The sequence below is a fragment of the Pseudochaenichthys georgianus genome, chromosome 1 (assembly GCF_902827115.2).
Source record: "Pseudochaenichthys georgianus chromosome 1, fPseGeo1.2, whole genome shotgun sequence".
Classification (NCBI taxonomy): domain Eukaryota; kingdom Metazoa; phylum Chordata; class Actinopteri; order Perciformes; family Channichthyidae; genus Pseudochaenichthys; species Pseudochaenichthys georgianus.
Genome location: NC_047503.1, coordinates 20766990 through 20911168, shown reverse-complemented (window position 1 = coordinate 20911168; position 144179 = coordinate 20766990). Strand labels below are relative to the sequence as shown.

General features: G+C 42.7%; 2 long non-coding RNA genes across 2 annotated transcripts; one reads left to right on the top strand and one right to left on the bottom strand.

Moving 5' to 3' along the window:
- Positions 1-16007: 16007 nt before the first annotated feature.
- Positions 16008-17824, bottom strand: LOC139434529 (uncharacterized). The gene is made up of 3 exons (XR_011643872.1): positions 16729-17824; positions 16190-16356; positions 16008-16147 (listed from the first exon to the last, which is right to left on the bottom strand). It is a non-coding gene; the product is annotated as an uncharacterized lncRNA (long non-coding RNA).
- Positions 17825-79191: 61367 nt separating this feature from the next.
- On the top strand, positions 79192-123355 carry LOC139434526 (uncharacterized). Its single transcript, XR_011643870.1, has 3 exons — positions 79192-79384; positions 84657-84861; positions 123080-123355. It is a non-coding gene; the product is annotated as an uncharacterized lncRNA (long non-coding RNA).
- The last annotated feature ends 20824 nt before the right edge of the window (positions 123356-144179 follow it).

The following is a 144179-nucleotide window of genomic DNA, read 5'->3' as shown; positions in this document are numbered from 1 at the left end:
TACAGCAGCCTGTGACGGCCAATAATAATTTAAATGTCTTCCTCACTGTAAGCAGTTATGAAATACCTGTTTGTGAAAGGTTATTTGTGTTCTTTATTGTTCCTATAGAACCCACTGCTTTCTGCTCACTGGTGAGTCAGCCTCTGTATGAGTGTTAAGCACATCAGGCTGGCAGCTGTATGGGCATTGCACTATGGTAGCTGTTATTTGCACATTGTTAATCATGAGCAATGCATCCTTACATTGTTTAACTGTGCGGTGTTATACAATTGTACTGTACTCTGGAGAGCTTTTAAAGGTAAACAAATAAACGGCATGATGGGATGTGCAGTACCAAATATGTAAAGCACTTTTTTGTTAATGTATGATTTGCTGCATTTAAGGAATAAAACAAAAATCCTCTGTCGTACCATATTGAAGTATCATTATTTTTGCATCGTATCGCACCGAATCGCATAATGTTGAATCAAATCGTATCGAACTGTATCGCAACAGGGGTGAATCGTATCGTATCGCATCGCCTGGTGTTTCAAATGTATCGTTAATGTATCGTATCGTGGCAACGTATCGAGATGCGCATCGCATCGGCCTCAGTGATGGAGATGCACATCCCTAGTGTACACGATCAGAGTAAGTTGATACTGAGGAAAATCTCCACTTCTAAAGCAGACTGTCACAACAAACCTCTTTCTGACTATTTTTCTGATTACCCTGATTTATCAAAGGTCCCCACATGTTATCATGATCTAAAGGAAGTCTTTAGTAAAGCTAGGGCGAGTGCACTACCACCCCATCGGCCTTATGATTGTGCTATAGATTTGTTGCCAGGATCCACGATTCCTAAGGGCCGTCTGTACTCCCTCCCAGCTCCAGAAAAGGGGTCCATGAAGGATTACATCGACACCTCACTCAAGGCAGGACTCGTCCGACCGTATTCCTCTCCTGCCGGAGCGGGCTTCTTCTTTGTGAAGAAAAAAGATAGTTCTCTCCGTCCCTGCATCGATTACAGTCCACTGAATGACATCACGGTAAAAATCAGATACCCCCTCCCTCTCATTGACTCTGCTTTTGACCTATTGCAGGATGCTAAAGTGTTCACAAAACTGGATTTACGCAACGCTTATCATCTGGTAAGAATAAGGGAGGGGGGTGAGTGGAAAACTGGATTTAATACCCCAACAGGACATTACGAGTACCTCGTAATGCCTTTCGGGTTAACTAACGCCCCAGCAGTTTTCCAGGCGCTGGTCAATGAGGGAGTTTTTGAACGTGTTTGTCTTTGTGTATTTGGATGACATTTTAATCTTCTCTCCTGATAAGGAGACTCATGTGCAACATGTCCACCAAGTACTACAGCGCCTACTGGATAATCACCTGTTCGTAAAAGCAGAGAAGTGTGAGTTCCATGCATCAACTGTCTAATTCCTGGGGTTCATCATTTCTCCTGGACAAATCCTGATGGACCCTGCAAAGGTCAGTGCAGTGGCAGACTGGGCCACCCCCACCAATAGGAAGAAGGTACATCAGTTTTTGGGGTTTGCTAACTTCTACAGACGATTTATTAGGAACTTTAGCTCTGTTGCTGCTCCCCTTCATGCACTGACCTCACCAGGGGTTAACTTTGTGTGGGGCCTCAGGGCCGAGGAGGCTTTTAATGAGTTAAAAAGAAGGTTTACCACAGCTCCCATACTGACTGTTCCTGATCCTCAACGACAGTTTGTTGTGGAAGTGGATGCCTCCAATGATGGGGTGGGGGATATTCTCTCAGAGAGCGGCTGGGGATCATAAGATGCATCCTTGTGCCTTTTTGTCTCGCAAACTATCTCCCGCAGAGAGAAACTACGACGTCGGAAACTACGACGTCGGAAACTACGACGTCGGAAACCGAGAGCTGTTGGCAGTCAAGATGGCTCTGGAGGAGTGGAGGCACTGGCTTGAGGGGGCGCCACAGCCGTTCTTGGTTTGGACCGACCACAAGAACCTTCAATACATCCGCAAAGCTAAAAGGTTGAACTCACGCGAGGCCCGGTGGCAACTTTTTTTTTTAACCGTTTTGACTTTACATTGTCTTTCAGACCTGGGTCCAAGAATGGCAAACCTGACGTCCTCTCATGCCTCCATGACCCAGAGCCCATGGCCAAGGATCCAGAGCCAATCCTTCCACTCTCCCGTGTGGTTGGGGTGGTGACATGGCCTATAGTAGATCGGGTGAAACGTGTCAATGGTGAGGGGCCGAAACCTAGTGGCTGTCCATTGGACAGGCTATTCAAGCCTGAATCCATGCGGTCACAGGTTATTAATTGGTCTCACACATTACTGCTCACTTGTCATCCAGGGGTCAAGTGGACCGTATTCGTCGTTCGACAGAGATTTTGGTAGCCTTCATTGGTTAAGGATGTCTCCGAATATGTGGCTGCCTGTGTAGTGTGTGCCAGGAACAAGACGTCATCAAAATCACAGATGGGACTGCTGCAGCCTCTCCCCGTTCCCAGCAGGCTCTGGTCTGACATTTCGTTGGATTTTGTCACGGGTCTTCCTTCATCCAAGGGTAACACGACTGTCCTCACTGTAGTGGACAGGTTCTCTAAGATGGTCCATTTTATTGCCATGCCAAAGTTGCCGTCAGCTAAAGAGACTGCTCAGGCGTTATTGACTCATGTTGTCCGTATTCATGGTATTCCCAGAGACATTGTGTCGGATCGAGGTCCTCAGTTTTCCTCCAGGTTCTGGAAGGAGTTTTGCACCCTCCTGGGAGCGTCCGTCAGCCTCACCTCAGGTTATCATCCCCAGTCCAACGGACAGACGGAACGGCTGAATCAGGAGCTGGAGACGTGCCTGCGCTGCCTGGTTTCTCAGAACCCTGCAACCTGGAGCGAGCATCTGACATGGGTGGAGTATGCACGCAACTCTTTGCCCACCTCTGCTACCGGTCTGTCTCCCTTTCACTGTGTCTTTGGCTATCAGCCTCCTCTATTCTCAGAAACTGAGAAGGAGGTGGTGGTGCCATCTGCTCACGCCTTAGTCAGAAGATGCCACCGTGTCTGGGCTGCAGCTCGTCGGGTCCTCCGGAGGAATTCGGCTCGGATGAAGACGGTGGCGGATCAACGGCGGCGGGCGGCACCTACATACAGACCGGGGCAGTGGGTGTTGATGGCGGTCTGGTGTACTCTGTCAAACGTCTCCTGTCAGTGAGAAATCGAGGCCGAGGTCGTCAATTTCTGGTTGATTGGGAGGGCTACGGTCCTGAAGAACGGTCCTGGGTCCCGTCCAGTTTTATCGTGGGCAAAGACTTAATCGAGGACTACTACAGGTGTCATCCAGAGGTCCCAGGGCCGTCAGGTGTCGTCCCTAGAGGGGAGGGTACTGTTGTGCGTAGACGGCTCTGCTAAGATTGTTGCCCAGTTTAGGTTTCATGTTATGTGTTTAGATAGGTTCCTGTTTTATTTTGATAGTCTTGTCTACCCTCATGTGTCTAAAGTACGTTTCCTGCCTTGTCTGTTTTCCCACGGTTGTGATTGTCTAATTGTCTTCACCTGGTGTTGGCTGTCTAGTATATATAGTTCTCGTCTTCCCCTGTCTCATAGCCAGATTGTCTTGTGTGTTACAAGCCTTCCAGCGTAAGATCCTTTTGTCATTGTCCATAGAGTTAGATTAGTGTATTAGTAGTTTTTGTTTTGTTGGTTTATGTATTCAGTGTGTTATGACCTGTCTACATTAAAACACTTTATTTTGATACTTTGTTTGTCTCTGCATCGTTCATTTGATTCCACGCCCTTGTACAGCCCTAACAAGCCTGGTACTTCAAAAGTAGTCCAGCCGGTGTCTCAACTTTACCAACAGCGAGAGGAGACATACAACCCACTGGCCAGAGACATCGCCACTGAGGATGTATACTGGTTCAGGTCTGCACTGAGGGGTGCACAGTGTGGCATGGCATGGCTTTTGTCACCTGAGCCAGAGCCGCGGCTTCAACATTAGGCCATTGTCACCGTGCCGGAGCTGGTGAAGGTGCATGGGGGTCGAGGGCTTGAGGCAATTATTGCCTCAATGCGACTGAGCAGAGACCAGCAAGCTGCCATCCAGACAGCCACCGTAGGACAGCGGAAAAATCCTCAGTGGCAGTTACACAGGCGGGGACATCCAGCAATTTTGGTACTGTGCTGCGGTCGGGACTTTCATCCACTCCATGCGCGTCCCTCATGAAGAGGGTGCTTGGGGGGTACAACTTGGACGGAGTCATGGCTGTCAACTGGGGGGTTGTAAACGAGGGTGAAGGCTTTTGTGCAGGCCTATCGGGTGACAGTGTTCGAGTCTGGTCTCTTTGTGAGTGAGTCGGGTGTTTTGGGAGCATCACCCGATGGACTTGTGCAGCCATCTGCCCTGCTGGAGGTGAAGTGTCCACACAGCCAGAGGAACATGACCATCGCGGAGGCAGTCCAGTTACCATCCTTCTGTCTCCGTGAGGAGGGTGGGTCATATATTCTCAAGGAGAATCACCCATACTGGCACCAGTCCAAGGGCAGCTGCACATCACAGACCGGAGTCTCTGCTACTTTGTTGTGTGCACCAGAAGGAGGCGATCATCATCATCCCCATCCCCAAAGACCCTGCATGGCATGGAAAAATTCTACACCCAGCATATGCTCCCTGTGTTGGCCAGTAGAGAGGAGGACATTTAAATAAACATACTCTTAACACCCTCGGACTCTGCGGTTTTTTTCGTATGTGTGATGGGGTATTATGCAGAGGGGAGGACAACAGGACACAGCAGATTGGGATTGTGGTGGAGATGCTGAGCAGTTATTTTTTTGTTGCATGTAATTATTATTATTATACTGCGTACTTCTTAGTTATTCCATATTTTGCTGTAACATGGATCTGTATGTAACTCTATTTACTTATCTACCACACTTCCTTCTACATCATACACCATCATTATACATGTATGTGTAAAGGTGTATATAGGATATATATATATTTGTATACATATATTTGTATACATATCTGTAAATTGTATAATTTAATTTTTCGTATTTGGGATTGTTGGAAACGTCATTTTGATCTCTCTGTCTATAAACACAAACTGAGTAAGGTTGACTTTGAATTTGAAAAATATATATATTCTTTATGAAAATAGTTGACTGTTGTCAAATGAATCCAAATGAAACGTTGGACTGAACTACAACTACGCCTTTAAATCTCTACGGACTGTTTTTCAGTGGGATGGCAAGTTCCTATCTTTAAACATTTATTAGTTTTTTCTCAGAACAGATTTGATTTTCTGAAGTTAATTTAACTTTGGTGACCATGTAAGGTCATTATTAAAAGGTACAATCAATTTGTTTAGGGTTGACTAAAATAATGAAAAACATTTCATTTGGATAATTTACTGACAGAATAAGAAACGCAATGATGCTCTACTCACCTGTTCCTTTTTTATAAAGTGAAACAGTTGAAACGATAGATTTTAGTAAACTTAAAAACAACCTTCTCCAAAAGCTATCAAGGAATATACCGAATACTTGTTTTAGAAATGTATTACATATTTTTATATAGTTTGAATGATCCATAATTGACAGAAGCTTGTGTTTACACTGACCTGTTACTCATATATTAATGTCTTTGTAACTTCAGTAAACCACTACCTCACTAATTTCTTTCATTCATCACGGTTCAGTAAACTAAGTGATACATGAACCAGTTTGAAAACAGCTAAGCTCCCTTTCTCTTTTGTCCATACACTGGGCCCTTTCTCTTTTCCATGTGGAAAATGGCAGCTGCATATCCTGCTTTTCTCATCTGGCTCCCTGTCTGCTCGTCCACAATGAGAAAATGATATGATTAATTACTAATAATCATTTAAACCTGTTATTACCAATATTTCACAAATTCTTCATGTAAACTTAAGAACACAGCTGTATGTTGAGTATGTCAACTTTGCTTGGTTCATCTTACTGGGGGGCAGCTACATGGATGTCGGTGCAGTCCACAATCATTGTGCAGTTGAAGAGACGGAGAGACGGAGCGGCTGCACGTTGTTGTTTGGGCCCCCTTTTTCCACCTGCCCAGTTGTGCTGTGGCAGGGACCTGCTTCCACTTGTCGTGTGCTGCTGTTCTGGTGAGATTTTACCCCGGGGGGCGTAACGGAGAGACCGGAGCGGCTTCGCGTTCGGGCTGCGGCCTGCTTTACACCTGCTGTAGCGGAGGCCTGTATCCACCTGCTCCACCTGTCGTGCTCTACGGTGCCGAGGACGTTTTACCACGGGGATATGGCTAAGAGACCGGAGCGCCTCTACGCCTCGAGCTGGTCCTGCTTCGCCTATCCTGCTGTACTGAGGAGGTTCTGCACCGGGGATATCGCGAGGAGAACGGAGCACCTCCACATTTCGGGCCTGCTTGCACGCCTATCCGGATGCTCTGCTGGTCTGGGAAAATGGCCCATATCGGGATTCTGCTGTGCCTGTTAACTATTTTGGACTATGAGAAGATCTCTAGTCATTCTGAGAAGACTACTGGATTCAGGTCTGTTCTGCCACCTGCAGTGGGCATCCCCTGCAAAGGTTTGGATGTGTTGCTCAAACAATTACCGGTTGCCTTGTCACAGTCAATCTGCTCGACAAAATATGTTTGTCTTTTTTATTTTCCTGCAATGATGGTTCTTCAGGACTGCTTCTTAAGCTCTAATCACACTCTCGAAGACTTTTCCGGTGTTTCTAAATTAGATGACAATGTATGTGTGTCATTTATGAGGAAAAGATGCCTGTTTTTTTTGTTGTTATTACTGTCAGGAAATGTACAACCTAACCCTGGTCCGCCCAGTAGTAATAGTCAGATCGCTACTCCTGCTGATTTTAAAGCTAGGTCTGGGTTGGGTTTCATCCACTTGAATGTGCGCAGTCTGTTAGGTAAACTAGATTTTGTCCGTATCTGGGCAAAATCGACTGACGCTGACGTCATTGTCTGAAACATGGCTAAATAAGTCTATGTTGGCCTCTGACATTGCCTTAAATGGTTATAATGTGTATCGTACCGACCGGCCTAATAAAGGTGGTGGCGTTGCAATTTATGTTAAGAATAAGTTCAGTGTAACTACATTAGTTTCCAAATCGATCAGTAAGCAATTTGAATTTTTTGCCTTAAATATAGAGGTGGCAAAGGGTCAACAGGTCATGGTGGTGGGCTGCTACAGACCCCCCTCAGCTGTCAAAGACTCCTTGTCTTCACTAGCAAATCTTTTATCGCAACTAGACTACAAGGAAATAGTGCTACTTGGAGATTTTAACTGGGACTGGTTAACTGCAGTGTCAGAGGATTTTAAAAACCTTTGTATCTCATTGAATGTTACTCAGATTGTGGACAGTCCTACTCGCCCAAATATTAAGTCCCCTAATAAATCCTCCCTAATTGATCTCATTTTAACTAATGTTCCCCATAAATATTCTTCTGTGCTGGTATTTGCAAATGATCTGAGCGATCACTGTGTTGTAGCCACAATTAGGGACACTAAGGTCCAAAAGGTTAAACCTCGCATTATCATCAAGAGAGACATAAAACATTTTGTGGAGCAGGGTTTTGTGCATGATCTGTGTGCTGATGTAGAAACCGCATGGTCTTATTTTTATCTTGGTTTTATGGAGATCATTCATAGACATGCACCCCTGCATACATTTAGAGTAAAGGGACGAGACAATCCTTGGTTTTCTGCTGTGCTGTCTAGTCTCCTTCATGAGAGAAACAAGGCCTGGGCAAAGGCTAGGAAATTAGGCTCAGAGGTAGAATGGCTGCGTTTTAGGCAGCTAAGGAATAGCTTCACTTCAAATGTCAAAAGTGCAAAGTCGAAGTACTATTTGTCAGTTACCACAGAAAACCTAAATAATCCTAGGAAATGTTGGAAAGCAATAAAATCGATATCAACCGGTGAGATCCGTAATGAGCTACCTCCGTGCCTTACCACAGCATCTAGCTCTATATCGGACAGGGCCACTATGCTAAATTGCTTTAATGAGCATTTTGTGTCCTGTGGTTCTCTATTTGATTCTGTCACTAACTCTGCTTCTGTGAACACCACAGTCTGTGACTCTGAACTGAACAACGTGGTCTGGAAAACCCTTTCAGTTTTACCCCTTTTACTGTTGATGTTGTTCATGAAGCCTTATCTAAGCTAGATCCTAGGAAACCGGCTGGCCCGGACAACTTAGAACCTTTCTTTTTACAGATAGCTGCAGATTGTATTGCTCCACCTCTCACTACTCTTTTTAACCTCTCCCTCAGCACAAATACAATTCCAAAAGTATGGAAGTCTGCTTATGTCTTGCCTTTACTGAAAGGAGGGGAGGCAACTATTTTAAATAACTATAGGCCAATCTCTAAATTGTCAGTGCTGGCTAAGGTTCTTGAACGCCTAGTGAGTGAACAGGTAAAGGAGTTTTTATGTACAAATGACATCCTGTCTAAACATCAGTCAGGCTTCAGAAAGAAACACAGCACCATCACTGCCACAATGAAAGTGGTGAATGACATTACTAGTATTTTAGATAATAAGCAGAGTTGTGCAGCTCTGTTTATTGACCTTTCCAAAGCGTTTGACACCGTTGATCATCTCATCTTAAAGCAGAGGCTACTCAGTATTGGCCTATCCAGCCTTGCAGTGGGGTGGTTTGTGAACTACCTCTCTGAAAGGTCCCAGTGTGTTCATTTTGATGGACTGTCTTCTGAGTGGTTAAACATTTCTAATGGTGTACCACAAGGTTCTGTTTTAGGACCACTTTTATTCTCCATATATATTAACAGCGTAGGTGATAATGTGGATGAAGCTACTTTACATTTTTATGCGGATGATACTGTGATGTATTGTGCAGGTCCCACCATTAAGGAGACTGTTGTTAAATTACAGGCTGTTTTTAATATTATTCAGACTCAGTTCTCTGAATTAAAGCTTCTTTTAAATGTGGATAAAACCAAGGTAATGCTCTTTTCAAAAGCAAAAAAGACACCAGAGCCTGTTTTAGATATTGTAACTACGCAAGGAACAAAACTTGAAGTTGTTGCCTGTTACAAATACCTTGGTATCTGGCTTGATGATTGTCTCTCTTTTAAACTTCATGTCAATAACCTGCTAAAAAAACTGAGGGTTAGGGTTATTTTTCAGAAACAAGTCCTGTTTCTCGCTTGAGGCCAGGAAAAGGCTAGTCACTGTGACCTTTTTACCTGTGCTGGACTATGGTGATTTGATTTATATGAATGCACCTGCCTATTGCCTGGTCAAGTTAGATGCTGCATATCACAGTGCACTGAGATTTGTGACAAACTGTAAAGCATTAACCCATCACTGTACCCTGTATGCAAGGGCTGGTTTGCTTTCACTAACTGTACGGAGGCTCAGTCACTGGTACATTTTTATATACAAAGCCATGCTAGGGAAACTTCCATCGTATATCTGCTCCCTGATCTCACGGAGAATTGTAAATGGCTACTGCCTGAGATCGAATGCTGTTGTTTTATTAAATGTGCCAACTGCTAGGACTGTCTTAGGGAAGACAGCTTTTAGATGCGCAGCTCCTCTGTCTTGGAATAGTCTGCAAATTAAATGGAAACTGAACAATCTGGTGCCACTAAATGTTTTTAAAGCTCGGTTGGATGCTACTCAATCTGAAGCTATTGGTACCTGTTTATGTGGATAATTATGTAAATGATGCTGTATGATGTCCTTTTGTTGTTCTGTTTATGTTTTTATGTTTCATGTGAAACTACTTGAACAGGTCTCCCTTGGAAAAGAGATCAATGATCTCAATGGGTTTTTATCTGTATAAATAAAGGTTTGAATTGAATTGAATTGAAGGCAGAATGAATGAAGGCAGAATGAATTTATTATTGACTCAGAATGAAGCACAACTTCATGTCATACAATACATTGACTTTATTTGTAATTGTATAAAAAAATATGAGCATTGATTAGCAAGCAGGACTTGCAGGAACAGAGAATGGTGATGGATGGAGCTGGGAAGAGAGAAGAATAAAGAAAACAGATCAACTTTATTATCGGATATTAAAAAAATTCAATTTCAAAACAAGTTGCCGCTCCTACAGTTTTCTAGTATGTAAAGATGATTTCACATGACCTATGCAAAATATCACACTCAATACATGTGTGTCTCTGCGGGGTGCATTGTGCCTTTGATGTATATAAATAATATACCATAACCAAATACTATTACGTAGAGTGGAAATCAGGTTGCCAGAGCAGGTCAGTCCAGTGTGCATGTTCCTCAGGGTCTCAGCAGTTACAGGTGAGGTAAAGAAAATAAAAGAGAAAAAGGTCAGTAACAACACTTTAAAGTAACAACACTTTGAATAATTATCTCTTTTAATAATTTTCTCTCAGTAATCACTCAACTACTGTCTTTCCAACAAACAGATTGACTCACCCCCTCACTGTCATCATGATGAAACACGTCCAGAAGAATGTCATGCAAAGCTGCCTGCCTGCCTTCCTTCGACTCTCCCTGAACTGCCTGATCTTTTAATGTTCAATGTTAACCATTTGTGCAGATAGCATTAAGTAGAAAAGATCGCCGATGCTAATGTGCCGTTAGCCTACCTCCCGCCCCCTTAGCACCTGGTGGAGGGGGCGATAGGCTACTCTTCAAATGTTTCACAAAATACTTACCATCATGACTACTCTTACTGTTTAACATTTGGGTTTACTTCATGTTAAGGCTAATACAAATGACAATGCTAAGTAATGTAATGTAATGCTAACTAACGTGCTCGCTACTAGCTAGGTAGCTAACTTGACTATGTTCCATGCAAAACATGTATATCACCTGATATGTTTGGTCCAACGACTCCTGGTCCTTTCATCAGACGGGAAGCGATAGAACGAGCAAGTGGTATGATCACTTTTGTGATTCCAACCTGGTACAAAGCACACAGGCATCTTATAAAAGTGCATTTATTGGAGCCAGCGCCATATAGACTGAGAGTTATGTCATCTCCGTTCACTCCAATGGACCACTTTTTCACAGCAATGGTGGATCGTGGAGCCTCTCAATCGTTCCCCGGAAGTTAGCGCCAAGGCTAGCAGAGCTGCAGAGTTGCAGCATAATAGACCGTTCGTGACGGACTTTTAAAGGTAAGAAGAAGTTTAAAGATTTATATTGCGGATATTATCTGTACATCTGATTCAAATTAACATGTGTATTAAAGGATGTCAGTGGATTATCCCTAAATTAGTAGATTTAGGGAACGTTTACAGATAACAGATTAAGCTAGGATACCGAAGCAAGTTAGCAACACATGTTGAACAGCCTTTTCATTGTAAATTCCGTTCTCTTAATGTCTATTTGGTCCAACGTTGTTTAATTAGAGAAGAGGGGCTTCTAAATGGGATTGTATGCGGGGGTGGAGGGAGTTAAATATTAGATAAATATAACTTTGGTGCGTGTAAGAGTGAGTGTTTTTAGATTAAGATTAAGAAGGACTTTTATTAATCCCTCGTGGGGAAATTATTTCTCTGCATTTGACCCATCCTAGTGTTAGGAGCAGTGTGCTGCCATTTTGAACGGCGCCCGGGGAGCAGTGTGGGGAACGGTGCCTTGCTCAGGGACACCTCGGTAGCACTTGGTCTTGCCGGGACTTGAACTGGTGACCTTCCAGTTCCCAAGCCAAGTCCCTATCGACTTCGCCACCACCGCCCCATAGCAGAGCCATATTGTGTCCTTGTGATTATGTTGATTATTACCTGTCTGTATAATGTTGCAGCTCAGCTGATTTTGGATTGATGGCAAAGGGAGAGGGACTTAAGTGAGAGTGAAAACACAAGGTAAGTTTAATACTACTGTTTTATATAAGTAAACACCTTATCTCCCCAAGGCATTTCCCATCCAATAGGTGTGCTGTGTGTGTATAACCCTTTCTCCTGTCTGTTACTCCCTCTTTCAGCACAAGAACCAGAGGGGGATTCAATGGAGCCTGAATACCTGCACCCTGAGTCTCAACTCTCAGTGTTTTTCAAGCCTTTCCCTGTTTTTTTTTATTAAACAAAACATTAAGCTTTCCCAATGGTGTGGTTTTCGTTTTGTGAAAAAGTGCAAATGCAGTGTTTGTATATAATTACATCACATATTTGTTTGCTGTTGGTCGTGAAATTGCTCCTGCTGACTTGAGCCAGAAATGTTTTCCTCCACTCTGTGTCAGTGGGGAAGCTGTACATTCATACTCCTTTCTCGGAGCAATTTGAGCATCCCCAGGCAGCACAGCAAACCATGGTGGCGACTAGGAGGCAGCACAGCAAACCAGGACAACACGGAGGAAAAGGCACCGACAAACTGCATGATATGCTATTCAATGTTTATTGAATCCCATGTATTTGCAATGGATGTTCCTAAAACAACACGATACGATATGATACGATATTACTTTATTGTCAGATCAAGTCTGTAATTTGACTTGCGTCACAGCAGCTCCATGTCCAACATCAACAGACAAATATGCATACACAAATACATGAAACACAAACATTTAACATAACAGCACAATCAGTGAGAGAAAGACATGCTCAAAGAGCCTTCAGCGTGCATTTGGTCTGTGATTTAGCTCTGTATTTACTGTGAGGACTGACTGATGCACAAAGGAGTGGTTCAGTCTGACTTTATTGAATCGTGGGACCCTGTATCTCCGATTAGATGGTAGCAGTTCATATTCACTGTTCAGAAAATGGTTTGGGTCGGAGATGATGTTGTTGGACAGCCTCACTAGGTTGTTATGATAGGCTGAGTCATAGAGTCTCTGACAGGGTTGACCAACAATCTTTGAGCAGATCTTTAACAGGTGGAGCAGTTTTGATTTTAACGCTGCCGACAGACATTTGTACCAGGTAGTATTGCAGTACTGTAGAATGGACATGATCACAGATGTAAAGAACAACAGAAGAATTTCTCTGCTCGCGCCAAAAGACCTAAGACGGCGGAGAAAATACATTCTTTGTTTTGTCCTTTTGCACAGATAATCAATGTGATCCTTCCATGACAGCAGATGGTCAATAATTACGCCCAGGTATTTGTATGAAACTCCCTGCTTGATCTCATCTGTATGGATGACAATGGGGACTTTATGGGAGTCAGATGGTGAGCCAAAAATGATTTCCTCAGTTTTCTTGGTGTTGATCTCAAGAGCATTGTTAGCAGTCCACTCGACCACACATTTAACATCATCATCATCATCATCATCATCATCATCATCATCATCATCATCATCATCATCATCATCATCATCATCATCATCATCATCATCATGCTGCTGCTGCTGCTGCTGCTGCTAGTCCTTTGATAGTCACCTGTCGGTCTCCTGTCCTTTCTGAAAGCCATAAAGATGACATTAGTCATTTATGGCGCATTTCCACTGCAACGGGGTAGCCCCGTTTAAGCGTCCCTAAGCGTCCTGGCTCAGGCCTCGGGCTGCCTCGCTGGCCGGCCCAGGCCGTGGCGCATTTCCATTACAGTTTAGGACCTGGGGTACTAACGCAGTGTAGGCGGGGCGATCAGCTTTTTGGCGGGCTTTTTGGGCGGAGCGACGCTGAGTAAAACTGCAGTGGCGTCATCTTCAATGCGACACAACTCACAAAACACACACAACAATGGAGGATGTGGAAGCGATCGTTTACTTGTTTCTTGGTATGTGGCTTGTTATCACAGCAAGAAGGAAAGTGATCACAGCAAGCAGGAAAGTGATCACAGCAAGCAGGAAAGTGATGTTTCAAAGTAGGCTGCGTAAAGCAAGACGAGATGCAGAAGAAGCTGACGAGAGAGTTGTGGAAGTCCTACAACGCTGCAGAGACTACAACAGCACGAGACTACAGCGCTACTCGGTAAGCTAACGTTCGCTAACTAGCCATGTGTTTAGGCTCACGCTCACAATACGACCAAAGTGTTTCAAATATTTAATTAATTGTAGCTACCACTTTTACGTATTAAAATATGTATGCTTTTATTTGTGTATTTCAGAAGTTACGTCGCCGCAGACCATGTGTTTGGATGCTCGACCGAGCTACCGAGTGGTGGTCTGTGATTGTTCCATCTTTCACACACACTCAGTGGGTGGATAACTTCAGGATGTCTGAGGAAACGTACACCTACCTGTGCAACAAACTGCGGCCAGCGATGGAGAGACGGGACACAACATTCCGCGTGTGTATACCTCTAAAGAAGAGAGTGGCCATCGCACTGTGGAAGCTTGCTACCGGCTCAGAGTACAGAAGCATCGGACATCTGTTCGGAGTGAGCAACACCACTGTGTGCCGGTGTGTGCGAGACTTCTGTGCCGCTGCAGAGGCGTTGTTAGTACCGGAACTAATTCGTTCACCAGACCGGCAGAAGTTTGCAGAAATGGCTGCCTACACTGAGAACAGGTGGGGGCTCCCTCAGTGCGTAGGTGCTATTGATGGATCACACATACCCATCTTGGCACCACAGGAATACCACTGTGACTATTTCAACCGGAAAGGCTGGCACTCCATCATCCTTCAAGGAGTTGTAGATGGAAAGGGACATTTCTGGAATGTGTTTGCAGGAATGCCTGGGAGCATGCATGACGCTCGGGTTTTGAGGCTGTCCTCATTGTGGGAGTTAGCCAGTCGTGGTAACTACTTTCCACCTTGCACCAGGGACATTGGTGGGGTGAATGCTGGCTATTACATGCTTGGAGACAATGCCTATCCCTTGCAAAGCTGGCTCTTAAAACCCTTCCCAGACACTGGACGGCTGACAGCAGAACATGTGGTGTACAACAAGAAAACTTGCAGCGCACGGGTTGTGGTTGAGAACGCATTTGGTAGACTGAAGGGGAGGTGGCGTTGCCTCATGAAAAGAAACGACTGTGATGTTAAACTTGTGAAATCCATGGTGCTTACATGCTGTGCTCTGCATAACCTCTGCGAGAGTCATGGAGAGGACTATGATGATGGGTGGAATGCACCAGCAGCCGCAGAGCCTGGGGTAGCAGCGGCTCAAGGTGCAGAGGAGGAGGGCACTGACATCAGAGAGGGTTTGATGCGCTACCTGAATACCTAAATATGCATTGTATTGTATTCATTGTATTGAATATCAATAAATCCTTTTTTTTTTTCATATACATGTGTTTGTCAAATGTTTTAAACGAATATTATCTGAATTGAATATTTGAAATTCAAGCACCAGTAAGTACTGCCCCATAATAACAGTTGAGGAAATATCAGATCATGAAAAGAAAATCTTTCTAATAAATTAAGCGAATATCAAAGCTAACTATAAACATAAATACTAAAGTGTAAAACACAGCAAAACTATATTCATAAATGCAAGTGTAAAATAGTGTGGACAATTGTAAACTTGGATGGAGGCTAAAGTATCCACTATATAACATATATTAAAATATAACCTCAATCTTTCTTCTAGACATGTTAAAAGCTTGCTTGAATGGGTTATAGGTTTATTTTGTTCTCTCATCTTTGAAATATATAAGGAATGTGTTGTTTGAGTCTAGTAGAACGAGGGTATTACAATTGAGAAATGTCTACATGTATTATATATTTATCATGTATTAATACTATTACAAAATAAACATGTAATAATGTTTTAGAGGAGGACCTCAAGCTAGCAAACTCAATTTCTTGCTTTAAATCTCTTAAAAGTAAGGGGCTTTTTCCTAACTGATGGTGTTTGTTATTCCTTTATAAATTCATGTATGTTTATATCTTCTCTAAATAAAGATTATGTGAATCTGATTTTTTTTCTGTTGGGTGCCATTCATTATCAACAAGAGATAAGATAAGTCAAAGAAGTACTTTAATGATGGCAGTATACAAAAAAAAAAAAGGGTGTATCAAAAAGGCATGCCATTAAACAATACAAATTAAAAATTATAAACTGTATTGCAGCCAGCATAAATATACATGGCATTGTACAAATAAAATGAACATTTTAAAGAACATAAATAAACAAGAAAGTACAAATTTAAAAAGTAACTAGAAAAAATATATATAATATGTACAATAACTATTAATGTTATTTTAAGTTGGACGAGGAGGAGACGGGCCACGTCGGCTGCCCAGTCCCCCTAGCACCTCGCCAAGAGTGCGCAGGAAGGCTAGGTTGAAGGTCTCTGTTTGAGCGGCCTCCTCCCTTCTCAAGGCAGCCTCCTCCCTTCTCAAGGCGACCTCCTCCCTTCTCAAGGCGACCTCCTCCTCCCATCTCCGCTCAGCAGACGCTTTGGCCCAGTCCAGGTGCCGTTCCTGCTGGGCCATGTGCTGTTCCTGCTGGGCCATGTGCTGTTCATGGTGCCGTTCCTGCTGGGCCCGATCCTCTCCTCCTCGTTTCCTCTTGCCTGGGTGACAAGATAATAATAATTAGCAATAAGGAAAAAACACAGGACAGGTACAGGTCACACAAGGATATAAGAATAACATGTATAAACAGAACAACAGTAAGGTGAACTAAAGAAAGTTCTGGCCCTAGATGTTTACAATGATTGTGAAAGTGAATTACATTATGTCCAGCCTGTTGATAATGAATATAAATATATGTATATGATAGGATGTCACACACAACTGTACTAGCTGCTTACTAGCTAAGACTTTACTTGTAACAGAGCATTTCCACACAGTGGTATAGCTTATTTTAATTACTGACGATGGATGATCCAAGGTTTAAAAAAACAAAACACAATTCCAGTCGTTTTGCCATTTCTATTTCTTACCTAGAACCACACGCTGCGGTGTCGTGATGGCACTCGGTGTTGGTGGTTGAGTCGGGTTAGGGTCTTCGGCTGGTGTCTGTGGTCGAGCTGGGGTCCGTTCTGGATTCAATGACGAAGTGGACGGAACACTGCCATCACCCGTTGTTCGGGAATGTTCCTCCTCACGAGTCCCAATGTAATCATCTAGAACAGCAAAATGACTTGTTAATTCCACAAACTACTGCAGCACAATACTAAATAGCAACAACAACTATAGAAAAGAAAAACTGAACGTAAACAATGGCACATATGGTGTTAGCAAACAATAGCTCTAGCTAAGGCTATCTGCCTTAGCTAGCTATGTAGCTCTTCGGAGCTCCATAAAAGCATGGGTTGTCGAACATTAATGTAAGGATAAAATAGACTTCTTTGTTAGAAGTGAGCGTACCTTGCAGGGACTCCAGTAAAGCCGTTGCAGAGTCCAGGCCTCCCTCCCTCCCAACGTTGGCCGGTCTGTGGCCGTAAATCTGGTCCAACAAGTCGAACCACTTCCATTGTTTGCGACCCGCACCACTCGTGTTATTGTTGTCCTTTATTAGGCGATATTCGCTCTTCATCTTTTTAAGTTTTTCCCTACACTGCAGGAAAGTCCTCGAAAATCCGCGCTCGGACATCTGTGCAGAGACATCCTGAAACACTTTCACATTTCTTGTTGTTCCGTCGAGCTCCCGCTGGATTTTATCATCCCCAATGAGATGAAGGAACGTCGTCACCTCCTCGGTCGACCACGGTGAGCTTTTCTTAACAAACGTAGACATTTTTGTAGCTCCTCCGTTTACAAAATGCTGTTTATAAAAATGCTGCAAGCTTGCTTCTAAATATATATGCGACGCTAGGGATGAACTCGCGCGCGATCTTGTGACGATTCTCTCTGACCAATCAGCAGTCGAGAGTGTTGACGTCACAGCCCTGGCCTGGTCTGATAAAAAAGAACCACGATTTTATGGGGCCGGAAAAAAAGGGAAAAAGTACCCGCTAGCCGGTACTAGGCTATATGGAAATGCAACCAAAAACTGGCCTGGCCGCTTGAGGACGGTCCAGGACGCTTAAACGGGGCTACCCGCTGCAGTGGAAATGCGCCATTAGATAACTTGTGTCCTCAATTACCATGGGATTACTGAAACTACCATGAATTTAAGAAAATGGTAGAAATTAATCTAATCTGAATTTTAAAGCATTACTTTAGATCCCCTCCCTCTAAATATATCAATACACATTAGAAAGTGATGCTCCTGACTACCATACAAGTTTAAGAAGATAATATTGGTTTTAAAGAATTCAAAGCTATAAATAAACAGCAACAGGCTCTTTAACCAAGGCACTGTTAGCCTAACATGTAAACTAGTTGTTCACACTAATCCTAATATTATCACTTAATATTAGCAAATTCTATTTTATTTTTTAAAACAGATTGATGTAAATACATACATATATAGATTTGTTGTATAAATACTGCAAATCAAAACCTTTATTCACTAATAATTACCAAACATCGTAGTTATATCTCCTGTTATCAATGCATTCACATTGCCCGCCATGAACTTCCGGGGAACAATCCTCGTCTACATGAACCACGTGACGATAACCGTTTTTGGACTTTCGTTGTCGTAACTCTTCTATCTATCTATATGTGCGCTGATTGGAGCAATCTCTTATATTTATTGGAGGGAATAAATCAGTTATGAGATCTTCTTCTTCTTCTTTAATTGCGTGTTGCAACCATAGATGTATAATAAGTAGGGCTGTCAAGTTAACGCGTTAATAACGCGTTAACGCAAAAAGAAATTAACGCCACTAATTATTTTAACGCGATTAACGCATGTGTATTTTTTGTCCTCGGCCGCCCCGTAGATTCAGAGAGCATCAAGTTTAAAATACATTCTAAAAGCTGATGCTGACAGCCCCGCTCCTGCCGCCCGCTTGTGGCAGACCCGGCAGACCACACTTCCATGCTCACCGGCAGGCAACGACTGGCCATCGGGAGGACCGGGAGGGTGTGTGTATGTATGGCACAAGCGAACGAGGCATACCTTACGTGTATTGCTCTTGTTAGCATCTGGTGCTAGCTAGCTGCGCTAACGGATATAAGGAGCTGTTTCAATGAAAACAGAGGAGTGTAGTGCCAGGAAAAGGGAGTCGGAAGCGGTGTATTAAGAACAGAGTTCCAATCTTTATTAGCCATTAATAACAGAGAGGTTATCACATCAACTGCTCTGCTTGACGAGCTAGCAGGAATGGAAGCTAACGCTACAGTTGGGATGGCTTGCTGTCTCCTAGGCCTTGAATGTCAAGTATTAAGGAGAAGGGCCTTAATCGCCTCATATTTGCCATGATGTGGGGGGGCTGCGATGAATCCCACCAACCTGGACGACGCAGAGCTACCCAGCGCTGCTACCACATGGTAGTATTTCAGGTCCCCGTCACGGACCTGTCGGCAGGCGAAGTGCACCTCCACATGTGCAAACTATGCCTCCGCGGCATGCTCCCAGAATTCCATCAATTACATCCTCATTTCATTTCATTCCAAACCTTTATTTAACCAGATTGGTCCCATTGAGATCATAGATCTCTTTTTCAAGGGAGACCTGCAACTACACTGTTTTATTATAGAGATCACTTATGGTATCTTCTTGATTTTTTATATTCTATATTTCTATCACAGACCTTCTACTTTCCCCCTATGAAAGTATATGTGACCCGCTCTATCGAAATCAGTCGGAAGTCGCAACGGCTCATTTCAGAATAAACGTGGATTTACGTAAAAAACTATTTTTTCAGGGTTCGGGCGTTTTGTTTGATTTTAAACAAACAAAGTCTTGGCTTTCAGAACATGAAACTTTTATTTCCAAAATCACACGATAAATACATTTTTGAAGCTTGTAAAGGGACGAAGACAAGCACCTCTCACTCGCAATCTGCTCTTCCAGCAGCGCCGCCCCCCCTCCCTCCGGCTGAAATTATGAACATAAGAGTATAGTAATCATAGATAACACGGCAGGGTCCGTTACAGTTTGTTTTCATCTGATTTAAATTGAACAAAGTCTTGGCTTTCAGAATATTAAACTTGTTTCGGCAAATTCAGATGATAAATACAACGTTGAAGCTTATAACGGCATAATTACAAGCGGAGAACGGAGTAATTTAACGTCACAGCAGGCATAACAACAGCCGTGTTTCTCGTGAGGGTTTTCCCCGGGAAACAAACACAATACACACAAAATCAAAAATACACAAACACACAGGTATACACACACTCGCGAGCTTCTCCTCCAAATGAAAATATCTTCCCTCCGGAGTATTTTGATAATTTGCTCCACTAATAATCAATCAGATCGATGGATTCCAGAGAAGAGGAAACTTTAAAGGCCTTTTTCTAAAAATGAGGACTCTGTGACAGTCATTATATAATGTGACATATTTCGCTTAATATTTGGAGAACAAAAACAATCCTGATATCATTAGAAAGCTAGGAATATCCTCTTTCCAACAGTGTATACAACTCAAAATGTGTCTTCGGGTCAATGCGACTGATTTCGATGGAGCAGGTCACATATGTACTCTTAATATTTTTGTAATCAAATATAACATATAAAAACAATAATTCAATAACGTGCTTTAACCACTAGGCGGTGCACACAAGGTACACACAGACACTTGTATGTACAACATCTGAAGATGTGTAGTTTTATTCATGCTTTCACATAATTTTACAGCATATTGCTATACTATTTCAGACTCAGTATTTACATTCTTACATTCAAAATTCAATCCAATTCAAATCAGTAATATCTTTCAAAAACTACAAGTCCTTTTATATCAGCTGTGCACCGTTATGGTTTAAATATAACCTATCTATGAATTATATCAAATGTAAAAGTCAGCCGAATTAGTGTTGATACTGCAAGGAGACGTATTGTGTGAAGAGAAATTGAAGATGTTTTTTAATTGTTGATATATTTATGATCCACGTCAAGTATGCAGTTTCGGCGGCATTTCTTCAGTTTTTCCAAAGGTCTTCTCATCAGGGCTCTATACATAAAGAACTACGGCAGATCTGTAATATTTAATGCAGCCGAACCGTGTATTACAATGCCGTTATGTGATGACTTTCAAAGAGAAAAGCAAGAGCACTCGGAATTAAGTATTATTTTATTCTTTTAAAATGTTTTCCGGATTTTATATAATATAAACACCAAATCCCAGCATGCATTGCGGCTAAAACATCCAATCAGCGTAGCTGAGGATCTTGGGTAATCGCTCGAAATGACTACGTCTGTTTCCGGTTATTTTTATTTTGAAATTCAGTTCCTGACGAACGCCAAAAAAGACCGAGATTATGGAATTAAACCAATAAATAAAAGCAAGGATAATTGTGTGTTATTGGTGAGTAAATAACAGTGTGTTATTTTGAAAAGAATAACAAAATTAGAAGGAAAAAAATATTTTAAAAATACGAGGCTCTGAGCCCCATGTATTTTCCTCACAGATGGCAACACTAAAGGTCTAAAATAAAGACCTTAATGAATATTTGGGATGTTTTTGCCTTTAGATTCTCCCAATAAGTCCAAGTACAGAGGGTGACTTTGCTGTGAAAAAACACATTTCCACCAAAAAAACGTTAGCATTCATGAAGTAATCTTCGTCATAACTAGCAAACTAAACATCATGTACATGTACTGCACAAATAATCAGAAATAAAAACTCATTACTCGCATAAAATGACATCAAAACGCATTTTAATGGCCAAATGAACCTTAAAATAGGCATTTTCCACCGAGAATAACACGAAGGTCGGCCATTGTTGTTGATCACGTGGTCTGGGAGCTGTTGCAGCGTCCATAGCAACCACCTTAGGAACCATGAATGTGTACACATTCATGAAGTAATCTTCGTCATAACTAGCAAACTAAACATCATGTACATGTACTGCACAAATAATCAGAAATAATAACTCATTACTCGCATAAAATGACATCAAAACGCATTTTAATGGCCAAATGAACCAGAAAATAGGCATTTTCCACCGAGAATAACACGAAGGTCGGCCATCGTTGTTGATCACGTGGTATATGAAGGTCTATGGGACGCCCTGCCCATAGAAGCCTGACGGTCAAGGGGTCCGCTGTCTGCAATGAAGGTCTATGGGACGCCCTGCCCGTAGAAGCCTGACGGGCAAAGGGTACCCTGTACGTAATATAGCGACGGGGAGGGGCCCTGACCATCCGTCAATATGTGACGGGATGGGAGTGAGAACGTGTTGCACACACACACACACACACACACACACACACACACACACACACACACACACACACACACACACACACACACACACACACACACACACACACATACACACGCGTGTGCACACACACACACACACACACACACACACACACACACACTGTATTGTATTATTGTATGAGAGGTTCCACGTTGAATTGAGGCGAATATTTGTAATGTTCAGAGGTTGTTGTGTTTAATATTCATGAGAATATGTGTCATTGTTCAAATGATAATAAACACACATATAAAGCATATTTGTCCACTCATATGTTGATAAGAGTATTACAAATGTACATTTAGAACAGATAAAAGTGGGGAAGTTCATGAGATATTTCTAGAGGGTTATCAAGAATAACTTTTATCCAATGACCTTTTCCCTCTCTGTCTGTGTCTGTGTATTCTCTTGTTCCGATTAACCCAGCCAAATCTTTTTTCTTGTTTTGTATCTATATCTACGCCGGGATCCGGAGTCGAGGCTGATCCTCTTGCTGTAGTCCTGTGTCTTGGATCCTCTATCCTGAGTTCTGGATTAAGTCGTGGACTTCGGGTCATGGCTGAACCTGTCTCTGCGGTCCTGCCTTGGGTCTTGTCATGCTGCTTCCCTGATGGCTTCCACAGGATTGTAGCTGACATCCTCGTGGATTCATCTTCTTATTACAGACACATGCATTTCCTAACATTCGGTCTATATGCTGTAAAATGTATTATCTCTTCGATTTACACACGGCATCTATTGCACATCTGTCCGTCCTGGGAGAGGGATCCCTCCTCAGTAGTATTACACATGCCGCTTTCGTCTCATTAGTATGCATACAAAAGTGACATGTGACACGCCCCCACTTATGCAAATGAGCTAAGTACCGCCTCCCATTGTTCGAGATCCTTTGATGTGAGTGGGTACAATTATGTTAATGACCTAAGTCCCGCCTCCCTTTGTTCGAGATCCTTTGATGTGAGGGGTGAGGTGTTATAACAGGTAGGTGTGAAATGCCCCCCCCCCCCCGTGTAGTTCCTTTGTTGTCTAATTATTTGATGTGTTGATTAAGGCAGTCTCTTTGAAGTTATGCTGTCTGGCCCCTGTACCCTCACACCCCTTTGTAGTCTAATCCTTTGATGTGAGGTGTTATAACAGGTAGGTGTGATATAAGCCTCTGATGTTAATCTAGGTGTTTATTAAGGCAGTTTTTGAAGTTATGCTGTCTGGCCCCTGTCCCTCTCAGAGTTGTCTAATCTAATTAGCCTTTTATGTTTGCCCTTTGATGTGAGGTGTTATAACAGGCAGGTGTGATTTCACACTGGTGTGTTATAAGCCTCTGATGTTAATCTAGGTGTCTCTTTGAAGTTATGTGTGAGACTGTCTAGCCCCCCCGCCCCCTCCCAGCCCAGGCCTCTCCCCTTTCTCCACCCCTTCCTTTGGCTATGAGGCCAGCAGATAGTGGGGGATGGAATTAGGTGAAAATAGAAATATGCTCAAACTAAATAAAAAAGACAGTCATTTCCACTTACCAAGTCACCTTTTCAAAAAAGAAAAATGGCCAAGAGACGCCTCGATATGGGTTTAATCAGCGAGAGGCCTGTGACAATTTACCGCCATCCGTCCGGAGCGCCAGTCAAGAAACGAATGCAGCATCTGTGCAGGGGTTAGACGCCTACAGCCGAAGATCTGTGCACAAACTTATCTCGTGCCCTCTTTTGGTCATGTGAGCGCGTTCATGTGTGCTGGAGGAGGGGCTCTGTGAGGAAGTGGCAGATTTTCCCCCGGTTGTGTACTTTTCAAATACGTAAAGAGGGAAATAATAAAATATCCTATTGCCCCCATGATCTTTGTCTTTTTTATAATTACTTCACACAACTATAAGGAAACCCAATATGAAGTAATGTGAGGTTGTATGGGTGTAATATTAGAATTTGTTGTGTGCAACAAAAAAATTGCACAGGATCATTCTAAGAAGAGTGAGAGGGCTAATGAGCCAGCACCATACACCATACCTCCTCTATGCATTTTCTTGACCTGTATCTGATCTTGAAAAACTCTGGTAAGTACTTTTTATTTTAATTTTATAATATCATGTAATTATTAAAATTTAAAACATTTAAAAATTGGTAGGGGTTAAACTACTATATTATGTGGATAGTATATTATTAGATACTTCAAAATGTTGTGTTTTTTTCTGTTTACAGTAGAGACCCTGTGTGCTGAAATCTACTCAAACAGTACTTCATGGTAGTGGTCAGCTTTTAAACACAAAAGTGTATCTTTTAGTAACTTTTTGAGAGAATTAAGCATAAATCTGTCAAATGTTCAAAACAGCCTTGTTTCACTGAAATAGCCTCAAAATCACAAACTGCCATTAAGAGTCAGATTCTTAACGAAATCTACTGACACAAAGTACTTCATTATCTACTTTTCAGCTTTGAAATACAAAGGTGTATCTTTCAGTAACTTTTTGAGAGAATTAAGCATAAATCTGTCAAATGTTCAAAACAGCCTTGTTTCAAGCCTCAAAATCACAAACTGCCATTAAGAGTCAGGTGCTTGACGAAATCTAATAAAACAGAGTGCTTTCATGGTAGTGGTCAGCTTTTAAATACAAAAGTGTATCTTTCAGTAACTTTTTGAGAGAATTAAGTATAAATCTGTCAAATGTTCAAAACAGCCTTGTTTCACTGAAATAGCCTTAACATCACAAACTGCCATTTAGAGTAAGAATCTTAACGAAATCTACTCAAATGTTTTTCTTTACTTTTTCTTTTCTTTTCTGCTAATTGTCGTTTGCGATCTTGGCGAGTGGTATGAGATATACTGTTTCTATAAAGGTTATCTATAATACCATCTTTTAAAGAAAGATATTCTTCATATGTCATGTTATCATGGTCCTCTTTTGTCCTAAAGACCTTACATGGATATGATATAGAGGAGAGCTCTTCCTCGGGAACATCCTCTCCCCTACTTTGTAACATCCAGTCATTAAGCCCATAACCGTTATCCTGGTGATAATAAGGGGAGGCTACATCAGACTTGGTTTTTCTCAGATCCATGGCTAGTTTTCAACGGTCGTCTTAGTGGGGTCCTTAGTTTTATATGATTTGCTGAGTGGGGTGGGACTTATTGCGTTGAGTGGGAAGAGTCATCTGTAGAAAGTACTCTGTTTTATTAGATTTCGTAAAGCATCTGACTCTTAATGGCAGTTTGTGATTTTGAGGCTATTTCAGTGAAACAAGGCTGTTTTGAACATTTGACAGATTTATGCTTAATTCTCTCAAAAAGGTTACCGAAAGATACACTTTTCTTTTTAAAAGCTGACCACTACCATGAAAGTACTGGAGACTGCCCCTGTCTTGTCACATAGATTATACTATCTGTGTCATAGTAGAAAACTCTGTGCTGTAATTTCTCCAATTCACTGTACAGTTCTCATTCATAACACTCCGTTCGATGTCTCACTATGGGATGCGCCTCATCGCGGAGCAAACAGAAAATCCTGATTGGCTGGTGATCTTGACGTCAACGTCAGGGAATCACCCCCTATAAGTAGCTTGCGCCACGACGCATGCGTCATTCAAACACCTCTTCTCGCTTCAGAGCACATCTCTATAGTAGCCGGACAAGCTTAACGGTCCACAGACTGAACCCAAATATAACCATTTCGGTCGCCGGGCGCTCGCCGGCTACTCCTTCTGCTTTGCAGGAAGACGGTAATACTAACGCCAGTAAGGGTTCTCAGACGCGGAGGGATACTGACTTCCCCTGCGAGATGGAGTTCATGACTTTATGAGCTGTTCATGAGCACTCATGAAACATTCATGAACAACTCATTATATGTTCACTTGTCATGTTCATTAACCAAAATTCTTAAAATGCTCATGAACCATTTTAAAGAGCAGTTCATGAAATATTTATGAACATTGTTCATTCATATAAAGTTCCTGTTTTGCTCATGACAGACTTTTATGAGCAATTTATGAACTTTTCATGATCCAGCCAATCACAACATTATAATTAAAACTCCAAAAAGTTTGCATGAGTATTTCATGAACTTTTCATGACTATGAGCATTTCATGAATTGTGGATGATTGTGGCAAGTTCAGAATATTTTTGAATATTCATGAGCATTTTATGAACTTTTGATGATCAGTGTGATGTTTTTAAAGACCTCTTGAATATCCATCTACTATTTGAACATTTCTTTCTTTTTTAAAACTTTTAATTTTAAAACAAAACAATAGTGAATTTGAAACTGAACATTATCTGTATTTATTTTGGTGACATTCATATCATGTTATGGTTTATCTGTACTGTTTGAGAAGCAGTACGAGTAAGTAGCGCCAAGGTGGAACCTTTGGCAGGTGAGCGGTGACATCTGGGTTACCTTAGGGGGGACACTTCCGCCCCCTCCTCAGAAGCAATCCAGACGATCAACCGGATCCTGTGTATAATTATTGCTGCTCCACTTTTCTGTTTTCTACAGGTCAGTACATAATGAAAATGATCGATGTTAACTTGTGTGAATTAGATATGATGTTGGAGATGTTTAGGAGAGTGTGTCAGAAGGTTTTGAACATGTTTGACATAGTAACGGTATTTTAAAAATACTAAACTGTCGGCAACAATAGATGCCATTTTCGCGGGCTTCAGCCGCGCCTGGGTGACCTGAGCGAAGGCTCGCAGGCAGGTTAGCTGCTGCGCACGGGTAATATGTTTTGTTTACCTGAGTGCAGTCTTGCAGGCACATTGTCTTGTTTTTTGTTTATTAACATTGACAGTGTATCATGTGACATAGACGCCAGCCATCGGAATGAATGGTGAAAAAAACGGGGTTTGTCAAACAGAGCACATGGTGTAGTCCAAACGATAGCTGGGGATTCTGGGTAGTGTAGTGTCTTCTGCCATCCTTTACTCCGAACAAATACTTGTTTCTCCGAATCGAAGGGGAAAAATACAAAAGCATTGCACACAATTTAAGCCAATCAATGTTGTGTAATTAACAAGGATACTCTGGTGTTTTTTAGTCGATGAGTAGTGCAGATATCACTGTAAAATCAATCGACAGTAAGAGGAATACTTACATCCGGGTGTACAATTCTCCGTTATCCAATGGGAATGGACGCTCACATTACCTTTAAGGGCAGCCGACACAAACGAATGCCGTGCTTCCATGAGCGTCAAATCCCGACGCAGATGGGAATACATTGCAATCAGTTGAAAGCTATTTGCGTCCCTTTATGACGCTGAAGGAGCCTAGGAGCGTCACAATTGGACACCACGGACACTGACCAAACGTCGCTATTGGACGCTTAGGGAGTGAGAGTGTGTTGGGCAGACTGGTGCACACACTCTCCTGTTTTGCCAATCCGGTGCTTAAACTATAGCTCTACACCCCTGGCCGAAATGTCCTTAAAATGAAGTCCGAGTTCGACATTTTAATTCATGTCCTGCCAACACTGGCAGGACAGAAGGCGACACGCCCGTTCTAAGCCGTGTCCCTCACTCTCCTCACATCCCAAGCTGCATCCCCAACAGTGTATTATGTTGTTACATCGTTTCAGATGTGATGTTTCAGTTGGGCTCTTGATAAGCCATTAAAACAGTAAAAACACGTTCAGTTTCCTTTTGTGTGTCTCCTGTTCACCAAAACATACCCATCTGTGATGGAAAAAGAAAGTAATCCAAAAGTAATCTAAAAGTAATCTGATTACGTTACTTTTTTAAGACCTGTAACTGTATTCGGATTACTTTCAGAGCCATGTAATCAGTAACTGATTACATTTACAAAGTAACCCTCCCAACCCTGAGTGTTCACAGGAGTCCAGCACCTCAGCACCCCCACTCAAAATACCTTCCCGCGCCTCTGGCTGCTAGCATACATAATACCTGACGTGGAAACGTTACTCGTGGATGGGGGGGCTACAGAGCTACTAGAAAGACAGTCGAACCCGGTGCATTTCTCCGTCTGGATGTGGTGCACTCTTGCAAGATATTTAGACAAACTGCTCATGTTAACGCCCTTACATGCTAAACTCATATTGCACTTTAGGCAACGAGCATCGAGACGGGTAAAGTTTAACCACCAATTTTTGTCATCTCTCCTTACCTCTCCTTTTTTTTTCTTTTTCAAACAGCCAGTAACCTGAAAGCAGGCTAAAAAACTGAAAGACAAAAAATTGCCAGAACATTCATACTTAAACTTAAAAAGTATCTGTAACGTGCAGAAATACGTTTTCCTGATGGGGATTAACGCAGGTGTGTTAATTCATCTTAACTCCCTGGGCTTTTCCACTCCTCCCCAATGTAGAAGGGAAGGTATATGAAGAAAACCTCCCCCATTTTTACCTTCCCTTTTACTGTTTTTTGCTGCTTAAAGAAACAGAGACCAAAGGTTTCTGAAGTGGTTATTCCCTCTACATTCAGCATTGTACTTTGTTTGAGGAAGCTCCTTCACAAATACCTGCAGGCGGAACTGAAAGACAGAGAAGAAGAAAGAACGCCAGGAGAGCCTTATATAACGGGCTCAGACGTATCCAAACAAATCAAAAAGGCAAAGGGGGGCTTTTATTGTGAAGCTGACAGTTGTGTTCCCTAAAGTGGGGGATGATGTTACAACCTGATGGCGTGAGATTGGACACAGGAGACACTCAGTTTGCAGGTGTACACATATGTGTGGAATTCTTAATTCAAATCAAGATGGCCAAGAACTTGCATTTTTAATAGTTTTAATAGTCATTGGTTTTTTGGTGAAACGTTTGAACGAGCGTAGTATCAATTTCCTCTGCTTACATTTTTACAACCACAAAATAACTCTCTTGAGATCCACTACATATCCAATAATCCAGAATAAAGAATATATGACCCATTTCACACCAGCAGAACAATGTGATGATCTAACAGGAGGCACAATTTGAATTCCGTTCCCCTATTTTCCCTTACTTAGAAAGCACAATACATGGCAATTACTTTAATTTCCAAGTAAAAATATTGAAACTTAAGCTATAGCCTAAATCAGAATACTTTCACAGACTTACAAATAAGTATGAAATGAATGGGTTGCATTGCATCTAGTTCCCTGTAGGTACTGATGCCCCAGGAGAATAATATTAAGCTGCTTAAGATATCAGTAATATATTTATTTGTACTCCTAGACATCAAATATATGTATCCACTTCAGCCATCGTAAAGTGCTCTGCTGCCTCGGCTATCTTATGCACTTTTTAAAAAACTCAGCGGATAGAAATGCAATCTGTCTTATACTTTAAGAGATGTTTGACACATGGATCAAATGGGTCTTTTGAGATGCTTGTTAGTTCCCATTGTAAATAATTCTCGAAATCCCTGCACAGACACAGTTACGGTGTAATTATGCTGAAACACATTCAATAAAGCATGTTCTCATTCATAACACTCCGTTTGATGTCTCACTATGGGATATGCGCCTCATCGCGGAGCAAACAGAAGCATCAATCTCATTACGCCAATCCTGATTGGCTGGTGATCTTGACGTCAGCGTCAGGGGAAATCACCCCCTATAAGTAGCCTGCGCCACAACGCGTGCGACATTCAAACACCTCTTCTCGCTTCAGAGCACATCTCACAGTAGCCGGGCAAGCTTCACTGTCCACAGACTGAACCCAAATACCCATTTCGGTCGACGGGCGCTCGCCGGCTACTCCTTCTGCTTCGCAGGAAGACAGTAGTACTAACGCCGTTAGTACTTACAATCAACCTCGCCCTTCTCTACGAGAAAGTAAGGTAGGTCCGATTTTTTCAAGCTAGCAGCACACCTGTTGCTAGCTCGCTCCCTCTCTACCGACACCACGGTAGCGAGGAAGTTTTCTCTTTTCTCTTCTCCACGGAGGAAGAAAGGATTTAAGGAGCATACTGCCACACCAGTCAGTATTCTCCGGGAATAAAAGACCCACACTGTCCTTTTCTCCGGATTAAGGAAAAGGTGGTTTTATCTTTTCTCTCGTCCCACCTGTCGAGAGTGGGCCCTCTCCACGCCACGAGGCGGCCAAGATGGACGCCCCTCTCCCTCACACCAGAGGAGTCAAGGACTCTGTGGCTCGACTCTGCGGGCACAGACACACACCAGGTCTGTTCGTCCTGCCTCGGGCTGGAACACGCCCGACGCGCTATCGACAACCCCGGCTCATGCGGACATTGTGTCCGCTTCACAGTCAAGAGCCTCCGGCGACGGTTAGCTCGACAAGCTAGCCTGTCGGAACAGGCCGACCGGCAGTCAAGACACGGGGGGCGTGCGCCACAGAGAGCAAACCCCTCTCCGTGTCGGTCTGGGGCTCATTATCAGCGAGGGCCTCAGAACCGGAATCCCGCGCCCTGGCAGGCCGGGACCCGGTGACGACAAGACACCGCTTTACCAAGACAAGACACCGCTTTACCAAGCTGGGGCTCCCGGTTAGACCTCACCATGGTCTCACCCGCAGAGGATGTCCTCGAGTTGGATTATGAGGAAGATGAAGAGGAGGACGCCCTGGCGTTCCTCCTGTCCGAGTCAGATTAACAAGAAGAGGACACCTTCATGTCATCGGCCCAGGCTGCAAAGCCTGGAGCGAGGGCTGCTCTCCCGGGCGACAGCACACCAGCTTCGCCCGGTCTGAGCATGGACCTGCAGGCCGTGTGCAAGCGCGCTGCGGTCAGACTCAACGTTCCGTGGCCTGAAATGGCCAAGGAGACCTCCAGGTCCCGCTACGAGGGGAAACATCTTCCCCAAACAGCGGGCAAAGGGAGGCAACTCCTCCCGGTCTTTCCAGAAATGTTGGATGAAGTGTCGGTCTCGTGGAGAGACCGGCCCTTCAGCAACAAGGTCCCAATCCAGGGTGCCTCCTCCCTGGACTGCGATGGAATGGAGAGGCTCGGCCTGCTCCGCATACCGCCCATGGAACTGCTGGTAGCGGCCCACCTTCTACCAAAGGTGGGCCCCTCACCGAGCAGGAACCCCACGCTGCCAGGAAAGGCGGACCGCTTTCAGTCCACAATGACTGAAAAGTCCTATAAAGCTGCAGCGCTGTCCGCCAGGGCCCTGAACGTGTCCTCGCTGCTAACCGCCTACCAAGCGGAGCTCTGCGAGGACCTGTCGGGTAGCCCGGGAGCAGCCACTCTGGACGAGATGGCAGTCATGGACATTTGCCTCCGTGTCCAGCGCTGCGCCGTCCAGGCCACGGGCAAGGTAATGGGGATCATGGTGGTGCAGGAAAGAGCGAGATGGCTCAACCTCACCAACCTCCCTGACCGAGAAAGGGAAGATGTGCTGGATATGCCCATCGTTCCCGAGGGAATTTTCGGCTCCGCTCTCGCCTCCATGCAAAGGAGGTGTGAGACGAAGAAGAAGGAGGACGAGGCACTCCACCTCTGCCTCCCTCGAAGGGCCCAGCCGCTACCTTCGCAGCAGCAGTCCTTCACCCAAGCGAACTCTGCCCGGTTTAAAGCACCGGACAAGCAGAGGTCGCAACCCACCCCGAGTCCCCAGGCCAGGCTGGAGACAAGGGCAAGTTGGCCGAGAAAATCTCCGGTTCCGGCTGCAGCTCAGGCTCAGCCAACCCAGAATTTCGGCCAGCAGTCGAGGAAGAAGAAGCGAGCGGCGTGACAGCCCCTCCTTCTCCTCTCCGTGAATGTGTTCCCGCCGCCTCGAGAGATGCCTAAACACCATCCTCAAGTCCGCACAAACACATGTCACACGTTGATTGATTCCTCTGTCATAAAACATTTGCCGCTGACGCATCCAGGCTTCAAGCCGAGGGCGCAGCTCAAACAAATTAAAAGAAAATCAATAAAACCAATAAACATCCCGCCAATTTTTCCGCTTTTGAGAGCAGCTACGGCATCTCTCAAAAGGCGGATTATTGACGGGTCTGTGAAGGCGCCACACGCACGCACGCGCAGTGCCGGCTGGGGCTTTAAGGGCACCACCGTCACGCGCAGTGCCGGCTGGAGCCGTAAGCGTGACATCTCAGCTGGCTCTAAGGAGCATACAGCAGGAGATACTCACGACATCTGCCTGGGCTTCTCAAAACAGTTATACTTTATCTGTTTTCACAAGCCCAGAGAGAGTCAACCCATATTCTGGAGAGAGAGGTTCTCTCTCTCCTAGAAAGAAGGGTTTTATCTATAATGCCCGCCGAGCAGAGTCAGATTACACAGACAAATGTCCTCGTAAAGCACCCGCTCAACATGGGTCTCATAATAAAACTAAACCCCGCGCGCCACGGCGTGCGGAGAGTATTGGTTATTATGTAATGCGTAGTGGCACTACACCCGACTTTTCAAGTGCGGGACACGCCTACGGCTGCTGTCACCACGGACGCATGTCAGACAGGCTGATAGGGTATTTACGAAGGTCGCCCGGTGAGAGGTCTCTAGAGCAGAGACCTCCAGCGGGCGCTCGTAAATTACCCGGAGCTTTTAGCGGTGTTCCCCACCCTAAAACGCTTCCTGCCTTCTCTCAGAGGACACCATGTCCTCGTGAGGACAGACAACACGATATCGTGTATGAACCGCCAAGGGAGGTTGCGTTGTCTCCAGTCACACACACTGGCACACAAACTGATCCCTTGGAGCGGCAGACGTCTCCTCTCTCTGAGAGCGACACAGGTACCGGGAGTGATGCACCTCGGGACAGAACTACTGTCCAGAGGTGCACCACTCTATGCAGACTGGACTCCTCATCCAAGGATCGTGAGTCCGCTGTGGGTGCGTTACGGCGGAGCCGCGTTAAATCTGTTCGCAAAAAGAAAAAATGCTCAATGACAGCTGTTCTCTTTAATGCACGATTTAAACGCACTGTTAGGCGGGGACGCACTCGAACACGATTGACCTCCGGGTCCTCTGTACGCGTTCCCACCCCTGGCTCTGTTACACCCAACTCTGGCCAGAGTGAAGGAGCAACGCCACACACTTACGGCCCGTCCACACTACAGCGTCGACAGCGTCGACAACTCCAATCTGCCCATTCACTTTGAATGGGGTGACGTCACGTTGCCTCGTTTTTTCGCCGAACTGAATTGTGGGTAGCAGAGCGGTCCGTCTCCGGCGTCAGAAGTTGAACAATGTTCAACTTCTGACGCCGGAGACGCCGGAGTAGCCAGCGCCAGCCAATCAAATCCCGTTTCGGAAAATCTGAGAGCTCAAGCCGTAGCCAATCAAACCGCGTCTAAGCTGGGAGAGATATCCCGCCGTTCATTTCTATATTTCAAAAAAAGTTGGAGGAGAAACTAACTATCGCCATAGCAAATCACCCGGTTTTGTATGACCAGACCCTCTTCACCTACCGGGATACAAACCGGAGGAACCAGGCATGGAGGGAGGTGGCAGAGACAGTGGGTGAAACTGGTAGGTTTCCACCTGTTTGGGGAGTTTATATATATATTGCTCCCATAAAATCCCCGGGGTTTTTTGCTTTGTATGTCGGGGGCGGGAGATTCATGTGATTGGTTGTTGGTCGTGTTGCTTGAATAAAATCCCCAAGCTCCAGACACGCCCAGCTCCAAGCTTTTTTTGAAGCTGTAGTGTGGACGCTCCGTTACTCTGATGTTTCCGCCCTAGCCCGCAACGTACGGGCTGGCGGAGATATATCAGCTGTTGTGCGGGCAGCCATGGCAGCCCCCACCACGCAGGGACAGATTGTCTCAGGCGGGGGGGGGGCGATCCTTCACCCACGCCCAGAGCGAGATAAGCTCATCTGGCAATACGGGAGCTACAATATCCCATAGTGAGACATCGAACGGAGTGTTGAATGAATGAGAACTATAGGTTACTTACGTAACCCCAGTCTCAGAGTAACATGAAGTGAGATGTCTCACCAGACGGCCCTCCTTGCTATGGTGAAGCGAGAAGAGGTGCTTATTTTGAATGACGCATGCGTCGTGGCGCAGGCTACTTATAGGGGGTGATTTCCCCTGACGCTGACGTCAAGATCACCAGCCAATCAGGATTGGCGTAATGAGATTGATGCTTCTGTTTGCTCCGCGATGAGGCGCATCCCATAGTGAGACATCTCACTTCATGTTACTCTGACTCTGGGGTTACGTAAGTAACCTATAGTTTTCTCCCTCTCTGAAATCAGTTGGAAGCTATGAAGCCAAATTAGGGCAGCCTTGTTTGGCATCAACAAGGTTAAAAAAGAAGTCTAATTTCTCTGGCTATCGAACAAACAGACCGGGACCGTCAGACTGAGAGGGAAGCGAGGGGATATTTTTATGTCGTGCATGTGTGTGTGTTAGGCGGTGTGAAGGATGATGATTGTCTGCTCTCTCGCAGCTGTCTCTCAGAAAACACAAAAAGACTTTAAGTCACTAAAGTCCTTAATTCAGCAGTTTGAAACTAGGCCATTATATTGTGTGTGAGCCCGGAAAAGAGGGAAAATAACAACGTGCAGGTCTCTCTGTGTGTGTGTGTGTGTGTGTGTGTGTGTGTGTGTGTGTGTGTGTGTGTGTGTGTGTGTGTGTGTGTGTGTGTGTGTGTGTGTGTGTGTGTGTGTGTGTGTGTGTGTGTGTGTGTGTGTGTGTGCAGCTGAAATAGGTTGTTGCCTCTCATTGCTGTTACATCACCTCCTGTCTTGCATCGACAGAATACTGCGTTAAGCATGCACACAAGTATGCAGATGTGTGTGTAGGAAATGTTAAAAGTTGCCGTGTGAAACTCTCAATTGAGTGTTTGTGTGTGTGTGTGTGTGTGTGTGTGTGTGTGTGTGTGTGTGTGTGTGTGTGTGTGTGTGTGTGTGTGTGTGTGTGTGTGTGTGTGTGTGTGTGTGTGTGTGTGTGTGTGTGTGTGTGTGTGTGTGTGTGTGTGTGTGTGTGTGTGCCCTTCTTCTCTCCTCACTTCCTGCACGCAGCATCTAATCCCCTGGATTGCTGTTTAATTTAGTGTATTGATCGTCCACAAAGAGGCGAGTGTGTGTCTGTCTAGCTATAGTCTGTCAGTCAGCAAGATTGTGTGTGCAGGTGTTTGCTATTTTGTTTGTATATGCAGACAGGGTTATAAATAACTTGCATTTGAATTGCATAAAGGAGAATAAATATACACTGAACAAAAATATAAATGCAACACTTTTGTTTTTGAACTCAAAGATCTAAAACATTTTCTATATACACAAAATAACCATTTCTCTCAGATATTGTTCAGAAATCTGAACAAATCTGTGATAGTGAGCACTTCTCCTTTGCCGAGATAATCCATCCCACCTCACAGGTGTGGCATATCAAGATGCTGATTAGACAGCATGATTATTGCACAGGTGTGCCTTAGGCTGGCCACAATAAAAGGCCACTCTGAAACGTGCATTTTTGCTTTATTGGGGGGGTCTGGGGGGGTCCGAAAACCAGTCAGTATCTGGTGTGACCACCATTTGCCTTACGCAGTGCAACACATCTCCTTCGCATAGAGTTGATCAGGTTGTTGATTGTGGCCTGTGGAATGTTGGTCCACTCCTCTTCAATGGCTGTGCGAAGTTGCTGGATATTGGCAGGAACTGGAACACGCTGTCGTATACGCCGATCCAGAGCATCCCAAACATGCTCAATGGGTGACATGTCCGGTGAGTATGCTGGCCATGCAAGAACTGGGATGTTTTCAGCCTCCAGGAATTGTGTACAGATCCTTGCAACATGGGGCCATGCATTATCATGTTGCAACATGAGGTGATGGTCGTGGATGAATGGCACAACAATGGGCCTCAGGATCTCGTCACGGTACCTCTGTGCTTCTCTGTGCATGCCATCAATAAAATGCACCTGTGTTCGTCGACCATAACATACGCCTGCCCATACCATAACCCCACCACCACCATGGGCCACTCCATTCACAACATTGACATCAGAAAACTGCTCACCCACACGACGCCACACACGCTGTCTGCCATCTGCTCTGAACAGTGAAAACCGGGATTCATCCGTGAAGAGAACACCTCTCCAACGTGCCAGATGCCATCGAATGTGAGCATTTGCCCACTCAAGTCGGTTACGCCGACGAACCGGAGTCAGGTCGAGACCCTGATGAGGACGACGAGCATGCAGATGAGCTTCCCTGAGACGGTTTCTGACAGTTTGTGCAGAAATTCTTTGGTTATGCAAACCGATTGTTGCAGCAGCTGTCCGAGTGGCTGGTCTCAGACGATCTTGGAGGTGAACATGCTGGATGTGGAAGTCCTGGGCTGGTGTGGTTACACGTGGTCTCCGGTTGTGAGGCCGGTTGGATGTACTGCCAAATTCTCTGAATCGCCTTTGGAGACGGCTTATGGTAGAGAAATGAACATTCAATTCACGGGCAACAGCTCTGGTGGACATTCCTGCTGTCAGCATGCCAATTGCACACTCCCTCAAAACTTGCGACATCTGTGGCATTGTGCTGTGTGATAAAACTGAACATTTTAGAGTGGCCTTTTATTGTGGCCAGCCTAAGGCACACCTGTGCAATAATCATGCTGTCTAATCAGCATCTTGATATGCCACACCTGTGAGGTGGGATGGATTATCTCGGCAAAGGAGAAGTGCTCACTATCACAGATTTTTTCAGATTTGTGAACAATATTTGAGAGAAATGGTTATCACTGTAAAATCAATCGACAGTAAGGAGAATACTTACTTCCGGGTATAAAATCCTCCGTTATCCAATGGGAATGGATGCTCACATTGCCTTTTAAATGCCACCGACATGGACCGATGCGGTGCTTCCCTGAGCATCAAATACCGCCGCCGATGGGAATACATTGCAATCAGTTGAAAGCTCTTTGCGTCCGTTTATGAAGCTGAAGGAGACTCGGCGCGTCACAACTGCACGCCATAGGACCCTGACCAAGCGTCGCTCCTGGATGTTCAGGGAGTGAGACTGTGTTGACTAGTCTTATGTGGGTGTAATGTTGATATTTATCTTCAGTATCCTCTGTTTCTTTCTCTTGCAGAACCACACAAACACACACACACACACACACACACACACACACACACACACACACACACACACACACACACACACACACACACACACACACATCCTTATACATACACACACACACACACACACATACATCTTGTGTCCATATGCTTTTATTCACATAACTACAATAAATCCTCTTGGATTGTACATCTTCTCTGGCATTTTAATCAGATGCACCACAGCGGCTTCTTATATTATTTCTAACCAGTCACCTGGTGACCCTCCAAAACAACTAGTAACATGCAAATGTCATACAAAAAACATTCTCTGGTTTAGATGTATAGTTAGGTTTTGATTTCAGTTGCTTCTTACATTATGAGGTGTAGAATGTAAAGAAAGAAAGAATGCCAAGATGCATTGTGATGCATCGAGAATCGTTTTATAATTGAATCGCTGTCCTTTGAATTATGATCGAATCATGAGGCCAGTGAAGATTCACAGTACTTTGGTAAATAAGCTGATAAATGTTCATCATTGTCGTACATGTTAGAGAATATTTCTTCTCTCTTCCTAAGTGTCAAATAATAATTCTTCCTTACTCCTAAGATATTTAACCTTATTGCCTGTTGACGTTTACGACCAAACCCTGGCTCTGTTATCTCTCTTAAGGAATGGGAGGCTCCAGCTATCTTGTTAAACCAGTTCAACTCTCGGTCACAAAATGGTTTACGGCTGTGGGAACGCTGGCTTCTAAACACCACTGACAAGTGATTGAGTATTTCTAGTTGGGGGATAATCTCCTCTAGCTCCACAGATGTTTACGCCTCCCCCAATATGCTGATTAACTCTCTGTAAACTAGTTAAAAGGTCTATCGAGAGATAGGCTGAACAGAATTGACATGACAACCCACCCGTGCAGTCAGAACCTTTTGTTGCTGTGACTTGTGATATGAATTCTCCGGCCGTATTCTTGTAATAAACTACCAGTGTTTGACATCAAAGCTCCAACTCTCCTCGTGTCTCTCTGAGTCCTGACTCTCCATTGCTGCAGAAGTTTCCCTTACAGTACAGATGTATACATTTGTGCGAAATCTTCAACAAGTACAATTATCTAGTCTGGAATTATGTGCAGTGATATGTTTTAATGATTTTGTTTTTATTTCTCCCTAGCACAAACACCAAATGAGATCGTAGGGAGGTACAAATCCATCCTCAAAACACTTTAGAAAACAAAGACCATGACCAGGGCCTTCCACAAACATGGAATTGACCGGAATACTGTGGTGTTGACTTCATCAATCGGCGAGCTAGCAATTGTAGCTCACAAGACTTATCAGGAGCTACTCTCCGAAATGCCCATTGGGGATACAGTGCTGGCCTTTGCGAAACGGTGTGAGGCTGCGATCCAAGGCGATGTACATGTCAAAGAAAAAATTGAAAGTATGAAAGCTGAAGGTGCACTGCTCCCCATTAGGAAAGGCAAACCTGTCTGAGGGCCTACTTTTAAAACTATTCTGGCTTGTTTGTTATCGAAAAAAAAGCCTTAAAAAACAGAAGCAAATAGTTTTTATTTGTATAGTTATAGTTAGCATATCGTTTTTATTTATGTTGTCTTGATGTGTATTTTGTGCATGTTGGTTGTTGTAAATGTTGTTGTTTTTTGGTGATGTATTTTACAATAATAAATGGTAGTAACTCATTAATAAATGGTGATATGTTCAACACTTTACAATAAGGCTCCCTTTTACCAATTATAAATGGTAGTGTCAGGGACCATAAAGTATGGTAACAGGACACAGGAGTGGTTTAAATAAACTGGGTTGTTTTATTTACCCAAAAGTCCAAATAAAACATAATAAATCAATAATTTCTAATAACTAGGCCTACAGTATAAAAGAGGTCAACAGAAAAATACCTCAAAGAAACATGAGAAAATAAATGCTAATGTTATAATAGTCAGATTGCTCTGAAGATTGGAGGTGATATGCTATTAATTTTCACGTTCACACAGTCTGTGATTTTGGCCAGCCATCTTTCCTGCAACGGCAGTTTAAACTGTATTTCCTCCACACACTGAGCTCTGATTGGCCAGCAGGCGTGGTGCTTTCGCTGAGTTGATTTCTTATCCTGGAACCTATCCTGCTTCGGAGCACAGACTAGGTTCCAGGATAAGTCACCATGGAGATCTAGCCCGCTAAAAGGTGAACCAGCTTCGTAGTACCGGAAATCCCAGAAGTTATCTTGCTAAACGAAAATCCTGCTTCGTAGTATACCCCCCAGGTGAGCAGAAAAAAATAAACAAAAACAGAAAAAGTTTGGAAAGTTCACAATATGCACTGTAGTCCCAGATGGAGAAGTTAAGCGAGGCCAACAAACAAGCAGAGACCCAGAGACTCGTTGAATGCCATTAAAAGTTTAGAGAGGCAGACAAAATGAAGAAATTAGAATTTAATGAAAACATTTGGCAATTGTCAGCATTCATCTCTCTTATCTATCTTTACCCCATTTTCTCTGTTTACACAAGCATGCATTCACTTACATGTAAAATTCAAGCAGCACACTATTCATGTAAATACATGCAGGCAATGCAAAAATGCAAATCATTTACAAACACAAATAATTTGTTACACATTACTCAAGCATCCAAGCAAACACATTCACTGAAATTTTTTTAAAGTAATACAAATGCTTTAACAAACACCAACAATGTAAAACCTGCAAACTAACACAATAGCAGCTCCCAGAGAATCCAGAGGAGGGTTTTCAGTTAAATAAAAAACAAGTTGAATTAGCTCAAAGTTTTTCGAATAATTCTCAAAAGTGTGATAATGAGACTACATTGCACACCCACACACGAAGAGAGAAACATACGCTAATACAGTTTGAATTCATTTGTTAGCCTCAGTGTTTGGGAAGGTAATAACAGCCGGTTTATATGAAAAAAGCCCCACTGAGACGTATTGGTAACAGAACACTCTTTTACACATAAAAAAGTGCACATGAAAACACACATAATTTATAAAGTTTTGCTAAAACACACACACTTAGACACACACACACATTTGCAGCAAAAATGATCAAATAGAATTTTCCCACATGCTGAGATTCTTAAAGAAGGGGACATGGGTGTGAACACAGTCTCTCCACAGGAGGGAGGAATGGAGGTAAGCAGGAAGAAAAAAAATCCAGTGTAATACAAATTAATTTATAGACATAAAAGAGAAAGACTGCATTCTTTTTTCTTCTGTTCCATGGTGACACATGTTGCAGCCTTTCATGCAACAATACCTTTAGGAGACGTTGCATTGGTGTCCGAAAAGTGATGTCCACCTACTGTACATGTCTATAATCCAATCCAATCCAATCCAACTTTATTTATATAGCACTTTAAAAACCTTCAGACCAAAGTGCTGTACAGAGAGATAAGCTCACACAACATAATATAAATAAAAGATACAAACACAAAACAAACCAGAATAAACGTAATAATTAAAAAATATAATACTACATTTATGGGTGTAAATCGGTGTAAATACATGAATTGCCGATGGCTATATTCATACCTGAATCAGTTTTAGGGTCCTGGTAATTGTCTACTGTCATGACTTGTGGAACAAAAAACAGAGCCATCATTGATCTCATTAAAAGCCAAGTCTTCTGTGGAAATATCTTCTATCTTAAATCTTTCTAAAAGCACATTTAATTTTGAGTAAACCTATTTACTCAACCTTAACAGCTATGACTGTTAAGCCTTCCTTCTGTTATAGTTCAAAATGATTCATAAAAATAACTTTAAAAGTGATATGTGATAATAGGAGGTCAGTGTATTGACAATGTAGAATCTGCAGTATTATTGATGGCTCCACAAAGCACATGCCTCATTGTATTGTGTGTGTGTGTGTGTGTGTGTGTGTGTGTGTGTGTGTGTGTGTGTGTGTGTGTGTGTGTGTGTGTGTGTGTGTGTGTGTGTGTGTGTGTGTGTGTGTGTGTGTGTGTGTGTGTGTGTGTGTGTGTGTGTGTGTGTGTGTGTGTGTGCGTGCGCCGGTGCGTGTTAGTTACAATCAGCATTTATGACATGTTTCATGACCACCAGTGCATATGAAGCTCAGCGCAAGTTCTTTCAGGAAGACTGGGTATATCTATACATTCACTCCACAGCTGCATATAATCAGCTCATTACGGGAGTTCTTCTTAACCTATTAGATTTCACCTCAATCTCCAGCAGCCAAACTTTAAAATGGTTCTCCTCTCTCCCGCAGTCATCTGTGATTTCAGGTTTTCATGCTGCCGCCCGCCTCCTCCCCGTCCACTTCCTTTCATCACATCCAGTGCCAGGAGAGCTAACCCAAAGACCTCATCACACATCCTCTTCATCCCATCTCCTCATCAAATCCAGATCTTCAACATCACCACCAGTGTCTAGACCCTGGGGGGGTTTCCTGCTCACGGCTGCATTTCCCCCTTTAGATATACGATTTCAGGATCGGGGTATAATCGCCAAAGACTTAACATTTATCATATGGCATGTGTCAATAAATGTTCTTTAAACAAAATGAAGCCTTTCCTGATTGAAATATGTCTTTGAGCTGCATGAACACACGTTTCCTTCAGGAGATTCAACCCGCTGTGGAAAATGATTTGAGGGCCAGACATACTGAACAAGTGTCATTGAGGTTTTAAAATCCATATATATATATATATATATACATATACAAGGAGAAGGATTACTACTGTAACGAGGACCATGGAATGTGAAGTCAAAGATCTCTGTCAGGTATATGCCAGGTGAATGCACATCAGTGTTTAAGGGAAGATCATTCAATCTATGAATCATTTTTTAAATTAAAGTTGTTGTTTTTTTTATTTTTATTTAAGTATTTATTGTACAGGCTACAGACACAAAACATGGACATTACAATGACAAAATGAGACATTCCTATCTCAGACAAACAAAAACAAAAAACAGAAAAAATAATAAAATACAGTCAGTTGGTCACTTCAACATTTCATAAACAAACCAAAAATAGGTTGACAGTCCAATATCTTCAAAAAACATTTATTATTCCTTTTTATCCCACTCTTCGCTATAGCTGATTGTTTCCCATTTCATGGTGTGTTGAGCCACCTTTTGATTCTTTGTGGCAATCATCCTTTCCAAAATAAATTGTGTTTTTAATCTACTTTTCACACACCTTAAATTCAGATTCTTTCTTGATTGAGCTTTAAACATAAGTATTTTTGCCAGAAGAATAATTGTATTCATCAACTGTGTATTGCCCTCATCCAAAAGCCCAAACAAAAGACCAAAGGGAGTAAATGCAAAGTCAATATAAAGTGTCTTAAGCCAATTTTGACGTATGGACAATAAAAAAATAAATGCAACTGGTCTTCCTCTTCCTCCTCACAGAATCTACAAAGTGGTGACGGTTCGATATTAAAAGTGTTAAGTTGTTTTTTTGTAGCGATAATTTTATAATATTAAATTCCTCTTCCCAGAAAGAATAGACCACATGAGGAAAAGCAGTAAGGCCCTTGCTCTGTAAACAGTGATTATAAATTATTTTATTTGTTTTCATTTTTGATAGCCATTTCTGACTTCTTGTGTGAAGTGTACAGACCTGTTGTTTCCATCTTTTTTAAATGTACGTTTCCAGTTAGTTGGAATAGCTGAAAGCAGCTGGTTAAAGTTTTTTCAGCTAAACTCAACCAGTGTAGAGGCAGTAGAAGGCAAACTAATTGCAACAGGGATTTTTGTCATGGATTTTTAAATACCGTCTGGCAGGAAAATGTGCCGGAAAACAGCGCCAAAACTCACTTCCCCAAAAAAGGCAATGTTATTGATCCTTCCCCAAGTATCCACCCTGATGGTGAATGTTCAGGGTTATATTTAAAAATAAATCTATTTTTTTAAGTTTATTATTACACAGATAAGCCTTCAGACCTGGTTTGACAATGTTGCCCCACATCTCAAGGATCCTGAGTTGTCATTATATTTGCAAAAACTGCAAGTTATTATGACCCACAGTAACCTAACCAATACATTCTGATTTTAATTGATATTCCATTTTTGGAATTATGACCAAATATAACCAGGATATGCCCACACAGGTGTTTTCACTTGTTTTACCTGATGAGAGCTCTTCACAGAGGAGAGGAACCAAGCTTGATTGTCATTTCTCTAACCCTCATGCTAGTTTTGTTACATCTGCAAAGCAGGTGAACAGTGAAAGTACTTTTTTAATGGCAATGATTTAAACATGTCATAACAGGAGCCTTAAAATGTTTTACAAATATTATAGCAGCATGGTGTTTCAGTTCCAGAGCCCTCATACTGTCCATGATATACTGCTTGGACATCTAAATGAAGCAAATCTACTGTTAAAAAAATATATAGATAGTTTAGTAATATTCTAACAATGGCTAACAAATTAGCTAATCAGCTAGATGGCTATATCTTAGACTTTCATAAAACTGTGTTTGTAGTTTGTGGCAGACTGGCCTTATAAACATATTAGTTGACTAAAGGTTACAGGTAAATGTGTCTTTTTGTACATTTGGAGGCTGCGCAAATGTTAATGAAGCCCTACAATAAATAATGTATTCCTGAAACCTCAAATGTATTGGATGGAGTGGGTGGGGGGGTGGGCTATGGAGTGGGTGGGTAGGTGGGTGGGATGTAGGACAGAGGGATGGGATTGAATTAATCCAAAATGTTGTGCAACCTGAATTGTCTTCTGTACTGTGTTGTAAATTGAAGATGTTGCAATAAAAAATGTATGATAAAAAAAAAAAAAAATTAAGTGAAACTAGCATCTATATCCATATATACTGAGGCAATTTAACAAAGATAAAGCAGCAGCAGACTATCGTTTTCAGGAGCATTTCCTGTTGAATTATCCCATTAAGTCATTTTGACATTAAATACTATCACCCTGAGAGTATAATGGATTATTCCAGTGCAGGGAGAATGTATAAACTTGACTTGTTTGGAAAATCAGATCTTTGTTTTGTGTCTTGTTTATTTTACTGTCATACATGCAAGACATTAACTGTGATTAATAGTTCAAAGCCTCCTCTGGTAGAAGTTACTTTTTATTCAGACTCCATGCAACTCTGAATAATACATATTTGGTTTGTCAGGTGTGATTGTTTGCAAAACGCACGTGGGACTGCGTAGGCGTGATTCACTAGAGAGACGTCTATCAAAATCCTCCTCAAATTTGCACAGTGAAATTACAGCTGCAGGTGGTGAATTGTTTATCATAAAACAAACGCTTTTTTATACTTCTAACGCAGATTTTATAGGGTGTACACTAGCTATCAGTCATGTTAGACAGACGCCTTTTAGAGCGAGCGGAAAGCTGACACAGGAAGCTGAAGCTCATGGAAGGTTTCTATCACATCCTGCTGTTCACTGAGCTGGCAAGATATCTTCGCAATTGCCTCCAAAGGAAGTAAGTATGTGTACATTTGGTCTCAGTGGTCGTATGGAAACGAACATGTCAGAGGCAGAATTTTCCTTTCTATGTCTATATTTCGTTAGTACCCATTTTGACTTATTTTGTATTTTGGGTTCATTCTCTCTTGCCAACTTAATCAAGTACATGTTTTGTCTCCTTGTGTAAGATATTAATATTTTTAGTACATTAATATATTATCAACAATATCCAGCTTTTTGATTGAAATGGCCTTATATATCAGATTAACTATGTTCTTGTTATTTATTTAAATATTTAATTTATTTCAATACTGAGAAAACTGGGAGTGCTGTATTATACGTTGAACTGTATTGATAGTATCAGTGTTATTCCAAGACATTACAGGTCTACTTTGTGAAAATAAAACTGATTCATTATTCAGTGACAGAGGGAGATACAGATGAGGGAGAGGGGAAGACAGGGTGAAACCTGATGTCTGGGTTTGTGTTGCCACCTGGTGGCCATGAGGGGTAAAACAACATGACAAGGCCAATGTGTCACGGGCATTTGGGCTATTTGTGACTGAAAATGATGGCAGAAAATAATGGGCTCATAACCCACAGTAACAAGCACACTCATCTCCCAAATAACTTTAGAAGGCAGTTGAGCAGAGAAGGACCGCTAATCGTTGTAGTTTGACAAAAGTGAACTTGAAAAGCTGTACTCAGTGGATTAGTTCAAAGGCCTGGTTTGTTCTCTGCAAACCTCCAACAAAAAAATATCACAACCAATTTCAGGACATTTCTGTTTAAAACCATTGAACAGTTTCTTTATCAGCTTATGAAAACACAGGCTTTTCTACCACATGTTTCCCAAGTTTGCGGTAACAATAAACATGAAATGCTGAATGTAAGACATTTAAAAAAAATCTTAATCTAATCAAATTGGTATGACACTCAAATCAATTACTTTTTTTTCTTGGAATGCTCTTCTCCTCACAGTAAGGCTGAACCATCTTGGCACAGCTTTATTTTTTATTGTAGCTGATATTGATAAGCGCAAAGAAGTACAATCATTGCAATAATTTAGGGTTTTAAAACGAAGACATTTAATGGGATTTACAAAGCCCAGTTCAGTGTACCCTCCGCACATATTATAAGAATTACAGAAATAGTCTGCAATGCTTGTAGTTTCTGTATGTTATGATGGTTCAAAAGACGTTTCAATAACTTGTTAAGATTTGAAGGACATCTTCTCAAAGTCCTTCATTTTAAAACCAAGTGCAGTACGGGTGCTTTCAAGTTTCCACATCACACTTGTACAAGTTGTATTGGATCATGATTGGCTTCCAAACTAGATAGGTGAAAATCATCTCGTACATACACACCTTAACATCTAATAAATAACAAATAGATTTTCCAGTGACAATGGTCCCTACATTTAATTAGTTTAAAGCAAGGTGTGGTCAACCTTTGGACAGTTCTACTTTTTCTTTATTGGCCAGCATTTTGAGGAGCGCTTTAATGTTAACATCTGTACACTTTCTCTTTCCTCTTCTACCTCCACAATTCACTATGCATTGTTGAGGTTATCTCTGAGCTAAAAATAAAATACCAATTAGAGGTAATGGCAAACCTGGAGAGGATTGTTTCCTGTCCATTACATTTTGTCATGAGGAAACAGATGACATTTGGATGGGGATGCTTTAAAGGAGACTTCAATCAAACAGACACTTCATTTGTGAACATTTGATCCAGACGCCTTCTATTTGCATAATGTTAAATTAAGCTCCACTTTTGACACTCCTCACCCACTGCTGCACATTTCAACACTTACCTCCTCTCAATATAGCAAAATATGTCTCTGTCTGCCTTGTAATTCTTAAGACGATGAACCAACTTGCTTTGCTGCATATTAAATGATCTATCTCTCCTTAGCTTTATGTTACTTAGGCAGAACAAAATACCATTGAAGTTTAACTCCAATGAGCTCAAATGATGCATCCGCGAACAGCTCCCTCCTGTTGCAAGTGGTGGAACTAAAATTTCACTTGCTTTTTAAAGCATCAGCTCAAAGAGACGCTGATAATAAATGGGTAGTCACAGGCTTTTAGCTCAAAGGTCGGACAGCTTGCAGTTTGTAAAATAGCACAAATCAGCTAACCTGATGGATGTCCTGCCATTTGTACCCTGAAGGTATATCAGGTTCACCAAGTCCTTCTGTGTGCAAATCAGGCATGTGCACACATAGACATCAAAATGGGCTTGAGCCCCTGCACTTTTTATGGGGTGGTTTTTCTTTTTTTGTCCAATAAATGAATATATATCTACTGCTGTTTGCGCACAGTTTCTCTTTCCAAAAATATATTGATTGAATACAAAATAAAAATATCATTTCGGGAGAAGTGAAACAGAAACAGAGGGCCTCATCATATAACTTTGCGTGGGGCCTCATGTTGGCCAGGGACGGCCCTGATGGGCATACAGGCTAATGTACTGAACTTAAAGAGCCTGTGACAGCATCCCAACAACTGTTGTGCAATGAAATATTGGGCTACTAGTAATCTCGAACCGTCAGTTTAAAAAAGAAAAAGCGATACCGTTCCGTTAAATATCAATAATTTCGAACATCGCAGGGAAATTCCTTCGACTCATTTTGAAGTTTTGGGGGAAGCCGGAAGTGATGTCAATGCGGGAACGCTTCACTGTGCGGCGAGAGAGCCAAACACGGACAAAGTGTGTTGTCATGCGTAGAAATTGTGAATTGCTGAGATTAGGCACGTTAATAACGTTTTAATGAAGTTGACTACAGTATATTCATATTTGTCAGTGCTTTCATGTCAATTCGGCGAACATAAACATAAATGATTGTGGTGAAGATGATGATTACATTAGGATTAAAAATCGGGAGTGAGAGCTGCTGAATTTCCTCCCGTCGGATGTGATATAAAAACAAATCGATTATTTTTGTAGTTGTAAACTCAAGTGGATGAAACTACATTTATTAGTGCTTTCATGTCAATTCGGCGAACATATGATACATTAAATAATCGTGAGGATGATGATTAAAAATCGTTTGTTTGTGCCGGTCTGCATTTCCTGATGAGAAAACAAACCGATGCTTTTTGTAGTTGTAGTACACCAACATGGATTAAACGTGTGGTTTTTTTACCACAATGTTGGGGAAATTAATGGATAAAATGCACGGATTATTATTATTATTATTCCCACTCCGATCGGGACACTAGGTCCACCGTTTCCCCGCAGCGAGGCTCCCCCCGTTGATAGTTTACGTGGGCTGGGTGCAGTGGCGGACTGGCCATCGGGATTCGTCCCGATCCAGAATATGGTCAACATTGAAGGGCAGATTAATGGTTATCAAAGTACAAATATCCAAAATCAGTTCAGTAACGGTTTTCAAGGGGACAATATTTACTCAAATTGATGGGTTTGGATGTTCGGGGAAACTCGTGTCACAGGCTCTTTAAGGGGAGACACTACAGGTGAATACAGTAAAATGTCTAACATCATAACAATTGCCATATTGATATGCAAATTAGGCGTTAACTATAGGCAGGGTTCGTACGGGTGCTTGAAATCCTTGAAAATGCTTGAAATTTGACGTGGTGTTTTCAAGGTTGGGAAAGTGCTTGAATTTTGGGAATGGTGCTTGAAATTGAGATAAAGTGCTTGAAAATGTAAATGCTTTACTTTTACAATACATTTCTGTCTGACTGAATAGTTCGCTTTTTAGATTAAAAGAAAAGAATTGCTTAGCTTCTACATAAAACAGCTCCGCTGCACCTTCCCGCGATATGCGCGCAACCTGCAAGTGTGTGTGTTATGTGTGACCTGGGCATTCTGATGGGAGATAGATGACTGTGTGCCAGGAGGTTGCAGTTTCAACGAGCGTTGACTAGCAGAAGACAAATACAAGCCATGGCTAAGACGAAGGTCAAGCCCACGAGTAGCCTCCTGCAAAGTTTGCAAACATAACGATGCGAGAGTCTGCGCTGACGAGCCACATGAAAGGTACGCCGTAGTAGAGCATTTTAGATTAGGCTAACGTTGCATGTTACGTTTGTTTAAGCTAACGTTAGCGAGCTGAATAGCGAACTCCATGAGGGATAATAATAATTGCAGGGGACAATCATTTCAGAGGAGCGTATGTTATGTGTGTTACAGTCGCCATCCTGTGCTGTTCAGAGGATGAAGCACTCACGGCATTTCGTGTTATAGTCATGAAATATAATCTATTGATTCGACAGAGCGATTTTGAAAGCAATGTATTTCTACTGGTAGTATGTTTCGTACCTAAACCAAATGTGACTTGCTCTATCGAAATCAGTCACATTGACCCGAAGACACATTTTCGTTTGTATTACTGGTCTGGGGGAAGCTCGCGAGTGTGTTCGTGTATCTTTGCGTTTGTGTACCGGGGAAACACTCACAAGAAACACCGGCTGTTGCTGTGCCTGGCCCTGCTGTGACGTTACATTACTCCGTTCTCTGCTTGTAATTATGCCGAAGCATCAAAGTTGTATTTATCATCTGAATTTGCCGAAACAAATTTAATATTCTGAAAGCCAAGACTTTGTTTATTTGAAAACAGATGAAAACAAACTGTCTTTTATATAAAATTGAAGTATTATACAATTAAAACTACATTTTGCTTTAATCCCATGTAATTGTAGAATGAACAGTCTTCCTTTGAAGATGTATAAGTCAGGTGTCTTGAGTAGTCAACATTACCTAAAATCATTGTACACATTTGTAAATATTATTTTCCACTTGTTACCATTGTGAGTCTATTGTTATGCAGCTCTGCGTGATTGTGTGGCTACAACTCAGGCTAATACGCTACCAGAGGTGGAGAAGTACTCAGATCTTGTAGTGAAATTATAAGTACAAGTACTCAGATCTTATACTTGAGTAAAAGTAGAAGTACTCAGATATTGTACTTAGTAAAAGTAGAAGTACCCAGAGTGTAGGAATACTCTGTTACAGTAAAAGTCCTGCATTCAAAATGTTCCTCAAGTGAAAGTAGAAAAGTATTCTCATCAAAATATAGTGAAAGACAGTAAAAGTAGTCGTTGTGCAGATTGGTCCATCTCAGAATAATATATATGATATGTTTTATAATGATTGATCATGAAAGTGTTCTCAAAGCTGGTGAAGGTGCAGCTAGTCTGAAGTACTTTGTAGACTGCAGGGTAGCTGGTGAAGGTGCAGCTAGTCTGAAGTACTTTGTAGACTGCAGGGTAGCTGGTGGATTTACTCCAGGTGGAACTAAAGTCTGATTCAACACTTGGTTAGATATGTGAAGTAACTAAAGGTATTAAATACATGTAGTGGAGTAGAAGTACACCATTTACCTCCGGCTTATGTTCACTGCCAACCTAAAAGTACCTCAACAATAGTAATCAATAATGTATTGAAAAGGTATTTGGCTGATTGTTTTATATCGGCTCAGACAGGTTATATGGGAGGCCCAGTCTACGTACAGATCACTCATTTTGAAATATTAATCTTAGTTTTCTTTTCTTTAATTTTTCATCCTCGTGTAGAAGGCTATCACGAAACACACATTTGGTTGTTTATAGCATAAAGAACATCTGATTTAATGTGAGGTAGGGAAATAATCATTTGAGTATGTGTATATAAATATGTAATTTACAACAGCTGTAAGATGCTTGAAAAGCTGGAAAATGCACCTTGAAAGTGCTTAAAAAGTGCTTGAATTTGACTTTGGAAAAGGTGTAAGAACCCTGTATAGGCCTAATTAAAATGCGCAAATTTGCATGCAGTTACCAAGGAATTGCAGGTGAAAAGGATACAAAAAACATAGCACCTCACAACTTCCCCAGATAGTTACTTACGTCTAGTCAGTATTTTTCCCGGAAATGTTGTGTTTAAATGCAGATTAGCTTTATATCTATATAGATGAATTCAGACAGGGTAGTAAAACAAACACCATTTATATGTGTTTTTTGGAAGTTTTCTTTCCATAGAGTGAAAGAAAACATGGAAGCAAAATTATCCAAAATAACTAAATGTACAAGTAGGCCTACATGAAAAAACGATATTTTTTAAATTGGTCAGTAAGTCAGAGATGTGCAACCATATTTAACATTTTTTTTATAAATGATTATGGGAAGTGCGCTTTTTCTCACTTGAGCTCCTGCTCCCCAAAATGTCTGTGCACGTCCCTGGTGCAAATGATGTACTCAATGCGACTTTGACCCTAATTACTGATGTATAGTTCTGTCTCCATGCCGATTCAGTCTCAGCTGTTACAGTTTGGCAGGCAAAGAGACAGAGATAATAAAACCTTAAAGGTGGGGTAGGTAATTTTTGAGAAACCAGCTTGAGTGCGCTAGAATTTGAAAATACACAACCGGAAAAAATCTGCCACTTCCTTACAGAGCCCCTCCTCCAACACACACGAACGCGCACATGACCAATGAGGGCACGAGATAAGTTTGTGCACAGATGGAATGCTGACAGGCAGGTAGGCCATCCAGTTATTTTAGAGGGGCCGGCTAAAATGATTGGTCGTGCTTTTTACAGTGCTACGGCTTCCACAGATGAATTTTTTTTATGAATTTTTTGTCAAAGCACTTAAGATATTCATTGCTATCGGGATGTTAAGAGCATTCCATGGAATATAACAAAAAGTGTATCTCGAGCCGGTTTCTCAAACTTACCTACCCCACCTTTAAATGAACCCTTTTGTAATTTAATTCTTTCTCTTGATAAGTGTGTTTGATGTTTTTTTTTACCAAACACTGACACATCCATTCAACAGCCACACATAAAGCAAAGATAAATTAAATCAGCACATAAGCCAAAAACATTTCAAATTTATTTTATTTCAGATGGTTTGTTAGTTGGTATTTCAACACTGAGAAGAGAGATGACGATGACAGCGGCTTGGCTGTAAATGGTCTCGAAACAGGATGCATAGCGGACAAAATCCACAAACTGCTTTTCATATTGCAAATGGCAAGGTAAAACTCTTTGCCTTTTTTTGCTAAAAGAAATAGAATGAAATGATTGACAGAGTAGTTTTGCCTACACATACACAGGTTGATGATTGACAAGGTCTTTATAGCTGCTGCTGGACTGTGATCAATGTTGCGTGTTTGATAAATGTGGGCTAGACCGCACACATCTTCTGCCTTTGTGATCTTCAAACGATTTTACGATTGCAGAGTTTGAAACTTGAATATTCCAACTCCAGTACTTGCTCTCAAAGTACCCCGCCCCCCCACCCCCTCACACACACACACACACACACACACACACACACACACACACACACACACACACACACACACACACACACACACACACACACACACACACACACACACACACACACACACACACACACACACACACACACACACACACACACACACACACACACACACACACACACACACACACTTCCCTCTGTCTCCTCTCCTCCATGATTTAGTTGCTCGTCAGCATGTTCAGCACAAAGCAGTGTCCCTCTTTTTGTGTGTGTTCTCCATGTGAATGTGCTTGCTGCTTGCAATGAATAATTAGTTTTGCCTTCACACAGTGTTTGTCAAACTGGGTTTGTGTGTGTGTGTGTGTACCTCTGTTCGCGTGGGAGTGTGTGGAAGAGTTCATTTTCATTTCTTTATATAGAAACACATCAAGCAGACAGTTGGATATTTTGGAAAAGGGCTATTGTGTTCTGAATGATTCAGCACAATGTCTTGATACGCACGTGTGTGTGTGTGTGTGTGTGTGTGTGTGTGTGTGTGTGTGTGTGTGTGTGTGTGTGTGTGTGTGTGTGTGTGTGTGTGTGTGTGTGTGTGTGTGTGTGTGTGTGTGTGTGTGTGTGTGTGTGTGTGTGTGTGTGTGTGCAAAACACGTTCTCACTCCCATCCCGTCACATATTGACGGACGGTCAGGGCCCCTCCCCGTCGCTATATTACGTACAGGGTACAGCAGGAGATACTCACGATGTCTGCCTGGGCTTCTCAAAACAGTTATAATTTATCTGTTTTCACAAACCCAGAGAGAGTCAACCCACATTCTGGAGAGAAAGGTTCTCTCTCTCCTAGAAAGAAGGGTTTTATCTATAAAGCCCACCGAGCGGAGTCAGATTACGGAGGAAAATGCACCCGCTCAACATGGGCCTCATAATAAAACTAAACTCCGAACGCCATGGCTTACGGAGAGTTTTGGTGATTATGAAATGCGTAGTGGCACTACACCCGACTTTTCCAGTGCGGGACGCGCCTACGGGTGCAGTCCTTTCACGGAAGGTGGTCACCACGGACGCAGGTCAGACGGGCTGACAGGGGACTTACGAAGGTCGCCCGGTGAGAGGTCTCTAGAACAGAGACCTCCAGCGGGCATGTGTAAATTACCCGGAGCTTTTAGCGGTGTTCCCCACCCAAAAATGCTTCCTGCCTTCTCTCAGAGGACTTCATGTCCCCGTGAGGATAGACAACACGATATCGTGTATGAACCGCCAGGGGAGATTGCGTTGTCTCCAGTCACACACACTGGCACACAAACTGATCCCTTGGAGCGGCAGACGTCTCCTCTCTCTGAGAACGACACAAGTACCGGGTGTTATGCACCTAGGGACAGAATTACTGTCAAAGAGTGCACCACTCTATGCAGACTGGACTCCTCATCCAAGGATCGAGAGTCCGCTGTGGGTGCGTTACGGCGGAGCCGCGTTAAATCTGTTCGCAAGGGGAGAAAATGCTCAATGACAGCTGTTCTCTTTAATGCACGATTTAAACGCACCGTTACCCCCTAAACGCACCAGGAGCGTCTGCGCCACGCTGCGACCTCCTCCTGCGACCTAACACACCAGCCGCGTTTCAAAACGTTGCGGAAGCGGAGCATCGTGTGTGCAGCCTCGCAGTTCTTAATTAACTTTAAAACATTAATATGTAGTTGTTACCTTCCACTCCACAAACTGCAGCGACTAAAAACCAGGCCTTGTCCTTTCTGATGTTGTCCTTGTAAAAAGCATTGGTTACATCGTATAAAATGGTGTGTTTCTCCACTTCCATTATGAACACCTCGTCGTCCATTGTGCGTATCGTAGTGGAGGTGTTGTGATGAAGGAGGGGGGTCTGCTAAATTAGTATATATGCGGGATGGGCCTGGCCCGGATGCTCACCTTTCCACTTCCTGCAAGGGGGGGGCTGCCTGCCCGACCTTACCTTACGGCTGCGCCGCGGCAAAAATAGGATTCATCCTAATTTTAGAGAAGTGCTGCGCCGAGCCGCTTCTGGGACGCGTCTGAGCCGTAACGCGGCGCGTGTGGTGGAATAGCACCCATTGACTAGAGTGGCCGCGATCCTTACGACCGCCGTGGCGCGGCCGTAACGCGGCGCAGACGCTCCTGGTGCGTTTAGGGGGTTAGGCGGGGACGCACTCATACACGATTGACCTCCGGGTCCTCTGTACACGTTCCCACCCCTGGTTCTGTTCCCCTTAACTCCGGCCAGAGTGAAAGAGCAACGCCACACACTTACTCTGATGTTTCCACCCTAGCCCGCAATATACGGGCTGGCGGAGATATATCAGCTGTTGTGCGGGCAGCCGTGGCAGCCCCCACCACGCAGGGACAGATTGTCTCAGGTGGGGAGGGCGATCCTTCACCCACGCCCAGAGCACGGGGCACTATGGGCCTGACCCGTGAGTGGTACAATCTGAATACAGTGGGACTCCCTCAGAAGGTGATAAACACTATTCAGAGTGCGAGAGCTTCCTCCACCAGGTCTCTTTACGACTGTAAGTGGAGGGTGTTTGAGGAGTGGTGCCTTCAAGAAGGGCACATCTCTTTTCAATGTCAAGTCGGGGTGATTTTATCATTCCTACAGGACTTGATCGATAAACACAGAGCTTTCTCCACGATCAAGGTGTACCTGGCTGCTATTGCTGCATGCCATGTGGGCTTTGAGGGTAAGACGGCTAGCCAACATCCTTTGGTTTGCCGTTTTATGAAGGGAGCGCGCAGGCTCCTCCCTGTCTCCAGGTCGCTGGTGCCCTTATGGGACCTGGCAGTGGTTTTAAATGGGCTCAAAATGACCCCATTTGAACCCCTGGAAGGAGCTGACATGAAACATCTGTCACTCAAGACAGTGCTGTTACTGGCCCTGGCATCCGCTAAACGGGTCAGTGATATCCATGCACTGTCTGTACATCCCTCATGCACTCAGTTCGCCCCAGGGCAAACGAGAGTGTTGTTGAAACCCAACCCTGCCTTTACACCAAAGGTGGTTGGTTCGTGTACCCCGATTGACATTGAGGCATTTCCTCCGCCGCTGGTTTCCTCCGGGGAGCAGCAGCAGGATCTATTGTGTCCAGTCCGGGCTTTGCACACATATATGGACAGATCAAAAGAGCTTCGTCTTAATGACCAACTCTTCGTGTCCTGGGCTAAACCTCACAAGGGTAAGCCTGTTACTAAGCAACGACTATCCCACTGGATCGTGGAGGCGATTGCTTTGGCCTATACGAGTCAGAATCTGCAAGCACCTTCGGGTCTGCGGGCTCACTCGACTCGGGGCCTGGCTACATCCTGGGCTTTGTTCAAGGGTGTTTCCATCCAGGATATCTGTGCAGCGGCAAGCTGGTCTTCGCCGCTCACTTTTGTCCGCTTTTACAGGCTAGACGTCTCCGCTCCAAGCGTGGCCCGAGCAGTGCTGGGCACCTTGTTGAGTCGGGACTCCACCTGTTAAATTCTGGTTGATCGGTGATCTTCGAGATAAGCTCGTCTGGCAATACGGGAGCTACAATATCCCATAGTGAGACATCGAACGGAGTGTTATGAATGAGAACTATAGGTTACTTACGTAACCCCAGGGCTGAGAGTAACATGAAGTGAGATGTCTCACCAGACGGCCCTCCTTGCTATGGTGAAGCGAGAAGAGGTGCTTATTTTGAATGACGCATGCGTCGTGGCGCAGGCTACTTATAGGGGGTGATTTCCCCTGACGTTGACGTCAAGATCACCAGCCAATCAGGATTGGCGTAATGAGATTGATGCTTCTGTTTGCTCCGCGATGAGGCGCATCCCATAGTGAGACATCTCACTTCATGTTACTCTTAGGACTGGGGTTACGTAAGTAACCTATAGTTTTTATTTCTGATTATTTGTGCAGTACATGTACATGATGTTTAGTTTGCTAGTTATGACGAAGATTACTTCATGAATGTGTAAACATTCATGGTTGCTAAGGTGGTTGCTATGGACGTTGCAACAGCTCCCAGACCACGTGATCAACAACAATGGCCGACCTTCGTGTTATTCTCGGTGGAAAATGCCTATTTTAAGGTTCATTTGGCCATTAAAATGCGTTTTGATGTCATTGTATGCGAGTAATGAGTTTGTATTAATGATTATTTGTGCAGTACATGTACATGATGTTTAGTTTGCTACAGATGTAGCGCTTCGTTTCAGACGCCTACCCGTGCGGGTCCGTGATCGGCACGGGGTGGGCCCCTGCTGAAAAGTAAAACCCCCCCGCAGGATTTGAAACGCCCCCTTGATAAATACATTTAATTATAATGAAACCACCTGCAATGGATCATGGATCCACCAGGGGGAGCCGTGAAAAGCTGCCACACTGGAACTCATGTGAAATAAACAGCTGATCTACAGGGATCTGATATAGCGGATATTTGTTAAGATCCATATATGTCACGGATAGGATCATATTCTGTGCTTAAGTAAGAGACATGTAATCATTTACTAAACATCACCATGTTTTTATTTAACAAAATAATGTTTAATTCACGTTGGCGTAAGTACAAAACCATCGCTCTGTTTTTAGATCAGGAAATGCATCCAGGGTCAAACAAACGATGTTCTATCGTCATCCTCGCATTCATTTAATGTATCATATGTTCGCGAGTTGAAATGAATGCACTACATTTAATCCACGTGAGTTTACAACAACAACAATAATCGCTTTGTTTTTATATCACATCCGACCGGAGGAAAATGCAGCGGCTCTCACTACCGATCATCCTAATCAATCCCACGGACAAACAATAATATGTACAGTGTTAATAGTGTACTGTATTATTAGTGTCTAATATTACTGCTATAATAATCACACATTGAGTTGTTGAAATCAGACCGTCGTTTTTTTTAAACGCTCTGAATGAAACGGCAGCTCTCAGGTGATCAGCTGTGTGTTTACACAATAAAATATGCATAGTAATTTAATACCTTCCAACACACATTGTAAGAACAGTTCTGTTTCATATGAGTGTTGAGAGCTGTATCCACAAATCTACTAATTTTGCCCTCAGTGCACCAGATTGATGCATTTAACTTCAATTTAAATAAAAACATCTTGTGTTGTAACAACAATAACATTATAAATAGTAACATAGTATGGTATTGCACATTTACTGTAGCTTTGATTGTTACTGGCCTGAGATTTTTTTATGACATGAATGAAGGTGACTGAGGCTTTTTAATATAGACTTTTCAGTGTCCCACATTTTGCACAGAACTGTCCCACATTAGGAAAACAGATTGTCTGAGACAACTTGGCACTAAGAGTACTAATATGTCTACCATTTCTTTTATGAGTTTAATATCTGCATGTTCTCTTTTGGTTTGATTAGGACACACCCTGGGGATTTCAGAATGTTACTGGATTTTGATTTATTGTATCGGCTTCATGTCGCAATATATTCCCGAAGTCTGAAATGCAAAAATGTTCCACATTAGGGCAATTCACCCTACATTTAATCATTTTGTTTATTTTTAACGAAATAAATGTGGTTTAATCCATCATGAAATTAATGTAGGCTATGTACTTAGTACATATCTGGCATTAACGATTAACACACTGTTCATACTGCTCACAGGCTGATATCTAGTGTATTCATACCCCTCACTGTTTATTCATCATTCAATTCATTCTATATTGTATTCTGTAGATTGTGAACATTACTTTCCACTTCACTGCTTGTTGCACCTGGTTAGAAGCTAAACTGCATTTCGTTGTCTCAGTACCTGTAATCTGTGCAATAACAATAAAGTTTAATCTAATCTTGAGCAGGAACTAATGTAGGCTATTTACTTAGTACATATCTGACATTAACGATTAAACACGTTTGTGCATTCTTTATGAATGCAAACCGAGTCATTTCGTTTATTTTTAACGAAATAAATGTGATTTAATCCACATAATTTACTGTGTTAATTGTTTACTTAGTATTGTTTAACTTGAAGGTGCCTGATGTGAACATTTCCAGAATGTATTTTCTTCACTTTTTAAATGCCTCTGTGGTGCTGCTACCCATTTCCCCTCGGGGACTAATAAACGAATACTATGACATTAATGATTAAACCCATTTGTGCATTCTTTATGAATGCAAACCGAGTCAAGCCGACTCTAATAAACGAATACTATATATTGAACGTCTATTGAATGGCCTTTGTATGTATACAGTACAGTATAGCCCAACCATTTACACCTTCCTTTTTTCCCGTCAAGAGTTTGAATTGGAGAAAGGTAATCGATGGTGCTTTTATAGCCTATTGCATAATAACTGTGTGATTTATATTGCTTTTCAAATGCATATGGCCACCCATTTACACGGCTCTTCCCGTAGTTAGATCACTTTACATTTCTCTGAATGAATTTTTAATCACACATGTCTCCCCAACCCGAAAATAATAAAGAAAATAAAAAGAGGAAACAATTTTCAAGTTCAGTTTTCACCGTTTTATTTAAAATAACTGACATACAGTAACAGACACATGCTGTAGGCCTATCTGCTGCGGAAACCAGGACGAGCGATTTCGGGATCTGTTTTTCTGGGGCTCCTCAGTCTCTCGTTTACCCGGCTCCTGATCTTATGCCACTGGTCAATGTTCAGATTTGGGAACCGATTGGAAACATAGGACTCAATCTTTTGCTTCACATTGAGGGGAAGAGGCATTTTCCCATTGGTCCCAGTCCAGTTGGTTATTTTCACCATTCTCCCATAGCCTATGTTACAAATGGCGTTATGGCCATGAACATATTAGCAGCATAGATCTCAGGGCGATGCTGTCCTGGTAAAAAGCTGTCCTGGTAAAAACTTTCCTCTCGTTCTGAGGAAACAGCCCTGGTGGGTTCATCAGGAGTGACCGCCGACCATGCCCCAACCCCCCATGTTTCCTATATATGTATGTTGGGGACCCTTTGTTTAAAACTAATTGGCCATCGGAATGTGTGGAGTCGAATGTGTGGAGTCGTTTGGATGTAGGTGATCTTCTACTATATGAACATTTTGGACCCAAAATCACAACAAAAACGTAAAAACAGATTTTGAAAATGATTTTATTTTTCACAACACAAACATACACAACGAAACCATTTAAAAGCTGGAAATATATACATGGGATGTGACTATGATAATGTGAAAGTTTGATTGAGGTAGCATGGGATTTCATTCTGATAAGGCAAAAGTGTTATTATAAATATAATACAAATATATATATATATATATATACACATTATGTACAAAAATCTGTTTTTTCTGTCTTTATCTGTGCCACGCTTCAAAGCGGTTTCTGTCAACTACGACTTATGCCCCTTTCACACCAGCGCCTTTTCAGCTCCGGCTCGGAGCTAGAGCCTGAAAAGCGCCGGGTTTTCCAGTTCACACCGGAGCTGCGCCGGCTCTTAGCTCCGGAATCCGCTTCATTTCCAGCTCCAAAAAATTGTCGGTCCAGAGGCAAGAGCTTTGGAGCTAAGAGGTGACGTCGCTTACGTCTCTCTTACGTCGAGGCGTGCAGGAAACTAAACCCACCTCCCATGGGTCGACTGTTATGCCTGCCTACAAGCAGTAGTGCCTATAAACACACTTTATAAAGTCAGGCAACACTAACCAGGCTTCGTGTGATTCTGTTTATTTGTGCCTTACTTTGACCATCCGTTCGCTGTTATCGATCATTGTGGAGAGAGGCAGACGTGTTGTTTTGTATTATTGCAGCTATCGGATGCAAGTAGTCAGTTTAGCTTCGGTTGCTAATGCTAACATCACCCGTTTTATACCAGAGAAACTTTCATAACAGCGTTGTGATACCAAACAGTGTCAATTCAGACTGACACACATTCACTTAGGCTAAGGGAACTGGGGATATGCATCAGCTGCTTGTGTGAGTCGGACAGTGAATACTTTAGAGCGGCCGCTGCAGTGTGAGCTAACCGGGAGCTAACGGGAGAATAAACTCCTGTGGAAGAGCAGCACTGCAGCGGTCGGTAAATGCTGCAGAAACACATTAATAAACAATGAACCACGGCACTCTGGAGAAAAGTATAAGGTTGGAGAAGTCGTTATTAAATTTATTCTGGCTTTGTGTGATTAAAAGCAACACGATCATCGACCCGACACAGTTGTTGTTGTTGTTGTGAGCTGCCGTTGGGGGGCAAATCAGCGATGTAAACGGTGACGTCATGACGCAGCAAGGGCAGCTCTGGGGCGCCAGTGGGCGGTGTGCACAGAGCGGGAGCTGAAAAGGGAAACCGGAGCTGAACCAGAAAAGCTCCCGCTCGGAGCTAGAAACTGAAAAGCGCTGGTGTGAAAGCCGCAACAGAGGGCAACATCACAGATTCCTCCTCCTCCATGTCAAAAAACAAGCTTAAAGCTTGACTCACGTTCAGAGTTCTCTTCATCATAGTTGAGTCTTCAAAACTCTAAATCTATCCAACTATATCTAAATTCTCAATGTTTGTCTGTCACTTTACTTCAATCGCAGTCTCCCGCAGCCTCTCTTCGTCTCCCGCCGCCTGTCTTCGTCTCCCGCCGCCTGTCTTCGTATATCTTCGTCTCTCTCCATTTCCCGCCGTCTCTCTTCGGTTCCCGCCGTCCCTCTTCGTCTCTTTTCGTCTCGTTTCATATCACTCCGTTTACCTGATTACCTCACCCCCTCCCTGGTAAATACATCCTGTTGAGCAGAATCTACAGTTTCCAGTATTTTCCGTTTCGTAAAATGATAAAATACGGCAAAGATATTAAAATATGTGCTTCCATTATTCATACTTCTGAAATATATCTGTATTAACTTTATATCATCGTATGTCCGTGTTTATTGGGTATTTTTGCATGAAACAAAGACTGGCATATAGTTTCAAGCCAGTACTTTCGACAGAAATACACATATACATCCTGTTGAGCAGGATCTACAGTTTCCAGTATTTTCCGTTTCGTAAAATGATCAAATATGGCGAAGATATTCAAATATGTGCTTCCATATTTCATACTTTTGAAATGTATTAACTTTATATCATCGTATCTCCGTGTTTACTGGGTCTTTTTGCATGAAACAAAGACTGGGATCTAGTTTCAAGCCAGTACTTTCGACAGAAACACATGGCAATGTTGTCCGGACTGTTGTTTTTATGCGGCACCGGCTTGAACAGGTCATGTGATCTGATCACGCCGGCGTGACGGTCAACTCCAAAGGGTTAATATTAAATACATATAAGTATTTTTACAACTTGTATTTAGAAATACTCTGTTGTAATTATTGATGCATACATGTGTTCATCCATTCAATGTGGCATCTGCTATAATGGGGTTAATGTATGATATTACTTAATAATACAATACATTATAATATATGATATGATAATTACATTTTAGTTTTATTCATTTCTTATTTCATAGTTTCTCATTATTATTATTATTTGTTATCGCTCATCTTATTTTTGATTTTATTAATCTGTGTGAATCTGTGCTGTCCTGTTTTTCACTCTCACCCTGTTGCTGTTTGAACTACTGAATTTCCCCACGGGATTAATAAAGGTCCATCTTATCTTATCTTAATGTATAAGTTGATTTACTTCAATCTACTGTACAATATTACAGGAAATATACTGCATAAAGCAAACTATATACTTTATTTGATCTAAAATATTGATGTTTCTACAACGCCCATTGTGTATTTTGTGAATGAAGCGCCATCTCATGGTTAAATCCTGTAATTGAACAAATGGGGCAATTGGGCAACGCCCTCTAGCAATTTGGCAACACCCCCAGCCACTGGCATCCGCTGGGCTTTTGACTGGGACACACCCATTTGAGTCTGATCTGGAGTGCTACATCTGTAGTTATGACGAAGATTACTTCATGAACGCTAACGTTTTTTAGGTGGAAATGTGTTTTTTCACAGCAGAGTCACCCTCTGTACTTGGACTTATTGGGAGAATCTTAAGGCAAGAACATCCCAAATATTAATTTAGGTCTTTATTTTAGACCTTTAGTGTTGCCGTCTGTGAGGAAAATACATGGGGCTCAGAGCCTCGTATTTTTAAAATCTTTTTTTCCTTCTAATTTGTTATTCTTTTCAAAATAACACACTGTTATTTACTCACCAATAACACACAATTATCCTTGCTTTTATTTATTGGTTTAATTCCATAATCTCGGTCTTTTTTGGCGTTCGTCAGGAACTGAATTTCAAAATAAAAATAACCGGAAACAGACGTAGGCATTTCGAGCGATTACCCAAGATTCTCAGCTACGCTGATTGGATGTTTTATCCGCAATGCATGCTGGGATTTGGTGTTTATATTATATGAAATCCGGAAAACATTTGAAAATAATAAAATACTTAATTCCGAGTGCTCTTGCTTTTCTCTTTGAAAGTCATCACATAACGGCATTGTAATACACGGTTTGGCTGCATTAAATTTTACAGATCTGCCGTAGTTCTTTATTTATAGCACCCTGATGAGAAGACCTTTGGAAAAACTGAAGAAATGCCGCCGAAACTGAATACTTGACGTGGATCATGAATATATCAACAATTAAAAAACTTCTCAATTTCTCTTCACACAATACGTCTCCTTGCAATCCATCCACCCAAACTTTCTTTTCCCTGGCGACATCAACCAGCTCTGACTGGGGGATCCCAAGGCGCTCCCAGGCCAGCGAAGAGATATAATCCCTCCACCTGGTCCTAGGTCTACCCCTTGGTCTCTTCCCAGCTGGACGTGCCTGGAACACCTCCCTAGGGAGGCGCCCAGGTGGCATCCTAACTAGGTGCCCGAACCACCTCAACTGGCTTCTTTCGACGCGAAGGAGGAGCGGCTCAACTCCGAGTCCCTCCCTGATGACCGAACTTCTCACCTTATCCCTAAGGGAGACACCAGCCACCCGGCGGAGGAAACCCATCTCGGCCGCTTGTATCCGCGATCTCGTTCTTTCGGTCATGACCCATCCTTCATGACCATAGGTGAGGGTAGGAACGAAAATGGCCCGGTAGACAGAGAACTTTGCCTTCTGGCTCAGCTCCCTTTTCGTCACAACGGTGCGGTAAAGCGACTGCAGTACCGCTCCCGCTGCTCCGATTCTCCGGCCCATCTCACGCTCCATTGTTCAATCACTCGAGAACAAGACCCCGAGATACTTGAACTCCTTCACTTGGGGTAAGGACTCATTCCCTACTTGGAGTGGACAGTCCATCGGTTTCCTGCTGAGAACCATGGCCTCAGATTTGGAGGTGCTGATCCTCATCCCAGCCGCTTCACACTCGGTTGCGAACCGTTCCAGTGAGTGCTGAAGGTCGCAGACCGATGAAGCCATCAGAACCACATCATCTGCAAAAAGCAGTGGTGCAATCCTTAGTCCACCGAACTGCAGACTACGCCTCGAAATCCGATCCATGTATATTACAAACAGGATTGGTGACAAAGCGCAGCCCTGGCGGAGGCCAACCCTCACCGGAAATGGGTCCGACTTACTGCCGAGGACCCGGACACAGCTCTCGCTTTGGGAGTACAGAGATTGGATGGCCCTGAGTAGAGACCCCCTCACCCCATACTCCCGCAGCACCTCCCACAGTAACTCCCTGGGAACCCGGTCATACGCCTTCTCCAGGTCTACAAAACACATGTAGACCTGATAAGCGTACTCCCAGGCCCCCTCCAGGATCCTTGCGAGAGTAAAAAGCTGATCCGTCGTTCCACGACCAGGACGGAATCCGCATTGTTCCTCCTCAATCTGAGGTTCGACAATCGGCCTGACCCTCCTTTCAAGTACCTTGGAGTAAACTTTCCCGGGGAGGCTGAGTAGTGTGATGCCTCTGTAATTGGCACACACCCTCTGATCCCCCTTTTTGAAAAGGGGGACCACCACCCCGGTCTGCCACTCCTTCGGCACTGTTTCCGACTTCCACGCAACGTTAATGAGACGTGTCAACCACGTCTCCTTGCAGTATCAACACTAATTCGGCTGACTTTTATATTTGATATAATTCATAGATAGGTTATATTTACACCATAACGGTGCACAGCTGATATAAAAGGACTTGTAGTTTTTAAAGATATTACTGATTTGAATTGGATTGAATTTTGAATGTAAATACTGAGTCTGAAATAGTATAGCAATATGCTGTAAAATTATGTGAAAGCATGAATAAAACTACACATCTTCAGATGTTGTACATACAAGTGTCTGTGTGTACCTTGTGTGCCTAGTGGTTAAAGCACGTTATTGAATTATTGTTTTTATGTGTTATATTTGATTAAAAAAATATTAAGAGTACATATACTTTCATAGGGGGAAAGTAGAAGGTCTGTGATAGAAATATAGAACATAAAAAATCAAGAAGATACTATAAGTGATCTCTTCAATAAAACAGTTTAGTGCAGGATGTACAAAGATATTAATAGGAGGAGGTGCAAAACAGAAAAACGAATGAACCTTTATTTAAACATTAAATAACAGATTAAGGTCTTCTTTTAAATAAGAAAAAAACGTTGGGGGTATCTATCTACAGATAAATATTAAGCCTGACAAAGTAATTAACGTCTAATATATTGCTTTCCTGCAATGTTAACTATGTTGAAGCACTTATTTTAACTGATATTATACATATGGATTATACTCTTATGTATGTAGATAGAATAAGAAATGTGCAGAATATTACAGTTTAATGGTGGAGGTACACACATATTGATAGATGTCTTGTCATGCACTGTTGAGGGACCTGTGACCCAAGTTTTTCATTCATTGCATAACTACACCGTAGTTGTGTAAATGATATGTCAATACACCTTTAAAATCTTGAAATCTTGAAAGGGATGTGCAAAATAGCCATAATATATAGTCTTTAATTAACTATTAGTAGAGAATAACGAGTAATTAATATACTTTATTACTCGTTTCCATTAATGTCAATTGCAGATACATGTTTAGTCTTCTCAAGCACCAACTATCAAATATCTCTCCTGATTGTTGGCACTTGACAATCACCTTCCCTGAATTTTACTCAGGTGTAACTAAAGTCTGATTTAAGGGTTGTTTATATTTCACATCATTAATCAGAATCTGCAAAGTAACTCAAATATGTGTAGTGGAGTAAAAATACCAGGTTAACCTCTGAATTGTAGTGGAGTAGAATTACAAAGTATCAATGAGCTGTCATGTGGGTATATATTAATGCTATATATTAATGCTGCGCATTATGGACAGCGATTTTCACCCATTTATTCATTATATGTTTTACATTTGATAACACCAATGTGTTTAATACTGGCAACTTCTAATTGTGGGAAAAACGAAAACGTTCAGTAGAGACGTCCCATAGAACATTTTGCGAAACACAATAGTGGTGTGTAGTTCTGGGGGGGCGTTCGATTCCAGTTTTGGATAGTCTGGCGTGGTTTCGTTCCATTTCAAACAGCTGTTTGACGCTCTGCAACCTTGGCGCACTGCCACTCCATCATCCAATCCCAGACCTTGAAGAGTAATCACGGGGACTGTAGTCCTAAACGATAGCTGGGGATTATGGGTAGTGTAGTGTCTTCGGCCATCCTAAACTCAAAAATGTTGAGAATTGCAATGATGCTCGAACTGTCCCTTATAGGCCTACATCTGTTTCCGGTTATTTTTTTGTTTGAAATTCAATTCCTGACGAACACCAAAAAAGACCGAGATTATGGAATTAAACCAATAAATAAAAGCAAGGATAATTGTGTGTTATTGGTGAGTAAATAACAGTGTGTTATTTTGAAAAGAATAACAAATTAGAAGGAAAAAAAGATTTAAAAAATACGAGGCTCTGAGCCCCATGTATTTACCTCACAGACGGCAACACTAAAGGTCTAAAATAAAGACCTAAATTAATATTTGGGATGTTCTTGCCTTTAGATTCTCCCAATAAGTCCAAGTACAGAGGGTGACTTTGCTGTGAAAAAACACATTTCCACCAAAAAAACGTTAGCATTCATGAAGTAATCTTCGTCATAACTAGCAAACTAAACATCATGTACATGTACTGCACAAATAATCAGAAATAAAAACTCATTACTCGCATACAATGACATCAAAACGCATTTTAATGGCCAAATGAACCTTAAAATAGGCATTTTTCACCGAGAATAACACGAAGGTCGGCCATTGTTGTTGATCACGTGGTCTGGGAGCTGTTGCAGCGTCCATAGCAACCACCTTAGCAACCATGAATGTGTACACATTCATGAAGTAATCTTCATCATAACTAGCAAACTAAACATCATGTACATGTACTGCACAAATAATCAGAAATAAAAACTCATTACTCGCATAAAATGACATCAAAACGCATTTTAATGGCCAAATGAACCTTAAAATAGGCATTATGAAGGTCTATGGGACACCCTGCCCGTAGAAGCCTGACGGTCAAGGGGTCCGCTGTCCGCAATGAAGGTCTATGGGACGCCCTGCCCGTAGAAGCCTGACGGGCAAGGGGTACCCTGTACGTAATATAGCGACGGGGAGGGGCCCTGACCGTCCGTCAATATATGACGGGATGGGAGTGAGAACGTGTGTGTGTGTGTGTGTGTGTGTGTGTGTGTGTGTGTGTGTGTGTGTGTGTGTGTGTGTGTGTGTGTGTGTGTGTGTGTGTGTGTGTGTGTGTGTGTGTGTGTGTGTGTGTGTGTGTGTGTGTGTGTGTGTGTGTGTGTGTGTGTGTGTGTGTGTGGACTAGCATTACTATACTTATGGGGACCTAGATCTGTTTACACAGTCACGTGTGGGGACTCGCCTCCCTTATGGGGACAAAATGGAGGTCCCCATGAGAGGAATCATTAATTTTAGGGTGAAGACTTGGTTAGGTTTAGGATTAGGGTAAGGTTGAGGGTAATGGTAAGGTTTAGGGTTAGGCATGTGTTGGTTATGGTTAATGTCCCCTGAAGTGATGTATACATGGTGTGTGTGTGTGTGTGTGTGTGTGTGTGTGTGTGTGTGTGTGTGTGTGTGTGTGTGTGTGTGTGTGTGTGTGTGTGTGTGTGTGTGTGTGTGTGTGTGTGTGTGTGTGTGTGTGTGTGTGTGTGTGTGTGTGTGTGTGTGTGTGTGTGTGTGTGTGTGTGTGTGTGTGTGTGTGTGTGTGTGTGTTTGCCCATGGCTGTATGTAGGACATACTAGTTCTAGCTTCCCAGAAATGGAATATCATATCAGAATGCAGTGGAACCAATGTGAAGACACACACATGCACATGTATCCACAAACAGACACACACATAAACACCACACACAGACAGACTCCCTCTTCTCCCTGGACAGTGTCAAACCACTCCACTGCAGGTTCCCGTAACCATCTTGTGCTAATGGTTTGTAATTTTAAAAGCTCATTAGCAGCCTAATCAATTGTTCATTGTCATTTCACTCTCCTCTTGTTTATTTAAGGGCAGGAACTTGTATTAGCAGGGGCATTTTCAGTAAGATAAATGATCCTGTACTAACTATAAGACACATCACTAAACCAGGACAAGGGACCAATTCTAACATTGATTCTGTGGCACATTCAACTTAATTCTGCGAATATCACCTTGATGAAGCCATATTGAAAAACATGATAAACAGTTGGCTTTTAACACAGCACAAGCTTAATGAATATTGGCAATAATGCCTTTGGCACAGATTGGTAAATCAAATCAAGAGAGTGTTTAAACTGTTAGACCATGGTGATGTAATGCAATGGAATAATAATGATAATATTTATTTATATAGCCGTTTTTAAAGCAACAGACATTTTTGTTTGACCAGGGGGATATATGGAGGGCTAAAGTAAGAAAGACGGATCAATTATGGTTCCTTGTGGGATTTATAAGGGAGTGAACTAAACCTCATCCATTGTAGATTGCTGGATTGCCTAAATTAGAGAGAGAGGCACTTAAAAAGGGAATGGTTTATAAAATATAGTTCAGTGAACTCGGACTTGATTCTGTGGGCCAGCTCAATAATGGCTTTACAATTATTATGCAGTTGGGATCACTTGCTACAAGGGCAGCATAGTGCCGAGGTGAGGCAAAGAAAGGATGAAATGAGGAGAAAGGAAACAGAAAAAGTAAAGAGGAAGCAGATAAGTCTGAAAAACAGGTATCGGAGAGCACCGATAAAGAGAAGTAATATGAAGGAGGGGGAGTCTGAGGGAAAGATCATTGAGATGAAGAGGCAGGAGTGAGATAATGTTAAAGAAGAGGGGCAAAGAGACATGGGAACGATGAAAGGGAGAGGGTCAAAAAGGAGAAAAAAGGATGAGGAGGTTAGGGGAAGAGAAGAAAGTGAGAGGGGTGGTTGAGAGTTCATTATAGTAGACTGCAGTCTGTTGCAATTATCTACCCGCAGTGTACTGGAGGAAGAGTTTACTGTGGCTCTTGGGGGTTTGGCAGATAGCTGATGCTGTTGTCCCCTCCACTGCACCCCACCGACACCCACTGCATGTGCGTGTCGTGTGTGTGTGTGTGTGTGTGTGTGTGTGTGTGTGTGTGTGTGTGTGTGTGTGTGTGTGTGTGTGTGTGTGTGTGTGTGTGTGTGTGTGTGTGTGTGTGTGTGTGTGTGTGTGTGTGTGTGTGTGTGTGTGTGTGTGTGTGTGTGTGTGCGTGTGTGCGTGCGTGTGTGTTTGTGAACAGAGTTTTACATGGTTCGCTCTTTACAGCACTGCAGTCTGCACTGATTGTCTAAAGTAGATGTAGTGTTAAAGAGTGATTGGAAAAGAATGAGAGTACAGGGGGTGTAAAAACAATTAAGAGACTGAGATAGATTAGGTGCAACTGTGTGTGTGTGTGTGTGTGTGTGTGTGTGTGTGTGTGTGTGTGTGTGTGTGTGTGTGTGTGTGTGTGTGTGTGTGTGTGTGTGTGTGTGTGTGTGTGTGTGTGTGTGTGTGTGTGTGTGTGTGTGTGTGTGTGTGTGTGTGTGTGTGTGTGTGGTGGTATCTTTATAATCCCCAAATATCCCCACAAGGAGAGAGGAGTGGCATATTCTACAAGATTTTCAGATAAATGGTGAAGGTGGTGGACAACTGGAAGGTCACCAGTTCAAGTCCCGGAAAGACCAAGTGCTACCGAGGTGTCCCTGAGCAAGGCACCGTTCCCCATACTGCTCCCCGGGCGCCGTACATAATGGCAGCCCACTGCTCCTAACACTAGGATGGGTCAAATGCAGAGAAACCGTTTTGTTACATGGTACCTGTACTACGTAATGACAATAAGTTGAATCTATTTATCTATGAGGAAAGATTTTCCACATAGGTTGTCAACATATGAAAAGTTGCTTCAAATCCGGATTTGCCTCATTTTACAAAATTAACTTTACGTTGACGATAACCTGAGCCACTTTTGTTAGATTAGCCTTTCATTAACTTTGATTAAATCTCAATTAAAACAAATAACGTATTAGCCTCCATTACAGTAAAGACGTGCAAATCAATATCTGTAAATAGTGTTAGTTGTGTAACCTTGCCTGAGAGCAGGGGAAGTAAAGTTGTAGGTGGGGTCCATTACACAAGGAATACAGTACTTGTCTCTGTAATTTTAATACATCATATCAGGATCTCTCAGACATGTATGGGTGACAGATTTAATACTGTTCTATACAGATGCTGATAAATAACACAATACATTTGACTGTAAGTAACCACGGCTATTAACATTCTTTTTAGGATTTACTATTTCACTTTAGGGTATGTTACTGTCACCATAAAATTGAGAAAATTAGCCTTCTTTAGCAGAGACCGGGTTGCAATGTAGTTTTATTTTCTCAATAAAAAGCATTATTATTGCACTTTGACAAATGTTTGCCCTGCTCCAACTCCAGTCTTCATTTGAGACATTCCCCTCGGGCATGCATTTCAATAAAAAACATCCAAAAGTCCTGTTCTCATCACATCATCACTCTACCAACAAAGCTAAACAGAACTGTAGTTGAACTTTGTGCTGTGTATGTCTTCTCTACTTGTCTCATACTGTTTTGAGTGATCCCATTTGAAAAAAATGTGATCATTTAGTCATATTTTATTTATTTATACTACTATTGTTCTCGTAAAAAGTATTATAGGCTTTATTTTGTCCTATTCTATTCTGTTTAGAGCTATCCAAGGAATCAGGGTTAATAATAAATAGCAACAAAGCCGTGTTTGCAGACAGCAAGCAAAAGGATATTAAATGAATCCTAGTATAAGTTGAATGCAGTGTACAGGAAATGGAAAATGTGCAAACAAAACATTAAAGGGCCCATGTCATGGCCATTTATACTGATCATAATTCCATTGTTGAGGTATACTAAAATAGATTGATGCTGAGCAATTTTCCAAACTCACATTGGTTTCTCATACAGCATCTCTGTAAAGTATGTGTATTCACTCTCTGTCCTAAACGGCTTGTTGGAGCTCCTGCCCCCCCCTCCCTGTGAACCCAGTGTGCACTGATTGGTCGGGACGTTGCGAGGCACGTTGCGAGGCTCGTTGCGAGGCACGTTGCGAGGCTCGTTGCGAGGCACGTTGCGAGGCTCGTTGCGAGGCTCGTTGCGAGGAGCAGACAGGCTTCCATGTCGGCGATACAGCGAGAACAAGCAAAACTCATCCTGAGCACACACAAACACTCACAGCCGAAGTAAAAACAATAAGTGTGGCTTGATATTGAGTAAGAAAAAGGTTTATAACGCTGTGAAAATGGGTCTGCGGAGAGCATTTCTCCACGATCCCAACTTAGCAGCCCGAAAAACGTTTACCCATTTAAACAGTCGCGGTAGATACCTTGTTTGTTTTAAACATCATAAATACACAAACAACAATGAATACTTACAGGTTGTGTACCCGAATCTCCCGCTGGTCCAAACAAAGTAGGAACAGCATCGTTCTTCAGTGCCCTACGCTGTACATATCCGGCATGAATCGCTGAAAGGTTTGGGAAGCTTTGTTTCGTGAAAGGCTGGCAGAGGGTGTGGCCTCTGGGCAGTGTTGGGTGTAACGCATTACAAAAGTAACGGAGTTACAGTAATATATTACTTTTTGCTGTACCGAAGTAATGTAACGCATTACTAATGAAATGTGGGTAATATATTACCCGTTACAATGCTCAGTAACGCAGTTACAACACATTTTAACCCGAAATTAAATGGCGTTTTGTTTTTTAACAATGTACTAACATAGCGAGACATTCCGACACGAGACATACGTGCGAGTAGATTAGTAAACCTGGTGTTTACTCTTCAGGCTTCGCACCGGGATCTTCGGGGCAGTTGAATGTTATTCACCCTCTATTCAAAAAAGAGAACGGAGCGAAAAATACTAACAACAAATTGTGTCAGGTGCGTGTGACCTGCTCCACTGCGCGTGCATCATTTCCAAAGTGCTTCCACAGCAGTGACACACATCTGTGGATAATCATTTATACGAAAATTGTTAAAGCAACCATCACTAAACGCCAGCAACACTGCATCTACTGCAGACCGTAGCAACAGGTCAGATGGGGACATCACGTTACCCTCCACTGTGGACACTAGCTTACTCCCGCCTGACTCGCCGCCCTCAACCCCGGAGCAGCAGTCTTCATCGCCCGAAACACCGCCGCCCCTCTGCGGCCCGCAGGTGCCAGCCAGGATACCACGGCGAAACAGAGCCTGCCCAGGTATATCTAAACAAGTACCCGCCTGTACAGTGGGGTTAGGCGGTCATTTTGCAGCTCGTGGTATACAAATAGACAAGGGCTAGAATATGTGAAAATAGTGCCATATTCTGCCTGCCTGTAGAAATGTTGGGTCAAAAATAATGCATCCAATAGCACAGATGCCTTCACCACGAATGGCTACAAAAATATCTCACATCCCAAGCTTATCAACGAGCTGATGTTGCAGCTGAAATGATCTCCAGGTCACAAATTCAACCTCACATGATACCAGTTTTCAAGCACAGTAAATATTCTCTTCCCAGAGTATATGATGGGACCAAGGTGATGTTTAGTAGGCTACATGGTTTTAATAATACTTTTGCTTTTCAATGTTTGCCATTTCAAACCATGAGCTGGTTCAAATAATATTTGCCTTGATTTACAAAATGTTCTCATTTGTTTTACCAGCACAGTTTTGAAGCTTTGGTGTTTTTCTTTGCCACAGTCCACTTTGGACTGTATGACATATTTCAGGATTGCACTTTTAACTCACTTGAAATGTTCTCACTTGCTTGGTTTCAAAACATAACAAATGCCATAATCTGTTCATTGGGACCATCAATGCTATTTGTCATTGCTGTTGCCGGTCACTATTGCTCATGTAAACCTACTACTGCTGCGCCCCCTGTAATCTCAGATTCACCCTGAGTCATTTTGTTCTGGAACCGGGCCTGTACACGGCCATATACTAAACAAAATACAGAGACCATTCCGTGCCCTGTTATTGTTTACTTTCTCTCTGCCTTCTTCTGGTGATTCATCTGACGTCTAGCGCTCCGTCTTTTAACCTCTTTTCCTTTCTCTTTCTTGATCCTCCTTAGCAACCTTCGTTATAGTCCTTGACAGTGGTCTGTACTACTGTATTAACAACGTGTCACATGTTAAGAAGTTACAATCAGAATCGAGTATTCAACTAACCCGTGTAATACAAGTTGTTATAGCCTTAAGGGCCTACACAGTGGTTATGCTATACCACATTGCCCTTCACTGGAGGTATAATGAGCTGCACTAAACTACATTTTAGCATTTAAAATACCTAGCCATTCTTTTGCGGTTATTTTGGTGAAAGTAACTAGAAAAGTAACTAAAGTAGTGTAACTCATTACATTTCAGAGAGAGTAATTTTGTAATGTAACTTATTACTTTCAAAAGAGAGTAATAAGTAATATGTAATATATTACATTTTGGAAGTAACTTGCCCAACACTGCCTCTGGGTATTCAGGAAGTAAACAATGTAAAATGAGAAATCTCCAACGAGGCGTTTTGGGGCAGCATAGACTGTGTTAGAGTTGTACTTTGTGTACTTTGAGGGTTTTTGACTCTGCCGACCGTTTACATGCATACAAACCTTCATAACACACAAGGGGACGGGTAATAACCGGAAAAGCATGACATGGGCCTTTTAAAGAGAGAATTGACAATATGAAGGTTAAATAGAGATGAAGTGTAAATGATAATAATGCTGTTCTCCCATGCCTTTTATGTATGCTGCAAAGACCCATATTCTCTGTACGGCATCAACTCGAGTATTCTCTAGCTGTATGGAGCTATGCATATTAAAGAAAGATATTCTCAGGGCGTGAATATGAAAACGTTGGGGCTAAATGTAATGTTGCTTATCTACATAATGTTTTCCACCACTGCGACCACTGGTCCATATGCATCGTCTGACACGATGGGCTCATAAGAACTCAGATGCTCGATTCCGGTGCTGTGTTCTCTTCTTTATTGTAAAGAACACAAAGCTTTTCAATAATGACTTCTAGGATCTACTAGGACTCTCCATAGAATCACTAGGTTCGACTAGGTAATGCAAAACAGGTCTCTGGTAAACAGGCATGGATATGACGACAAGACAAGACGAACCAACACAAGACAAAGGGAGAGAAGGACTATATATACACACACATATATACACACACACATTAGGTAATGGGGCACAGGTGGACACAATCAGGGGTGGGAACAACAATCAGTCTAACAGGTGACACACACGGACAGGAAGTGCAGGCACCTGGAAAGAGAGGGTAGAGTCATTAACATAATAAGACAGATAGACAAACACTAAAAACACAACAACTAACAGGATACTAGCGCTAAAACCTTACATCATCAAATGCATTTCAAATTATTGCAGACAAACATTTGACGATGTTTCTTATCTTTAGTTGATCCAGCCAGTCAGTCATGAATGGTGATTTGAATCAGGTTTTCCATGTTTTATTTACAATCCTAGATGAAAATATTATAAATGAATATTTGGGTTGAGCAAAAAGCAGCACATTTAACAATTTATTTTATGTATTCCGCTTCGGTTGGAGGATTATAACAGAATGACAACTTTCAACTGCATATTATGATTTACCAACATTTTAATTCCCACTAGATTTCTGGATCTGGGAAAATAATAGAATATTTTTCCTCAACAACTGACCTTGGGAAAAGAGAGAAGGTAACATTTACTTGAGTGGTTTGAATGTTGGCTGTTTGAAGTTTCATGCCCCACAATGAGTGCAATGAATGCAGCTTTCTATTTCTAGAGTTACCCTTGCTATTTATTTACCATGATTATAAACATACAGAAATGATGGCTAAAGGTTTACACTCCACTAAGGAAAAAGAGATAGACAGGGAAGAAGGAGTGTCTTGCATTGGAGTGAGTCAAAAGTCAAGCTAAAGGTCACCAACATAGCCAGAGAAGCCACGACGGGAGAGTAAAATGTTTTAACAAAAGTGTGAGTCAGGGCAAAGAGATCATCAGAGCCTGGGGCAAAACATCAGCCCTCAGCATAACAGGCAAACCTACTCTGAATATTAACATGCAGACTAATATTCAAAGCTACAATGTGCAGTGTTTAGCCTTGAGGTAGACATTATGTTTGCAACCAATCTGAAGCAACCAGCAAACTTGCACTCACGGGTGAATGACAACTTTCACAAATCTGTATTTTATGATCCAGAATAAACCCAAAATAAACCTTATATGCTCTTCTCAAAAATAAAAGAAGCCTGAAAAAGGAAGCCTGAGGTAATTCAGTATTGTCAAGGAGACTGATGCATGGAAATATTTGATCTCATTTATTATTAGTTCTGGCTATCTGCACCAGCTTATTGATGTGCTGTATCACTGGGGAGAAGTTATCAAAACATTGAAAAGAGCCTTTGTAACCTTAGGTACCCTATGCTGAAATCTTGATGTATTTGAAATGTGCTTATCATACAAGTTGTTGGCATTTTCTGCTTTTTGAAAGGCAGACGGCACAGCAGTATGTCATTTATGTAAGAATAGAATTGGGAGGGATGAAACCCTCTTTAATGGTCACACATGCAGAGCACACAGCACACACAGTGAAATTTGGCCTCTGCATTTAACCAATCCTAGTACCAGGAGTCTAGTACTAGGAGCAGTGGGCAAGGTTAAGAATATACAGGATGTTTGCGCAGACAAATGTGGAAAGAATATCATTGAGACAACAATAAATCAAGTTTGATAGCGAGCCCTAGAGATCGAGAATAAAAAAACATCACTTCCCCGTCTTCACAGATTCATCCGACTCATACGCCCTCCAGTCTCAGCAGAATCATCGGCCACCTCAACCACCAGTGTCTGGACTCTATGGGGGGATTTGTCTTGCTTTTACTAAGGGCTTTCATTCACTTGTCTCTCCTGATTGAAATGTAAGAACACATCTGTTCATTCTGAGGTTCTCATAGAAGTTAAAACAAATCAATCAAAGAAGTTCAGTGAAGTGAAACAGTGCAACACTCGTGATTGAAAATGTGCAGATGAATGAACTGAAAACATTTATTAAAATGCCAATTATTGTGATTTTCATATTTAATAGCTGGAATATTGGTCTTTCATAATCCCCTATTAACCGCAGGAACTTTTCCACAGAGGTACCAGGAACTAAAATCAGTTAATGGGCTAGAGCAGGGATGGGCAACTTTGATGGTGGTGGGGGCCACATAATTGATTTACTGGCCACCAGGGGGCCGCAGATTCACTTGGAACACGCACACAAAAATTCCATGTATTGTATGTAATTATTAACAAATATACTAAATCTGACATCTTCATTGACATTTTACAATCTTTCAGCGAACCTCCTCTAATAAGCTCACTAAACAAATGTCAGTTCACAGAAATGTTATTTCATTTGTACAAGTGGCATGTTTGTATTGAACAGGTTATTAACAGTGGAATAAAACTATTTTAAACTATTGGAAAGCACGGATAATGTGTGTGCATTGAGATGAACCATTAAGATGACATAAACATCAAGTCATGAACACTAACCCAACTACTGTAGGGCTGCACGATATATCGTGTCGTGACGATAACCGCGATATGCGCATGCACGATATTCACATCGCAGGACGTGACGATTTAAAAAAAAAACTTAAGATCCAGACGTCCGTGACTAAAATCCTTCATCCGGTTAAATATAGTTAAACAAATACCAATTGTAGCATTAAAGTTCAAGAAAGGATGGTTTGCGGGAAGAAAAACGGTATTTTCTTCAATTCCTGTATGTTTTCATATCGCAATATATATCGCAGGGGGGGGGGAAAATCACATTGTCAGTTTTTTCCAATATCGTGCAGCCCTAACATTAGTTGTCTAACTTGAACCTCAGACACTTGTAGCCTGTCTCTGCATTTCCCTTATTCCACAATGAGGGGAGGGTCCACACAGACACCCGTCAACTCTCTGCTGTTCCTCAGCGCCGCTTCCCCTCCCGCTGAAATTATGAATTAAAAGCGTATAGTAATCATAGATAACACGGCAGGGTCCGTGACAGTTTGTTTTCATCTGATTTCAAATGATTTTAGAATATTAAACTTGTTTCGCCAAATTCAGATGATAAAAACAACTTTGAAGCTTCGGCATAATTACAAGCGGTAATTTAACGTCACAGCAGGCATAACAACAGCCGGTGTTTCTTGTGAGTGTTTCCCCGGGAAACAAACACAATACACACAAACGCGTCACAGATTATTTTGCGGTATTTGAAATCATGTATGACGACGTAATTATCAGTACTACAAGTCTTTTTATTTTTTTTTATTTTTTTTATTATTAATTATGTTGTTTATAAATGCATCTGAGGGCCGCAAAAAGAGGAGGTATATCTTTGACCTACAGAAAAATATTTGGTTGAGCATGTATGAATCACAGGAAGCATCAACTGTCATTTTTTGTATTCAGCATCTGAGAGCCGCTAGCAGTCAAGTGTTGAGCAAGGCCAAACGTATAATACGTTTCATATGTGACTTCATTAGGTTTACAAGCCCAAAAGTAATTTGGATTCCCGATAATTGGTCAGACATTTTCTGAGATGTGACGGTCGATGACGAGGTGCCTGACCGGACACATTTTGGAACACAGGAATCAAAGTGAAGCTGTATTGCATGTCTGTGTTGTCCAGCAGATCACACCATAGACCTGGAAGTCCTAGACCTGAACTCTAACCAACCAGATCTGACCAATTCCTGGTTTGATCTGTTTTAATTTAGGCGCATTAAACTTTCAAGGATTCTATGTAATATCTTAGTTTCTACCTACTAATGACATGCTGTTATGTGGAATAGTTTGTATAATATTGCAGAGGGAATTTAGATGCCAGATGGACGAGCCCTAATTATTTCTGTGCGAGAGGAGAGAAGACAGGAGTGGTGAGATAAGCAGAGAAAAACATATTCAAAACCTTTCTCTCTAAAGGTCTCTTTGACAGCTCAACCCAGAGGCAACCTCTCTCTCTCTCGTTATCTCTCTTTCTGTCTCTCGGGCTGTCTCTCCCTTTCTGGTAATCGACTTCATATCCAGGTCCTGTACAGTGACTCAGGTTACATTTCTCAGCTGCAGCTTTAGGATATTTCCAGACAGTCTGAATGTCAGCCAGTGAGCCTAATGACACAGGGTGGCCGTCGGCCTAGCCATGACATGACATTTTATTTGTTGCCAAGTGTGTGTATATATAGATATATATCTATATATACAGTATATTCAAATATATGTTCAGGCCTACACAAACGCACTTACACATGTACACTTATCTCATGGAAATATTCAGACAGCCGTGGTATCATGACAGACAGAAGGTCAATGATCCTCGGCTTATACTAGTGAGAAGGTGAGTCACACACACATATGGTAAACACACTCCTGGTTCATCTGCTTGCAACTAGATACACGAGACCACCAATGAAATACATATTTATCGTTTTTGGACGAGCACTTGGAAATTACATAATGGATATTCACGTGGTTTCTGTTGGATTTTACTTAACAGTCAAAGTAATTGGTTATACAACATTTAACCTGCATTGTTTAGTAAAGCCAGCAGGGGACATTTAAGTCTTGTATAGAAGTCTATAAGAAAATATTCCTACTTCTCACCTGATTTATACCTCAATAAACGTTGTTGTTGATTCTGATTGCGCTCTATGTTATCTTTAATCCTTTAACTTTAAGCCTTTTCACTGCGTGTTGAGGTCGGGGAAGTTAATTGTAAGGTTTTCTTTCCAAGATTGCCAATACTCCAAACTTAAGGTTTCAAAACTGTAGTCCACAAACCAATGGGTAATGTCCCGTTTACTGTGTCAACTCATTAAGTCTCCGCTTGTAGCCCAGCTTCATTTAAACTTCAACACTAAAACTCCCTGTGGGAAGATAGCAAGTCCCAGATCAGTATATTCTATGAAGTCATTTCAGCAAAAAACACAGATACACACAACATTCATATGAAAACATCCTGAAGATGAAGTAAGCAAATATGAAGCCAAGGAGAGAGTGACAACATAAAAATAAACACAGATAAAGGACAGGAAATGAAATAAAAGTAACCAACAAAAATAAAGGAAAAATGTTACGTAAAAGAGAACTGAAGACCAGAGAAGAGAAGAAGAGGGGATATGCGGGATAGAGGGATAAGTAACTCCCAGCAGAGTTCGGCAATTAAGATTACCTCGTTAAGGATGCTCTCAGTGAGTAATGGACAAGACACACAGACATACACACACACCACAGGGGATGAGTGATGGGCATGCTTTTTTTTGCTTGTCTCTCCCCCTTTCTTCTTCTCGCTTTCTTAAAAAAAAGAAAGTCTTTAGGTCTTTAGGTTTTTAACTGTCCGTGTCTATCTCTTACACACCAGCCTTGATATGGGGGAGGTTAGCTCTATGCCCGCCTTAGGTGTCACTGAGTCATAATCAAGGTATAATAGATTGGAGAATCTGAAGGTCATTGTCACTACTAAGAACACTTGAATGATGACGTAAGTGCATTGTATGTCTTTCTCACAGTGTGCTTTTGTTCCCCCTAGGAAGCAGTTTCATTCCATCACTTTTTGTGTGCCAAGTATTTCAGACCATGCTAGAATCAGAATTGCGTATGGGTAAACAGGTTCACTGGGCAGTGTCTCAATTAGAAGAAAATGGATGCTTTTCCAGGCCCACTTTCCAGGCCCACTTTCTGATTTAGTCTGATTACATAAGTGTGTTTTTACCACAGTCTGCTTCGCCATTATAGCAATTAATCTTCACTTCACTGAATCTTCATTTCTGTTGTCTGTTTGTAATGTAGCAACACTGAACTGTAATGGTTGTAACAGTCTGTTTGGATTTCCCTGAACAAATATTTTTTGTATTCTCAGAATAAAATCAAAGTAAGGATCAACCACAGTTTGCTGCATGTTGCTGTCCAGCACTGTCTGCTTTACCTTCAGAGCTCTGAGTGCAGCAGGAGCTGTCTCATGTGGTTGCAATCAATCCCCTTGCACCCTGGCTGGTAGTATCTATATTTATCCAGCCAAGTCCTGTGGCTCACAGCGAGGGCCAGAAAGCGTTGTTTGTAGTCTCGACATTAGGAGATCCGGCTCGAGTTTGGAAGGTCACAAGTTCATTTCACAGCCCAGGCATGGAAGATGTGGTGTCAAGTTAAAAGGGCTGTCAGTAAGATCTAGTGGTTGCTGTTGGGAATTATGACAATGATTGAAAATCCATACTCCATCACTTCTTCTTCTTCTTCTTCTTCTTCTTCTTCAATGCTGTACTGCAACTGAACACCTTTCCAACAGGTATTTTGTCCTTGAATTTTTGTTATCTTATTTTCATCTTGTATGCTTTCTTGTATTATACTAGTTAAATAAACTGCTTCATACTGAATATTTTTACCGTCTCTGTGCTGCTGCATTATCTGACGTTCTCCTTTGGGGTTTAATAAAGGTGTGTCTTATCTCACAGAAAGAGAACAAAGGGCAATACACTTCCATAAAGGGAAGACAAACGTCAAAAAGAAAACAGATGTAACCCACTCAAATAATTCAGTGAGTAAAATAACACTTTCACCCTGTAATAAACATCAGCTCCCACATAGGAAAGTGCTGGGGCAGCAGAGTCTGCATTTAAGGGATAGAGGAAGAGCAGGCCAGAGTTGTTAATTAGGCTCAATGAGTGGCAGCTGCCCTGTGTCTGTGTGTGAGAGTCTAAGCAGTTTTCAAATTGTTTGTGATGTGTTTTTGATGCTACAAAAACAGTAGCTAACAGAAAAAGAAGAAAGGTTTTGGAGCTGCAGTTTTTTCCCTCTCCCCAGCACAGAAGGATTATAAAGGATTGTATCTCCATAAAAAGGACTAATAATCATTGGATTGCATTAGGGCGGTGGTGGCGAAGTCGATAGGGACTTGGCTTGGCTACTTGAAAGTCACCAGTTCAAGTCCCGGCAAGACCAAGTGCTACCGAGCTGTCCCTGAGCAAGGCACCGTTCCCTACACTGCTACCCGTTGTGGGATAATACTGTGCAACTCTCTTTTGGAGTTCTCCTTTTGTTAAATAGCAACAGTTTGGCCAGGCTGTTTGTGTATATCATTTTGTTCATTTATAGTTACAAATAAACCACTTGTAACTTATACCAATTCTACTCTGGTTGTGTTTCTTCTAGGGCTGTCAAGTTAACGCGTTAATAATGCGTTAACGCAAAAAAAAATTAACGCCACTAATTATTTTAACGCGATTAACGCATGTGTATTTTTTTTCCTCGGCCGCCCCGTACTTTCAGAACGCATCGAGTTTAAAATACCATCTACAAGCTGATGCTGACAGCCCCGCTGATGCTGACAGCCCCACTCCTGCCGCCCGCTTGTGGCAGACCACACTTCCACGCTCACCGGCAGGCACCGACTGGCCATCTGGAGGACCGGGAGGGTGTGTGTATGTGTGGCCCGAGCGAGCGAGAGAGAGACCTTACATGCATTGTTGTTGTTAGCATCTGGTGCTAGCTAGCTGCGCTAACGGATATAAGGAGCTGTTTAAATGAAAACAGAGGAGCGACATTTCGCCACAACTGCGCCGAGCACTTGACTTGATGCAGGCAGCCAGACAGTGGGACATTGTACGAAAAGTCAGCACACTCAGCACGGAGAGTGCGCACAACATGATTGCAGCGTCCAGGCAGCTCCTGTTCGAGCGTATGCCTTGAGTTGCACATAGCTCCAACGCACGCACACACACACACACACACACACACACACACACACACACACACACACACACACACACACACACACACACACACACACACAATTTGTATGAGAGAGGTTCCAGGTTGAATTGAGGCGAATATTTGTAATGTTCAGAGGTTGTTGTGTTTAATATTCTTGAGAATATTTGTCATTGTTCAAATGATAATAAACATTAGCATAAAGCATATTTGTCCACTCATATGTTGATAAGAGTATTAAAAACTTGAAAAATATTACTCTAAGGAACATTTAGAACAGATAAAAAATGTGCGATTAATTTGCGATTAATCGCGATTAACTATGGACAATCATGCGATTAATCGCGATTAAATATTTTAATCGACTGACAGCCCTAGTTTCTTCCCTTTGGATCCCCGAGACCCAAAAGGGACAACCTGATCTCACCAGAATGCGTGACTCCACCACGACTTCTTAACACCAGAATGCGTGGTGGAGTCACGAACTTTGTTACATTTACGTGTCGGCACCACGCAAACAACCCCAATGTAAAGTGAATGAGGCTCCTTTGTCGTGGTGCACACACGCATTTCTACAACGTCCCGCAGTGAGCTTTTATTCTATAAAACGTTTTTTTAAATCTACTTTAAATCTACTTTTAATGTAAAAATTACATTAGTTACGACGAATTTGTGTTCTCAAAAAACAGTGCATTGTGTGTAATGCAACTGTGATTTTTATTAAATTAGTTGGTTTTTAAGGAAGGCCAGAGCTTCAGCTGTGTCAAATAGATTGTTCCCTTTAGTTAACGTTATTTAAAAGATAATGATCATGTCCCCTGTATTGTATTACGAGCGTCCATTCCCATTGGATAACGGAGAATTGTACACCCGGAAGTAAGAATTCTCCTTACTGTCGATTGATTTTACAGTGATATCTGCACTACTCATCGACTAAAAAACACCAGATTATCCTTGTTAATTACACAACATTGATTGGTTTGAATTGTGTACAATGCTTTTGTATTTTCCCCCTTCGATTCGGAGAAACAAAGATTTTTTTCTGAGTTTTTGGATGGCAGAAGACACTACACTACCCAGAATCCTCAGCTATCGTTTGGGACTACACCATGTGCTTAGCTTGACAAACCCCGTGATCAGTCCTCAAGCTCTTTGATTGGTTGACCTCCAACTGCATTCCATGTGAAAAAAAGGTTTCGGAAAAGAGAAAATCATACTTTATTCAGCAGTGCTTGCTTTACTCTTTGAAAGTCATCACATGAATGCATTGTAATAAATGGTTTGGCTGCATTAAATATTACACATCTGTCGTAGTTCTTTATTTATCTACAGAGATCGGGCTCAGAATAGACCGGAAACTATTCTTTTACGGTTCTGTTTTAATTTCACAATAAATTAGTTGTCATATTTTGTTTTGATATTATTGTTTTTTATTAACTACTAGACCGCTGGGTCATGTTAAGACCATCTTTTCTGTGTTGCTGTGGGGTTTTTCCATCGCTTTTGTGTTACAAATATCAAAACAATAACAAAATAATATTCGTTGTAAACTAAACCAGAAACAGCAGTATATCTTATTTTGTTAACACTGTAAACTTTACAGCTTTTTAACCCAAACCACCTACTAGTTAAAGCACGTTATTGCAATGCAGGAAGATTGTGTTGCTTTTTAACGACTGTTTAAAATGCCTTTTTCTTAATGTCTTTCATTTTTGTAAAGCACTTTTGAATGTGTTATATTTTATGAAAACATTTAAATATTAAGAGTACATACAAAATAGTGGGAAAGTAGAAGGTCAATGATATAAATATAGAATAGAAAATATCAAGAAGATACTCAAATGATATCTAGAATAAAACAGTTTAGTGCCTGATAGGAGGATGTACTAACTAATAAGGCTTTATTTAAACATTAAAGAATACTTTAGGTTAAGGTCTTCATTTAAATAGGAAAAAAGCTTTGGGGGTATCTATCTACAGATAAATATTAAGCCTGACAAAGTCTAAATTGCATGGTTTGTTTTGGAACTTGACAATCAACTTTCCTGCAATGTTAACTATGTTGAAGCACTTATTTTAACTGATATTATACACATTAATTATAATCTTATGTATGTAGATAGTATAATAAATGTGCAGAATACGACAGTTTAATGGTGGAGGTACACACATATTGATAGATGTCTTGTAATGCACTGTTGAGGAACCTGTGACTCAAGTTTTTCATTCATTACATAACTACACTGTTGTGTATATGATATGTCAATAAACCTTAGAAAATCTTGAAATCTTGAAAGGGATGTGCAAAATAGCAATTATATACAGTCTTTAATTAACTATTAGAGAATAACGAGTAATGAATATGCTTTAAACGGGTCTGCAGATAAATATTTAGTCTTCTCAAGCACCAACTATCAAATATCTCTCCTGATTGTTGGCACTTGACAATCACCTTCACTGAATTTCACTCAGGTGTAACTAAAGTCTGATTTAAGGGTTGTTTATATTTCACATCATTAATCCAAATCTGTAAAGTAACTAAAATAAATGTAGTGGAGTAAAAATACCAGGTTAACCTTAAAGAAAGCCCTCAGGATTATAAAAGACCCCCATCACCCCAGCCACAAACTGTTCTGTCTGCTGCAGTCTGGCAGGCAGTACCGCAGCATCCGGACTAAAACCACCAGACACAGAGACAGCTTCATCCCACAGGCTATACGATTATTAAACACCTGAACTTAGAAACAACATCCATAACATTCATCTGGCTGCTACTTAGAAATGATTTATCTAATATATCATATTCCAATCACTTGTAGTGCACTATATCACTATTTTTTCTGCGTAGGCCTATCTGTTTTATTGCGTAGCACTGTTGGAGGAGCCTGTGACCTAAGGGGGGGGGGGGGACACACGTTCGATTCCTGTTTTGAATAGTGTGCCGTCGATGGGTTTCATTCCATTTCAAAGTCCTTTTTGACGCTCTGTGTATACTTCGCACACTGCCACTCCAACATCCAATCACAGAGGTTGAGGACTGATCACGGGTTTGTCAAGCTCAGCACATGGTGTAGTCCCAAACGATAGCTGAGGATTCTGGGTAGTGTAGTGTCTTCGGCCATCCTAAAACTCCGAAAAAACATTTGTTTCTCCGAATCCAAGGGGAAAAATACAAAAGCATTGCACACTATTCAAACCAATCAATGTTGTGTAATTAACAAGGATAATCTGGTGTTTTTTAGTCGATGAGTAGTGCAGATATCACTGTAAAATCAATCGACAGTAAGAGGAGTACTTACTTCCGGGTGTAAAATTCTCCGTTATCCAATGGGAATGGATGCTCACATTGCCTTTAAGGGCAGCCGGCATAAACGAATGCCGTGCTTCCATGAGCGTCAAATCCCGACGCAGATGGGAATACATTGCAATCAGTTGAAAGCTATTTGCGTCCCTTTATGACGCTGAAGGAGCCTAGGAGCGTCACAATTGGATGCCACGGACACTGACCAAACGTCGCTATTGGACGCTTAGGGAGTGAGAGTGTGTTGAAATGGGCTATGTGCCCCGTCCTGTACACAATGTACACATACAATCTAAATTAATCACTGGAATTTTCCCTGTTGCTGTGTGCCCAGCATTACCTATACGGGGTATAGTCCTATTAATGGGGAATGACATCGCAGGAAGTAAGGTAACTCCTGCACTTGAAATATTGGATTCTCCCCCGACTGTATTGTCTGAAGTAACACAGGCCCACATTTTCCCTATTTGTGCTGTCACTCGCGCGCAGGCGCATAAGAGTGACTCAGATGTGGCGTTAAATGATACTATGTTTGGGACATTGCTTACAGATGACAAGATGCTGGAGGAAGAGCCAGAAGTGGTGGTTTCCGCTTTCCCTGCCGTGACCGCTGCGCCAGCGCAACCTGCCACCGCAACCTGCCAGCGCAACCTGCCAGCCCAGCTGTTGACGGTTTCACACTCCCGGTAACCCGAGAGCGTTTACTCGCCGCGCAGAGGGCGGATCCGACACTTGTGAAGTGTTTCGAGCAGGTGGTGAGTAATAACAAAGCAAGGGGTGAGAAGGTAGCTTATGTGCTGGATAAGGAGATTTTAGTGCGCCAATGGTCCCTCACTGCTACTGCTGAAGCTGACTGGAGTGTAGTGCATCAGGTAGTTGTGCCGGTGCCATACCGTCAACATGTACTATCCGTAGCGCATGAGAGCCAATGGTCGGGACACTTGGGCATGACTAAAACTTATCAAATCATTCTCAAGCATTTCTTTTGGCCAGGTTTAAAGAAGGATGTCTCTAACTTTTGCCGTTGCTGTCATGTGTGCCAGGTTGTCGGTAAGCCTAATCAGAAAATTCCTCAGGCTCCGTTACATCCTATACTTGCTATAGGTGAGCCATTCGATAGGGTGTAAATAGATTGTGTTGGTTCTTTACCATGTACAAAAACGGGTCAACAGTATTTACTCACCATTATGTGTACGTCCACTCGTTTCCCGGATTCCGCTGCGTAGCATTACTTCCGCTGCTGTAGTTAAGGCGTTGACAAAGTTATTTTCCACATTTGGAATTCCGCGAGTAATCCAGAGTGACCAAGGGACAAACTTTAAATATAAACTGTTTACCCCTGCGAGATGGAGTTCATGACTTTATGAGCTGTTCATGAGCACTCATGAAACATTCATGAACAACTCATTATATGTTCACTTGTCATGTTCATGAACCAAAATTCTTAAAATGCTCATGAACCATTTTAAAGAGCAGTTCATGAAATGTTTATGAACATTGTTCATTCATATAAAGTTCCTGTTTTGCTCATGACAGACTTTTATGAGCAATTTATGAACTTTTCATGATCCAGCCAATCACAACATTATAATTAAAACCCCAAAAAGTGTGCATGAGTATTTCATGAACTTTTCATGACTATGAGCATTTCATGAATTTTGGATGATTGTGGCAAGTTCAGAATATTTTGGAACATTCATGAGCATTTTATGAACTTTTGATGATCAGTGTGATGTTTTTAAAGACCTCTTGAATATTCATCTACTATTTGAACATTTCTTTCTTTTTTTAAACTTTTAATCTTAAAACAAAACAATAGTGAATTTGAAACTGAACATTATCTGTATTTATTTTGGTGACATTCATATCATTTTATGGTTTATCTGTACTGTTTGAGAAGCAGTACGAGTAAGTAGCGCCAAGGTGGAACCTTTGGCAGGTGAGCGGTGACATCTGGGTTATCTTAGGGGGGGACACTTCCGCCCCCTCCTCAGAAGCAATCCAGACGATCAAACGGATCCTGTGTATAATTATTGCTGCTCCACTTTTCTGTTTTCTACAGGTCAGTACATAATGAAAATGATCGATGTTAACTTGTGTGAATTAGATATGATGTTGGAGATGTTTAGGAGAGTGTGTCAGAAGGTTGTGAGCATGTTTGACATAGTAACGGTATTTTAAAAATACTAAACTGTCGGCAACAATAGATGCCATTTTCGCGGGCTTCAGCCGCACCTGGGTAAATGTGACCTGAGCGAAGGCTCGCAGGCAGGTTAGCTGCTGCGCACGGGTAATATGTTTTGTTTACCTGAGTGCAGTCTTGCAGGCACATTGCCTTGTTTTTTGTTTATTAACATTGACAGTGTATTTTTGTGATCTCCATAATATGTTATATTTGGTAAAGATAGATATATTGATAGAAAGTATTATTTGATAGCGTTATGTGTTTATAGATAACAACCTGTCCTTCACTGCAAACATAGCTGCTACAACCCGCTGCTGCAGATACACGCTTTACAACATCAGGAGGATGCGTCCCCAGCTGACCCAGAAAGCGACGCAGGTTCTGGTCCAGGCTCTCATCATCTCACGCCTAAACTACTGCAACTCCCTCCTGGCTGATCTACCTGCATGTGCCATCCGACCTGCAGCTCATCCAGAATGCAGCGGCTCGTCTGGTTTTCAACCTTCCTAAATTCTCCCACACCACGCCGCTCCTCCGCTCCCTCCACTGGCTTCTGGTAACTGCTAGAATCCACTTCAAGACAATGGTACTTGCGTACCATGCTGCGAATGGATCTGGCCCTTCCTACATCCAGGACATGGTTAATCGTACACCCCAGCACGTGCACTCCGCTCTGCATCAACCAAACGGCTCGCTGCACCCTCACTGCGAAGGGGACCCAAGATCCCATCAGCAAAAACACGTGGGTTTGCTATCCTGGCTCCAAAATGGTGGAATGAGCTCCCCACTGACATCAGGACAGCAGAAAGCTTACACACCTTCCGGCGCAGACTGAAAACTCATCTCTTTCGACTCCACTTCGAGCAATAGAACTATTAACAAAGCACTTATGGACTGGCTTACCTAAAGCCAGTTGAGTAGCACTTGAAATGTTTTTGCTCTATGAAACCTGATGTACTTATATGATTCTGTTTTCTTCAAGTTTGTATTTTGTTGGTCGAACGCACCTATTGTAAGTCGCTTTGGATAAAAGCGTCAGCTAAATGCAATGTAATGTAATAATTTATATTGACTATGTTGAATTTCTCCTTCAGATACAGTAATTGACTGACAGACGGATAACTTAAATGGAGAAATGTGATGTTTGTAAAGTTCAGCTATTTGAATGTAACTGTGTAATTTGAATTTTGAATAAGAAGCATTCCAGACGATCAACCGGATCCTGTGTATAATTATTGCTGCTGCACTTTTCTGTTTTCTACAGAAATCATTTATTGTTGCTGTGGTACCCAAGCTTTTGGGACCCGTAACAAAAAATGTTGTGCAGCTGAGTGTCAAGAACTGCTTCAAATAGTGATAGGATTAATTGTAGTGCTCCACCTGTATACATGTATGTTTGTTTGTTTGTTTGTTAATTTGAGTAAAGTTCCATTGTGATTGACATAATTGTTGTTTTCTATGGTTGCCAATTGACCCACAGTCAGTGGTTCATGAACAGTTCATGAACAGTTCATAGCCAGCCATTGAATTATATTCAGTGACTGGGTATGAACTGTTCATGAACGGTTCATGAAATGTTCTTGGTTGAATATCCCTACACACTCACTGAAAACTCCATTTCATGAATTGTTCATGAACCTGCCTAAAACCATATTCCATGAATTGTTCATGAACCATTCCAGCACAGGAGTTTCATGAGTAGTTCATGAACTGCCCTAGTGCCATTTAATGTTCATGTCACTTTCATGAACAGTTCATCAACTTTGTTATGAGCTGTTTATGAGCTGTTCATGAATATGGTTCACTAATATTTCATGAACTTTTCATGACAAGTTCATGAACAGTTCACTATCATCTCACTGGGGGAAACAGGTCTTTCAAACATTGCAGGTAAAACATGTCATATCCAGTGCGTATCATCCCGAGTCGCAGGGTGCGTTAGAGCGGTGGCATCAGACCCTAAAAAGTATGCTGCGTAAATACTGTATGGAAACAGAAAAAAACTGGGATTAGGGAATTCCCTTTGTTTTGTTCGCAGCCCGTGAAGCTGTTCAGGAGTCATTAGGATTCAGTCCCGCGGAGCTCGTCTTCGGCCATACGCCCCGCGGTCCACTTAAAATCTTACATGATGAGTTTCTTTCGGCTGATATTCCTCCAGATAAAAACGTATTGGATTACGTTAGTCAGTTTCGTGAGCATCTGCACCGGGCAAATTCACTCGCCAGAGAGTCGCTCTCCACTTCACAAGCTGTCATGAAGCATAATTATGACCGTGCCGCTGTCCCTAGGCACTTTGAGATAGGTGACAAGGTCCTCGCACTCTTGCCTATCCCCGGCGCTGCGCTCTCCGCCAAATTCCTCGGTCCGTACGAAATCCGTGATTGTCTCAGTGACACGGATTATGTAATTTGTACTCCAGAGAGACGACGTAAAACGCGCGTCTGTCATGTGAACATGATAAAGCGTTATCATTCACGCACCGCCGCTGATAGCCAGCCTGCCGGCTTGGCTAATCAAAGAGTAGCTGCTTCCGCGTTGATAGTTACAGATAGTTCCGGTCCATCTGATGACGGTTTGGTGATGTGTTCACATCACCAGCCGGGCGCCCGGTTATGTAACTCGGAGATGATACAGACGCTGCCAACTACGTTAGGTCATCTGCAGGAGGGGCAGCAGCATGACATAACCCAGTTAGTGGCCCGTTTCCCGTGTCTTTTCCATGATGTCCCGACACAAACCAATGTGATAACACATGACATTGATGTAAAAGGTGCGAGGCCAATTAAACAACATCCGTACCGCTTAAATCCCACCAAATGTGCACTTATGAAGCAGGAGGCTGAGTATCTTGTAAATAATGGCTTAGCTACAGAGAGCTCTAGACCATGGTGCTCCCCGTGCCTGGTAGCTAAAGCGGATGGTTCTCCGCGGTTTATCATTGATTACCCTAAAGTGAACGCTGTTACGGTGTCAGACTGCTATCCGTTGCCGCGAATGGAGGATTGTATCGATAACTTAGGGTCCGCGAAATACGTTAGCAAATTGGATCTGCTTAAAGGCTACTGGCAGGTACCATTAACAGATCGTGCTTTGCTACGCCTGACTGTTTCCTACAGTACACAGTCATGGCCTTCGGTATGTGCAGTGCTCCGGCTACGTTCCAGAGATTGGTGAATACCGTCCTCTCCGGAATAAGTAACTGTAACGCATATTTGGATGATCTCATTGTGTACACGCCCACCTGGGAGATGCACATGAAGATCCTGGGGCAGGTATTCGCCGGGCTCACACAGGCGTCGCTTACGTTGAACCTGGCCAAATGTGAGTTTGGTAAAGCTACTGTCACGTATTTAGGGAAGCAGGTTGGGCAAGGCCAAGTCCGACCGGTGGAAGCTAAGGTTGTTGCGGTGGCTGAATGTGCTGTGACCTCCGCCGTTTTCTCGGTATGGCAGGCTACTACCGCAGTTTCTGCCGCAACTTTTCCACTGTAGCCCAACCTCTGACTAATCTGATAAGTCCCAAGGTGGACTACGTTTGGACCCCTGAGTGTAAAAACCCTCATAAGTCACGACACAAAAAGGGTTCAGAGAACGTGTTTGCAGATGCTTTGTCCAGACTTTAGTGATGTGTTCTGTGTTCGTTGTGTTATGGTGTGTTATGATTCACAAAAAGCCTGTGGGGTTTTGTCTTAAGGGAGGGGGTGTTACAGACGCTGATTTCCTTGTGCCATTAACTCTGTTTGTGTGTGTACTGTATATGTGACCCGCTCTATCGAAATCAGTCGGAAGTCGCGGCTCATTTAAAAATAAACGTGGATTTATGTAAACAAATATTTTTTTAGGGTTCGGGTGTTTTGTTTGATTTTTAACAAACAAAGTCTTGGCTTTCAGAATATGAAACTTTTATTTCCAAAATCACACGATAAATACATTTCTGAAGCTTGTAAAGGGACGAAGACAGGCACCTCTCACTCGCAATCTGCTCTTCCGCAGCGCCGCTCCCCCTACCTCCGGCTGAAATTATGAATGTAAGCGTATAGTAATCATAGATAACACGGCAGGGTCCGTTACAGTTTGTTTTCATCTGATTTCAATTAAACAAAGTCTTGGCTTTCAGAATATTAAACTTGTTTCGGCAAATTCAGATGATAAATACAACTTTGAAGCTTGTAACGGCATAATTACAAGCGGAGAACGGAGAAACTTAATGTCACAGCAGGCATAACAACTGAGGTAACCCAGCTTCAATGAGTAAATGGCGCAGCCCTCTAAGGCTATCGCTATTGGGTTATCCCTCTGCGCCCCCGCGCAGCACTGAAACACTTGTAGTCCACGCCCACCCACTAGGTGGGCCCCACCCTCGGGCCTCCTTCCGGTATAAATAGGAAGGCGGCCCGGCAATCTGCTCCCATACAATATAACTTTTCTTCAGCTATTTGTAGAGCCAGTGGGGCCAAGCGGTTAGAGGGCTGCGCCATTTACTCATAGAAGCTGGGTTACAGTAGGTAACCCCAGTTCTATTTCGTATATGGCTTCGCCCTCTAAGGCTATCGCTATTGGGTTAAGGGCGAAGCATGATGTAGTTTGCGCCCCACTGGGTCCGCCCGGCACTAGAAGCACAGACACACCTGCTCAATAACACCCCCCTGCCTGTTGTGCCATGCGTAATGGCGCATCACCGTCCCTGGAACATAGCAAAACATGCCTATCTTCCCGACGGGGTGAAGGCTGGGAACAATACATACCGGCCGCTGTGAGAAAGTAGAGATGAAGGTCCCACCTTATCCTGCGATCAGAGAGGGGGAACAGCTGCTCTCTGCGTGTCAGACAGGTAGGAGAGGGCTCAGCTGGATCCCTGACGTCACTCACTCTGATCAGGCACTCCGTACGAAGTGTGTCAGAGTAAAAGGAACATCCCTCTCATACGAGGGGAAAAAAGGGCCGCTCTCTGTGTGCCGAGCGGCAGAAGAGAGGCGCACCGCTGGATCCCTGACGTCACTCACTCCGACAGGACACCCAGTACAGGGTGCGTCAGAGAGGAAAGGGAGACATCCCTCAAATAACATTGAATAAATGAACAGGGGGAAGACCAAGATGACATTCCTCCGTGCAAAGCCGTGGAGGAGGAATTCCTCTGGTGGAGTGCGCATTAATGTTCTCCGGGGGCTCCACCGAGACATATGCCTGCGCAACCCTGTCTCCTAAAAATTACGTTCCCACAGAACTAAACTGCATTCTCAATTACGTTTAGCTAGAAACGTATTTTCGCCCACGTTACGTTTGTTACGAACGTATCTCAAATACGTTTATTTTCTACATATCTTCTAGAAGCATATTTTCTTCCACCTTACGTTTGTTATGAACGTATCTTAAATACGTTTATTTTCTACATATTGTTGGAGTCTACCGGACCAGGTCCGTCCTCCGCGCAGATCGTTTGGATATGGCCAGAGCGGGGTCGCCGTCCGGATCTGCCGATGACCTTTCTTAGTTCTGAGGGAAAAGGAATTGTGTCCTAGACACTATTCTCTGTTAGCTGTACAAAACTAGACTTTGCACTCCAAATAAGCACTTTATTACACAGTTCAACAAAGATATATCAATCCATACTATACCACAAAACGCCAGCGCCTTGGACCCCTTCTTGAGTTCCCACCGTGACAAGCTCGTCAGTGTGAGATTCCAGTTGAAGTGAGTCCCGAATTCTGAATATATCTTGTTCTTTATAGTATTTGCTGTGAAGCCCCCACCTTTGGTACTCTCTGTGCTGCAATCTACCTTTTCTGCCCAGCAACACCCAGTTTTAGCTAAGGTCAGGCCAGGGCCAGTTACTTTTTGCCTTATCTTTATCCTTCAATCCCCCTTTTGCCCCATTCTAATGATTGGGGCAACAAAACAACGCTATTGTTTATGTACATTTATGTCAGCTGTTTTAGGCTTCTGTCTCTCTTTCCCACATTCTGCCATACGGTGGTACTGGTGGTGCTGTCGGGAAAGTGTCCATTGCTGCTGCTTCTTCTTCGCCTTCCTCAATGTCTGGGTTGTTTTCTAAGGATAGCAAGGCGAGTTGTTGGCCCAGGGGAGTAGAAGGTGCTATGGCGGTACTAATTATTTTGTCCACCATTGAGCGTGTAGTTTCATTTTGTGGGGAATTTGGATTATTACTTTGGTCAATGATTTGCCTCCCCCTTTCACCCACTATGATAATGATTATTCCAACAATGATGAAAAAACAAAGTGTTAAGGCCAAGCAATAGAGGTGTTGGTTAGGTCCTGAGTTCTTCTTCATCTTCGTTTTTCTTGTAAAAGTTCTTTGGTGTATCAGTGTAGGTGAGTGTCTCTTGTGTGGTGTGTGTATGTGATGCGTGTGGTGTACCGCCTACTTTGGGGGAGCGGTCCCTTGTTGTGCCTCCTCGCCGGCTGTTATCTCCTGGGCTGCCGTTGGTTCTCCTGTGGTCTCCTCCTCCTCGGAAGTTGAGTCGATGTCCACACTTGGGGGTTGGGGGGCTTCGGTTGTTTGCCTGATGTTCAGTTGGCCTAGGTCCTGGATGGTGTCAGCGAGGGTCCTGGTAGGTGCTGGTGCTTCCACACACCTGCTCCAGTGGTACCACGTGTCCCCCTTTCCTTGTAGGCGGACGGCATGGGATGTCCTCTGGGTCACTCGGTCGGGGCCGGAGAGCCTGGGGTTGACAGTCAGCCTCCTGCGTCTCGGGTCCCCCTTTCGGCGTCAGCAACCTGTGTGGAGAAATCTGATACAAATCCCTCAAGCCTACGCTCCGGGCTCTGGGGCCCTCGGCTGTTTGACCCACCAGTGCGTGGCAACTTGGAGCCTGTTGGTGGGGTGTCTTAAAACAACAGACGTCTGTGCACAGGTTTTCTAAATTAATTGTGCAGCTTCAGAATCTTAATACTTGGACTGTGCCCACTAAATAAGAACCCCAACATCTTTAGGTAAACTAAATAACATATTTCAAGAGCTCTGCATTTCTGACAAGCATCTGTATTTATTTTTAAATGAAATCCCTGAGATCCCATTAAAAATCTAAATATGATTTGAACTGCTAATGTTTCTGGTAAAGAAACACACTAATCTTATGGATTCAAAAACAACCAAAATCACAATACTAACAAAGTGAACGGCTTCCTGGTGATACTGCTTCTACCCGTCAGTGCTTAGATATTATCCCGCTGAAAAAATGAATACAGAATTCCAACAAACTGTCCTCAAATGTCTTTCTATTATGTATTTAGATTAAATGTATATCCCCATAATGACCTCAACAATAAAGTCTATGGCTTTTACTTCTTTACCAGGCTAGTTACATGATGTTGTCCAAATTACATTCTATCTCATTACATTACTATGTTTTAACTTTAACTGTAAATATGTTATTTCTACATTTCAAACCTTAGTTACTTTAATACCTGTTGAAACATTAGTTGACACATTACTCACAGGTCAGCTTCTTCAGTATTTCATTCTGGACTTACATCTCTCTGGTAGCCCCTTGGCCACTGATTCTTTATCTGTGTTACCTGCTATAACTCAATCAATATTAGAGACATGTCAACATTCATCAAACAGTGTGTTATCCCCAAATATGGAGCAGGTCAATTCTAAAACTGTCAATCAATGATCAGATTGAACAATGGAGTTGGGCAGCAGGTCCCTTTCAGTCCCTAAATGAAAAATGTACATTGTAAAGTTTACACTCCCCCTTTTTTACACATTATCTCATGTGTAAACAAAAACCTGTATGGGAAGAAAACCTTCAGGTCATAATGGATTATAAGACAATACCAAACATTTTTCCCAAATGTACATCCATTATTTCCACAGTAAACACTTCAGTGAAATGAAGTGTTTTTCTCCATCTTTCAGTCCTAAAAGAAACAGAATCTTCAAATGTCATAGTTTGAGTTTCACATTCTGCAAACCGCCACCTCCTGTGGGAGTGAAATATCAAGTAGGTTAGAAACGGTTTCCCCTTTTGTGCAATGTTAGGAAACCTCTCATTTCACACATTATTATCACACAGAAATAATGTGTTAGTCCAAAACATGCTTGATTAGTCATCGTTTTAAATCATGCAGTTGCACTGATCAGATGCAAACATACACTCACTCACACTGTCAGGTTGTAAAGTCAGGTTTTGGTCAGGTACACCTCAGAGTCAGTCATTGACAGTGCCTTCCCAAGTTACCCTGTCTGTCAGGGTCAAAGGTCAGTTGGTCTCAGTCTTTTTGGCCATGTGTCGTGCCCTGCAGAGATGTTCCAGCACAGGCCAGCATCCTCCGTCTATAGAAATCTGTATATATGGAGCGCCATCATTTATTAATTCACAATTACAACTATAATGTTCAAGATATCTCTGTTTTCCCAAATTCCCTGAAAAGTGTTAGCCAAAAAATGTCACTTCCTTATTGTACTACTACTGCAGTTCATTTACACCTAATCAATATCAACACGTCTAATAGATGTAATTCAGAAACTTGTGTACATCACTATTATCTTGTGTCAAAACATTATCAGGATCTGTAAAGCTCTGCTATGTATTCCATAACTCATTCTATTAATTTATCTTCAATTCTGGTGCACTTAAAGAACAATGTTACCCTCTCTAATAGTGCGTGGAACCCTGGGTGTCCTGAACATGTAACAATCACTCCTTCCCTTATCAAGGACCTAAAAACAGAAGTAATTTCATCAATGGTTTGTAGCTGAACTTAGGAATCATCCCTCATGGTAGGTATGTTTTTACTTTTTAACATCTCTAAATGTCGGTTAATTACTAACTAAATGAATGTCCATTAGGAGGTGGTGCCGCTAGTCCTCTAAACTCATAATCTGGTGCCGTGCGCTTCCTGTGAAGCTGCAAGTAAGATTTAAAAACCACTGCAGGGTGGGTCGAGTGACCCCTCCTCCCTATTGGTCGTCAATAATATGCACCCTTACTGGGTGATTGAAGGCCCCACATTATTTCCCATTTCAGCATCAGCCCTCTTTACTCTAAAATTACTTTTTAAATAGGAATATGTAGAAATGGAACAAATATTCAATCTTCAGAAAAGTTCTTAACCAATGTCTATCTGGTGAACAGCCAACATATTTTAAAATGTCAGATGTATAAAAATAAGCCTAAATACTCCCTTACCCTCAAAGTCTAAATCTAGACACAAGGTGAACAGTTTTGGTAACGGACAATTTAATCTAAAAACAAAACAAAATTGGACTTGTGTCCTTGTTATTTGTTCTTCAAAATACATTAGCAAATACCCTGCGAAGTATTCGCAACCTAACTAACCCTCCCTAGGATATGAAATCCATTAATCCCTTTACTCATAGTTAGTTTATATGTCTAAATTATTATGTGTGACCTAATAATCAGATGTCTTGTTTGTCAACCAAGAATATTAAACTTTAATCTTTTCAGCATTCCAGACCATCATTTAAACAAGCAGCCTCCTATCTAAACACTAAGCATTAAGGTTTCTACACCACCCCCTGGGAAACTCTTGCACAATTATGCTGTAAAATCATTGCATCATTCCTCCAGAACAATCTGAGACAAGCATGTCTCAAGATCTTGTCACAATGAGCACAGTCAGTGATGCAGCTGTAGTCAGTGGCAGGGTCCCCAAAAAGCTAGGACCGGCCCTGGTCAGTGGGCTCCAAGGAAACTCTCCCTGGCTTTGGGATGAGGGAAGGAATCACTTGGCCGACACACGTTGTCGGCTGTACTGCAGAAATCCCCCAAAACCGCAGTACCTCTTCACACCACTGTTGCCTTGACAACGAGGCACAAGCATGTCAATATCTCCTATGCGTTCTTTGCATACTTCTTCTGTTCGCAGTGAGCAACTCTTCACCAACACACTGATTCAGAGAACCCAAAAGGTGGTGCAGAACTACCCAATGCTGTTGTAATCACATCCAGCCACTGAGAAAAACTCAATTTAAATCTCTCTCCCAACAGGGTTGCAAAATAAAACGGCTGAGGTCAGGAATGCTGAAACATGTGAGTGTTAAAACAAACTAATGATGATAGTAGTCTGCCTATTCTTTATTACTTCAGTTATAAGTTAATAGGCAAAACAAAGACACCCTCCAACCACTATACTAATCTTTTATCTACTTGGTTAATTCTATTCATTTTCAAATTGTTTATCTAAGTTGTGTTACAAGCATGGTGATGTTGTAACAGAATACAAATAACTGTATTCAATCCGCGCCGTATTTGAAAGCTGTAATGAATTAAAATCAATGTTTAAGGACGTAATATAAGTTAAATATATTGTTAATCTAATTACTGTTTTATTGTGAAGGCATCTCTGGTGAACAGCGGCCTGTGGCTTTTATTTTGAAAGGCCGTTCCGGAAATATACTCCGTAATGTGAACAGTGAGTTTGAATTCTATAAACACGGAAAGTTACGATAACAATCGTTCTAATGCATTAAATAAAGTCATGAAAGAGACAAGGAGGGGAAAAGGCGTGTGGAAGTAAGCAATGAACTGAAAATGCCACCAATGCTCTGTTTTAACGTGAACCACTTTTTACTTTCCCTTAACGTTACTGTCTGTAATATAATTGTTTTCCTTGAAATATAATTAAGTACAATCCTTAGTTAATGACAAATACCATGACATTCACAATGTAATGCAATGGTACCAATCAGTTCTCAAAACCCCTCATAAAACCACAAAGTGACGTAACTGTATCCTACAAAAACTATGCTAAAAACAGCAAATTATAGTTTCTTATTTATTTCAATATCTACAACTTCAGCTCCCACATTGATCTATTAATTCTCAATGTTATTCACTCCAACTTCAGACCACTCGATTATTCACACACTTGTTTTAAATTCAATGCTCTTTCTTCATGCATTTTAAGAAGAGAGAGAGAAAAAAGAAGGAGGGGGGTGTGGGTACTCTCACAGACACCCCGGCTTGAACAGGCATTCCATGAGGAGGGGGGCTTCCTTGAAACAAGAATGACTTCGTATCTATTTATCTGACTAGGTTAATATGTGTTCACTTGTATTTATTAATACACTGGACAAATCTTGTCGTTACTCTTAATGTCCTTATTCTTATTTATTTGAATGTCCGTGGAGCAACACAGAATATTGAAGAACAGAGGGCAGCTGACCACAAATGAGCTTCCCCTGTTATATAAACATTAATATATTCCTTCTGACTGACAAGCGTTCAAAAACCCTCCTGTTTATCACTTAGGCTACTACTTTTTGTTTTATTCATAACCTAAAAATACAATTGTGATGAATAGCTTGCTCTTTTTCTGATTGAAACAAAGAGTACTCTTCTACAGAATCCGAAAGTGGGGGGAGATTCTTTCACAGACAAATACTGACACCCCGGCTCCGGCTGGAGCTCTCAGCCTTTTCAAGAGAAGGGGGGCTTCTTTCAACAACTAACAACAAACTATTGGTATACCAAAACATTTACCAACATAAAACAAGGTCTTTACGAATCAACAATGACAACCAACAGACAGAACAATCAACAAACAGCAAACATTGTACACAGATATATTAGCTACTGATACGGCGACCAGTTTTACACCTTTCCTTAGATACTAGAGTCTCCCCTAGTTTTACACTGTACTATTGGCTACTAGTTTTACTAGTTTGACACCTTTCTTTAGATACTAGAGTCTCCCCTAGTTTTACACTGTACTATGGCTACTAGTTTGACTAGTTTGACACCTTTCTTTAGATACTAGAGTCTCCCCTAGTTTTACACTGTACTATGGCTACTAGTTTGACTAGTTTGACACCTTCTCGTTGGACCGCGGCGGATCCTCATAAATTACGGGTTCCACCCGCTTCTCATCACAGATTTGTTTATACCCTTGTTGATCTATTTAGTGCACACAATTTTATTTACGTTTTATCTTTACTTTTTAGCTGAGACAATTATTTCTGCCATTTTCACACAATCCTAAAATGTAGTGGTATTTCAAACACATCTATTTGTTGTAACAGGCAGATGCTTACCTTGATTCTAAATGACCCGGGTTTTTGATTGTGTGAGATGGTTTCTTGTAAAAGCCGTAAACTCAATGTTTTTTGGTGTCCTCTCAGAAAGTCATCGGTGTCCGGACTTCCCGCTCTAGACCATCACGTCGGGGTCACCAAGCTGTTGGAGTCTACCGGACCAGGTCCGTCCTCCGCGCAGATCGTTTGGATATGGCCAGAGCGGGGTCGCCGTCCGGATCTGCCGATGACCTTTCTTAGTTCTGAGGGAAAAGGAATTGTGTCCTAGACACTATTCTCTGTTAGCTGTACAAAACTAGACTTTGCACTCCAATGGATTGTTTCTTCAAATAAGCACTTTATTACACAGTTCAACAAAGATATATCAATCCATACTATACCACAAAACGCCAGCGCCTTGGACCCCTTCTTGAGTTCCCACCGTGACAAGCTCGTCAGTGTGAGATCCCAGTTGAAGTGAGTCCCGAATTCTGAATATATCTTGTTCTTTATAGTATTTGCTGTGAAGCCCCCACCTTTGGTGCTCTCTGTGCTGCAATCTGCCTTTTCTGCCCAGCAACACCCAGTTTTAGCTAAGGTCAGGCCAGGGCCATACTCCCTTTTCCTAATTACCTGTTTTAACTGGTTTTCTCACAAGACAGTTGCGCCTGGTGTGGCTCAGGGCCCCACATACCGTACCATGGTGTTCTGTCCTTGAAGATAACAGGATGTAGCCGGCCAGCAGTAAACTTTAACACGTTATTTTTCCACTCAGACAGCTCAATGTTTTTAGCGTTTCCTATAACAGGATTTACTATATCTTATATTCACAGTTACTTTTTGCCTTATCTTTATCCTTCAATATCTTTGCCATTTATTGTCTTGCTTATAATAATGATAATAGTTATTTATAAATATCATTTTAGAGCACACATTTGAAATCGAGAATCGGGCTCGATATATGGTTCAATTAAAATCAGTAGGCGAGGCTGTAATTTCTCCAGCTGTTCCTCTCATGAGCGAGGCAGAACATAATAGTTTTAACATGACAAAAAGCTGCTGTGTCGTTTATTGCACCTCAAACATTAAAACGAATCCAGAGTTACGTGTTTCTGTATTTCCTCTAAGAAGAAAGGACAGTAACAGATGATCTCTGTGGCTTCAGGCTTGATCGCTGTTCAAATGACAGCGTTGGTTTCCCCAAAAGTGGGCGGGGCTGTAAAGTGACGTAGATGTTACTCTCATCTATTATTCAAAACCATTCTATTTATTCTAACGTAAATTACATGCCAGTGTTTTATCTTTTTATTTATTTGTTTTTATTTTAAATCGTATAATGTCGGACTTTTTTTCCCGTCTGAGGAAAAGAAATGGCTCAGAGCACTGAAATCTGTATTTTTTTAAATCTTTTCCTTCTAATTTGTTATTCTTTTCTAAATAACACACTGTTATTTACTCAACAATAACACACAATTATCCTTGTTTTTATTTATTCATTTAATTCTATAATCTTGAGCTTTTTAGCCATAAATAAAGTCACCGGAAACAGACGGGACATTTCGAGCGATACACACCACAAACCCACCAAACTGATTACCCAAGATCCTCAGCTTGAAGCTCGTTGATTGGATGTTTTAGCCGCAATGCACGCTGGTATATGGTGTTAATAAGATATGATATCCGACAACGAAAAATAAAATACCTAATTCAAAGTGTGCTTGCTTTTCTCTTTGGAAGTCATCACATAACGGCATTGTAATACACGGTTCGGCTGCATTAAATATTACACATCTGCCGTAGTTCTTTATTTATAGAGCCCTGATGAGAAGACTTCTGGACAAACAGGAGTTCAATCAGGAGAGACATGATGTATGGAATACATATTTATTATCGGTCACATTATATCAATGGAACATAATGATGACAGTTCATCACAAATGAATGAATGTTGTTTTGGCGATTAGGCCCAGGTTTTAGTAGGATATCAATCGGGAAGGGAAGAACCATTTCCGATGAACCCCCCTGGGTCTAGACACTGGTGGTGGTGATAAGTGGTTAGGTCCGGTTGGAAGGGAGGAGGATAAGCTTGGCCCTGAGTTGGAAGCAGGAGGCGAAGGGGTGGAGGAGGGTTGCGCGTTGACACCTGGAAGACAGCTGATAGAACAGGGGAGAGCATATATAGAGGGGTTAACAGGTGCGATGATTAGCCTTGTAAATGGAGGGGCGTGATAGGTTTAGCTGAGGAGAGGCGCTCCCTGTCATTTAGATGCAGGGAGCAAGTATTGCCATGACGCGCAATACGGAGTGTTAGGTCTTCCTGTCTGAACTTGCGCTAAGCTTCATTTCAATCAGGAGAGACATGATGTATGGAATACATATTTATTATCGGTCACATTATATCAATGGAACATAATGATGACAGTTCATCACAAATGAATGAATGTTGTTTTGGCGATTAGGCCCAGGTTTTAGTAGGATATCAATCGGGAAGGGAAGAACCATTTCCGATGAACCCCCAAAAGAATGAAGTATGAAGTACTGAATGTGAATCTTACCTTGCGGGATGCAGCGGAAATCTATGGATGAAAAGGAGAGGTTAATACATGTGAGGATTTAAGCGACTGATGCCTCCCGGGCATCCTTCCTGGACGTACAGGGCTTCCCGGCCGTACGGGGCATCCCGGACAGACGGGGCATCCAGGATGGGGCTTCCTGGACATACAGGGCGTCCCGGACGTACGGGGCATCCCGGAGGGGGCATCCTGGCCGTACAGGGCGTCCCGGACGTACGGGGCATCCCGGGTGAGCGGGGACTACCCGGACGCACCGAGCGACCCGACCAGTGCCCCGGGTGCCCGGAACGTGCGAGGCTTCCCGAATGTGCGGGGTAACCTGACTTTAGCAGGGAAACATAATACGGACCGGAGGTTTCACGGCCCGGACATACGGGGCTTCCCGGACGTACGGGGCATCCTGGACATACAGGGCAACCCGGACATACGGGGCATCCTGGCCGTACAGGGCATCCTGGATCGTACAGGGCATCCACACGGGGCTTCCCGGACGTACGGGGCGTCCCGGACGTACGGGGGATTCCGGGTGAGCGGGGACTACCCGGACGCACCGAGCGACCCGACCAGTGCCCCGGGTGCCCGGAACGTGCGAGGCTTCCCGAACATTTTGCGGGGCAACCTGCTTTAGCAGGGACACATTATACAAACCCGAAGGTTTTACAGCCTGGACATGCAGGTTTAAAAATGCAGAATTGAACATGAGCCGTGGGGCAACATACGTGCTGACATGCTAAGAACCACCACCAGTTATATGCATACGTACCAATTTGTTTAAGGTTGGAGAGACCTTTGGATAGCCAGCACGGCATTGAGGTCAGGGCGAATGTAGGATGAGAAAGCGGAGGAGGACCACCGTCCGAGTTGTTGCAGGGATGAGGACGAGACGCCTTGATTGGCAGCGGAAGTAGCTGCGCCTATTCTGAAGGAGTGCCCCGTGTGTAGAAGGGGTGATAACCCGGATTTAATGAGGACTTGTTTTAAATAGACATTGAACTGTCGTTGCGTTTAAAGGAAAATTCCCTGAGATAAGGAATAATGGTGAGAGAGGATTAGAGGTAGGTCTAAGCCGTAGGAACTTGATCATGGCCTTATAAGGGCAGAACTGGGAGTCGATGCGGGCGGCGATGACGGAGCAGGCGCCGCCGCATTTGGAGTGTTTAAAGATATAAACTAAAGTGGCTAGCGTGAAAGGATATGTCAGAAAGCTGACGTCTCGATTGGAATCGAAAGTAAGGGAAGCTGTGGTAAATTCGCCTGGTCTGAGAAAGGCATAAAAAGCTAGGAGAAATAGAGCATCGAGTAGTGCATCGATATAAGGGGAGAATAACCCACTTCTAAGTTTGGAGAGCATGAGGCGTAAAGTGGAAAGCGTAATAGGGCGTCTCCGGTCTAAGACGGGGGAAAAATTTTAATGAGACCTTTGAGGATGAGTTTGACTGACTGGTTTGCGAACAGGCTGGGAAAGCCGAGATCGGAACGCGAACGTTAAACTGAACTCCTGCTAAGAGGCCCCGGATGTATTGGGGTTTGAGGTGGCGATCAGTGGCGCAGTAGCACATGAAGGCACACACGGTGGAGATGAGAACAGGTTTAAGTGTGATGCCTACGGAAAAGCAAAATGTCGCAAACGTTCTCCAAGTGAATCATATGTTTTGAGGGTGGACGCGCTAAGCCCTTCCTCATAGACCTGCTGATTCGAGGTGCCTTTCTAGGGGGCTTCTATTTAAGAGAGAGAGAGGAGATGCAGGGGAGGAATCCTGACGGGTTGAGTGCTGGCTCCTGGGCAGAGGTTCCGGAACGTCTTGTGGGCTGACTGCGGTAATCTATGGATGAAATGAGAGATTAACATGTGGATTAAACGATCTGCCGGAATCACTGCCGGGCTTACTGTACATCATAAGATGCTGACCCGAAGGTCGACGGCCGGAATCAGCGCCGGACTTACGAGAACGCTACCACTAAACAACGGCCGGAATCGCTGCCGGGCTTACTGTTCTCTGCTGGGCTTACTGTACATCATAAGATGCTTGACCCGAGAGGCACCGGCCGGAATCAGGCCGGGCTTACGTACTACCACTAAACAACGGCCGGAATCACTGCCGGGCTTACTGTACATCATAGGATGCTGACTCGGAAGTCGACGGCCGGAATCAGCGCCGGGCTTACGTGAACACTACCACTAAACCTTTCCGACACGATGGTCGATGACCTGCGATGCAGGGTTAAAATGCACAGATGAACACTACCACTAAATGTATAAATACCAGGAAAGAGAGATCTTGGATGGCCGTCTGGTTGTTGTAGGGATGAGGAATAATTACCTTGATTGCGGCAGGGTTGCTGCACCTATCCTGGACGAAGCCCTGGAATGCTATTAAGACATCACCACCAGTTATATGCATGTTTACCATAGGTAAACAGAGATCTAGGATTGGTTGAAAGATTATTTTCCATGTGGTTCCTGGCGCGAGGTACTGGCAAAGCTGCGGTTGCGCCTGGGGCATACAGACCTTGGATGAGCGTCCTTGCAGGACTGCAGATGTGGAGGAATGTACGATATGGGTGGTAGCAGACGTTTTCGTTAAAGTTATGATAAATCTCTCGTCTTGCCTATGCTGCACCTGACGGCTTTGACTATTATTCCCGGAAAACAGCCCAACAAAATAAAATACTCAGTTACCTCTAATCATTAACCCATGTTTGTATAATTTAGTGAACTCTAAACACCTAACGTGAAAACGTTACTCGTGGATGGGGCTACAGAGCTGCTAGACAGTCGAAAACGGTGCATTCCTTTGTCTGAATGTGCTGCACTTTTGATAAATATTTAGACAAAAGCTAAACTCTTATTGCACTTAGGCAACGAGCATTCTCCACGTCGAGACGGGTAAAGTTTAACCACACCTCGGAGCGCGTTCTCTCCGCCACCTCTCCACAGCTGCGTGTGTGTAAACTGCCCCGCCCCCTCGCACGCAGACCGGGGAGAGAGATCTCGTCTGATCGAAAATACATCATAGACGCATTTGTTTGTCTTTTGCATATTAGAAATGAGTTGGCGCCATTCATTTCAGGTAACGCTGTGTTGAAGCTTGAAACTGCGTTAATTACTGAGCATTGTAATGGGTAGTAATTACCCGACTGCCTTAGTAATGCAAGTAATACGTTACTGAAACTCCATACTGTAACACGTTACACCCAACACTGCCTGGAAACTCACCTTACCCTGAACTAAAGGTAGCAATGCATCGTATTGAACTTCCTGTCGGCTCCCAGACCGTAGTCGAGGAAAGGGGGGGGGGGGGGGGGGGGGGGTGACTCTCTGTCGTCTCCCAGGGCAGAAGCAACACGCTTCGGGTTCAATAACCAATTTTTTCGGAAAGACTGGAGAGAGGCGAGCTCTTCTTGGGAGGTCGTTGCATTTATTTAGCTCTTCTGTTTCGTAAGATCACAGAAATTCCTTTTTCTGCTGCCTTGTTTACTTCTAGAAAACATGAATCCCGCTCGCTCTACCATACCATGCCCAGCACACCTGCACGCGCCACACCCCTCTCTTAAAGGGGTAGTGATCTCGCTCTGCATGCCCCGAATGTCATGACAATATAACGAAACATCTCGTGAATTTGCTGCAACTGCCTCTTGCCAGCGCTACCCTGACGCCTGTTTTAGAGGTGAGGCGCAGGAGGAAGTAGCTCCAATGGGATGTAGCTTGAGCCCTGCCTGCCTGCAGGAGGGGTTGTGGTTGAAGCCAGAATGGGTAAAGCTTCGCATGCGATAAGGACCCGTTCCGCGTGAAGCCGGAAGCGCCACATTTGAGCGGCCATGAAGCCAGTAATAGCCTCTTGAGAGACTGAAGGCGTACGTCAATTGTTTGGGTGAAGTAGCCCGTTTCCATTAAGCTGGAGGAACTTCCGTGGAGCCCGATTTCCTTGTCTTTTCCTCCCACGTCCGGGTTTGCGGGGCGGCCGGCTGGAACCGCTAGCCGACTGGGGAATGCCGCCTGTAGCTTAATCCGCCAGACTGCGGAGCTGATGAATAATGCCTGGAGCTGGGACGAAACCCTGCTGCTGCTTGCGCGTTGACACCTGGAAGACAGCTGATAGAACGGGGAGAGCATATATAGAGGGGTTAACAGGTGCGATGATTAGCCTTGTAAATGGAGGGGCGTGATAGGTTTAGCTGAGGAGAGGCGCTCCCTGTCATTTAGATGCAGGGAGCAAGTATTGCCATGACGCGCAATACGGAGTGTTAGGTCTTCCTGTCTGAACTTGCGCTAAGCTTCATAACTGCTGCCAAAACTGAATACTTGACATGGATCATAAATATATCAACAATTAAACAACATATTCAATTTATTTTTGCCAAAATACGTCTCCTTGCAGTATCAATAGTAATTCGGCTGACTTTTATATTTGATCCAATTGGTAGATAGGTTATATTTACACCATAACGGTGCACAGCTGATAGAAAAGGACTTGTCGTTTTTAAAGATATTACTGATTTTCTTTGAATATCAGAATGTAAATACTGAGTTGAGAGAATAGTCAGGGGATTTGGGTGATGGGAGACACATCTATGGAATCACAATTTCAATAGCTTACCATTAAATGACGGATATGCCTTTCTGTGTGATGTTTTACAAATCAGATATTAATGTGTAGAAGTAAAACAAGAGAATAGTATAGTAATATCCTGTAAAATTATGTAAAAACATGAATAAAACTACACATCTTCAGATGTTATACATACATAAGTGTCTACATGCTGCGTGTACCTTGTGTGCACCGCCTAGTGGTTAAAGCATGTTATTGAATTATTTTTGTTGAATAATGTTATTTGATTAAAACAATATTAAGAGTACATACTTTCATAGGGGGAAAGTAGAAGGTCAATGATAGAAATATTATATAGAATATAAAAAGTCAAGAAGATACTAAGTGATCTCTACAATAAAACAGTTTAGTGCCGGATGTACATTAATAGGAGGACATGCAAAAACAGAAAAACGAATTAACCTTTATTAACACATTAAAGAATACTTTAGGTTAAGGTCTTCTTTTAAACAAGAAAAAAGCTTTGGGGGTATCTATCTACAGATGAATATTAAGCCTGACAAAGTACTTAACATCTAAAATATTGCTTTCCTGCAATGTTAACTATGTTGAAGCACTTATTTTAACTGACATTATACACATTAATTATACTCTTATGTATGTAGTAGATAGTATAAGAAATGTGCAGAATATGACAGTTTAATGGTGGAGGTACACACATATTGATAGATGTCTTGTATGCGCTGTTGAGGAACCTGCGACCCAAGTTGTGTATAAGATCAATACACCTTAGAAAATCTTGAAATCTTGAAAGGGATGTGCAAAATAGCCATTATACAGTTTTTAATTAACTATTAGTAGAGAATAACGAGTAATGCATATACTTTATAAAGATCTGCAGATAAATGTTTAGTCTTCTCAAGCACCAACTATCAAATATCTCTCCTGATTGTTGGCACTTGACAATCACCTTCCCTGAATTTTACTCAGGTGTAACTAAAGTCTGCTTTAAGGGTTGTTTATATTCCACATCATTAATCAGAATCTGCAAAGTAACTAAACTAAATGTAGTGAAGTAAAAATACCAGGTTAACCTCTGAATTGTAGTGGAGTAGAATTACAAAGTAACAATGAGCTGTCGTGTGGGTATATATTAATGCTGCCCATTATGGATACAAGCGATTTTCACCCATTTAGTAATTACATGTTTTAAATGTGTACACACCAATGTGTCTTTTAAAACTACAATTCCCAGTAGAGACGTGCCATAGAGAACATGTTGCGAAACACAATAGCCAGCATGTGTAGTTCTCGGGGGGCGTTCGAGTCCAGTTTTGAATAGGTTTCGTTCCATTTCAAAGAGCTTGAAGCTCGGCGTAACCTTGGCGCAACATCACGGGGTTTGTCAACGGGACTGTAGTCCCAAACGATAGCTGGGGATTATGGGTAGTGTAGTGTCTTCGGCCATCCTAAATCTTGAAATGTCCCGTCTGTTTCTGGTGACTTTATTTACGGCTAAAAAGCATGCTAAAAAGCCCAAGATTATAGAATTAAACGAATAAATAAAAACAAGGATAATTGTGTGTTATTGTTGAGTAAATAACAGTGTGTTATTTAGAAAAGAATAACAAATTAGAAGGAAGAGATTTGAAAGAATACAGATTTCAGTATTTTGAGGCTCTAAACCCCATTTCTTTTCCTCAAAGACGACAAAAAAAGTCCGACATTATACGATTTAAAATAAAAACAAATACATTAAAAAGATAAAACACTGGCATGTAATTTACGTTAGATTAAATAGAATGGTTTTGAATAATAGATGAGCGTAAAATCTACTTCACTTTACAGCCCCACCCACTTTTGGGGAAACCAACGCTGTCATTTGAACAGCGATCAAACCTGAAGCCACAGAGATCTTCTGTTACTGTCCTTTCTTCTTAGAGGAAGTACAGAAACACGTAACTCTGGATTTGTTTTAATGTTTGAGGTGCAATAAACGACACAGCAGCTTTTTGTCATGTTAAAACTATTATTTTCTGCCTCGCTCATGAGAGTAACAGCTGGCGAAATTACAGCCTCGCCTACTGATTTTAATGTAACCATATATCGAGCCCGATTGTCGATTTCAAAGGTGTGCTCTAAAATGATATTTATAAATGACTATTATCATTATTATAAGCAAGACAATAAATGGCAAAGATATTGTTAGAAATTAAAATCAATGTTTTGAGAGCATAGTGCACCTTAAACACACAGTCAGTTTAATTGCTGTTTTACACTGAAAAACCAGAAGTTCTTGTGCACAAGAACTTGTTAAGCTTTTATTCTGAAAATCCTTCATCTCATGTCAGCAAGAGGCTAATCGCTCCAATATAGTGTTCTTTGTTACGTTTTAAGTTAACGTGAATAGCGTGTGGCTATTTAAACAAAAGAACAAAATCACAGTGGAAACTGAGATTATTGGAGAGAGTGTATGTGTTATTTTTAAAAGTCCTTTGTGTGATTTGGAAATCATTTCAAATTGCGTTTCTTGTTACGTTTTAAGTTAACGTGAATGGTTGGAGACTATTTAAACAAGAACACAGTTGAGTGAGTGTTTAGACTACAGCGTGAGGCTTTCTTATAAAAAAGTCCTTTTCGAGGAAAAGGCCTGAAAGTTTTGAAACTTTCAGTGGTTGTTTTCCTGTTTTCAAACAGACATTGCGTGTGGATTACGATGAGAAGTGCGACATTCGTGCGTTAGTTAGACGATATTCTGCTGATTGTGTTTGATTTGCGTCTTACATTTGTCCCAACATGGCATGTTTAAACAGAGGAGGTAACCATACTGGCTCTTAAAGTCAAAGAATTACGTGCATGGGTAGAGAACTGTGACGTAAGGGTATGAGGCCCATTTATAAATTGTACATTAAATAGAAATGTTATTTTAAACTGCATTGTTGTTTTGTGTTGAATTTTAAAAACTCCGCTGTGAAAGCCACGAGGTGTTGTAAAATCCCTTTGTTCTTCAGGCCAAAGGTTGGAAAAGTTGCCATCTTGTTTTGCCAGCATGTTTAAAATGAACCACACGGCAGTCGCCATTTCGTGAAATGCTAATTGAAGAAGTGAGACTGTTTGTTTTTACCCAGTCCTACTCCTTCTTGAGAAGGACAAATCATATTTCTTTGCAAAATTGGAATTATAAAATAGATAGGTTACTTTACCGTGGGAAGTTTGGCATTCATAGCGGTCTGATATTGGAAGTTTTTTCTGCTTGAATTGACCTTTTTGAAATATTCCAGTTTGCAAAAGTTTTGGCGATTATGTGCTGTGTCGTTTTAACCAAGTGTAATATTCTTCCCTAGTGTAATTCTCTTTCTATTTTTTAGAAAAGAAAATAAGTTTTTCTTAAATACAGGTTAGTTTTGCAATAGTAATCCCTAGTGGATTAAGCTGAAAATTACAATAGCTCACTCTGCTGGTAGTACAGAATTATTACATAGAGGAAACACTCAATAGCATTTTGAAGTCTAATTCTAAGTGTTATAAATACACACATGCCTCATTGCCGAGATAGAATTGCAAGTGGTTGCTAATTATAAGATAAGACACTTTATATAATACTTTTTCAAATAAGCAAACAAATGTATTGAAGCTAACACAAGTTATGACATTTACATAATTCCAAACATTTTGAAAAGTGAAACACAGTAGATTTTCACCAGATTTCTAATATTCATATTTTAAAGTCAAAACTACACACTGTACAATTTGTATTCCCTAACAATTCTGATTTAAAAAAATAAATAAATAAATCATTTCTATTTTTTAGATCGATTAAAAAAAATAAAAAAAAAACATTATTATATATATATTTTATATTAAAAAAAAGAAAAGAAGAGGGGATTTAAAGTTCGGACGAACAGCAACGCAGGTGCTAGTCAGAGGATTAGTGCTTCATCTTTGATAACTTCATAAATAGGATGCTGGGACAGTTCCCACTAAAAGACAGAAGACATGGAACCAAATAGAGGAACTGTTCAAGCAGTGGCAAACGAGAGGATTGATTCCAGCAGATGATCAACCTGGACCAACAGAAGCCCAGAGAAAAGCTGTAGTTGAACATGAGAATGCTGAATACCTAGAACAGGTAAAAGCATGGATCAAAGCCGGACAACCCCCTCGGTATGGACCTGCTAAAAACGCTATGAAAAAAGCTGAAAAAAGAAAAGTTATGGTTGCAAATCTGATTCTCTATCTAAAATATACCAGCCAGGGATTGGACAATAAACCCATTGAAGAATGGAGACTATATCTCATTCACCACGATATGAAATACCAGGCAACAAAGTGGGAAAATGACGAAGAAATGAAAACACTACAACTAAAACTGAGACTCTTGAAGATGCAAATAGCTGAGAAAGATACCGAAGCTATTAAAAACAAGAAAGCGGCAAGGCAAATGGCAGCTACATCAGGGATGGCCATAGAACCAGAGAAGGCAGGTCAGACACCTCCAACAATTCAAGCTCGGGAGGTGCCAGAGATTCAGGTGCAGAATCAACAATCACGATCAAGACGAAGAACAGATGAAGGCTGCTACAAATGTGGTCAGCTGACACATTGGTCCAGAGAGTGTCCGCAGAACATTGTACCAAACAACGGCCCTCCATGCAGATACCCCGGGGAGGTTTACGACGGAGGCAGGGGGTCCCAGAGATGTCAAAGACGAACAGGGGTGCCAAACATGACCCAAATGCCACTGACACCCTGGTATCAACCACAACAATGAGGAAGCTCAGAGGACCAGACCACCAGGTGATGCATCTTCAGCACAAGGGTATTTTTGAAATCTTCAGCTACATTGAGCCATATCTGTCACCACAGGAGGGAGAGGTTTAATGTAAAACATGACAGTGAGTAGCATATTGCATTTACACAAAGCATAAAACATAGTAGAACATTTAGCAGACTATTTTTGTAATTATGAGAAGGAAAGAGATTACGAGTGATGTTGTTCCCCTACACAGAAAACTATTGTGTCCACACAGCTAGTGAGGTCAAGACGACAGGTTTCCACCCAAAAATATGAAGACGGAAACCTAGTACTCGCCCAAGACGGAGGATCCTTACCTCCTGTTTACACCGACTGCAGTTCAAGGGGCGGCGATACACCAGACGTGGAGCTGTTGAGACCTAAAAACAGAAACTCGATTCTGCTGTGGTGAAGACTGGCTACAAAGGGAGGTGTCCGATAGGGTCGCTTGTCTCAAACCAGTGAAGAAGTCAACAAGAACCCAGCAGAACTAGAGAGTGACTGTTGGCGGGAGAACAGTGACAGAGCGACAGAGACTGGCCCAACATTCTCCAGCCAGTACATAGATAGACCCCGTCAGAAGACCGGGGCTGTGTTTAAAGGGGAACTTCATTTATTGTTAGTGGAAGTGTAGTTTTTTAGTCAAATAATTATGTGATTTATGGAGTCAGATTACATTTTTTTCTCATAAACACAATTTTATAATCGGTCTGAAGTATCTGTTTTAAGGCAATGAGCTGCAGATTAAATAACATAACACTGATTGAGAGCTTGGATAAAGAAGTTGTAGGGTTTTTACAACAGTTTCAAGAATCAGTTTTTTATTTATTTATTTTTGAGTGACTTTACTGATTTATAATGTAGTGCGTAAGGCAATATCTCATTTTGAGTGAGGGGCACCAGCCCTCCATGCATGTCACCCTCGGTGAGAATAGTTCATATTTTCCCTCTAGTTTGGAGAAATATTATTTTATCATATGTTTGTTCAGCGGTATCAACCAATCCTCTAATCCTAAAATTATTGAGACGCATTAGCGACACCAGGGGTATTGTTGTCGCAGCAACAATGATGCATAATACCAGGACAAAAGCCATTCCTGAAACAAGTAAACAATTGTTTGTGCTAATGGCAAATGAGTGAATGTTTTTATACCATCAGAAAGCCATACATCATACGATATTTTTTGTACACCTTATGGGTACACGGAGAAGTTATATTTATTTTGTGCAACGTTATGGGTTTTGCGTGTCCTGTTCAGAATAGGGTAATCATTGCAATATTGATTGAGCATGTTGTGCTCAAAGGAGGGAGTGTCATGATTATGCAGACATGTTGCTTTCAGTGACGTTGTAGTTAATGAATAATAACATGTATTTAATAATAGGTCTTATAACGACAAAAGGTATGCCGAAGCCTGGGCCTCCTCCAAGGAGGGAGTGGTCCAGTTTTAAGATATTAGATGAATAGAAGTGATGAATATGTCAGAACTCTGAGTAATATTATCCAAGTTTTGTCTACACAGGCTGGGAAAGCTACAGAGATACCAGACGAGACTCCAGAAGAGACTCCTGTTCGGCCAGGTGATTGGGTGAGGGTGAAAGTTCACAAAAGACAGTGGGCTGATCCCGGTGGACGGAACAGTGAGAAGTTGTAATGAACTTCACACGAGCTCCGGTTTAAAGGTAAAGACAAAGGAGCAAATTGACACCACCTCACACATTGTCACCCTTCACTGGCAACTTCCAGAACATTATTGGGAGTTAGGACTGATTTGGCAGAGCTGGAACAAAACAATAAATAGAAATAAGATAAAGATAGAAACAGCTCAAAAGACAAATTGTGTATAGATTTTTATAGATTGTATACTAAAGTGAAAACCTATTTTTTTGTTTTACATCTGAAAAAGAGTCCAATTTTCGTATACGTTATTATAGTACTCATTATTTAAATTCTGTAACTGACACAACCATGGACAAAATAGAGATGACAAGAACAAAGCCAAACCAATTGTGGAGTCCCCTAGGGATAAGAGTCAGAATAGCATTGTTGATTGTGCTCATTACACTTGGCACCTTTTTGGTTGGATGGGGAGTACAATATCAAGTAAGACATGGATCCATTAGTTCACTCATAGAGAATGCCCACATCACTAACAAAACTCCAGCTGTGTTTCAGAGACTTTCACTTATCCCCAGAGCCAAAAGATCAGCTGAGCATCAAGAGGAGGAGTTAGAAATACTCGGTCCCAAAGGTGAGGAGGTTACAATCAAGATGATTCACCCCCCATATATGCAGTTCTTGTATCAAATGCTGAGATGGGTTTAAGTGATTGGGATATGTAAGTGATGGGGATTTACAGATTAGGGGAATCTCCAAATACAATGGATCCATGTTTTAGTCTGTACCAGAAACACCCCTGTTAAGTTTATGGACAACCGACCGGTGACCTGAGCAAATTATTGAAAATGATTACAGTGGAAACCGGCTACTAACCCACAAGTACAGCTTTGTACGTACAAACTCTATAAACAACATTCCCCAGCAGATTGTGGCGACATTGCAGATATGTCCAGTAAAAAGTTACTAAAAATATGGGGACGTTATTTTATTGTGTGTGAAATATGTGGTGCTTGAAACATGTAGGTATTTTTAATTTATAGAAGAAAATGGTTTCCTGACAGAGTTATTTGGAGTAGCCATGTTACAGTGGGTGGAAACAATGATTAGGGATAGACATTAATTGGGTTTAGATGGCATTTAACATCTAAGACAGATAGTAAGATTAGGAAAATGGTGGAAAGGATTGGATATATTTTACCTCAGTTTGTTAGAATTAGTTATAGGTAATGCGTCCCGAGATCTCTCTCTCTCTCTCTCTGCCTGTCAGACTGCTACGACCCCATCTTCAGACAAATGACCTCACCACAGGAGACTCCTCCTCCCCCTCCTCCATCGAACAGACAGAGAACCCGAGCTGAACCAACAACGACCTGAGGCATCCAGAACCAGCTCCGCCTGAGGCATCCAGAACCAAACCAGCATGCTGACAAAGAGGCAAACTCATCGGTTCCTAAATCAGGACACGAAGTTCCAAACTGAGCCACGAAATTTGGCACAAGAGCAGAGTGTGGGACATGAGAGCGGAATACGCCCTCCATGCAACAGCGTAGAGACTGAAAAGGAGGAGATGAAATGCAAAGCAGTTGGCCCACTGGAAAGAGTTACAGCGGGAGGATTCAAGAGCAGATGGACTGAGGAGACAGGACGGAGGAGAGGACAGGATGGAGGAGAGGACAGGACGGAGGAGTTGGCACGGGCCAGCAGAACCTGAGGGGGTCGTGGCTTGACGACCAGAGGGGGAGAGAAGGAACACAGGAGTGAGTGAGTTTACACATAAACACACTTATTAGAAAATAATCCTAAAAACACACTGAGGGTAGAACATATTATTCAATCTTTTCATCATATAAACAAATTATTCTTTTAGAGATTCTTATTCATGTGAGAGTTTGGGGAAGATTTAATTTGTTACAATATAGAAAGCAGACAAATCTTTATTTGAATGGAAAATGTTAAAGGTCGAGCTAGAGCCAAGCCAAAGAAGGTATTCCAATCTAGAGTATTGATGTCTCCATTGTAGCATGGATATTACCATAGGAGAACTGTTAAGGTGGAAACAACATTTGTTTGTAGTCCAAGATGTAGAGTTTTTAAAAAAGACACTAGGCAAAGAGCAATTGAACATTTTAATTCTGAAAAACTAGTATAATTGGGAGTAATACATGCGGGGCCTTGGATCATTCATTTTAATGGTGCATATTTTCAACAAAAAATATTGTTCAGGGAGAAGGGGTCGCTCAACCCACCCTGCAGATGTTTTAAATCTTACTTGCAGCTTCAGAGGGAGCGCACGGCACCAGAGTATGAGTTTTAAAAGACAAGTGCCACCACCTCCTAATGCTCATCCATTTAATCAGTGATGACCTGACATTTAGAGATGTTATTTAAAACCAAAACATATGCCATGAGTGAACATTCCTGAATTGGACTACAAACCATTAAAGAAACCACTTCTGTTTTTAAAGTCATTGTTAAAGGAGGGAGTAATTATCACATGCTCGGGCACCCAAGGTTCCACACACTGTTAGCATGGATATTTAAGTAGACCAGAAGTGAAAATAAATTAGTATAATGCGTTAGTGATATTCCACCGGTTTTCACACCATTTCAGGGACCTTATCACTGCATTGATTGATCACGACGGCCTCTTCTAGAGAACACCCACGAAAGGAGGGAGGGTAAATTTCTCAGGAGGAGACAGTTACAAATGCTAGCAGAACCGGACGATCCACCCCCATATACAGATGTTGAGGAAAATGATGAGTTAGTTTGAATGAGTTTAAATGATATGGATGTTCAGAGATGAGATTATTCAATGAATGTCCAGCCGATGTGATTCTTTAAATGATGAAATCATGTGAAGAAGTGAGCAAAATAAAATGATAAAATGGAGTGAATCCATTTCAATTTACCTATACTATTCCAAGATAGTGTATTGTTTATTTTTCATTATTATCCTATACTATTCCAAGATAGTGTATTGTTTATTTTTCATTATTATCCTATACTATTTCAAGATGGTGTATTTTTTTTTTTTATTATTACATTAAACTGGTACAAGATATTTTATTTTATTCTTTATTAGCCATACTGTTCTAAGATGATGGATCACATGTTGTATGGATCATTGATATTCTAAAATGGGTCGTTTCTTTTCACTTTGTAAAAACAAGTGCCTTAAAACTGAGCGTGGTATGAGAACGGTTTCTGTGAAAGGAGGGAGGAAGAAATGTTCTGATACCAAGCTATTGCTGCTATTTTGAAGAATGCTGCTATTTTGAAGAACCATATTGAATATTAACACTAGAAGTTATGCACAAGGGAAAACTTTTATGTTTGAACAGTCAAAGTATTTTTGTATTTTTCTAAGGTTGATATTAAAGCCATTCCATTTTATTGTATGTTTTTGATATGAGTTATGTACTATGCAAAGTTCAGATGAAGAACTCATTGATTTCAGTATTATACACACCTTTTAGGTGTGTAAGGAGGGACTGTTAGAAATTAAAATCAATGTTTTGAGAGCATAGTGCACCTTAAACACACAGTCAGTTTAATTGCTGTTTTACACTGAAAAACCAGAAGTTCTTGTGCACAAGAACTTGTTAAGCTTTTATTCTGAAAATCCTTCATCTCCGGTTAGCATGAGGCTAATATACCATTTACTATAGAGGTGAATTTAGCACCAATATGATATGATGTTGCACATCGAAACCTACTGATTTCAACACTACAACTATAAACGTCGAGATATTATTATTGTTGGATAAGGTACAGTTTATTTGATTACGTTATTGTTTACAGATGTGGTTAGCATGTGACAACATTCAGACTGACCGGAAACCAAACTGCTGTGAAGTATTTCCTGTATTTTTAGGAGTATTGATTACAGCGTTTAGAATGTATTAAATGAAAAGTCATGAAAGAGTTAAGGAAGAGAAAAGGCGTGTTTAGATATATATTGAATGTACAATGTCTTTATCCTCTGATATGCGTAACAACGGATGTTGAGAGCCGGCCCGCAGGGAGGAGCCAGCAGAGGATATATATTCAGCACAACCTGAGGAGACGGTCTCTTTTCTTCACTACCAGAGCCAGAAATCACAGCTGTATTTCTGTTCGGACTATATTCTGTTTGTGACATTATCACGCTTTTTATTAATTAAAGTACCAATTTGAACCTTCTCAGAGACTCCATTTAGTCTCCTTTTTAAACTTCTGTCCTGGATGCTAGAATAATCACACACAGATAACAATATGTAGAAAATAAAGGTATTTAAGATACGTTCATAAGGAACGTAACGTGGGAGAAAATATGTTTCTAGAAGATATGTAGAAAATAAACGTATTTGAGATACATTCATAACGATCGTAACGTGGGAGTAAATACGTTTCTAGCTAAACGTAATTCAGAATGCAGTTTAGTTCTGTGGGAACGTAATTTTTAGGAGACAGGGTTGGCCTGCGACACAGCCTCACACTTTTAGGCAAAGGGCTGCAAGGGAGTTTCCACACGCTGCATTTCACTCCGTCTCTCATCATGCGGCTCGTACACGCCCAGAGGATGAGAGGTGTGTATATGCTGTCCACACGAGGCGTTATAACGGTGCTCGTGGATTTATTATGACCGTGTGTAGGAGGCATATCTGGGACAGAGGAATGCCGCGAGCTCTGCAGTTTATAAACCAATAGGTTTAAAACAGCAGGCTTCTGCAGCAAATGAACCACCTCTGGTGTGTGTCCCTGTTGGAAGAGACCCCGGGGGATCATCACGTGACCAGCTGACGCCAACGCCGAGCAGCTGCGTCACGGAGAGGGCTGTGTGGGTTGTGACATGCTGGAGGAGAGCTGTCAGTTCCTCCACTCGCTGCCACGAGAGCCGCGCTCTGCTGGCTGAGTTTATCTTCTTCCAATTTCTTATGAAACCCAGGCTTTGACAGATGCGATACGAGATGTACCGTCTGTAAAGCGACTTCCTCCCTGGAGCGAGCCAGCAAATAGCAGGTCGTCCAGAGGAAACCACACTCTCATCCCTCCTCTGTGTAGTGGCTCCAGCCTTCTCTACACAAAAATGGGAGGAGCCAGGAAATATCCGACGGCAGACGATTGTCTGGTCTGATATTCCCTGAAATGAGAAAACGCAGGAATTTCCTGTGTTTCGGGATGATGGGTACGTGGAAGTATGCATCCTTCAGGTGGAAGTGAACCAGTCGTCCTGGTGAACACATTCCAGCACCTGTTTGATCGTCAGCATGTGGAATACTGACAGATCGAGGATGTCTCATTGCCCCAGTCTTTTTCGGGATTAGAAAAATAACGGGAGTGAAAACCCCTGATTTTCCTCCCTTTGAGGAACCCTGGAAATAGCCTCTTTCAACAGGAGTTCCCGTAGCTCTGCTTGGAGCGCAAGACACTGTTCTCGGGATGACAGGCGTGTCACCTGTATCCCGTTGAACTGTGGGGGGGGGAGGCGAACTGCAGGGTGTACCCTCTGCTGATCAGCCTGCTCATCCATCTGTCCATCAGACACACGCGCTGCCACTCCGAGAAACACTCTGAGAGCGGGCTCACATGCTCGAGATGTGTTGTGGTTGTCATGACGACGAGCCACGCCAAAGCCCTCGCCGCCGCTGCCCGTGAGGCAACCCAAGGTGGGCCTAGAGCAGGGGTGGGGAACCTTTTTCCTCTCAAGGGCCATTTCAATTTTTTCAACATCCTCCGAGGGCCGTACAAATGATTGACCTCGTGCATGCATGCACGTGCACGGTGTGGCATGACCACCAAAACAGAAAGATATGGACACAAGATGTGTGTAAATGTATTTAGTTTCCTATCCATGTGGACATGATTTAAGTGGGGGGGGACCTAACCTCCTCTAGGGGGGTTCGGGGGGTATGCTCCCCCGGGAAGATTTTGTTTTTAAATGTTGAAGTTAAAAGCATCAATCTGGTGCAATTTGAGAGCAAAATTAGTAGCTCTATGGATACATCTCTCAACTCAACACCCATATGAAACAGAACTGTAAACAGATTTACTTTTTCTTTATGGACATTTTACAAATCACTCCGCTTTCAAACTGTATTCTTGTTTATTAATAACAACTTTTTTTTACTGTTATATAGTATTTTATACCTGTTTACTTTATTATCTTATTTTTTTATAATAATGATCATATAAAGATGTGCCTTTACCTAACTGGTTGGAGAAAAAGCTTCTTATATTCGTTAGCATATCTAGCTAACCAGATGCTAATAACAACAAAGTTATTGACTGTATGATCAGTATGACAGTCATGAACAGATCGCCACTGGGCTTTCAACCAAAGACACAGCCACGCAAAAACTGCGGCATGTGTACGGCTCCTTATGGGTAGGCTACTGCAATTTTTGGAAGTGCCGGAGCGGTGTTCTGGTGCTCTCCGTCAGCACTACACCCCTGTCAGACGAGACATATATCACGTGATGACATGTTGTGTTCAAGGACCCTGATCGTGGCCAGGAAAAACAGGCACTCACTTGTTTAATTTTTTTGCGGTCTAGATTTCTTTCATTTTTTTCTTTTTTGCGTGTGTTTATAAATTACCTCGAGGGCCGTACCAAAAGGTCTCGCGGGCCGTATACGGCCCGGGGGCCGGAGGTTCCCCACCCCTGGCCTAGAGCGAAAGGGCTGTGAGGAAACCTCCACACGCTGCATTCTCATCATGACGCGCGTACACGCTCAGAGGATGGATGGGGGTGTGTGCAGTGATATCCACATGAGGCGTTACCACGGCGCTCATGGGCTTGTTACAACCTGATCTCACCAGAATGCGTGACTCCACCACGACTCCTTAACACCGCATTGCGTGGTGGAGTCACGAACTTTGTTACATTTGCGTGTCTGCACCATGCAAACAACCCCAATGTAAAGTGAATGAGGCTCCTTTGTCCTTTGTCGTGGTGCACACACGCATTTCTACCACATCCTGCAGTGAGCTTTTATTCTATAAAACGTTTTTAAAATCTACTTTATAGCTTGTAATAATCTGGTGTTTTTAAGTTGATCAGTAATGCAGATATCACTGTAAAATCAATCGACAGTAAAGAGAATGCTTACTTCCGGGTGTAAAATCCTCCGTTATCCAATGGGAATGCTCACATTGCTCTCCGTAATACAATAAAGGGGACATGATCAAATCGGAATATAATGTTCTTTTAAAAAACGTTAACTAAAGGGAACAATCTATTTGACACAGCTGAAGGTCTTCCTTAAAAACTAACTAATGTAATACAAATCACAGTTGTATTACACACAATGCACTGTTTTTTGAGAACAAAAATTCGTAACTAATGCACCATAATACATTCTGACAAAAAATAAAAATTATTATGAATACAAATAAAATAAAAGAAGCCTCCCGTGAGTTACTACAAGCTATAAAGTAGATTTTAAAAACGTTTTATAGAATAAAAGCTCACTGCAGGATGTGGTAGAAATGCGTGTGTGCACCACGACAAAGGAGCCTCATTCACTTTACATTGGGGTTGTTTGCGTGGTGCAGACACGCAAATGTAACAAAGTTCGTGACTCCACCACGCAATGTGGTGTTAAGGAGTCGTGGTGGAGTCACGCATTCTGGTGAGATCAGGTTGGCTTATTGTGACCGTGTGTAGGTGGCAGAGAAAGGCTGCAGCTTCCTCTCCCTGTGATGGCCGTGCAGAAGAGACCTTACAAGCATTCGTCCTTCCCGCTTTGGCTGTTCGCTGTTTGCTCCTCCTCTCTGGGAGCTGTAGTGACGTAGGGGACTTCCCCCCTCGTTCTCCTGTGTCCGATATCGCGTTAAACAGAGGATTTCGGCATTTTACATTCATTGCTTACTTCCACATACCTTTTCTCCTCCTTATCTCTTTCATAACTTTATATGTAATACATGTTAACGGCGTCAATAGCCACTTTAATGATACTAATGGAAGGTAGTCCCGGATGTCGTCATGAAGGATTTTCAGAATAAAAGCTTGGTATTGAGAACTTCCGTGTTTTTCCAGAATAAAATAGCATTTAAACTGACGGTATGTTTAAGGTACATTATGCCATAAAACATTGATTTTAATTTCTAACACTACTAATCAACAGATTGGAGGCAGCTGGTGTAGTTACTGTGCTCTGCCGCTTATTAATCGATAGATTAAATAGTGCAGGTTTTAGCAATGAGCCCTGCTGGCTATTAACCGACAGGAATAAACCTCCACACGCTGCATTTCACTCCGCTTCTCATCATGACGCGCGTACACGCTCAGAGGATGGATCGGGGTGTGTGCAGTGATATCCACGCTCATGGGCTTATTGTGACCGTGTGTAGGTGGCATATCTCGGACAGAGGAATGCCGCGAGGTCTGTGGTTTAATAACCGAAAAGTCATAACCATCAGGCCTCTGCAGCGACTCCTGCTGCCTACTAATCAACAGATTGGAGGCAGCTGGTGTAGTTACTGTGCTCTGCCGCTTATTAATCGATAGATTAAATAGTGCAGGCTTTTGTAACGAACTCTGCTGGCTATTAACCGATAGGTCATAGGCAGCTGGTTCACCCAGGGTGGAGGATATGTGAAATACATTTGTAACTGATGACTCAGACAACATGTTGGGAAATAATCTTTTTTTATTTCCTTCACACTCCCCCCCAAACCGTCAAGGCCGGCTTTGTTTCTTCGGCGGCTCTCGTGGAGCAGACGCCGAACGGGAGTACCTCACTCCCTTCTTACCCCCCCTCTCTGGTGGGGGGCCGGAGGCGCGGGACGGTGCCCTGGAGGCGTGGGACGGTGCCCCCGCCGCCGCTGACGGACGAGTCTGACGCCTCGGCTGTTGCTGCTGTGGGTGTCTGTCCGTCTGCCGCTGTGGCTGGGTTGGCTGCTGCTGCTGCTGCCGCTGGAGCCGTTGCGGCTTCACCGCTGGCTGGAGCCAGCTGACGTGCTGGCGGATGTCCTCCGCTTGCTCCGATGCCGCCTTCATAGACTCGACCATGGCCAGGAACTGGGGTCCGAACAGCCCGTCCGAGCTGATCGGAGCATCCAGCAGAACCTTCCTGGCTGGCTCTGTCACCGCTGCCTGCTGCAACCACAGGTGGCGCTGGATCTGAATCATCCAGGCCGTGATTCTAGCCTGGGAGACTGCCACGGCTGCGCACAGCGTGACTACCGTGCTGGCCGCCTTAGCGATCTCCTCTGCCTCCTCTGGAGCTACGGTGGTGGACCGTTCGACCAACGTCACCACCGAGTTGGTCAGCAACGCGATGTTGTTCGCTGCTGCCGACGCCTGGAACGCACACTGGTGCGCCCGGTCAGCCTGGCGGGCGACATACTGGTCTTTGGGGGTGGCCAACATAGGGCGCCGTCCGGCGACCAAGTTGGCCTGTCTAACCCCGAAAAACGCCGTTAAGCTCGGTTCCAGAGCGGGTGTGGTTGGAAAAACCTCGTCCGTGAACCCCTCCACCTTAGTGAAGGGAACAAAGGTGGCCACCGGAGCCCTTAAGGTCCTCGGGTTCGCTGCTGCCCCTTCCTGGTAACGCCTAATGGCGGGGAAGCGCGGCCAGATCGGGTCACTCCTTCCCGTCTGAACCCGGGAAAATACTCCGGCCATGTCATCCAGAGCCACCCTCTCCCGTCCTCGGGGAACGGGGAGGCCTCTGCATGCTGCTGCTTTGCCGATTATCTCCGGCAGCTCCAGCATAATGCCACCCAACGCCGGTAGCGCCGTGGACACGGAGAAGGGGACCACGTGCTCGGCCGCCACCTCTGACTCTCACTCCGACCCTGTCTCCCCCGTCCGGGGAAGAGGGGGAAGGGGAGAGCCGCATGGCGAGCCATGGAGGGAGACGGGGTAGGAGTCGTCCGACTCCTGCCCCCCACTCGCCTCCAGAAACAGGTTGTTGTCCCTGTTCTGGATGGGCCAGTCATCCTCCTCACCCGCAGCAGCTAGAGCGTCCGCCCTTTGCTTCCTGTCGGATGATGGGAGACGCACACAGTGAGAACATGCGATCTGCTGGCTGAGAGCCGCGTCCGCGTGCTCTGGTCCCAGGCAGGATGCGCATATCGGGTGCAAATCATAGCTCATGATATATCCTGTATTGCACGAAGGACACATGCGGATATGATCATTGCTGCTCATGATTCTTTCTCGTGCTTCAGTACTGCTGGTTGCTGAAGAAAAGAGGGAGCAGATTGCCGGGCCACCTTCCTATTTATACCGGAAGGAGGCCCGAGGGTGGGGCCCACCTAGCGGGTGGGCGTGGACTACAAGTGTTTCAGTGCTGCGCGGGGGCGCAGAGGGATAACCCAATAGCGATAGCCTTAGAGGGCGAAGCCATATACGAAATAGAACTTGAAAATGTACATAAATAACTGACGTTAATAATGCTAACTAGCGAGCTAGCTGTGTAGATCTGCTGCACTATTTACTACAGCCCGGCTGTCCGCAGCCGACTTTATAACAGTATTAAGTGAAAACCATTCAAAAATATTTTACAGAATAAATCCCTTATCCAAATCCCATAAAAACACAAGACAACCAGCAATTAGACAATACCCTGTGTCGTATTTGTGTCGGATGAATGCAAGCTGATATTGTCACTTTTTAAAAAACCTAAATAAGGGTTGTTCCCTCTTGTTTTCTTTGTTAGGATAATACTACAGCAAATGGGCTCCGTGGAAGGTGACTCCCCTGCAAACCAAAAAAGAGAAATAAAAGTATTTTTATTCCCGGTCTGCACGTTTTACGTTACGTCAATAATAATCTAAGGTATTGAGTTTTGGGATATTACTTGCATACAAATCTATAAATGCCTTAAGGTTTAAAAAATATACAATATGTGGTAAATTCAACAGTGGACCCAGCAAAGATTCACATTTTTGCATGATTTGTTGCTGTTACTTAATTATACTTTTAATAAATTCAAGTCAAGCTTAGTTACATGTGATGGTAGCTATATGCTCTTACCTGTGTGCCTCCTCCGCAACCAGACTGTATTCAAACTCTTAAGTACCAGTTCTATCTACTTTAAACAATTAAAAAGACAAAATCAACTACATTTATTGATAGACCAATGTTTATTTTTGCGGCCTCTTCTTCTTTTAAATTAAACTTTCAGACGTGAGATATTGAAATACAGTAATAGTTTTGTCTATTTAAAAAAGAATGAGCCATTCCTTACAGTTAACTTCATATTTCTTATTGTCTAAAGCATTTATGACACACATTTCCCCCTCATATTCACAGTGTGGATCAATTGAGACAGCCTGCAGAGACTTTGGGAGAAACCTCAGCATGACGGATGTCCTGTCTGTGGGTTTGGCTGGAGAGGACTGAGGTGGAGAGGTCTTTCTCTGGGATGAGGACGTGGCCTGATGGAGGAGGACGTGGCCTGATGGAGGAGGACCAGGCCTGATGAAGAAACCCCCTAACTGCATCTGTGAGCCCATACTGGGCTCAGCTGTCACAAACAAATGATGGTCCTGTTTGACTTTGTGTTCACAATAAAAGTGTAGTTTCTTAGTGAATGTCTTGTATTGGTCTTTAATCTGAAATCAGCTTTTCATTTTCTTCTTGCCCCTCTGAGAAAACGGTGAGGCAGTTGTGTCCTTCAGGTGTGTCCTTTCCTAACAGAAATGACAAGAAACATATGACATTATTGCAGAGCAAGTGTGTTATTTATGAAAGAGGTTTCTTTATTTAGCGGCTGTAGAAATAATGTATTTTTTTACTTTTAATGTGTTTTTTTAATTCATCACTTTGTACTACAAAGATAATCAGATTATGAATGAACAGTCTGCAGTTAATCAACATTAAAATATCTTATTATTAAATAATATTCAACTGATCGGTTGTCTCACTGCAAGAACCACTTTTACCACGTCTTTTACAGACAATATGTAGAGACAAATGGTAGCAATTCTCACAATGTAAAATAATAATTGCCTTAAATACATTGAAATGTGAAAGCTGATTATAGTTGTTACTTTATCTATTTAAACCAGAACGCTTCTCGATTCTTTGTACAGTATGAAAGGAGTCTTTGTACCTTTGAGTCCATGCTGAAGTTCACTGATGTTAGGAATAGGTCTGTCTCTCGTGGTCAGCATCCTCTGGTCTGTCTGCATCACCTGGAAACTTTAAACAAACAGATATATATATATATATATATATGTATATATGTACCCAACCCTACACATCGGTGAAACACATGCACATTCCCTACTGAGAACCTTTCAGTAAAATGCTTTTCAGGAGTGTGTGTGAGGTTAATTTTCAGTATTGTGTGTGTGAGGTGTTCAGTAGTGAATGTGAGAGGATTTCAGTAGTGTGTGTGTGAGGCTTAATTTTCAGTAGTGTATGTGTGAGGTGTTCAGTAGTGAATGTGAGAGGATTTCAGTAGTGTGTGTGCAAGGCCAGATGATTTCAGTAGTGTGTGTGTGTGTGTGTGTGTGTGTGTGTGTGTGTGTGTGTGTGTGTGTGTGTGTGTGTGTGTGTGTGTGTGTGTGTGTGTGTGTGTGTGTGTGTGTGTGTGTGTGTGTGTGTGTGTGTGTGTGTGTGTGTGTGTGTGTGTGTGTGTGTGTGTGTGTGTGTGTGTGTGTGTGTGTGTGTGTGTGAGTGTGAGAGGATTTCAGTAGTGAGTGTGAGAGGATTTCAGTAGTGTGTGTGTGAGGCTTAATTTTCAGTAGTGTGTGTGTGAGGTGTTCAGTAGTGAATGTGAGAGTATTTCAATAGTGTGTGTGCAAGGCCAGATGTTTTCAGTAGTGTGTGTGTGAGGTGTTCAGTAGTGAATGTGAGAGGATTTCAGTAGTGTGTGTGTGTGAGGCTTAATTTTCAGTAGTGTGTGTGTGAGGTGTTCAGTATTGAATGTGAGAGTATTTCAGTAGTGTGTGTGCAAGGCCAGATGTTTTCAGTAGTGTGTGTGTGAGGCTTAATTTTCAGTAGTGTGTGTGTGAGGTGTTCAGTAGTAAATGTGAGAGTATTTCAGTAGTGTGTGTGCAAGGCCAGATGTGTTCAGTAGTGTGTGTGTGAGGTGTTCAGTAGTGAATGTGAGAGTATTTCAGTAGTGTGTGTGCAAGGCCAGATGTTTTCAGTAGTGTGTGTGTGAGGCTTAATTTTCAGTAGTGTGTGTGTGAGGTGTTCAGTAGTGAATGTGAGAGTATTTCAATAGTGTGTGTGCAAGGCCAGATGTTTTCAGTAGTGTGTGTGCGAGGTGAGTTTGAATTTTGGCCTACACGGCCCCTCATAAAAAAGGGCCGCTCTCCGCGTGCCGAGAGGCAGGAGAGAGGCGCACAGCTGGTTCCCTGACGTCACTCACTCCGACAGGACACCCAGTACAGAGTGTGTCAGAGAGGATAAATAAAAATGAATACATGAACAGGGGGAAGACCAAGATGCAGCAGTGCAAATATCTTCCACTGACATTCCTCCGTGCAAAGCCGTGGAGGAGGAATTCCTCTGCTGGAGTGCGCAATAATGTTCTCCGGGGGCTCCACCCCAGAGGAGACATATGCCTGCGACACAGCCTCACACAGCCAGTGTGACAGCCGTTGTGCAGACAGAGGTTGCCCGATCGAGCGCTCTCTATAGTGCACAAACAGTGCGCACCACATAGCAGGACAGCGTGCGCGCAGGACAGAGGAGATGAGACGTGGCTTCTTCCTCCGACCTGTAAGGAGGGGGGAATAAGCCAGCCAGGGTGATCACTCTTGACCTAAAAGAGTTGTGATGACCTTAGGCATGAAGCCGGGTTAGGGCGTAAAACAGCTGAACTGCCATCTCCTTGGATCCGGAGAGCTGACGGAGCCACCGAGAGCGCAGACAAATCACTCACCCTTTTCTCTGATCGAGCCAAAAGTAGTACTACTTTGGCTGAACACAGTTTAAGGGGAACCTGATCAGGTTCAAATGGGGCTTTGCTTTAGTGCGCGTAACACCCAAGCCAAATCCCACTGAGGCGCCAGTGTGCGTGACACAGGTCTGAGTCTCAATACTCCTCGCATACAACGGCTGCTGCGTTCTGCGAGCCCCTCGGTTAAATTCGCCGGGAATATACATTGCTCTGATGGAGAGCAACGTGTGTGCGCGCCCAGAACAGCAGCCGCCTGGTTGCGTTCAGAAGCTGCGCAGATCGTACTCCTCCCTGGCGATTGAGGTAGGCTGCTTCCATAGCCGTGGCCTGTTGTCTGTGCACTTTTAGGCAAAAGGGCTGCGAGGGAGTTTCCACACGCTGCATTTCACTCCATCTCTCCTCATGAGGCGTGTGCACGCCCAGAGGATGAGAGGTGTGTGTATGCTGTCCACACGAGGCGTTATAACGGTGCTCGTGGATTTATTATGACCATGTGTAGGAGGCATATCTGGGACAGAGGAATGCCGCGAGCTCTGCAGTTTATAAACCAATAGGTTAAACACAGCAGGCTTCTGCAGCGAATGAACCACCTCTGGAGTGTCCCCCTGTTGGAAGAGACCCTGGGGGATCATCACGTGACCAGCTGACGCCAACGCCGAGCAGCTGCGTCACAGAGAGGGCTGTGTGGGTTGTGACATGCCGGAGGAGAGCTGTCAGTTTCTCCACTCGCTGCCGCGCTCTGCTGGCTGAGTTTAATTCCTCTCCCAGATAACATTTGTCTGAGAAGGAAGAGGACAGCTCTTCTTCCAATTTATTATGAAACCCAGGCTTTGACAGATGCGATACGAGATGTACCGTCTGTAAAGCGACTTCCTCCCTGGAGCGAGCCAGCAAATAGCAGGTCGTCCAGAGGAAACCACACTCTCATCCCTCCTCTGTGTAGTGGCTCCAGCCTTCTCTACACAAAAATGGGAGGAGCCAGGAAATATCCGAACGGCAGACGATTGTCTGGTCTGATATTCCCTGAAATGAGAAAACGCAGGAATTTCCTGTGTTTCGGGATGAGGGGTACGTGGAAGTATGCATCCTTCAGGTGGAAGTATGCATCCTTCAGGTGGAAGTGAACCAGTCGTCCTGGTGAACACATTCCAGCACCTGTTTGATCGTCAGCATGTGGAATACTGACAGATCGAGGATGTCTCATTGCCCCAGTCTTTTTCGGGATTAGAAAAATAACGGGAGTGAAAACCCCTGACTTTCCTCCCTTTGAGGAACCCTGGAAATATCCTCTTTCAACAGGAGTTCCAGCAGCTCGGATTGGAGAGCAAGACATAGCTTCTGGGAGGACAGGAGTGTTTCCTGTATCCCATTGAACTGTGGGGGGGGGAGAGGCGAACTGCAGGATGTATCCTCTGCTGATCAGCCTGCTCATCCATCTGTCCATCAGACCCACGCGCTGCCACTCTGAGAAAAACTCTGAGAGCGGGCGCACGTGCTCGAGATATGTTTTCGGTCGTCATGGTGACGAGCCCCGCCAGAGCCCCTGCCGCCGCTGCCCGTGAGGCAACCCAAGGCGAGGGCCTCTACATGCTGCGTCTCACTCCGACTCTCATCATGACACGCTCAGGGGATGGATGGAGGTGTGTACAGTGCTGCCCACATGAAGCGATATAACGACGTTCATGGGTTTATTAAGGCTGTGTGTACGAGGCGTATCTCGGACAGAGGAATGCTGCGAGCTCTGCAGGTTATTAACAGGGGTTAAAACCGGCAGGCTTCTGCAGCGAGCCCTGCTGTCTACTTAATCAACAGATTAGTGGCAGCCGGCTTATTTAGCGAGCTCTGCAGTTTATTAACCGATAGGTTAAAACCAGCAGAATTCTGCAGCGATCCCTGACGCCGTGGCGCTGCGAGCGCTGCCGCTGGGGCACTCAGCCTGGAATACTGCTCCTTCCCCCGTTCTGGCTTCTCTGTGATGTGCCGTAATGGTCGTCATGGTGACGAGCCACGCCATTGCCCTCGCCGCCACTGCCCGTGAGGCGAAAGGGCTGCGAGGAAGCCTCCACACGCTGCGTTTCACTCCGGCTGTCATCATGAGGCGTGTACACGCTCAGGAGATGAGTGGCGGTGTGTGCAGTGCTGTCCACATGAGGCGTTATAACGGCGCTCATGGGTTATTATGACCGTGTGTAGGAGGTATATCTCGGACAGAGGAATGCCGGGAGGTCTGTGGTTTAATAACCGAAAAGTTATAACCACCAGGCCTCTGCTGCGAACCCTGCTGCCTACTAATCAACAGATTGGAGGCAGCTGGTGTAGTTACTGTGCTCCGCAGCTTATTAATCGATAGATTAAATTGCGCAGGCTTTTGTAACGAACCCTGCTGGCTATTAACCGATAGGTCATAGGCAGCCGGTTCACCCAGGGTGGAGGATATGTGAAACACATTTGCAACTGATGACTCAGACAGCATGTTGGGAAATAATCTTGTTTTATTTCCCTCACACTCCCCCCAAAACCGTCAGGGCCGGCTCTGTTTTCTCGGCGGCTCTCGTGGAGCAGACGCCGAACGGGAGTACCTCACTCCCTTCTTACCCCCCTTCTCTGGGGGGGCGGAGGCGCCGGACGGTGCCCCAGCTGCCGCTGACGGACGAGTCTGACGCCTCGGCTGCTGTTGCTGCGAGTGTCTCTCTGTCTGCCGCTGTGGCCGGGTTAGCTGCTGCTGCTGCTGCCGCTGGTGTCGCCGACGTGCTGGCGGATGTGTCATCCTCAACCATGGCCAGGAACTGGGGTCCGAACAGCCCGTCCGGGCTGACCGGAGCGTCCAGCCTTGCCGCCTTCCGCCTCCTCTGGTGCCACGGTGGTGGACCGCTCGACCAGCGTCACCACCGAGTTGGTCAGCAACGCGATGTTGTTCGCTGCTGCAGACGCCTGAAATGCACATTGGTGCGCCCGGTCAGCCTGGCGGGCGACATACTGGTCCTTGGGGGCGGCCAACATAGGGCGCCGTCCGGCGATCAAGTTGGCCTGCCTAACCCCGAAGAACGCCGTTAAGCTCGGTTCCAGAGCGGGGGTGGTTGGAAAACCCTCCTCTGTGAATCCCTCCACCTTAGTGAAGGGGACAAAGGTGGCCACCGGAGCCCTCAGGGTCCTCGGGTTCGCCGCTGTCCCTTCCTGGTATCTCCTAATGGCGGGGAAGCGCGGCCAGATTGGGTCACTCCTGCCCGTCTGAACCCGGGAAAACACTCCGGCCATGTCATCCAGAGCCACCCTCTCCCGTCCTCGGGGAACGGGAAGACCTCTGCATGCTGCTGCTTTGCTGATTATTTCCGGCAGCTCCAGCATAATGCCACCCAACGCCGGTAGCGCCGTGGCTACGGAGAAGGGGACCGCATGCTCGGCCCCCACCCCTGTATCTCGCTCCGACCCCGTCTCCCCCGTCCGGGGAAGAGGGGGGAGGGGAGAGCCACATGGCGAGCGATGGAGGGAGACGGGGTAGGAGTCGTCCGACTCCTGCCCCCCACTCACCTCTAGAAACAGGCTGCCCCTGTTCTGGATGGGCCAATCGTCCTCCTCACCCGCAGCAGCTAGAGCGTTGCCCTTCGCTTCCTGCCGGATGATGGGAGACGAACACAATGTGAACATGCGACCTGCTGGCTGAGAGCCGCGTCCGTGTGCTCTGGCCCCAGGCAGGATTCGCATATTGGGTGCAAATCATAGCTCATGATGTATCCCGTTTTGCAAGAGGGACACTCGCGGACACTATCATTGCTCATGATTTGATCTTCCTGTGCTTCAGTACTGCTGGTTGCTGAAGAAAAGAGGGAGCAGATTGCCGGGCCGCCTTCCTATTTATACCGGAAGGAGGCCCGAGGGTGGGGCCCACCTAGCGGGTGGGCGTGGACTACAAGTGTTTCAGTGCTGCGCGGGGGTGCAGAGGGATAACCCAATAGCGATAGCCTTAGAGGGCGAAGCCATATACGAAATAGAACAGCCGGTGTTACTCGTGAGTGTTTTCCCCGAGAAACAAACACAATACACACAAACGCAAAATTACACAAACACACACACACGTATACACACACACTCGCGAGCTTCCCCTCCAAACGAAAATATCTTCCCTCCGTAGTATTTTGATCATTTGCTCCGCCAGGCCCGGACTGGCCATCGGGAGGACCGGGAGGTTTCCCGATGGACTGGCCTGTTAAGTGGCCTGCTGGCCTGAGGAATTTTTTGTATGTATGTATTGTGAACGCAGCGCTGCGCAAATGTGGGTCTGACTCTGCCTCACAGAGGGTGACTGGCTGTCTCCATGATGTGGCCTGCCGACATGGCTACTTTCATCAGACCGGTTACGTGTATTGTTGTTGTTAGCATCCGGTGCTAGCTAGCGGCGCTAACGGATATAATGAGCTGTCAACAAGGTGGAGGAGAGTCCTCTCCTGTCAGACTGAGAGACTGATAACTACAGCTCAGGTGAGGTAAAGGACTTTAGAGTGTTTAGATAGTTAACTTAGTCTAAGTTCTCTGTGGGTCTCAAACGGTTTGGTCACCATTTATGTAAACACATATTTCCATTTGAAGGGGGAGTGATTAGTAAAATATGCATGAATAATAATTTTCAAAAAAGTTAACTAGGTGAAAAAAGGTAAGATAAACTTTAAAAACTTGTTGAGAGCTAAAACTAGTCTTTGCTGTTGCCTAAAAGAGGAGCAGGGGAGAGACGGGTGAGGCTGGTTCATGAGCCAATGAGCCCAGACACACTATGCCATGCTAACTATAAATGAACCAAAAACAAATAAATAAACAAGTTTCAATGTTTTTTCATATTGGATATGGTATGTTATTGGTTATGGCCATGTTCTTATGATTTTATGATTATTTAAATATATACAGTCCTGTTTCATATGGGTGTAGTCTCTTTATTTCCCCCTCAAAGTGCACCAGATTGATGCATTTAAGTCCAACATTTAAAAAAAAAAATCTTCCCGGGGGAGCAAGTCCCCGGACCCCCCTAGAGGATTTGAGGTCCACCTCCACTTAAAATATGTTCACATGGATAGGTTCCTAAATAGATTTGCACTTTTTTTTTAAAATAGTAACCCATGTCCATATGTTTATTCTGGGGTAGTTTTAAAGTTTATGGCTATCACTATGGGCAGCAACGTTGTAAATATTGACAAATAAATCCAGGAAAATGACACAAAAGAAAACTGGTAGTGGCCTGGTTGGGTGTATAATTCCCCGGCCTGACTGTCCCAGTCCGGCCCTGTGCTCCGCTAATAATCAATCAGATCGAGGGATTCCAGAGAAGAGGAAACTTTGAAGGCCTTTTTCTCAAAATGATGACTCGGTGACAGTCATTATATAATGTGACATATTTCGCTTAATATTTGGAGTACAAAAACAATCCTGATATCATTAGAAAGCTAGGAATATCCTCTTTCCAACAGTGTATACAACTCAAAATGTGTCTTTGGGTCAATGCGACTGATTTAGATAGAGCAGGTCACATATGTAAATGAGCTGTGCAGTTCCTCTGATGTCATTGGCCGTCCCGTCCTCGCAACATCCGAGGTGATTGGATTGACGTCATCCAATCCCCGCCCGCTTCTGCTACGTCATCCGGGGGAGGAGTACAAAGGCCGGGCAAGCAGTGTTGCCAACTTGGCGACTTTGTCGTTAAATTTGGCAGCTTTCCAAACCCTCCGGCTACTTATTGTTGTCAAAAGCGACTAACGACTAATCTAACGACTTGTAATGGTGTTATTAGGGACTTTTCTGGTGTTTGGAGACTCACGTATTGTTCTGCAGTTAACGAGCTGCCGTGAGCCCCTCAGCCATCCCATAGTACTGTGGAGAATTGAAGATTATATCACCTGATATATAAGAAGTGTGTTACGTTTGAATGGCAGAAAGTCTTGTTGCAATTTCCAGATATTGAAGGAGGCCCCTTGAGTTTCTCTGTTAATTATCAATAGTCTGGGCAAATAACAGGGGAAGCCAAAGGGGGATTTTCCTCAGATTTAATGCAGTTACATTCTTGTAGTTAATGATGCATGTCCTGCAGACCCAGAAAAAGCCTTGAGAATTGAGTCACACAGTTAAGAGAGACAATAGTCCTTCTGAATTATCAATAAATGTATTCAGTCCAGTAAAGCAGACTCCGAGGTGAAGGGAAGTTCACAGAAGCCCTTAGGCTACAAGAACAATCAACTTCTGTTAATGATAAAGATGTGTGTGCGTTAAAGATGTTTGGGGAAGAAGTGTGTCTATTGCAGCAGCCAGATAGATTACTGCTCAAAACGATACCTGTACTTTTGTTTTATTGACTTCTCTGTTTGATTCTTTCATGAAGTGGGGACTAAATTGCCACAACATTTTGAAGAAGTTGGCTTAAATGTGCTTAAATTACTCTGTGGGAAATAAGGAGCATGTTTGCATTACAGGAGACTAGAAATGATGGGGGAGGGGAGCAGAGAGGGAAGTCTGAAGAATGTGTGTGTGTGAAAGCTACAGAAATACGAGACAGCGAATACCAGATGTGTTTGTTTTGCTTCAAACTAAGGGACTCTTGTTTCCGGATCATCTCGGCTGGCGCGCGCTGATTCGCTACGACACACCAGCTCCTCCTGTTTTTGTTTTGAGTATGTAAGCCTGTTCTGTCTTTGGTTCGCCCTCTCTTCCTCCTGCTGCCAAGACAAAGTAAGTTAGATCTCCCGGCGGGAGGAACCAGAGCCGGAGTAATCCGGATTACAATTTACTTCGTGATGTTGTGTTATTGTATCTTTTGCCATTAAATCAGCATATTTGTTATAACTTTACCAATGGTTGCTGTGAATTCTTCCTCTGTTAATCTGACCCATTCACAAAAGGACGCGCGGATAGGGTGACCAGATGTCCCGCTTTGCGCGGGACTGCACAGCATTTTCACGACTTTTGGTGCGTCCCGCAAATTGAGACGATGTCCCGCATATTTCATTTTGATTGGCTAAAACGCTTTTCTTTAAAATCAGATTCATCCAATGGCTGTTGAGAAAGCAGGGAAGGCTATCATCACGGGGCTGTGTTTGCTGTCAATCAAACTGTAACACACGGCGGGTGCTGGTCAAGTGTTAACCAATGAGAGTAACTCACACACACACACCCCCCCCCACCCGCCAAACAACAACAACGAACGCAGGCGACGCAGCAGGTTATGGAAAATGGAGGAAACTGAAACTACAGCTAAGAAGAAAAGAAGATGCACATACAACAAAGACTGGGAAGACACTCACCCGTGGGTGAAGCCAGTGCAGGGCGACTCTCAGAGATTTTGTTGCAATCTTTGCAAGAGTAATTTTTAAATGTCACATGGCGGTGAATACGACGTCAAAAGACACAGAGAATGCGATTCTCACAAGAAACGTGTCACTCAAAAAGAGACATCCCACTCTATGGAGACATTCCTACTCAAACCAAAAAATGATGGCCACTCAGACAAGGTGACAGCAGCAGAAATAACCAGTGTTTACCATACAGTGCAACACTCCCATTCATACCGGTCAAATGACTGGTAACAAGCTAGCGCCGACCATGTTTCCAGACTGTGAGATAGCAAAGAAAATGTCATGTGGTCATACAAAAGCAGCGTCCATAATAACAGATGTGCTTGCCCCTGCCTCTGTGGAGAGTTGTTTGACAGAGTCAAAGACACCAGTGGGTCTAGGTGACAGAAGGCCCACCTTCTGTTGCTGTGATGGACAACACTGAAAGCTATTTTATTTTATGTATTATTATGTTTCTGTTCCCTCCTGGCCAGTGTTGGTTTTATTTTATCTATTAATTTATGTTGTGCCTACTTGTACAGGTAATACACTAGTTGAATTAAGAAGATGCATTTCTAAACACTTGAAGTTAATAATGCCTGCTGCCTTGGTTAGCCTTAGTTTACTTTTCTTTATTATTATTATTTCCGGGGGTTGGGGGGTGCTGTTGAGAGGGTGTCCCACATTGTCCCACATTGTCCCACACAACCATACTCCTTGTCCCACATTTGGTTTGTTGGGATCTGGTCACCCTACGCGCGGAGGCAGAGGGGGCCCTTAGAGCCCCCGCCAAAGAATGACGTCTGCCACAACAGTACTCACAGGCGCGCAGACTCCTGCCTCCCGCAGCAGCTCAGCTGCAGTCAGAGCAGAGAGGAGACAGCCACACCCTCCCGCGTCGAGACAGCTTCAGTCACTTAATCACCTCGTCCACTGTGTGTGTGCCTCTCTGACTGTGACAAGCTAAACATCCACGTAAGTCATTGTGTCACAGTCTAAACTGTATTCACAAAAGTACAGAAAGGAGTGGGAATCAAACCCTGAGTTTAAAGGATGGTTGAAGACATTTATTGGAGATGACACTAGGGATGGGAACGATTAATCGAATATTCGAAATGATTCAGGTATTCGAATAATTATTCATGTATTCGAATATGAGTTATGAATATTTTTATTAATTTTTTATTTTTTGTATTAATTTATTTTTTGGGAGTGATGCCTAAGTTGATTACATATTATCAAATTGAATAATTCAATGTATATATATACGACTATGCCATAGCTAAATGTGTTAGGTGACGTCTAAAGGTGTTATTTGCTCCGCTCACCGGACCCTCACAGCGGGCAGAGCTGCAGGTGCTGATCTCTCTCTCGTGTCCGGTTATACTTCACTCGCGTTTATGTCCAAATCCATCAGATCTAGCTAGTTCTAGCCAATGATATGGCTGCTGCCCCTCCCTACACGCAGACTCAAACCTCATCTTAGGCCCAAATGTGGCGCAAATGAGCTCCGCAGCCGTTGCGAGGTTCCGGCGCTAACAGTTCATGAGCGTGCTCCCCCGCCCCCTGTCAACACTCGCGACACATGAGTGGCCAGCCTAAACAACAATAAGCGCTGCTTGGCAACCGTGTGTGGCGGCAAAGTACATAGACATTTTGACTGGAGAGATTTAGTTTTGCCGGTATTCAACATTTTACCAGTCATAGTCCGGTAATTATTTACACTCTAAGAAGAGTCCTACACAACAGACATGGCGTCAAAAAGGAGTAATGTGTGGAAATATTTCGACCAGGTAAGTGAGTGCGGTGTAGAGGTCAACCTATGCCAAATTAAATGTATATACATGCTATACCTTGCTATACCCGCAACCTCTGTTCCAGCTGAGAGGGTCTTCTCTACAGCTGGCCTGATTGTGAATCGCCTCCACACATGAAAGCTGTAGGCCTATAGCTGTCAAACTGTGATCACCAGTTCAATACATTTGACAAATTCGACTTGGTTTCTACACTTATTTGAACATGTATGTATTTGTAAAAAATTATTGGAAAAAAATTGGGTACAAAAAAAAATGTAAAAAAGAGATTTCTACTAAAAACTACTAAAACTATTTCTACTTTTTCTAATAGAGACATTTCTGATCTACTGTTGTCTGGATTTACTCTGGTGGTTTCAAGTTTTGATCATTGAAGGGTGTGGAACGTTATTTTACCGCCATTACATGATATGAAAATTGGGCAATGACGTCATTTAGGGACTTCTGGCGACTTTTCGGACAGCCAATAGCTACTTTCCTGCAGCACTGCAGGCAAGGACATCATTCTAGAGGCTCTGTATTGTGAGACAGACGCCTCCAGCCTCTCGTTGTGTTGCCGCCATATTCTGTGCTTTGTTAGACTGCTGAGCAGCGTGTTAAGTAGGTTTTCTGTGCTAGTTACACTGATTAGCAGTGTGTCGTAGTGTTCTGTGTTTAGTATAGTGTGTGTGTACCGCTTAGACCCAGGTTAGCTTAGCGCCTGTAGATCAGCATTTGTGTGTGTATCGCTTAGACCCAGGATAGATTAGCGCCTGTAGATCGGCAACAGCTGTGTTCTCGCACAGCTTCCTTTTGTTTGTTATTTTGTTCCACTTTAGAAGTGAGGTATTTTCTTTCCTTTTGTGTATTACCCGTTGTGGGATAATACTGTGCAACTCTCTTTTGGAGTTCTCCTTTTGTTAAATAGCAACAGTTTGGCCCTTTGTTTGTGCCAGGCTGTTTGTGTATATCATTTTGTTCATTTATAGTTACAATTCAAATAAACCACTTGTAACTTATACCAATTCTACTCTGGTTGTGTTTCTTCCCTTTGGATCCCCTAGACCCAAAAGGGAACGTACAGATTGCCCGGGTTCGATTATTATTATTAGGTTTATTTTCAAAGCTCGATTTGTTTGTTTTGTTTATTCATTTTATTCCTATTTCAACTTTGTGTAGGTTGAAATAGTTGATAGACATTGGGGTGGGTGAGGGGTTGTTGTGTTGTTTTTTAATGTTTAATAAAATGCCGGCTATGTTAATATAATATTGTTCCTTCTATTTTTTTATTATCTTCTACTCCTCATTGAAAGCAACCTTTTACATAGCAATGTTACACAAAGAAGGGAGATAAAAGTTAAACATTCTCCATATGTATGATAACAATGAGGATTCTGTAGATCAGTGGTTCTCAAATGGGGGTACGCGGACCCCTAGGGGTACGTTGTAGTACTGCAGGGTGTACGTGAGATGTATTTTATGTTAATGGAAAAAAAAATGCATTTAAACAAACTACTAATAGTAGATTAACTACTTTATTTAAAGGTTTAAAGTAATTCTGGATAATAAAATGGGGGAAATAAACGGGGTGCTCTCTTTTTCTCCCTCTCCTGCTAGCTCGTCAGTCTCGTGCAGCTCGCTGAACCTGTAATAAGTGACCCGACCGTAAAGAATAAATATATTCATAACTAGTTTAGCTAGTTCCAGAGTAGATAAACTAGCTAAGTGTGTTAGGTCTAACTCTTAGTGTATTTAATTTTGCTCCACTCAACGGTCCGGCGGAGCTGTGATCATGCAGAGTTCTCCGCAACCTGATCTCACCAGAATGTGTGACTCCACCACGACTCCTTAACACCGCATTGCGTGGTGGACTCACAAACTTTGAACATAAGATCGACTGATCAGCTGCTGCTGATAGTGCCTAAGACCAGGCTTAAAACCCGAGGGCATCAAGCTTTTGCAGCGGCTGGCCATAGGCTCTGGAATACTTTGCCCCTCCATGTGAGGTCGGCCCAGACCCTGGGGGTTTTTAAATCAACACTTAAAACTCACTTTTTCTCTCTGGCTTTTGTTTAATTATCTATTTATTCATTTAGTTCTTTATTTTAATATTTATAACATAACATAGGATTTCATAAAGTATTTTTAAAATAGTTTATACATTATTCGAATATAGGAATAGTAGATAGGATTACTTAAAATATAGTACCTTATATTTCATTTTTTTTTCCTTTAGACCCTTGCGGTTTATTCTTAAAAACCCTTACCCACCCCCCATTTTCTCTCTGCTGGTCTATGGCCTTGTAGATGGTAACGGATTACAGAGTCGCTTAGATAAGCGGGGGAGTGCATCTGACGAAGAGATAGGTTGTTGTGCTCCCTATCTCTGTTTCTTATCCTATATCTAATATAACTGCTCGGGTCTTGATAGATTGAGTGGGGAAGTTCATGAGATCTTTCTAGAGGGTTATCAAGAATAACTTTTATCCAATGACCTTTTCCCTCTCTGTCTGTGTCTGTGTATTCTCTTGTTCCGATTAACCCAGCCAAATCTTTTTTCTTGTTTTGTATCTATATCTACGCCGGGATCCAGAGTCAAGTCTGATCCTCTTGCTGTAGTCCTGTGTCTTGGATCCTCTATCCTGAGTTCTGGATTAAGTCGTGCACTTCGGGTCGTGGCAGAACCTGTCTCTGCGGTCCTGCCTTGGGTCTAAAATATAAACAACCCTTAAAGCAGACTTTAATTACACCTGAGTAAAATTCAGGGAAGGTGATTGTCAAGTGCCAACAATCAGGAGAGATATTTGATTGGAGGACTGGCTTATCTAAAGCCAGTTGAGTAGCACTTGAAATGTTTTAGCTCTATGAAACCTGATGTACTTATATGATTCTGTTTTCTTCAAGCTTGTATTTTGTTGGTCGAACTCACTTATTGTAAGTCGCTTTGGATGAAAGCGTCAGCTAAATGCAATGTAATGTAATGATTGTTGGTGCTTGAGAAGACTAAATATTTATCTGTAGATCCCTATAAAATATATACATTACTCGTTATTCTCTACAAATAGTTAATTAAAAACTGTATATAATTGCTATTTTGGACATCCCTTTTCAAGATTTCAATATTACTCTAAACGTGTAATAACGTGCTTTAACCAGTAGGAGGTGCGGGTTAAAAAGCTGTCAAGTTTACAGTGTTAACAAAATAAAATATACTGCTGTTTCTGGTTTGGTTTACGACGGATATATTCTGTTATTGTTTTGATATTTGTAACACAAAAGCGATGGAAAAAACACGCAGCAACACAGAAAAGATGGTCTTAACAAGGTAAACAATAAGGCTCCTCTATGTCAATAAATGCAAGAGATGCAGCATTTTCTCAACAATGTTTAATTTACATTTTTCATCTTCCTCAGACGTCACTGGGGCACTGTCAAATGGGCTGTCAGCCCAACGATGATTTGGACTTTATTACCCCAAAAACCCAAGCCACAGCTTTGCTATCATTGCAGTTTAGTCGTGTTTATATCCTACATTGGATTTGCTTCACCGAACACACAGTGGCGACTGGTCATTAGGGGCACAGCCCCACCTAGTGTCAGCAGAAAGTATTACAAATAATGATTACAAAAAAATGCAAAAAGTAAATAACAAAATATATAAAATATATTTTAAGATCATGTTTAATCATCTGATTCGTCTGTACATTGCTGTTTTAGTCTGTGTTCTTCTAATTAGTGTCTAGAGTGTGTGCCTATTGAGCTGTTTAGAGCCATGTGGGACAAAACCGGATCATGCCCCTCCCTCTCACTGTCTAAGTGAACGGTGACTATAAAAACTACACTACGCATGCTCAGAGTATTGTCCTATTTAATGTGTGTGGCAAAAAAATAATGACCATAGGGGCACTGAGCTGCCATCTCCACCATACGTCATCTCACATAATTCAGAGCTGATTGGCTGTAAGTATGTGTGCCGTGAAAAGTGTGGTGTGTGAAGAGGAGGAGAGAGACGCGTCCTAAAACCAGGAAGTAAGCTGCGCATGGCTTCCCTCCACAAAAAATTTCTCTCCATGGGATTTTAGAAAATAGCTCAAAATAAGCTCTGTGGGAAACGTACCTGTTAGATAAATGCACGTTTTGGTCAGCCGGATAATATCCACATGTCTACCCTACTTTTATAATTGTTCAAATCATAAATCTATCGATTAGATTTATGATAGACTTTTGAAACTACAAGAAGATAAAAAAAAGATAGTTGAAACTGCTATTGACATGTGCAGAAAATGACCCTATATCTAGTTTTCGTATATATATATATATATATATATATATATAAAATATATATGCATTTATTGTTTTCCTGCCCTAACTTTTATTTAATTTGTTCTCCTGTTTTCTTTATTTCTTTGTACTCCTTCATTTCTATACGTTTTTTACGCAATAATGCCGCTGTATTAGGATGATGCACGGGAGGGTTACTTTCCACAAGCTATGCTTCAGCCCTCACGCTTCTACTAATTTTGTTCATCTTTGTGTGTATGAATTAAACTTTTTTTGTTTTTTGGATGAATAAAAAAATATATATACTTTCAGCTTGGGGGCCCCCTAGTGGCCCCGCATAGTCCGCATATAGGAAGAAACGGCCCTGCGCATAATCCCCGCATTTTTCCACACAAAGTTGAGAAAAAGTTAACTTGTCTTGACGTGAAGTAGTGATGATGATGATGATGATGATGATGACACGACGTCATCAGCTCGCGCATCACAGAAGGTAAACAACACCGTAGAGTGAACGAGAGAGAAAACACCAAGATGAAAAAATCTAATCCATCTAATTTACCGACGAACATTTCTGCTAAAGACCGGGCAAAGCAGTACCCCGATGTCTTGCACGAAAGTGGGGGGAAACTATTCTGCACCCCGTGCAACTGTGTTGGAGCATAAGAGAAATTCGACGGTGACGACCCACTTTGATTCATTCAAACATTCGAAAATGCTTTCTGCTGCTGCGGACAAGAAAGCCAAACAACTCACGTTCACCGAGGCATCGATCTCCAAAACCCTTTCGAGGGCTACAAGAAACGAGGTGAGAAGCCTACAAGATTGAAGCTGGTCAGATAACGAACGAGTAAATGAAAACAGAATGAGGCGGAGAAGTGTGTGTGTGTGTGTGTGTGTGTGTGTGTGTGTGTGTGTGTGTGTGTGTGTGTGTGTGTGTGTGTGTGTGTGTGTGTGTGTGCGTGCGTGCGTGCGTGTGTGTGTGAGAGAGAGAGTGTGATTAAAATAGCCCAATTGCTTTTACAATAAATAAACATTGAATGTATTTAATTGAATAGTAAAGGGGTTTAACGTTAGTGGCAGGTTGTGTGTGAGAGAGAATAAATAAAACAGCCCAATATTTCAAAAAAGATATTTAGCATATTTCGCAACTCCCCCAATTTCACAGCATAAAATCACATAAAAACCCTGCATGTTTAATCGCATAATCAAGGATTTTAGCCCGCGTTTTTCTGGAGGGTCTATAACTAGCTGTGACATCACGCACTCTAGTTAATGTTAACATCTGAAGAAAGCCTCTGTAACAAGGTCTGACCAATGTTTAATATCTCTAAAAGTAAGAATCAGATTTAAAAGTTGTGTTACACAAATAATGTCAGACAGATGTGTAACATTTTAAAGTTGGAATGAGGTTTCTGAGTGAAAGTATGAATGAACAGTTAGCAGTTGAAGTCGCATGAAGATTTGTTGAAGTCTGAACAATTTCTCAATTGACTTCCATGTTAAAAAATCTGATGAATTATGGGATGTATCTCTGGAATTATGAAAGTTATGAATGAGAAAAGTAATAGCCATCGATTCCCGACCGAGCTGAACGTTTTGATGTTTGAACGGAGTTTCTGCGATGTTCAATGCAGGAGAAGAAGAGGGCCAAAATAACAGGCGGAATAATAAAGAATTGTGTGCGTAGAAGAACAGATAGTTGGAATGCTGTGTCAGCATTCCCACTAAATTATCTTTGATCGTGATACGGGAAAGCTTTAGTCGGTCACAAATATTCCCCTAATCAAAAATGCATGTTTTATCTCAAATACAATTTCAAAACAACAAATTCCTGAGTGAAGTTCATTGCTGTTTTTGAAGTATAACTTGGAGACCTGAGTTGACGTGTCAAACACCTTTAAACAAACTCTGTTTCAGGATCACACAGACATAATTCACTATTTAGCATTCTCCCTTTTATAATAGGCTCAAATTATTGTTGTTTCCCTCAATCATTCATCATTTGACATCCTTTTCTGGGACATTAATAATTAATGGACGTGCTTTTTGAGCAGAACCTCTCCCAGTGTGCCGGCATGGGAGGCGGGCTGGTGAGAGAATGTGTGTACCACCTGAAATATTTAACAGCCCCGTGTTCAGCAGCTGTTTTTGTAAAATCCTATTTTGGAATAAAGTATTTTTGTGTTGAGACTTCACAGCGGACTTCATTTTTTTTTCATTAGAATATTGTGTGTGTGTGTGTGTGTGTGTGTGTGTGCGTGAGTGTGTGTGTGTGTGTGTGTGTGTGTGTGTGTGTGTGTGTGTGTGTGTGTGTGTGTGTGTGTGTGTGTGTGTGTGTGTGTGTGTGTGTGTGTGTGTGTGTGTGTGTGTGTGTGTGTGTGTGTGTGTGTGTGTGTGTGTGTGTGTGTGTGTGTGTGTGTGTGTGTGTGTGTGTGTGTGTGTGTGTGTGTGTGTGTGTGCGTGCGCGTCTGATTTCAACTCAGATTACCTGTTGGGATTCTATGAATATTTTACATCCTCCCAAATGAGGTTTGAAAGTAAATGATGATGTGATTTTATCTTCTCATTATTATGTTTTCCATTTGCTCTAATTTCTTTGGGACTTTCTGAATAAGAAACTTACTTTTTGACTAAAATAATGATTAATTCAACAAGAAATATGTAAACAAGCTGGGCTTTGTGTATTGACCTTTAAATGGATATACCCACATCTCTCATTCTTTAGCAAAATTAATTATGAAGAGAAAATGAAATGGAAATCCTTCATTATTACATTACATTTTAAGGCTTGAAAACATTGATATATTAATAGCTAAAAGGTTGTGCTATTACTAAAAGTATTTTCGGAGCTTTTGTCAACACAATAAATATCTTTTTGCTGCATAAAACATGTGTACCTTTTAAAATAGAATATACAGTATACCCATCCCTCCATCCATCCATCTACCCACTCGACCCTCCATTCATTGAAACAACAAGTTCATCTTCTGGTTCACATGAAAAACCCAAGATGTTCCTATGGACATTTAAGCCCTCAAATTCCCCCTATATGTGAAGTGTCATTTGTTGCAAAGTAAAATATAACTTTGAGCGAAGGACAAGTCTAATTGAATGGAGAAAAGTTTGAGAGAGAGAACAAAAGGAGGCAACTTATCAGGGAGAAAGTGTCAGAGGAAGAGAGTAGGAAAGGGAAGGAATTTAGTCGGAAGGCTTAATTTGTTGTGTGTGTGTGTGTGTGTGTGTGTGTGTGTGTGTGTGTGTGTGTGTGTGTGTGTGTGTGTGTGTGTGTGTGTGTGTGTGTGTGTGTGTGTGTGTGTGTGTGTGTGTGTGTGTGTGTGTGTGTGTGTGTGTGTGTGTGTGTGTGTGTGTGTGTGTGTGTGTGTGTGTGTGTGTGTGTGTGTGTGTGTGTGTGTGGAGACACGCTTTTCTAAATCCTCTGCAAGGTCACATGAGTCTTTCATTCCCAAGATGAGTAAACATTGGCCCACGTTCTGTCATCACAACTGCTGCACCTTCAACCAAAAACTGCTGGTCTGTTTCTCTCTGCCCATGCCCATTTAAAAAAAGAACAAACGGAAAGAGAAAAAAGGAGTTAGTGTTGCCAAGAATAACATTTTCAAAACAAAATTGTGTGTGTTTCTTTACCATCTTCTTACATACAACTAGGTGCAAATATCCTGGAGGTGCAAATATAAACAGCTAGCTAACGTAGCCAGGTAGAGCGCACTTTATTTTTTTTCTGAATTAACGACTGAAGAAATCGCTGCATGTCTTCGGATTACATCTCTGGACTTGAGGGGTGTGCTCTAGGTCGTTACCAGCGTAAACTAGAGCTGTGTGGGTTGTCGGATTGCCCTTACAGACTGCATGCAGATGTATGGAAAAACGACCCTCGAAAGTGGCCTTCGGTCGATTTTGGCAGCATCTACGTCTATCTTCTGGAAACACCAGGTGAATACCCCACTTGTCAGAATAATATTATCATGCCATTGCATATATGTGGTATTTTAGAGTTGACTAGATATTGATTAATGCAATAGACTATGATATTCAGTACAGGAAGCTTAGCAACACCTAGACTGTTACAGGATTTTTATTTTGGAAAGTATTTTTTTTTCTTACTTCTCACGTTTTTTATTATATTTTATTATATCATAACTTAGTACTTTTTTCTTAACATAGGTAACATTTCCTGCTGTAACGATGCAAATTTCCCCTCTGTGGGACTAATAAAGGTCTGTAATACAGGCCCTGGACTGTAAACATAACCTCATCATTGGCCATTGATATAATTTGGTACTACCAGTATTGTAGCTATTGTCACTGTGTTAAGCCTTACATTGATGCTTACCAGCTGTGAAATCAAAGGTAGTATATCCTACTATGTTTGATGTTTAATTATAAGGTGACAGTGTATGTTTTACCTTTGTGTTTCAACAAGGTGTCCACACTGAAGAAGCTATGAAGAACTATAAAGCACTAGACTCCTTCAAGCTGCTGGAATCTGGTTGGGTGCAGACAGTGAGGCATATGATTCCGGATGACACAACCCTTACTGTCCTGAGAGCTGACGTGACACCGTCATTCCGTGTGAATGAACCGCCTCATCATCCATGGGCAGCCGTTACCCAGCGTGGCGATGTGGTTGCTGCTCACTGTGACTGCAAAGCTGGGTATGTAGATTCCAGTATGTAGAAACTACATTTTTACTATGAACATATTCTTGTTGTATATTGTTCTTTGAAAACAATTAAATTACATAGGCATCATTGGAAATATGAAAACATTTGACCTTTGATGGATGTATTTCTCACAGAAAACAATGCCAGAATATTGACTTGTTTGTTGAACTTTTACGTTGATTTATGTGTGTGTTTATAGGCTTGGTGAGTCATGCTCCCATATTGGAGGTCTGCTCTACAAGGTGGAGATGATCGTCAGAGCAAGAGATCCTGCCTGCACTGATGTACTCTGCACATGGAACGAGGCGAGCATGAAAGGTGTGCAACCAGCTCGAGTGGCCGACATCAACTTCTATGGTTGACTGGTTTTTGGACCCCCCCAGATCCCCCAATAAAGCAAAAATGCACGTTTCAGAGTGGCCTTTTATTGTG